Source organism: Adiantum capillus-veneris, chromosome 24, assembly GCF_014529385.1.
Source record: "Adiantum capillus-veneris isolate H3 chromosome 24, ASM1452938v2, whole genome shotgun sequence".
Lineage (NCBI taxonomy): Eukaryota > Viridiplantae > Streptophyta > Polypodiopsida > Polypodiales > Pteridaceae > Adiantum > Adiantum capillus-veneris.
The window spans coordinates 131331098-131475276 of record NC_140954.1 but is presented as its reverse complement, the minus strand read 5'-3'; the positions used below and the strand labels follow the sequence as shown (position 1 = coordinate 131475276).

General features: G+C 43.2%; 2 protein-coding genes and 2 pseudogenes across 2 annotated transcripts; all 4 read left to right on the top strand.

Annotated features, from left to right (window-relative positions):
* Positions 1-16852: 16852 nt before the first annotated feature.
* Positions 16853-17698, top strand: LOC147427150 (uncharacterized; annotated as a pseudogene).
* A 2406-nt stretch (positions 17699-20104) lies between these two features.
* Positions 20105-21289, top strand: LOC147427149 (uncharacterized). The gene has a single exon (XM_086498271.1). It carries the CDS (start codon positions 20105-20107, stop codon positions 21287-21289), a length of 1185 nt encoding a protein of 394 aa, XP_086354397.1.
* A 28663-nt stretch (positions 21290-49952) lies between these two features.
* LOC147427148 (chitinase 2-like) lies at positions 49953-50700 on the top strand (annotated as a pseudogene).
* A 12006-nt stretch (positions 50701-62706) lies between these two features.
* Positions 62707-139523, top strand: LOC147427147 (Exostosin family protein). Its single transcript, XM_086498807.1, has 6 exons — positions 62707-62900; positions 63101-63391; positions 137706-137992; positions 138221-138453; positions 138658-138815; positions 138917-139523. The coding sequence occupies exons 1-6, from the start codon at positions 62748-62750 to the stop codon at positions 139019-139021; spliced, it is 1227 nt and encodes a 408-aa protein (XP_086354933.1). The 5' UTR covers positions 62707-62747; the 3' UTR covers positions 139022-139523.
* The last annotated feature ends 4656 nt before the right edge of the window (positions 139524-144179 follow it).

Here is a 144179-nt window from a genome sequence, read left to right as displayed (position 1 = left end):
CGACGTGACCAATGTCCCAGCAAGCTGTTCACGCGGTAGGTCTCCAGGGCTTTTCCTACGCCTACCTCAAGAGTATGTTCCGACAAAGAAAACATGCTTGGGTACATTACCTTCAGCCAACGAACGCCGCGCTCAAGGGGAGAAGAATGTGGATCTCTGGACAGACGGATGCTTGTACCCAAAGGATCCTTCTCTCAATGTTCATCCGCCTTTTACAAACATTCCATCACTGTTGCAATACGTTGGAAATGGAGAGCAAGGTTTTTTGGGCTACTGCAAGAGACTCAACAAACACGAGATTGCGCGGTCCGAGATCTACTTGCGTCATTGGCAGTTGCTGAATGGAAGTTTCCTCAATCTTCAAGATCAGATGCAAACAGCTACTAGTGCGCTTGAGGAGGCAAAGAGCACCATCACAACCAAGGAAAATGTAATTAAAAAGCTTGAGAATACTCTTTCACACATGAAGAGTACTGCCATGGGAGGTAGGGTGAGGAAACGAGAGTTGTCCGAAATTCAGACTCTTGCACCACGTGGAGGTGCAAGAAAACGAAGGGTGACAGCTATGAGGTAAGATGTTATGTCCCTCATTTTGTTTAAGTCTAATACCGCTCATCATTGTTGTTTTGGGTAATAGGAACTTCGTCCAAGAAACGTGCGGCGGCGAGAATGCGTCAGCTAGGGCTTCTTTACTTCGTTCTTGTTTCAACAAAGAGGACTTTATTGGGATGCTTGATGCTCCAGTGGCAAAACACTTGAAAGACGCAATCACTAAGAGAGTTCTTAGTGATTTTTCTAATATTGTCACTGATCTAGATGTTCAGGATATTTGTGATGCCGTTGGGATTAGTATGAAGGGCTATCAAGCAATACATCAAGTGTTAAAAGATGCATTAAGAAGTCGAGGAGTCACAAAAAACCTATTCTCACTTCCTCACAGAGTGGCGATTGCCAAGAAGGTGTCAAATGAAGATGTTGTTCACCGACTAGGGGACTACTTGTATATTGAAGACACGATGCCTCTTCAGCCGCTCCGTAGCAAATAACAAGGAAGGAAGGGCCGCGGGAAGGGAAGCAGTGTTGTTTCTAACAGTGTGTTGTGGACCGAAGGGTTTGTTTACAACAAATTCAACAATATCTTTGTGCACTTGATACGATTGCAGCAGTCCATGGCTGTTTTCTACAATTTGAGTGATGCAGGTTAGTTTAGGGTTGCCTACATGCTCTATGATGTGTCATAACATGCATTCTGAGGCTTTATATTGTTGGCAGTTCTTGAAGGCAAGCTTGTGTTCGTGTTGAAGTTGGATGAGTGTGTAATTGTTAAAGGGAGAAAGTTGGAGAGAATGAGCATCACACTTATGAATGAAGCCCTAGCTTATTCCAAGAAATCTTGCAGTTCGAGTGAAGCGACAAAGCCCTCTTTCAGTGTGCAATCAGAGAAGGATATATGGTGGCTTGGTGCAATTGAAGTTCCGAAAGAGACACATGAAGTCCTTGCATGGATTTTCAGTAGAATCCCATGGGTCACAGAGGTCATTAAAGCTCAAATAAACGGTGAGAAGCTCATGGTTCCAGGACGTGGGGAGTTTGATGTTGAATGGCATTTAGGTGGTGATCTAAAGACCATAAAGTACATGCTTGGATGCAAACAAGGTGAAAATTCTTTACTTACCTGTCCATTCTGTGTGAAAGGGCACAAGACAAGTCGAGCAATTCAAGTGGAAGGTCAGGACAAAGATAATGATGACCATATAAATAGGGAGTGGCAAACTTCGGTTCTTTCATGTGATATGCTACAGGTGCCCAATAGGGATAGCAAAGATCCTGGGTGGAACCCCATAATTCCCTTCTCCCTCAACAATGTTCACTTTTGTACATTGCATGCATTTATGCAAATATTTGATAGGATCCTAAAGCATCACATTGATTATGCTTTCACAATGAAGCCCCTTCAACGGTCAAAAGACTCCTTGCAGGTGGTGGAGACGCTCCTTAATGAGATTGGATGTCACCGATCAAGGGTGAACATTGTAGCAGAGACTTGTAGGGAGAAGACATATGAGGTGGCACATAAGGTTTCCATGAATGGAGCCAAGGCACATCGATTTTTCAAGAAGATGTCAAAGTCTCCAATGCAGGTATCCAAGGCAAGTGTCGATCTAGCAAGTGAGAAGCGGTGGGAGTTGTGGAAAGATTTGTGTTCATGCACGACGGACAAAGATCCCAATGTGGAGGTTGCTAACCAACGCAAGCTAGTATGGTCATCCTTTCAAAAGGTTGTGCAATTGATGAATCTTTCAAGCACCACCATTGAGCAGCGAGAGGACTTCAAGAAGGTGATTTATGAATTCACAAAGGCCGCTAAGGATGGATGGTCTGAAAGCAAGATTACACACCACATGGTTTGTTTTAACGGACTTAATACATATGCAATGTTTGAAAATGCAACTTTTCTATTGGCTTATCTCCTTTTTGGTTGTTTTAGCACATTCTCTATGCGCATGGTGCATACTTCATGGACCGCTATGGTTCGCTTGATATATGGAGTACACAAGGCATGGAGAAGTCCCACTATCGAGCAAAAGGAGTCTACTCAAGAATACTCGGCATGGTGGTGGTAGTTCACACTCCAACTACCTCCAAGAGATGTTTAACTGGTTTTTTAGGCACACCTTTGGGAGAACTCGCACTGTTGAGAAAGCAAGAGAGTCGATGTTATCAAAGCAGTTACGCAACGCCTCCCGTATTGCAGCATCCGAGAAGTGGAAACGCTCGCGAGCATCCTTGGGCCATGAAGCTTGGCGTGCAACTAAGTATCTAAAAGGCAGCGTTTAGGCGTCGCGTCAACCGTCCACATGATCCAGGTTTAGTTGTTAAATTCAATTGGTTTATTTGAGTTTCACTCAATTGGCCACATAGTGTGAAAGGGCCCAAATCTCAAAAAAACCTATTTAAAGGTTGAAAGCGCTCATTTTGTCATTTTCCCTACTAGGTGCTACCATGACAAGAACAAAACAAATGGCAAGGATTGCATATCCAGCGGGGCCGAATGGCCAACGACTCAAAGGTACAGCAACCAAGCTGGAACTTCACAAGCTCAAGGTGAAGTCCACACAGAAGAAGCTGGAGCTTCAAATCAGCATGGCCAGTCCTCTACAGCAGCAAAAGAGAGATGGAAGCATCGCCTTGTTGTCTATTCATTGGACTCCAACGATTCTGATGGCAACAGGGAGGATGACAGCGACCAAGGCAAAGAAACAAACAGCCAAAAGCAGACGCCAGAAGGCTCCGAAGAGACGCAAACGGATGAAGATGCCCCATGGGTTGGCGTCAAAATACAAACTTATCAGGCTCACATGTCTATTGGGGGTAAGACACTTCCTAAAGGCAGTGGACCTACACCATCACATCTGCTCAATAGTGAAGAGCACGAATCAGATGGAGAGTGGGTGGAATCAGATTATGAGGTGTTGGAAGTGCCTGTGCAGAAAAAAAAAGAGAAAGAGCATTGTCTACAAGAAGAGGAAGCAAGCTGCCCCAACTCGTGCCAAAAATGCACCTCCACGTTGACCTTAGAAGGTACGAAAGCGCAGCCGTGCTTTTGCGGAGATTCGACACTATCAAAAGAGCACCGAGCTCTTGATTCGGAGGGCCCCTTTTGCAAGGCTATGCAGGGAGGTTTTGCAATTGTACAACACTCAGTTTTGGATGGGTGCCGTGGCCATAGAGGCAGTCCAAGAGGCAGCAGAGCAATATCTAACTAGCATATTCGAGGATTCGAACCTATGTGCCATCCATGCAAAGCGTGTAACCATTATGCCCAAGGATATGCAGCTTGCTCGTCGTTTGTGCCATGAGGAGTAGCTTGTAATTAGGCATCAAATCTTTTTGTATTTATGGAACTTCCAAGATTGGGAAGAATTTGAATACAAGCGTCTGTTGATTGTATACCCCACTCTGTGCATTGTATTGGGAAGAATTTGAATATAAGCGTCTTTTATTGTATACCCCATTGCGCATTGTATTGTTTTAATTTTGTACCATGCGATGTAGCACTGGTCCAAGTTTTGTCTACCTTCTATTGTATGTATGTAGCCATTAGCTTGTTATTGTGAAAACTTGCCTACGTTAAGCACTTTGGCTAAGTGGGGCATGCACTTCCTGTTGCATCCATGCTATGTGACTCACTATTGCATGGAAAAAGCATCTACAAAGTGTTGAAAATGGCTTGGAATGTCCCCAAATTGGCTGCCACAATGGCGCACATTTGGGGCTTCCAGAGGCATATGGATGGACACAATGCGCGCCCTTGTGGCAGCCTTTTCTAGTGCATTCCAAACACTTTCCAATGGTTTCCAGGTAATTTTCACAAGAAATAAGTATATTTTGTTTGATTCAATGCTTCAATTAGCATAGATGCTTCTGGCAATCATCCCCCCTTAGTCCATGTAGCATAGAAATTTTGAAGGATGGTTATTGCATCTGTGAAGTCAGTCCTATACTCCAAAATGGGCTAGATATTGCCACATAGTTTTCTCTTGTGTTTTGTTAATACAACTTTAAGTATCTGGGGCAAGATGGGCTTAAGGTTACCTGGGTATGCTTGTCTTTCTGTTTTGCAACTGGCTATTAATGTCTTGTCTTTCTATTTTGCACCTTGGTATGCTCCTAGATGGGTCCAAAATCATCTGCCACAAGGGCGCGCATTTGCTCAGTTCATTTGCTGATGGAAGGCCCCAATGCGCGCCCTTGTGGCAGCCCATTTTAGGGACTTCCAAGCCCTTCAGTAGGCACATCCATAACTTTGGAAGCCTAGATATAACAAAGTATGCATTTTATTACTTTTAATACCTGCCAAACCCTTTAGTAGTCATATCAAAAATTATGGTGCTTCTCATATACGATGGAAGCCCAACATATAAGAAATTCAAAACCTTGCAAGTAAGAGAGTCCTAGACACCAAAAAGTAGTTTCATTAAAGAAATCAATGCTTTACATGATATCCGGCTTTTGCTTTAGGATCTTTCGAATTACAATTTTTTGGCGCTTGGCCTTTTGGGGTGGCTCCCTGTTAAGTAAAGTGGTTGTGATTTCTTGGGTGTCATTAACCCCTACAGCTTGGTTCATGCCGACATGGGCAAAAATGTTGTAGCGACCATTGGGAGAGTAGTCGGCATGGACAAACACCACGACACCAGTCGGAAGTGTGCCGAGGTAGTGAGCAAGTGCCGCTTGAGGTCCGAACGGCGTCCTCCTCCCCCCTGACCGGTGCGCCCAGGCATCAACCTCCAGAACATCCTGCAAAACATAGGTTTTCTGAGATATGGCACAGAATTATGATATAACATTAACAAAATCATTTGTAACAATCAAATGTAAGTGAGCATCTATACCTCTTGTCTACGATCCTCCTCATCGGCATCCAGGTGCAAGTAAAGATCCACACTTGACTTCCCCTTTGGATCAAGAAAAACAGGTGTTGCAGCAGGTGGTGGTGAATCCACTCTTGCGCGTTTAGCCAAACACATGTCTTGCACAGACACCAAATCCTCCTCAGAGACCTTGGCCTACTCGGCTGCTACCACCTCGGCTTGTGCGATTGCCACTGTGTCCGCCAAAGTATTCCCCATGGGCAGTAGGAGATCATCGTCATGGGAGGTGGTGGTATCAACCTCAAACTTGCCATGGGCATCGAGGATGGTGAAACACTCATCCATGCGAAGCTCAAAGGATTTCTCCAGATCGTGCATAAACACAAACTCCTCCCCACCCACCACAATGGAGGAGAAGCGGGTAATCTCTACCTCAGGGATGGCATCCCGAGTGGTGGTTCCTTCTGGCGGTCCCGAGGATGAACCGACAGATGGAGAGGCCTCCAAGAGGCCTTGAATCCCTACAGGGTAGGTCAAGGCAAGCGTCCTCTCCTTTGCGGATGAGTCAATGGCCGCGGGCTTGGGGTCCTTCACATCAGCCAATACCCCGCCGATCTGCAAGTGTGGTAGCACTACATCAGGGCCTGCTAGGCACTCGTGAAGGAGGAAGATCATTATGGCCTGAATCGAAAAAAAAGTGTTTTCGATCCTTCCCTTATGCATTTCTCGCACATCATCATCTTCAAGCCGCACATATTGTCCGACCGGTTGTGCTATGGTGGCAAAGCGTGCAAGCCGCTAATGAAATGGCATGTCCCCTTGGTAGATGTGGTGGAGAAGGCCTCCAGGGACCCATTGCCCTGTCGGTTTGGTAACTCAACAATGAATCTCCCCATGCACGTGGAAATGTATGAAGTAATGTGCTCAATAGATTGAGAGTGGAGGGTCAAGGTGGTTTCCAAATCGGGTTGGGTTGTGAAAAATGCTTGAAGCTCAGGGCGATTTGCATGCCCAACCTCAGTAAGGAATGCATCTAAAGCACTAGTAGCAGCCATGTCTTCTCTTTGCGTGATTGGGTATGCTAGGTATCTCTGCAATGATGGGATGAAAATGGTGAAATGAGGAGGTGGTCCCCCTTATATAGACATATTCCATCTCGAAAAAAATAAAAAATATGCATTTAAAAAATAAATTTACACCACCTTAAAACTCAAGTACAAAATCAAGTACAACACCTTAAAACTTTTCAAAATCTTTAATAAAATATCCAATATATAAACGATTAAAGTTACAAGCCAATTCACTTAGACAAGATGATTTCGTATGTAGCCCAATCTTTGTAAACAAGCATAGTGGCCTCCATCCGCCTTCCAATCTATACAACCAAAAAATGGGCAATCAAAATACAAATACCCACAAAAAATAAGAAAAGGTAGCTAAGCAAGCACAAAGCAGACCTTGCGTTGTTCCAGTTTGAAACTTGCATTGCCGACATCCTCGAATCCCATTATGACAAAGTGTTCCCGAAGATTGGCAAGAGTCCAATGCGGATTCACTACAACCACCTCCACCTCATTATTGGGCATGCGGACATGAATTTCAAAGGATTGAACCTCTTCAGCTGTTAGCTGCAAGGGTATCCATTTGCCACCTTTGTGCATCCACCTCTCGTAGCTAAACCGTGCATACAAGGTGCACCTTGCTTTCAAATACCGAAGGCAAAGCTGTGTGGGGGACAAATTGCACTTATAACGGTCACCATGATGCAAACCATCAACATAGCCCCAAATGACCCCTAGAATGGTGTCCATTGCATCTATGTCAACTTCTTTGCAAACAAACATTGTTGGTGTTTCTACAATCGGCAGAGAGCGGAATGCATGCACAAACAAATGAATGGGACGATGCCAACTGAGACCCACCGATCTGGTTGCCTTACCAAACTTTAGGGACCCTTGGAAATCTTGCAGCACCTTGCGCTTGAAAGAAAGCAAAGCCCAATGGTCTGGAGTTGGCCATTCTGCACTCTGCAATGAGGGTGTCTCCACGGCTTCTAACCTACCATAGTTTTGGCTTGACTTCGGCACCACGTACTTGTGGGAGTACATGAATATTCGCTGCTCGGTAAGTTTTTTCGATGAGACATTAGGAAACATAAGCTCACCAATGTAAGCATGCACAACCATGATGCACTCAAGTTGTTGCTTCTCAACTAAGCTGGATGGAAAAACATCTTTACAAATGCCCTTAGTTAAACATAATGATCGCATAAACGTAAACATGACATATGCATGGGATAGCTAAACCATGAAAACTTACAATGAGGTGCAAACTGAGTTGAAGCTCTCTTGAGGTAGATCTCACATGCACTGTAGACGTGTTGCACAATGGCCACCATTCTGGACTTGGTTTCTTTGAATGCCAATAGCCGGCCCTTCTAATGACGTTCCAATACGCCTCGACACCGTACGCGATGAGGTCCAGCACGTGATGGTTGCATGTAGACCCATGCACCCTTCTTGAATTGGTTCTTATGATTCACATGGACTATAGAAAATGACACATGGACTTTATGAGATTTTCCTCCCAGCAAAAAGTCCATTGGTATGAAGTGGGTTTACAAGTTGAAACGTAAGACAGATGGTGAGATTTATCACTATAAGGCTCGATTTGTTGCAAAAGGTTATGCACAACAGACATGCATAGATTATGAAGAGAACTTTTCTCCCATGTCGTTTGACTACTGTGCATTTTCTAAATGGCAGCTCATTTTGGATGGGATGTACATCAATCAAATATCAGTGTTACTGCTTTCCTGAATGGTGATATATTTGAGGAAGTTTATGTAACGTAGCCTTGTGGATTTGTCATCTAAGGGCAAGAAGATAAAGTTTGTACATGTAAGAAATCTTTGTATGGGTTGAAGCAATCTCCTCGTGCTTGGTATGAGAAAGTTGACACTCATTTGGATAATTTGTTGATCGATGGTCCAAATGAGGAGGCATATATTGTTGAATTAAGGCTGATTTGAATGCTACTTTCAAGATGAAAGATTTGGGATCACTACATCATTACTTGGTCATACATATTAAGCATTGTGATGGTGGTATTGCCTTGTGTGAAACAAGTTACATAGAGACATTGTTGTGTTTGTTGATGTCACTCTTTACCAAACTGCTATTGGATGACTTATTTATGTATGCAATACGAGGCCAAATATTGAGTTTGCAGTCTCATAGTTTAGCAGATTTATGCATAGCCCAAGGTCTAAGCATCGGTAGGCTGTCAAGAAAATGTTTCACTACTTGAGTGGCACTTTGTATCTTGAGTTGTTTTATCCCAAGGGGGGATCATTTTCGCCAAATTTACATGCTTTTTTGAACTCATATTGGACATTCCCGTTAGCAGTTTTGACACAAATTGTACCTTTGCCAAAAATTTCACAAGCTTCATCATCTCCCAAGTATACATACCCAAAATTACCTTTGGTGTAATCTTGGAAATGTTGTTTGTGTGGTGTCGCATGGAATGAAGCCCCGGAACCTATTATCCAGGAATTAGACACATTGTCTAATGAGAGGATTAGAGCATCTTTCTCTACTTTACCTACCACATTAGCCTCCGATGTTGGCTTGTTTTCTTGAGACTCTAACTCCTTCTTCTTCTTGGACCAGCAATCCTTTTTGATGTGGCCCTTCTTGCCGCAGTTCCAACATTCAAGAACTGACTTTGTGTGTGACTTGCTCCGTCTTGAGAGATCATGACCCTTTTGGTTTTTGAACCTCTCCTTAGGCCTTCCTCTTGTTTCCACTGACAGTGCAGCACTTGATGATTCTCTTATGCTTCTCCTTTGTATTTCTTTTCTTAGGAGAATACCCACAACATCATCAAACTTAAGAGTATTTGTGCCAAAAATAGAATTACTTACAGCCATCACAAGGCTATCCCAACTATTCGGTAGAGACGATAGTATAAGGAGAGCTTGCACTTTGTCATTGAAATTTATTTTCATTGATCGAAGTTGCCTTATGTTGGTGTTAAAGTCATTTAGGTGTTCTGCAACTGAACCATTCTCTACCATCTTTAGATTGAACAAGCGCTTCATAACAAATACCTTATTCGATGCCGATGGTTTCTCGTAGAAGTCATCAAGTCCTCCGTGGTCTTCATCTCCAAAACATTGAAGGCCACCGTTGATGCCAAGACTTTAACTGGATTGTTCCTAGTGCCTTTCGGTCAAGGACAATCCTTCATTTTCCATCATTGCGGGCTTCTTTGCAAGATCGCCTAGTGGCAAATAGAGGTCCTTTTGGTAGATATAGTCTTCAATCTACATCTTCCAATGTTGGTAGTTTTTGCCATTGAACTTCTCGATTTTGAGCTTCCCTTCCTCCGCCATTACTCCCACTCAATTCAAGGAATCCTTTCCTTGAGATAATTTAGCTACGAGCAAACCTTGCTCTGATACCAGTTGTTAGGAAATATGACGTAGCTAAGTAGATAATTGAGTAGATTACATGATGGAGAGAGATAATTTTCACACACAAGAGATTATAGAGTAGAGAGAGAGAGAGAGAGAGAGAGTACACACGATATACATGGTTCACCCAATGTAGTCTATGTCCACGGGAAAGCGGCCACTCAATGGCTTTAGTACTTCAAAACAAGAAGTAGGTTACAAAGAAATTATACCCTTTTGGAGCTCCCGCCTTCTTGCTTCACTCTCACCACCTCACACCCACCTTGTTACATCAACTTCACACTATGAAATGTGTGTAGAAATGGCCTCCTTTTATAGGCCAAAAGGGCTGCCCTCTCTCATGAGAGGCAGCCATGTGTAGCCGCCCTTGGGTAGATAAGTCCAAATCGGACCCTCCAATCTACCCATGTGTAGTTGCCCTTAAGAAGACAAGTTCTCCTTTGAAATCGTCCACTGGGCATTGAATTCGGCCACCGGCCACTGGCCGTTGACTTTCGACCACCGGCCACAAGCCATTGACTACCAGCAACTGGCCAACCGATCGATCGATTTTTGACCACTTTTCGATCGTCGTCCGGCCATAATATTTCGGCGAGTGATTTTATTTTCCGGCGAGTTATTATTCTTCACGCACGATGGCTTTTCCTCATAATGGGGGCCTTACAAATGTGCGTTTTTAACACAAAAAAAATTACAAGGGGTAAATCAGGCTCCATACTTAACAGTTAGGGAGCCGAAAAAATACGTAATTTCTTGGTTTTAACATATAAAGTCATTTTATGTTATCAAATTGCACTAGAATAGCCCCAATTCCATGAGAGGACCTTTGAAAGGCCAAAATTATGCTCTTAGTCTCAGCACTTGCTTAAGTATGAAATTATGTTTATAACTTGCAATTAAATTTGAAAGTATTCCTTGAAGGTCATTCCATTGTTTTGAAGCACTAAGTACTAGCACTTGGCTTTTAAAAACATAAAAAATCTCACCTCTACAAAAATATAAGAATTTTATGACTTTTTTGGCAAAACAGCTTGACATTTTATAGAAAATCACAACTTAGAAATTACCACAATTCTCTCCATAGGGCTTGTGATTTGACATGGAGAAAAGTTAATGTTTTTTTTCCCTCATAACCAACCTATGGTAGAAGCAAGGTGTAAAAAACTTCTTTCTAGCTTGGCAAATAAATTGCCAAAACTTTGTAGGAAAACAGGACACTTTAGTGTCTCAAGACACTTTAGTGTCCAATTACAGAACTAGTGTTAAAGCTCTCACCACCTTCAAGTGTTCCATTGTTTTATGCAATGCATGGGCTCTCCTTATGGTTGGTTTTCACAAGCATAATGTTTTGGATTCATTCACAATCGACCCACTATGCAAGAAAAAGTTCTCAAAGACAACCATAAGCTTTTGTGCATCCTCTAGAGTACGTGGTAGAAGCACCACATCATCTACATACAACAAAAGCATGATTACGACATTGGAAATAGTGGCCTCTTCAATGCCTTATTCTTGTATAAAGTCAAGTACCATTTGTTCCAATTAATCAATGCATATACCAAAGAGAGTTGGTGACAATGGATATCCTTGTTTGACTCCAATAGTGCTTGCAAAAGTTTTTGAAACTCCTCTTCTTATGTGCAATTGACTTATCACCTTTTCATAGACTTGAGAAACCACAAGCATAAACCCACTTGGCACTTGGAGTTCTTCCATACTGCTCCATAAATCATTGCATGGAATTATATCAAAGAATTTCTTGAAGTCCACAAAGCAACAATATGTGGAGAGAGAGAGAGAGAGAGAGGAAGGGTGAGAGAAAGATAACAATAGAGAAAGAGAAAGAAAAAAATACCTTTCTTCAGAGATCTTTTATTTTCAACTTGACACAAAAGAAATTGTGAGAATAATCACAATAAGATAATCACCCCCCCCTTATTATATAAGAATTCTTATTATATAAGAATTTTTATAAAGACACCCTTTTTGCTCGCTTCTGTGTTCTAGTTCGTGCTCCCCCCCCCTCCCCGCCCCTTCTCTCTCTCTCTCTCTCTCTCTCTCTCTCTCTCTCTCTCTCTCTCTCTCTCTCCATGCCCTAGCGTAAGTGGGCACTAATCGCCTACTTACCCTAGGGTATGGATGGAGGGGAAGATAAGGATTAGGGCCTTAGAACCCACTTACACTAGGGCGTGGAGGGAGAGGAGGAGAGGGATGGAGAGAAAGGGAGATAGAGTAAAGGAGATAGATAGATTTTACTATCGTTGTTGGGAAACAAGCAAACTGGAACACCTCTATAGCGATGTCACCCAAGAGCATTGAAAGAGCACTAAAATGACACCAAAATCTTTGGGAAATTCCTTTGAAAAACCACTAATCCAACAAAAGTAGTCCCCTTGGGAATTTACTGGTCGTTGCCCACCCAAGAGACTATGTCACATAGGAGCATAACCCTGTCAAAGCACGGATTTATAGCACACGCCGACCAATGCATATGAAGACAAGGGCCTCCTTTTTATAATTAAACATCACAAAACCACAAATTCAACATCAATTCTACAATTCATAGATACATGCCCTCCCAATCTGTTTGTACACAATTTGTCACTAGGATGCCCTAGCCATAACCCTGCAGAGAACTAGTCGTAACCTGAAGAGCGCAACTCCAATTGGGGCACTTTAAAGCTTGAGAGAAAGCTTGAAATATTACTGGCGAGAAAGCTGAAGATGGCCAAAATTTAATCTACACGCCGCTACATGAAAAATTGACGCGAACAGAAGTTGTGCCGACACGACTACACATGGAGTAGGCAAGGCAAGGGCAAAAACTGCAACAAAAACCATCAAGGAGGCATAACGAGCTCAAACCTGTAATTTTTGGAGTTTTTTGATAAACTTTTTTAAGTTTTTACATGAGTTTAGTTATATACATTTCTCCCTTCATAAAACTCACTCACGGGCACTTACAGGAGCCCGATAGTTGTCACTAGACTAGCGACTTGCAATGCATGTACATGTGCTTGCTAAAGCAAGCTTAAAACCCCATAAAAATAAAGCCCACACACCCTTTTGACATCAGGCTTCATGTTCGTATGTACAAATTTACAAAAAATGGGGTGTCACAAAAGCGCGCAACATAGTTTGCCAGTCCCCCAGCCTACTAGAGCATTCATGCTTAGCAGTAGCATAAACATGCTATCCACCTGAATTAAAAGGCCAAAGAACACAAAATACAACTTCAATAGATGATCTTAGCCATTATAAGGCTCTCAATATCAAAGCATGAACCATAGGTCTCATCCACCCTTTTTTCAAGCATAATGTTTTATTCACAAATGCCACATATGGACTCTCATTTATCAACATAGAATGCAAATAGTATGGCAATATCTTCTCTAACATCTCAACAACTTTAGCAAAAACCATCATATCCTCATGAAAATCATTTTCTTTGCCTTCTATAAAGTATCCATGCATTTCAAACATGCCCTTCTTGAAAGGTAAGACATCTTCTACACATGGTATCATTTCCTGGACATAAGGATCAAGCAAGGAAGCATTAGCCATTTCATCATAAGACATGAATATTACATTCTTATGGATTTCCATATCCTCAAATACCTCCATATTCTCCTCCTTGACCAAGGCATGGCTACATATATCATCATAGATGCAAGCATGAGAGTCCTCATGGAAAATCTCCTCATTAACAAGGTCCACAACATGCTCAATGGCATCATCATTTATTGGAAAAGACTCAACAATAGCATGCATTTGAGAGAGCTCTTCATTCACATCATTATATTCCCTATAAGTATCCTCATTGACTTGCAAATCATTCTCAACTACTTCACATAAAGGAGAGGGACACTCAACATCCACTTTAACATCACCCACATGCTCATCTTTCACATTGGATACATCAACAACAGCATCTACAACTTGATTCTTATCATAATCATTCTTTAAAACTTCACTAATTGCATCCTTTTCTTTATCATTAACTTTTACATTGGTAGAAACATCATCTTTCTCATGTGAAACACCATTGAGTGTCATAAAAAACAAGATGGTATGATGGGTACATTCATCTTAGCGTCTTTCTCTTCATTATATGATTTTCGCTCTTTCCCAAGAGAACCATCAGAATACAATATTACATTAGAGGCTTTCTTTGTATCCACATCAATGCATAGAGAAACATTTGGCTTCATATCACCCTGCAGTCCAAGCTCTCTCAATCTTTCTAGCTTCCATTCCTTATGCTTTGCAACCCTTACTGCATCCTCAAATGTAAGTGTCCTTTTAAGCTCAACATTCAACCTCAAACCAGCCCTCAAACTTTGCATAAACATACACTTTTTATGCCTAAGAGGAGGAACATCACTTACCAAGGCAACACAGCATCTCTTCCACAAATCATTAAAATGTTGCACCAAGGCATCTACACATGTAACCTGGCGAGGGATTTGAAACGTGACATTTTCCAAGATTAAATAACTTGTTTGCTTGCTCATCCGAAAAGAAATCATATTTGGTGCAAGCTTGTTCGCATCCTTTCAAGAAGTTCGTTTCTGCGCCTCGTTCTTCCTTTGCTTTTACGAGTGTGCTGCTTGCAGGATGTTTTTTACGCCCTCTTTTCTTTGCTCAACTAGTCAATGCTATGGTTAATTGGATGCTTCCTTTTCTTTTCCTCCTGCAGAGTTGCGTAGGTTCGTTGAGTCTCCTCCATGTCCTGCAGGCAAACGTTCATCGCACCTAGTAGTGTCGAGCTCTGTCGAGTCACCGCCAAATCCAGGCTTCGAGGAAATCGCAGCTGGGAAGAGGTGTAGGCGTGCCTTCCTTCAAGGAAGCCTTGCTAACGATCCCGTTGGCAGTGCAGGTATGGCCAATGTGCACAATCATTCTTTGTGGAACAGTCTCGACGTGTCTACGATGTTCTTCACTACAATGCATTCTTGAGTGTTGAGTTGCGTTAAGATGGTGCTCTGCTTTTTTTTGCAGGCAAAGGATACTCTCTACTAGAGGAGGAGTGCGCACAAGCACCGTCTTCGTCTCAACAACAACTTCCTTGCCCAGCTCACGAATTAGGCAAAGCTGCAGCCTCATTTTCTAAAGTTGGCCAATCTTCAGCTACTCATAATGTCTTGGACGGCGGCAAGCTACTGGACAAAGGGAAAATCTTGTTAGTCAAGGAAACCTTATCGTTATTCATGATTAGCGATATAGATGAGGATAGTAAACCTTTTTCCATAGAAGGAAAAATCTTGAATTGGTATGGCACATACCGTTCCATCTCCCCTGGGCAAAAGAAAAATGCACGTTACTGCAAGTTCAACATCGTCGATGTTGATTGCATTGACACAATCACGGTCGTCGTTGTGGATCCCTTCATTGAGACCTACACCAAGGAGCTCAAGATCGGCTTGTTCGTCATGATTGACTGTCCTCTTGTGAGGGCTAAAAACCATAATGATTGATTGTCCTCTTGTGAGGGCTAAAAACCATAATGATGATGGGTCAGCTTTGTTCTCCTTGCATGTCGATGCGTTGACAACCATTCGACCTTGTGACCCATTCCTTGTTGCTTTAGCTTTCTATCCTGAGACCAAGATAAGCACATTTCTTGCTGACGCTACAATTTTCGAGACTACTAGCCCACGTCCGCCCTTAGCGACACTGGATTTTGTTGTCTTGAAAAGTCATAATTTCCATCAGAGAATTGGCACTACATTTGGGGATTTGGTTGTTGCTGATGGCCCGACCCCAGACGACAAAGCAGTTGTACATATCAAAAGCATTGGCTTCAGCGTTTCTTTCTTTCGATATTGATAAGCCTTTTATCATATGTAGGTCAGCTTTGTCAACTCTCGAAAGCATGACTATGATCGGGTCATGGCCCAGATGGCTAGGGAGGACATTGTTATGTTTGTGGCTAGGAATATTGGCCTCTTTGTTGGCAAGGTGCGCACATTGTCTGTTATGGACGTCACAACTTTGGCCCCCGTGCGAGGATCACGCTTGAAGGAAGAATTGACCACAGCATTTCATAGACAGTGTGAGATTCTCGGCTACAATAGAGAGGTGACTTTGCATGGTTTGCACTCAACCGCATAAAGACATCTTTAGTGGTCTTTACACGTTTGTTTTTTTTGTAGGTTGTGGGGACTTTGTGCTTTGTGAACTTCAGTAGAGCTCTCTTGCATTCCCAGTGCTCAGTTTGTGACTCGTCGAAGGTGAAGAAGGTTGAAGGCCTACTGTGTTGTTCTCTTTGCCATAAAGATCACGTCATCAATATGACTCTCATGCTAGAGGCACATATCCGAAGCAGCATTGACAGACGTGTTGTGGCGGTTCAAGTGTCAGGGTCTATGGTGGATCTTCTTCTGGGCTTGGGAAGGAGCTTCAAGGAGGTGTACATGGAGAGCATATCCAGAGGCGAGGGATATTTTATCGACATCTGTTGTTTCCATAGCTTTTGGCCTTTCACCACGAATAACTATGCTTCCTTACCTAGACCCCTCTACAATCGATGAACTAAATTTTGGCTTGTCCATTGTATATCGCGTTTCATAGGAAAATCGTATCTTGCTTTTGAGCCTTGTTGCCGTGGTGTCTCTCCATAACTCGCTCTCTACTCTTCCTTTCTCTCCATCTTTTCAACCTTCCAAAGCACAGACTCTCTCTCTCTCTCTCTCTCTCTCTCTCTCTCTCTCTCTCTCTCTCTCTCTCTCTCTCTCTCTCTCTCTCTCTCTCTCTCTCTCTAACACACACACACACGAACAAACACACAAGGTGACTTAATATTTACAATCTTTGCGCGTCTTTCCAATGACTCACTTGGCCGAACACGATGTCGATACCGTTTTCGCGGCACAGTTTCCAAACAATTTAGACATCTTCCTCGTGCTACACCATCTCCAAAACTCAACAGGTGCACCGCATGACCTTAGATCAAATTTGCTCAACGACTTGTTTGAGAGCTTCTTGCTTGAAAGACATGTTGTCCCGGGTGCATGCCTCTTCTTCCGTACAGACGGGGCCACTAGCGCAATGACGGTCACAAAATTCTCATCTTTGTATTCAACATGCACCAACTCACTTGCTCTTAGCCTCGACGTGTTAACGGCCTTCGCTCGCTTTGCAACTTGTAGGTTAAAAGTGTATTTGAAAAGAACTGAAAGCGTGAGGACAATCATCTTGGGGATGCCATCGAAACCATTTCTTGCAAAGGGCATTCTGCTCTCCGAAACAAGCAATGGCATCACATACCTTCCCACCTTCACAACGTGCTCAATCCGTGCACGTGTTGGATGGAAAGAAGATGATGTGGCCACTTTGCATAGGCTATGCTTGTTGCATGAGGATTTTCCTGATGTTGAGGTGGTCCGCATATTCCAATCCAAGCACCCACACACGTTGCACACAACCCAGGCCGTGAAATACAAGCTTTCACACCTGAAGAACGAGAAGGGCCTGGTCACTGGTGCTCAGATACGACGCACCCATGCCAGGTTGAGCAAGCCGATTAAGAGATACAACAAAAGCATCAAGGACAAGCCCATTACACCCTGCGAAAAATGTGGACGCTTACTATTCCGCTGCACGCCAGCTAACACGTCAGCTTATGCCTCCAGTTGCGGAATCCACTTCAAGGAAGCGAAGATGCTATGGGGATGTGTACGTCTGTAGCCATTGCAAGAAACACTTGACAAGAGATAGCAATCACTTGTGGAGCTTGCAAGAGACAGGGTTCAATCCAGCGCTTCCCTTTGTGTTAGATCTAAACCCCGTAGAGGCACGCTTGGTCTCCATTCGTATCCCCTTCGCCAAGATACGTGAATAACGTACGAAGGTCAGTATGGGCTTAGAGGTAGCATTGTCAATGTGCTTGCCAACTTGGAGAAGAGCCAGGATGTGTTGCCTTGCTTCATTGAGGATGAGGCTTCTGTCCTTGTGGGAATCAAACGGAAGCTCGAATACGATAGATGTTACCTAAGCGGTATTGTGCGACCCCTGCTCACAATGCGTGCAACCACTACGCTATTGTGCACACCACTCTACACAAGAGAAGGTGTCACCATCAACGACAAGTGGCTTGCACACCTTTCTAGTCTAAGTACGCCTCCTACGAATACCCTTGATGCCAATGCGCATGATGTTGAGCTTGAGGATGAACAAACTGATGTCATGCTTCATGGGGTCACAAGTGCGGCAGAGGTTGCCGATTACAGTGGCAAGATTCTTCATGTTGCACCTTGCGAGGGTAATTCACCGTTCAGCATCTTTACGAACGAGTATTGCGAATAGTTGAGCTTCCCAACTCTTTTCTTCGGGTCCCCTAGAAGATATAGAGAAGCCGCAAGCAAAGATTATCAAACGATTGCAAAGTGGGAGCTCCTAAACGTTGACAGAAGATTCACCCTGGACATCAAAAATTTATTTTTCAAGTCTATCAAAATCATGTCACAACAAGTTGCTTCCTTTGTTTGGGTGCGAATGCGCAAGGGAAAGCTAGCAAGTACAACTCTGACTGCAAGGCAAGTTGTAGAAGACACAAACATATAGAGACTTCTCAACTCAAGGTTAGGCTTCAGAGACTTTGAGGCATTGCGCACATCCCCGGACTACAAGGAAAAGATGAAAAAAAATGTCTTCACAATGATCCGACAACTTGGACCGCCCACATTTTTTGTCACGTTCTCCTCCGCAGAGCGAAGATGGAAAGAGCTTCTTGCTGCACTAGAGAAGTTAGTCCCACTGAGCCAAGAGCCCGAGGAGAGTCTGAGCTCATACCAACGTCGCCTCATTCGTGCCAATCCCATCACAGCTGCTCGTTTCTACATCAACAGGTCCAACGCAATGAAACGGTTGTTGCGGATTGATTCCTCCATATGTGGAAAAATACGAGACTTCTTTTTCATCATGGAGTTCCAAAGTCGCAGTAGCCAACATGATCATGGTTTGTTGTGGCTAGAAAATGCTCCATCACTCACAACGCACTCAGATCAAGATATGTAATGTTTGTAGATACCCACATTAGCACATATGGATCCATCTTGCCCAATGACCTTTCTAAAGCTTACAAGCACAAGCACCATAAGACTTGCCAAAAGAAGGGCAAAAGTTGCCGTTTTGGATTTCCACGTTTCCCCATGCCATTCATAACTATTATTCGGCAAGGAATACTTGAGGCGAACATAGCTAGACAAGGTAAGCTTTACTTGCAACAAGTTGGAAGACAACTCAGCCAAATTGATTTACAAAATGCGCCCACATTTGAAGAATGGCTAGAACAAGTACAACTCTCCATGGAACAATACTTGCTTGCATTGAAAGCAACTATCTCGGGACCCACTATTTTCCTCAAGCGCAAACCAAGCGATATATTCACGAACAACTTCAACAAGTCAATAGCTTCACTTTGGAATGCAAACACAGACATACAATCCGTGCTAAACGCACATGGAGTTGCGAGCTACTGTACCTCATACATGACAAAAATGGACAATACATTAATAGGAGCAATCAAGGCACAGATTGATCACTGTGTCACAAACAATGCAACAACGTTGGAGAGACTACGAAAAGTTGGTAGCACAATCCTTAACACACAGTAGATTAATTCACAACAAGCTGCTTACATATGTCTCTCGCTTCCATTGCATAGCTCCTCTAGAGAATTCATATAAATAAATACTAATCCACATGAAGAGGGTGCTCTCGTTCTCAAAAAAAAGAACACCTTGCAAAAAATGCACCCCGACACGACAGATATCTTCTTTGCCTCCATCATTGACAAATATACCTCCAGACCACACTCGTTCTTTGCCATGTGCTTGGCCCAGTTCGCTTCCACAACCAAAAATCCCTCCAAGCCTGACACGTTGCTGCGAAGGGCACGCATCATACGGTATGTTAAATAAAATAAAGCCAAAGACCCTGACAACCACTACAGAGAACAATGCCTTCTCTTCTTGCCGTGGTCAAGCAATGAGAATGAGCACCTGCTCGAAGGTTCTTCTTGGATCGATGTCTACACTTCGAACATTGAGACAGTGAAAAACAATGAATCACAGTTTGTTGTCGAAATAGCTCCGCTCGGCAGGTTCACAACAGCTGTCACAACCTCACGCAACACGAGAAGTGTAAGCTCCTTGAACGATTCCGACAATGCCAACGTGATGATCAACACCCCATCAAAGCAACCGGCGAAGAAACATTTGCTTTGCATTTTTCCAAACATATTGGCATGACCAATGAGGATTTCCACGCATCAATAAAGAAGCTAAACCCACAACAGCAACTCATCCTCGATGATGTCATGCTCAAAAAACGCATAGCACCGTCAGAAAAGATACATCTCTTCCTCACAGGTGGAGCAGGCACTGGAAAAACATTCACGTTGCTCTTGCTAGTCAAATCCCTCATTCATTTCTACACACATAAGTCAGGCCACAATACTGACTTTCCTAAGGCACTCCTAATGGCATATACAGGCAAGGCAGCATTCAACATTGGTGGCACAACTATACACTCAGCTTTACATTTGCCTTTGATAACTATGACACACACAAGTCTTGGAGCAGAAAAGCTAGATGCATTGTCCTTACTTTATCAAGATTTGGAGCTTGTAGTGTTTGATGAAGTCTCCTTGATAGGATCAAGTGTCTTCTCATTGGCTGACTCATGTCTTCGTGCCATCAAGAGAAAACACGACCAGCGTTTTGGTGGCCTTGATGTCATACTCTGTGGTGACCTCTGCCAAGCTATCCCAGTCAAAGACTCTTGGATATTCACAAGCAAGCAACCTCTTCTAGAGACGGTTGCACCTTCGTACTGGCATGAATTCCCTAAGTGCTACGAACTAACGATGACAATGAGACAAACCGATGGACAGTTTATAGAGGTGCTCAATCGAATGAGAATTGGCTCACACACCAACAACGACCTTGCATACATTAACAACTCCTTCCACAGAGAGTTGCCTGCTAACACAACCATATCACACCTATTCTACTCTACCAAGGCAAAGGATGAACACAATGAAAAGGTCTTCGCACAATTGTCCGGTGATCCACACATATTCAAAGCGATTGACAAGCGTGCCGCTTCTTGCAGCAAAACAATAGCAATTCCATTGGATGCCAGACAAACTGCGGGTCTCCAAGCAACATTGTGTCTGAAGCCAGGCCTAGTGGTCGAGCTATGCGCTGGAAATCTGGACATTCTCGACGGCCTCGTGAACGGTGCAGAAGGCGTCTACAAGCTCTGCACTACATTCTCCGACACGACATGCCTCTGGATTCATTTCACCAACCCTAGCATAGGGCAAAAACAAAGGTATGACCACCGTCATCTTCGCAACCCACTCACAATGCCTGGTTGGACGCCAATTCTTCGCATCACACGCGAATTTCAAATTGGCAAGAACTAATTCAACACCCTCACATGCAAGCAATTCCCAGTTCAGCCTACCGCGGCCCGCACAATTCACCGATCACAAGGACTTACACTCAACACGCTGGCTTTCAACCCCAAAGGAATAGGTCTCACGGCCTCACATACACTGCTCTCACACGAATTCGTGACACTGCAAATCTATATTTGATAGAGAGCTTGCTACCCTGCAACATTCACATCGATGCATCTGTCCTCAAAGAACTCCACAGGTTGAGAACAGAAGCAGCTTATTCCCGACAAAAGCATGATGGCCTCCAACATCCTCTGCCTACAAGAGACTCGACAACATACGACAACCATTCCAGGCTTCCACAGCATATCCTCAACACAACTACACGGCATCTCCATTCTCCATAAAAACAACCTAATACCTACACAAATACGCATCTGCATAAATCAAACGCTTGAAACGATCCATGCACCAACAAGTGCCTGGCGACAGTCATTTCACTCTACAGGGCACCGACATCATCGCTCCCACGGTTCCTGCATAGCATCTCCAATCTTCTTGAGTCAACCCGCACCATGCGACCACTAATCATAATGGGAGATTTCAACATTGACGCACTCCAGGAAACCAGCACATATAGAACCCTTTCCAACCTCATTCTCCAGCACGGTCTCCACCAATTGATACACCATCCAACCACAGTACACAACTCTATGCTAGGCCACATATGGGTTAGCAATGACCTACCACAAACCACATCTGGCACTAAATACAACTATTGGTCCGACCACTCCACTGCATACCTCCTCATTGCCAAAAACTAACCTTCCCTTGCTTTCTGCAGGCCATTGTGAGTTCTCACTTTGTTTTTAGACACATGTAAGATGTGGACCTAGGAGGTCACCTTCTCTCTCTAGCTTTTTGAAAGTGAAGAGATTAAAGAGGTGTGACCACATTATCAAAAGCGTGGGTCACTAAGAGCCAAAATTTGACTTTTTTTCAAAAAAGTTATTTTTACTTCTCTTTGACTTAAACCTCCCCCCCATCATATATACATATCAAAAAATCATTTTTTGACCTTTTTTTAAACCTACAAGCACTAAAAGTCTAATTTTTCAAAAAAATCCCCCCTCCCTCTCCCAAAAAAGAAAAAACCTTTGTTCTCTCTTCCTCCTCTCTCCTTTCTCCATCTCCTCTCCCTCCCTGTCCCTTCTCTCCTCCTCCTCCTCCCCTCTCTCTCCCTCTCCCCCACTGCTCCCTGCTCTCCTCCCATGTTCCTCCCTCTCCCTCCCTGCCCCCTTCTCTCCTCCTCCTCCTCTCTCTCTCCCTCTCCCCCACTGCCCCCTTCTCTCCTCCCATGTTCCTCCCTCTCCCTCCCCCTCTCTCTTTTCATCCTTTGCTTCCTCATGCAACAACTGCCATGGTGCTCACGAACATTACAAATCGTATGCATATATATTTGCTTGTCTGTGGCGTTTTCACCGAAGGCCGCACGTGAGGGTGAGCAGAGGTCATCCCAAGAACGTCGTACCGTCGGTGAGACGGATGTTGATGGTTATTCAATATCTTGGGAGGGGAGAAGTAGGCTTGTTAGGCTATTGCAATTGGTTGTGTATGGATGCAGGTGCTTCTTTGCATTCGTGGATGCACGAATGTCAAGCTCTTCAGCTCAAAATAGTGGCATTATAAGAAAGTATTGCCTCTTCAAAGAGGGAGGTTGAAACTCTTCAACAACAATTATAGGAAAATAATGTGTACATTATGAAGTTTGTCAATACCATCACATATTTGAATAAAACACCCCTTTGTGCAAGGTAACAATATACTTCTTACTTTTGGTTGTGTTCTTTTTATCATAGACTTTGAAGTCTAAGGTGTTGCCTCGTCTTGTTTTGTAGTGCTTAGCACAAAGGTTGCTTTTGTGCACAAATAGTGAACAGTTGCAGGTTAGAGAGGCCAAGTGTCACCACTTTTCCTGTAAAATAGTCTTCTTTGTTACATCTTGCAGGTAGGTGCTTCAAATCCATGCTTATTAGAGGTGGGTAATCTCATCCTAATGTATATTTTAGGATTGTTAATTCCCAGTTGGATAGAAATACTTGCAACTTTGTACAACATATACTTAACAAGTATCTTTATTATACAACTTGCAAATGTTGAATTCATACATGTTTTTGTTATAAGGTGACCTCTTACTATGGTAGTTGAGTGGAGTTGTTGCAAGAATGGCTCAAGGAACTGGCATAAATGAAGCTTTTACCATGGCACACAGCTATCCTTAGTGGCAATGTGGCTCCCACTACACCAAAAATCATTATGCTAACATGGAGAGATCCCTAGTAGGACAATACAACAGCTTTTCATCAGCAGCAACACACCCTTTCCTAACATGAGGGCACTCCTACCAAAGATATTTTTATGTGATAGGTCACCCCATGACCATACCATGTCATGGAATGTATGTAAGAACGATGACCGCACTACTCCTTGGAAGTTGTTCACGAATGTATGTTTATCAAAATTAATGAGAAGAAATTTGGACTTTTTTGTTTGTTCATGTGTAAGAGCACTCTAGGTCTACCATATTTTAGATTGTTTGATAAGTTAAATATTTGTAGTCATTTAAAGTGTAAATTTGTTTTTGTTTGGTAAGATTGTACATGAGAAGACATGATAAAGTACAAGAGATCTTGACGGAATAAACCTCGATTAGATTCCTACCATGCACTTGTGACACCAGGCCTCTCCTTGAACGCTTTGATTTCTATCGCTGTGGGAAGTCCAATGGTGGTCTATTTTTAAATTTTTAGCAATAACTCGTTTTAAAGGAAATTTTGGTTATTTTAAAGTTTGTACATAGTCTAGGAGTTCATTCTGATTGTTTTCCTTCAGTTTCAATTTTTGACCGAGGGCACTCCTTGGAAGCCACTTTTGGAGTTGTTAGGGTGAGATTTTGAGAAAGTTTTGTATGTAGGAAATATAGGCCTTGACGTAATAAACAACATTGGTTCTTTGAGTATTTTCAGATTCCATGGTTTTAATGCTCGTTTGAGCCCGTAGATCAAGAAAAATGTGAGAAATATCTGTTTTACATCATTTTTTCAAAAATTGTCAACTTGTACGTTGATTTTTGGAGAATCCAAGCAAGATATGATTTTTTTGCATCACACGATGGTCAAAGAGCGCGACAACATGAACAAATTTATGTGAGACAAGCCCGGACAAATTTGAAGCCGATTGGAAGCTAGAAGCTCTTGAAAACAACCTAAAAGTTCAACACTCATTAAAAAAAAAAAAAACTTACCACTTGAATCATAGCCATGCATCAAAAATATGCAGGTAGTTGCCATTTTAAGGCCCCAGGGACCCTCAACACGAGGGGCCACAAGGGCGCGCAAAATGGCCATCCAAAAAATTTGGATGGCCATTTTGCGCGCCCTTGTGGCCCCTCGTGTTCATGATCCCTGGGGCCTTAAAATGGCAAGTATATGCTTTTTTTATGCATAGCCATGAGATAGAACTGGACAATTTAATGTGTTCATAGCAAACTCCCCCCCCCTCCCCAATGGCAAATACCTAAACCTTATATCATGCTTATCAACCATTTTTTACTTCCTTGTGTCCATCCCTTGTTCTTGGAAATATCTTGGTCCCTATTTGTCCCTGGATGGCCATGCATCAAAAGTATGCATGTACTTGACATTTTAAGGCCCCAGGGACCCTCGACAAGAGGGGCCACAAGGGTGCAAAAAATGGCCATCCAAACTTGTGGCCCCTCTTGTTGAGGGTCCCTGGGGCCTTAAAATGGCAAGTACCTGCTTATTTTTTATGCATGGCCATGAGATAAAACTGGGTAGTTTAATGTGTTCATAGCAAACTCCCCCCCCCCAATGGAAAATACCTAAACCTTGTATCATGCTTTTTACTTCCTTGTGTCCATCCCCTGTTCTTGGAAAGATCTTGGTCCCTATTTGTCCCCGGATGGCCATTTTGCACGCCCTTGTGGCCCCTCTTGTTGAGGGTCTCTGGGGCTTTAAAATGACAAATAGGGGTTTTGTTTTAATGCATGGCTATGAGATAGAGTTGTAGTGTTTGATGTCCGGAGTATTCACTAAAATTTTCCTATATCATGTGTATTCACCACAATGGATTCAAAGTACCCCTTATAGGCCTTACCTACACATGTTTCTGTAACTTTATAAGAATATAAATTCCCTTCTGTTGAACACATGTGCTATGTTACATATACTTTACTGAACTCCCCAAGTCAAAGGCCTCACAAATTTTGTGCACTAAACATTTAGCAGTAGAAATCAACCAAACAAGGAGCCAATTTTTACTTCCTTGTGTTCACCTCGTGTTAATGTTTTGGTTAAGCCATTTTTTTGGTATTTTGAAACTACATGTGACCCCTACTATTATAGTATCCAACCAAAGGTTTCTTGATTAGCAATTTACATAGACTCGAGTAATACATATCTTCTGTGTTAACAATGCATATATCTATAATTTATGTTTACACTTTCTCTATCCAAATGAGCTACATAGTAAAAATCAAATCCGCAATTTAACAATTAAGTTCACAAGGTGATAGCTATTGGTATCATCTTTAGCAATACCAAAGAAATAGATACCAGTAGCGAATGAATAGGGATATTTAAGAAGATTTGATAGCAAAAACTTGTCAACACTACTCAAAAAGGTAAAAACTCAAAGGCTTTACAATATATGTATGATGAAACACGAATCAATAATAAGTCACCCCTATACATTGACACCTCCATCTCAAGTTGTCATTTTTCTAAGTCAAGCTGGGCATAGGCATAGTATGGAAACAATAACATGTTGGAAAGCAAGAATTTAGCTTTCTCAACTTGTGAAATGTTACTAATGATATATATTCAACATCCTCAAATGAGGACATCTTGACAAAGGTTATGATCCACTTTAATACAAATGACCATTAATGATTAAACTCAAATCAAAATATTGCATGAATTTCTTCATGATGGAATGATTAAGACTTGAGATTTGATACATCTTATAGGCAAATCAAAATAAACATAAAGATCAACAATATTTCTCAAATCTGTATGAAACTCCATTAACCTAAATTAAATACTCTCACTCAATGCCACACCATTTGACAAAAAGACATATTTATATTGCATTTATAGAGAAATCCAGCCTCATAAAAATAATTACAAGCGGAGACAATGTTGTTGCTGTTAGGCTTCTCTTACAAGTATTTGTCTTCCTCATCTAGAGATTCATATGCACTTGAGTATTTGTGTGTCTATGACACTAGGGAAGATAGTAGTACTATATGGATGGCTTTTCTAAGAGCTCCCAGAGAGTACCTATTTCAAGATTCTACAAAATTCCTTATCAAAATCTTCTAACATGGTAGTGGAAGGTTCCTCTCACAGAACAAAAATAGTGTGATTTCCATCTCTGCACATGGTTGCTTGCTCATGTCCTCTCAAAACAAGTTGACTCTGTAAGTAAACAACAAATTGTGTGAACACAAAGTTATAAAGTACAAAATGATATCATTCTAATAATCTAATGACAACTCTACAAAGAGTAAATTATAAGAAAAATCTTTGATGACTCTCGATAGATAACACAACTTACTTCCATTGTGAGACTCGATCACATGCTACACAACTACAAATGGCGTACCAAAGCCATCAACAAAATAGCACCACCCAGCGTTGTGAGGTGTGAAGCCTAAACACTAATTCTCTCCAGCATGATAAACTTAAACATGGAGATGATGTATAGCTCTGAATGTAAGCTACAAGGGTAGTTTTCTCACCATTCTATCTTTATGTTGGAGATGAACCCTGCAATGCCCACGCACTATTCACACCTCCTATTGTTGTGGTATGCAAGTCATGTGAGCTCATACTTTTTCCACCTTCGGGAGTAGAGGTTTCCATGTAGTGTGAGTGAATGAAAGTAGAAGGAGTAAAATCTTGTTTCATGTTGTAATGGAGGTGAGAGAAGGGAAAGGACCTAGCTTGGTGTGAAACTATGTGGTGGGCGAGGGAAAGAGATGGGGGAGAAGCTTGCTTGGTGCTACAATGGAGATGGGAGAAAGCTAGCAGAGAGATAATGTTGGACTATAGGGGGTGCATGTGGTTGTTGCAGCCATGGAGAGCTTGGAATAGGGTTTGTAGAGAGAGAAAATCACTTTTTAGCTATAGAATAGGTTTGAAAATACTTTGGAGGGTGGAAAATGATGTTTTGAAATTTTTTGTAAAATTTTAATATTTTGGAATTTTTTAGTGCACGTTTTTTACTTTTGGAGGTCAAAATACTTTTTTTTAACCATAAAATAGGTTAGGGAACCTTTTAAGGTTAGAAAACTTGAAATTTGATTTTTTTTAAAAAAATTTCAATTTTTGTGGTGTATTTTTAAATCCGGGTCAAAAAGTGGGGGAAAAGAGGTCAAAGTGGTCCCCCCCCCCCCCCCCCCCCCCATCCCTTTCTCCTAGCCACCTCCCTTACCTTCTCACTAGGTAGGAGGTCATTAAGAGGTGTAAGGTTACCTTGTCCCCCTACTTTTTTTGAGGGTATAGAGTGTGTCCACCACCCTCTTTCTATTGGCTGGCCTCTAATTAACCTTAATCCCAAAGGGCCCCTAGAGGATTCATGTTTTTCCTAATGTTATCAAACCAATGATGAAACACGAATCAGTAATAAGTTATTTGTTCACCTATCAATCACTGCTATACAACGACACCTCCATCTCAAGTTGTCCTTTCTCTAAGTCAAGCTTGACATAGGCCTATTATGGAAACAATAACATGTTGGAAAGCAAGAATTTAGCTTTCTCAACTTGTGAAATGTTGCTAATGATATATATTCAACATCCCCAATGAGGACATCTTGACAAAATTTATAGTCCACTTTAATAAGAAGAACCATTAATGATTAAACTCAAATCAAAATATTGCATGAATTTCTTCATGATGGAATGATTAAGACTTGAGATTTGATACATCTTATAGGCAAATCAAAATAAACATAAAGATCAACAATATTTCTCAAATCTGTATGAAACTCCATTAACCTAAATTAAATACTCTCACTCAATGCCACACCATTTGACAAAAAGACATATTTATATTGCATTTATAGAGAAATCCAGCCTCATAAAAATAATTACAAGCGGAGACAATGTTGTTGCCATTAGGCTTCTCTTACAAGTATTTGTCTTCCTCATCTAGAGATTCATATGCACTTGAGTATTTGTGTGTCTATGACACTAGGGAAGATAGTAGTACTATATGGATGGCTTTTCTAAGAGCTCCCAGAGAGTACCTATTTCAAGATTCTACAAAATTCCTTATCAAAATCTTTTAACATGGTAGTGGAAGGTTCCTCTCACAGAACAAAAATAGTGTGATTTCCATCTCTGCACATGGTTGCTTGCTCATGTCCTCTCAAAACAAGTTGACTCTGTAAGTAAACAACAAATTGTGTGAACACAAAGTTATAAAGTACAAAATGATATCATTCTAATAATCTAATGACAACTCTACAAAGAGTAAATTATAAGAAAAATCTTTGATGACTCTCGATAGATAACACAACTTACTTCCATTGTGAGACTCGATCACATGCTACACAACTACAAATGGCGTACCAAAGCCATCAACAAAATAGCACCACCCAGCGTTGTGAGGTGTGAAGCCTAAACACTAATTCTCTCCAGCATGATAAACTTAAACATGGAGATGATGTATAGCTCTGAATGTAAGCTACAAGGGTAGTTTTCTCACCATTCTATCTTTATGTTGGAGATGAACCCTTGCAATGCCCACGCACTATTCACACCTCCTATTGTTGTGGTATGCAAGTCATGTGAGCTCATACTTTTTCCACCTTCGGGAGTAGAGGTTTCCATGTAGTGTGAGTGAATGAAAGTAGAAGGAGTAAAATCTTGTTTCATGTTGTAATGGAGGTGAGAGAAGGGAGAGGACCTAGCTTGGTGTGAAACTATGTGGTGGGCGAGGGAAAGAGATGGGGGAGAAGCTTGCTTGGTGCTACAATGGAGATGGGAGAAAGCTAGCAGAGAGATAATGTTGGACTATAGGGGGTGCATGTGGTTGTTGCAGCCATGGAGAGCTTGGAATAGGGTTTGTAGAGAGAGAAAATCACTTTTTAGCTATAGAATAGGTTTGAAAATACTTTGGAGGGTGGAAAATGATGTTTTGAAATTTTTTGTAAAATTTTAATATTTTGGAATTTTTTAGTGCACGTTTTTTACTTTTGGAGGTCAAAATACTTTTTTTAACCATAAAATAGGTTAGGGAACCTTTTAAGGTTAGAAAACTTGAAAATTGAATTTTTTTGAAATTTTCAATTTTTGTGGTGTATTTTTAAATCCGGGCCAAAAAGTGGGGGAAAAGAGGTCAAAGTGGTCCCCCCCCCCCCCCCCCATCCCTTTCTCCTAGCCACCTCCCTTACCTTCTCACTAGGTAGGAGATCATTAAGAGGTGTAAGGTTACCTTGTCCCCCTACTTTTTTTGAGGGTATAGAGTGTGTCCACCACCCTCTTTCTATTGGCTGGCCTCTAATTAACCTTAATCCCAAAGGGCCCCTAGAGGGTTCATGTTTTTCCTAATGTTATCAAACCAATGATGAAACACGAATCACTAATAAGTTATTTGTTCACCTATCAATCACTACTATACATCGACACCTCCATCTCAAGTTGTCCTTTCTCTAAGTCAAGCTTGACATAGGCCTATTATGGAAACAATAACATGTTGAAAAGCAAGAATTTAGCTTTCTCAACTTGTGAAATGTTGCTAATGATATATATTCAACATCCCCAATGAGGACATCTTGACAAAATTTATGGTCCACTTTAATAAGAATAACCATTAATGATTAAACTGAAATCAAAATATTGCTTTCCAACATCTTCATGGTGAAGTGATTAAGACTTGAGACTTGAAAAAACTTATAGGAAAATCAAAATATCCATAAATGTCAACAATGTTTCTCAAATCTGTATGAAACTCCAATAATCTAAATTAAATACTCTCACTCAATACGACACCATATAACAAAAAACATATTTATATTGCTCCAGAATGAGTATAAATACAAAAGAATTTCTAGAGGAATCCAACCTCATGAAAAATAATTACAAACGGAGACAATGTTGTTGTTGTCAGGCTTCTCTTACAAGTATTTCTCTTCCTCATCTAGAGATTCATATACACTTGAGTATTTGTGTGTCTATGACACTAGGGAAGATAGTAGTACTTTTTGGATGGCTTTTCTAAGAGCTCCTAGAGAGTACCTATTGGTTCAAGAATTCTATACAGATCCTACTATTCTTATCAAAATATTTATACATGGTAGTGAAAGGTTCCTCACACATACCAAAAATAGAGTGATTTCCATCTCTTCACATGGTTGCTTGCTCATGTCCTCTCAAAACAAGTTGACTCTGTAAGTAAACATCAGATTTTGTGAGCACAAAGTTATAAAGTACAAAATGATATCATTATAATAATGTAGTGACAACTATACAAAGAAAAAATTAGAAGGAGAATCTTTGATGACTCTCCATATATACCACAACTTACTTGCATTGTGAGACTCAATCACATGCTACACAACTATAGCTGGCGCACCAAAGACATCAACAAAAAAGCACACCCCAATGTTATGAGGTGTGAAGCCTAAACATTGAAAGTCATGAAGAGGTTAATCCTCTCCAACATGATAAACTTAAAGATGGAGATTATGTTAAGCTCTGACTGTAGGCTACAAGGGTAGTTTTCTTACCATTCTATCTTTATGTTGGAGGTTAACCCTTGCAATGCCCGCACACTATTCACACCTCCTGTTGTTGTGGTATGCAAGTCATGTGAGCTCATAGTTTTTCCACCGTCGGGAGTAGAGGTTTCCATGTAGTGTGAGTGAATGAAAGTAGATTGGGAAGGCCAAGAGGCAGGATGGACATGCGTTATAGGGGGTCCATTTTATTAGCTAGGCAGTCCTATATAGGAAACGATTGGGGGGGGGGGGAAACCACTTTGACCTCTTTTTCCCCAGTTTTTGGCCCGGATTTAAAAATACACTAAAAATTTGAAATTTTCAAAAAAATCAAATTTCAAGTTTTCCCTCCTTAAAAGGTTCCCAAACCTATTTCATGGTCAAAAAAAACATTTTTGACCTCCAACTATTTTTAAAAAAACGTGCACTAAAAATCCAAAAAATTGATTTATATAAAAAAAATCAAAACATTATTTTCCACCCTCCAAAGTCTTTTCAAACCTATTCTATAGCTAAAAAGTGATTTTCTCTCTCTAAAAACCCTTTTCCAAGCTCTCCATTGCTGCAACAACCACATGCATCCCCTATAGTCCAACATTATCTCTCTGCTAGCTTTCTCCCACCTCCATTGTAGCACACCAAGCAAACTCCTCCCCCATCTCTTCCCCTTGCCCACCACATAGTTTCACACCAAGCTAGCTCCTCTCCCTTCTCTCACCTCCATTACAACATGAAACAAGATTCTACAGTTTTGTCCCATAAATCCGCATTTTGACAGCATCATTGTATCGTGGCCTACATGCATTGAACCTCATTTAATGGCCCCAAAACCCACACTTAGCACACATTTCCATCAACGTGATGTCAAAACAAAATTTGGCATAAATCATATGACAATCAAAACTCATAAATGTGTGTATATTCTCATCTTTCATCCCGTGCCCTCAAAGCGGCATGACACTGCATCGCCGTGGGATTGTTTCAAGCTATGTCTAGGGCAAGGAGGTAGATGTAGGTAGACGGGCTCCATCTTGAAACATACACCATATCCACCTCCTATCACAAGTCTCAAAACTATCCCATTTTTTACTCTCTTACTGGACAAATTTCCTCAAAGAGCCCAGCCACTTTGTGAGCAAGGCCATCAAAAATACCCAAGTGCTCTTAAAGCCCTTGACCATACACACAAATGTTGTGCAAAAATATGCTTAAATGCAGCATAAAGACAATAAAAGTTCCTTGACCCTAATCACAAACATTGTGCAATAATACATCATGAAAATATCGGAAACAATTTTCATGAGTTATTGCATGAACATCAACTTGAACAGCATGAACACTACAACCTTATCATGACTACCTTAGTGCCCTCAGACATCTCACTCCTGCCTCCAACTCCCTCAAACACTCCTGGAAACAGTCGCACGTCAGTGTGGGACTATTTCAAGGAGTGCGCAAGGGAGGTGGAGGCAAGAGGACTCTAGCTAAGGTACCCGGTTGGTATGTGATTTTTGGGAACCATCACATTTGGCAGTGGCAAAGAATGACATGTATGACAAAAATTGTAGAGGATGATGCTCCCATCACAAAGTTGACTATTTCAAGGAGTGCTCGATAAAGTTGGAGGTAGGAGGGAGATGTCTTTCAGGAGAGATGACCCACTAGGGAGACAAATTTTTTTCCCAAGATGAAACAGACACTTTTGTCCAAATAACAAATCTCTTTTAGGCTAAACATGCATACATGTATCAAATGGTTATGAACCAAGCATTGGTCTTTATGAAGCCACATTTCTAGATTTGTCTCTAGCGACTTTTCAAAGTGTATGTTGCAAAGCCTACTTGCAGGGCATGCACTCATCCATGGAAACAGTGATGGGTGTCCTAGCTACTAGATTATGAGGAATCAATTAAGGAGTGCATCTTGTAAAAAAACTTGTTGATGCAGCTCAATCAATAGTTCTCAAAATGCAAATAACAAGCTTGGAGATAACTAGAGATACAATAAAGAAAAAGAGTATGCAAAAAACATGGCCAATCTTTATTGACCCAGATAAAACTCTTTTAGAATAGATGTTGCCTTGAACAATTAGAAAAAATAGGTGCATAGAGCCTGGAAAAAAAATGACATGTTTTGGTGTGCTTCTTAGAGAGAAAGTACGTTGGGTAGGTTCATAAACAAGATTTTAGGTTATGTGTGGTGCAAAATGGCATTCCTATACCTTACATTTGGGGAAAAAGAGGAGAAAATTTCTAGTTGTGGGTACAAATCTAGGAGAAATTATGAAAGGATTGATGAGTGTGCCAACGCATGTGTGTGCAATACGGGAAAGGGAATAGGAGAGCATAGACGATGTGTGGGTGGTGCAAGCCTCTCAAGGGAAGCAGTGAGAGTGCTCCTTATTCACATATATGTATAATGAATAAGGGTAAGTGCGGTCAATGGCAGAACGCTCGGCTCCTACTCGGCCGTCGGTAAGTGGGCAAAGGTGTAATGCATTAACTCCAACATACTCCCACTTAAATGTGATGCACCGATGAGTGGGTCCTACTAGCCAAACTATTAGTATGTACAAGAAAATAGGTGAGGGACTCTCTGAGCCTACACCCACTAGCTCATTCACTTGATCTACATGCAATCATATCGGCTCTAGTGATAGGCAAAGGTGTGTATCCATGCTAGAGCTTGCATACAAATCCCGCAAACAACTCCATGTGGACTATGCATCATTCTAGTGTTAGTCATCATATGATTGAAAATGCATTACGATGCAAATGCTTCCAATGTAGCTGCTAGGTCATGCCTTGACACTAGTCGTACATGAGGTGCCCAAACATCAATAAAATCTACGCAAACCTGGTTGTGTTAGCCTCCTTAGCACTATCTACATGCACTGCATTATTAAGAATACTCATCATGCCATTTCCAACAATTGCATGGCTAGGTGAAACTATGCGTCTTGGCATCAACTCATCAGCCTCTAGCATGAGCATATCAAGAACTCCATGTCTATCATCTTTGCTTGTGTCTCTAAGAAGCAGACCCAATCTACCTCTGTCTACATAGGCTTCAATGACACCTGTTGTGTCTCACTAGAGCACTACTACTCTACCTTTGTCCCTATAGAATCTATTGGCATGTCATGCACAGCTAAATGCTCTATCTTGTAAGCATGGTGGAGCTCACTAGTGAAGGAGGGCATCTTGTCTCTCACTCAACGCATGCCAACAACAAAATTGAGACTATGTCGTCTCGTACTTCAGATACATGCATAGCATATACCAAGACACTCTACGATCCCTTGGCAATCACTAGTGATCTACAATGCATCAAACATCTCTTGCACTTGCAATGTCAAATGCTGAACCATCAACCGAATGTACACAACCAATGCTCCCACTAGAGAAAATTTTGAAGCATTCACAAAGTGGTATGATGTGAAAAACTACATCCTCATCTAGAAATCAACGGGGAAAAGTGACACCTCTCAAAGACATGTAAGCAAGAGGAACGCTAAAAAAGAACATGGTATCACCATCACTAGCATATGAAGCCACTACTCTAGCATGTGTCAAAACCTTCTCTACAACGAGTATACATAATTGCCATTTCCTCGTATATCAAAAGAAATGATAGCTCATGTGCCTTGTGTGACCACAATGCCAACAACACAAGTATCATCATGAATGAGACCTCTTTCTCCCACGAGTCATGTGTGTAGACTTTGAAATGTCACATACATCTAGTAGTAGGATGTCAAGAAACCAAAGCTATGGTGAGAAAACCTCGTAGAAATCCGGGAGATTCTCCCTTGAAAGTTGAGAAAAATCCCAAGTAAAATCTCAACCATAAACCATGTTAAAATGACAACCAAGTGGGAGATCAATTGACCACTACACAATCATAACCATGATCAATGAATCAATCCAATGCTTGCATATGCAAAAACTAGCTCTACTCAAACCATGTACACTAATAACATCATCAAACCTCTATTCTAAACTAAGCAAAGCACATAAACAAGCACCAAGTGATAACACCGGCACAAGGAGTAGCAAAGACTCAAGACTGGGATAAATAGCTCTCACTAGAGCATAAAATGCATAATCATATGCATGAATAGTGGGAAGAAATAGTGCTCAAAACACATCCCACAAGAAGACTACGTGCGCGTCTATAGCTTCCCTCACTCCCTTCTTCACCCAACAGAATTCCATTATCAGTAAGCTAGTTCTTCGACAACCGAATTGGGATGTTATTTTTCATGTGCATGTCGATGCTTCAAGACTAGCAATGGGAGCAATACTAGCTCAACCAGAAGGGAGGATTGATTATCCATTGTATTTTGCCAGTCAAAGATTTAGTCAGGCTGAACAAAGTTATACCACTACAGAGAGAGAAGCCTTAGGAATGGTTTTTAGTACTACTAATCTTTGATACTATTTGCTAGGCAAGCTATTTCATCTTTATGTGGATCATCAGACATTATTATTTTTTATTAAGAAAATTATTATTCAAGGAAGACTGATCAGATGGATGATGTTCCTGATGGAGTTTGAATTTTGCATATTTCACAAGCCCGGTAAATCCCATTGTGGTGTTGATTTCCTGTTTAAGAGTATTGATGGCTACTCCGAAGTATCCTTGAGAGATGAGCCAGTTGGCGTAGAGCTATTTTAGGTAACAGCTAAGGAAAACATCCATCTAGATGGTATGATGTATATCAGCTCCTTTCTAAAGGAGGATTCCCAGAAAACTGGACTCAGAATCAGAAGAAGGCTTGATTATGAAGAGTTTGAAGTTCACCATCATAGAAGGGTTGCTCTATAGACTGGTGATTTCACTTCCGATTCTTTTTGTTGTTGAGCTAACTCTTAATTTTGTCGTCTCCTTACGGTATGGCTCAACTTTGGCTTCTCTATAGCCTCTAGTTAAGCGATGTCAATGGGTTGTGGACTACACCACATAACGCTTTGAAGATATTCACCCCATTTATCTACCAACTTCCAATACATGCCCCTATATAATTAAGCCATTCTGCGGTAGATTTCTTTTCATTTATTCTAGCACACACATTTGCTCGATATCGTCGCCTCTTATATCTCTTACTCTTCTTGTCTAATTTTTTATTACGGCCGATCTCTAGTGAAGAGTCACTAGATGAATCGCTACTTGTGTCTTCTGCTCCTTTGGATAGATTGTCATCTAGGGTACCATTGGGCCTTGAATGGTTTGTCCCCACATTTGCACTAAGATTTAACTCAGATTCTTCGTCCTCCAAGTCAATTTTAGTTGATGATTCCGACCCCAAATCGTGTGGGCTATAGTCTTGTGAGACGCTACTGGTTCCAATGCCAGTCAAACCTTCATCTTGTAGGTCATCAAAAGCTATATGCATTGCTTCTAGCATATTTAAGGGTACAAGTGGTGGCATTTCATCCCCCCCGGGTGTTACCCAAGTCGTCCCCCTATTTCCCCAAGTGTCTATGGTTGCTGCAAAGTGGACCCAATTCACATTCTCCGACTCAGTCATCCCATGTAGTAGATCCATATAAGGAGAATCTTTCCCAACATCAAATTCCGCTTTACACGTGTAACAATACTGCAATGGGGTTGAGTGAACTGTGGTGTCAGATCTATGATCAATTATAAACTTGTTTCCTAGAGGATGTGCTCGACCAATTACAAGATCCACTCGAATGACAGAATCTTGGAACTGCAAGTAGACATAGTTTTTAGACCAGTCATGTACCATCTCTTGCTTCCCTCATGAAAGGACGTCCTAAGATCATCTCCGATGCCATAGTGTGTTAGGAAATAAGACGTAGCTAAATAGATAATTGAGTAGATTACTTAATGGAGAGAGACAGATTTATATACACGAGATTATAGAGTAGAGAGAGAGAGAGACAGTACACACTATATACGTGGTTCACCCAATGTGGGCTACGTCCACGGGAAAGCAGCCACTCAATGGCTTTAGTACTTCAAAACAAGAAGTAGTTTACAAAGGGATTATACCCTTAATGGAGCTCCCGCCTTGCTTCACTCTCACCACCTCACACTCACCTTGTTGCATCAACTTCACACTATGAAATGTGTGTAGAAAAGGCCTCCTTTTATAGGCCAAAAGGGCTGCCCTCTCTTATGAGAGATAGCCATGTGTAGCCGCCCTTGTGCGAATAAGTCCAAATCGGACCCTCCAATCCGCCCATGTGTGGCCGCCCTTGAGAAGACAAGTCCGCTTTTGAATTCGGCCACCGGCCATTGACTTCCGACCACCGGCCATCGCCATTGATTACCGGCCACCGGCCAACCGACCAGTTGTTTTCCAACCACTTTCCGGCCGCCGTCCGGCCATGATATTCCGAAAAAAAAGAATATTCCAGCGAAAAAAAAGTCTCGAGGCCTTTAAAGTTGCCCCTGATTCTTGTCCATGAAAATTTTGGTTTCCAGTGAGTGATTTTCCTTCACCCACGATGGCTTCTCCTCATAATGGGGGCCTTACAAATGTGCGCTTTTACCACAGAAAATTACAAGGGTAAATCAGGCTCCATACTTAACAATCTCCCACTTGGAGACTGATCTCCAAACCAAACCTGTGACTGCTTTCCATTCTGGCTTCTTATCCTTGAATGCCGATTGAAGATGAGCAAAAGCTCAACTTCTCCTTGTTGACCACCTTTGTAAGCATGTCTGCAGGATTTTCACTTGTATGCACCTTTCCTAGCTTTAGTTGTCCCTCTTCCAAAAGAGTGCGTATGAAGTGATATCTCACCTCAATGTGCTTTGTCCTTGAATGAAAGGCTGAGTTCTTCGCAAGATGGATAGCGCTTTGGCTATCACTGTACAAGACACAATTGTCTTGTTTGAATCCAAGCTCTTCTAAGAATCTGTGAAGCCACAGAATTTCTTTGCTTGCCTCCGTCATTGCTACATACTCTGCTTCCGTGGTAGAAAGTGAAACCACTTTCTGCAGCTTTGAAGCCCAACTTACTGCTGTGCCTCCAACCGTGAACACATAGCCAGTAGTGCTCCTTCGAGTATCTTTGTCACATGCCATATCTGCATCAGCATACCCTTCTAGAAAAATATCAGTTCCTCCAAAATACAAAGCATTTGTTGTTGTCCCTTTTAGATACCTAAGTATCCACTTCACAGCTTGCCAATGCTCTTTACCTGGGTTGTCCATGAACCTACTCACAACTCCCACTGCATGTGCAATGTCTGGCCTTGTCCAGACCATAGCATACATTAGAGAACCTACCGCTGCAGCATATGGAACTTTAGACATATAGGCTATCTCCTCTTGTGTCTTTGGACACATATCCTTCGTTAGTTTAAAATGACCAGCCAAAGGTGTAGAAACTGGTTTTGCATTTTGCATTGCAAACCTTTCTAGTACCTTCTTGATGTAATCTTCTTGAGATAGCTTTATTGTCTTCTTCGTCCTGTCCCTTGATATTTTCATACCAAGTATCCTCTTTGCAGCACCTAAATCTTTCATTGAAAAAGATTTGGACAGCTCCTCTTTTAGGTCTTTGATGTCCTGCATGCTAGCACTTGCAATCAACATGTCATCAACATACAACATTAGGATGATGAATTTCCCATCTCCCAAATTCTCCGTGTAGACGCAGTGATCCGAGTTGCATCTTGTGAATCCATGATCCAACATCCATCGATCAAACTTCAAGTACCATTGTCTTGATGCTTGCTTTAAACCATACAAGCTCTTCTTTAATCTACAAACCATTTTCTCCTTACCTTTTACTTCATACCCCTTTGGGTTGAAGCATGTAGATTTCCTCCTCTAAGTCACCGTGAGGGAATGCCGTATTTACATCCATTTGCTCGAGATTTAGATCATGAGAAGCCACAAGGCTTAAGACAAGCCTAATTGAGTTCATTTTTACAATAGGAGAAAATATTTCATTGAAGTCAATACCTTTCTTTTGAGAAAAACCTTTTACCACAAGCCTAGACTTGTACCTTTTCTTCCCACCTTCTTCTTCCTTCAGCTTGTACACCCATTTGTTTTGAAGTGCCTGCTTACCTTTAGGCAACTCAACCAACTCCCATGTTTGGTTGCGATGTAGTGAGTCCATCTCCACTTGCATGCTCTTCGTCCATTGTTCTTTGGATTCATGTTGCATAGCTTCTTCGTATGATTCCGGCTCTCCAGAATCTGAGATCAAGAGATGGTTGAAGGAAGGAACAAACCTTTCTGGAGGTCTACTTGCTCTTGTAGATCTTCGGGGAATAGGTTGAGGCTCCTCATTTGGTTGACGTTGTTACACATTGTCACCGTTTGCAGTCCTTGAGTCTTCACCGTCCTCAAGCTCCATGTACTCATCACCTGTTTCTTTTGTTTGTTTTCTTTCCAACTAATCTTTGTACATATTTTGCTCGTTAAAAATTACATCCCTACTCCTTAAGATTTTACCATCTTCAGGATTCCATAGGCGATACCCAAAGTCTCCTTCTCCATAGCCAATGAAGAAACACTTTTTGGACTTTGCATCTAGCTTTGATCTTAGGCTTCTATCTATGTGCATGAAAGCCTCACACCCAAACACTTTGAGAAATGTATAATTCACCGGTTTACCTGTCCATGCCTCTTCTGGAACTCCCCCATCCAATGCCGTTGAGGGTGACCGATTGATTAAGTACACAGACGTACTTACAACTTCCGCCCAAAGCTCAAGCGGTAGGCCTGCATGTAGCCGCATGCTTCGTGCTCGTTCCATGATTGTCCTATTCATCCTTTCCGAAATCCCATTTTGTTGAGGTGTCCTTGGGGTTGTCCTTTGCCTCCGAACTCCATTGCTAGCACAAAAGCTTTCAAAAGCTTGGCTGCAATATTCGTCTCCATTGTCGGATCTGAGGCATTTAACCTTGGTACCTGTTTCATTTTCCACAAAGGCTTTCCACCTTTGAAATATGGAAAATACATCGGATTTATTCTTCATGACATAAACCCATGTTTTTCTACTCGCATCGTCTATGAATGTTACATAGTACAATGAGCCACCAAGTGATGGTGTACTTGCAGGACCCCAAACATCAGAATGAACCAACTCAAGTTTTTTATTTTTTCTTTCATTTCCTGATTTTTGAAATTTTACCCTCTTTTGTTTACCATAAACACAATCTTCACAGAACTCTAAGTCCACTTCTTTCAAACCTGGTAGAAGCTTCTTTGTTTGAAGGATTTGCATTCCTTTGGCACTCATATGCCCAAGTCGGTAGTGCCACACCGCACTGTCAACTTTTGTAGTTGCTGCACAAGCTGAAGGTTGCGTGATAACAGTACACAAGTAAAGTGTACCGACTTTTTCTCCCTTGGCAACCACCAAAGATCCCTTTGAGATCTTCCACCGTTTGTTTCCGAATGCAATGTTGTGACCTTCATCGTCCAATTGTCCTGTAGAGATCAAATTTTTGCGAAGAGAAGGAACATGCCTAACATCTTTAAGCTTCCATTCATTTCCGTTAGCAATTTTGACAGAAACTGTACCTTTGCCGACAATCTCACAAGCTTCATCATCTCCCAAGTATACATACCCAAAATTACCTTTGGTGTAGTCTTGCAAATGTTGCTTGTGTGGTGTCGCATGGAATGAAGCCCCGGAATCTACTATCCAGGAATTAGACACATTTTCTAATGAGAGAATTAGAGCATCTTGCTCTACTTTACCTACCACATTGGCCTCCGATGTTGGCTTGTTGTCTTGAGACTCTGTCTCCTTCTTCTTCTTGGACCAGCAATCCTTCTTGACATGGCCCTTCTTGTCGCAGTTCCAACATTCAAGAACTGACTTTGTGCGTGACTTGCTCCGCCTTGAGCGATCGCGACCCTTTTGGTTTTTGAACCTCTCCTTAGGCCTTCCTCTTGTTTCCACTGATAGTGCAGCACTTGATGATTCTCCTGTGCTTCTCCTTCGCATTTCCTCGCTTAGGAGAACACCCACAACATCATGAAACTTAAGAGTATTTGTGCCAGAGATAGAATTACTTACAGCCATCACAAGGCTGTCCCAACTATCCGGTAGAGATGATAGTATAAGGAGAGCTCGCACTTCATCATCGAAATTGATTTTCACTGATCGAAGTTGACTTATGTTTGTGTTAAATTCATTTAGGTGTTCTGCAACTGAACCATTCTCTGCCATCTTTAGATTGAACAAGCGCTTCATAAGAAATACCTTATTAGATGCCGATGGTTTCTCGTAGAAGTCGTCAAGTGACTTCATCAAGTCCTCCGTGGTCTTCATCTCCGAAACATTGAAGGCCACCGTTGACGCCAAGCTTAACCGGATTGTTCCCAGTGCCTTTCGATCAAGAACAATCCATGCTTCATCTGCCATTGTTGCGGGCTTCTTCGCAAGACCGCCTAGTGGCAAATAGAGGTCCTTCTGGTAGAGATAGTCTTCAATCTGCATCTTCCAATGTTGGTAGTTTTTGCCGTTGAACTTCTCAATCTTGAGCTTCCCTTCCTCCGCCATAACTCCCACTCAATTCAAGGAATCCTTTCCTTGAGATAATTTAGCTACGAGAAAACCTTGCTCTGATACCAGTTGTTAGGAAATAAGACGTAGCTAAATAGATAATTGAGTAGATTACTTAATGGAGAGAGAGAGATTTATATACACGAGATTATAGAGTAGAGAGAGAGAGAGAGAGAGAGAGAGAGTACACACGATATACGTGGTTCACCCAATGTGGGCTACGTCCACGGGAAAGCAGCCACTCAATGGCTTTAGTACTTCAAAACAAGAAGTAGTTTACAAAGGGATTATACCCTTAATGGAGCTCCCGCCTTGCTTCACTCTCACCACCTCACACTCACCTTGTTGCATCAACTTCACACTATGAAATGTGTGTAGAAATGGCCTCCTTTTATAGGCCAAAAGGGTTGCCCTCTCTTATGAGAGACAGCCATGTGTAGCCGCCCTTGTGCGAATAAGTCCAAATCGGACCCTCCAATCCGCCCATGTGTGGCCGCCTTTGAGAAGACAAGTCCGCTTTTGAATTTGGCCACCGGCCATTGACTTCCGACCACCGGCCACCGGCCATTGACTTCCGACCACCGACCATCGGCCATTGACTACCGGCCACTGGCCAACCGACCGGTTGTTTTTCGACCACTTTCCGGCCGCCGTCCGGCCATAATATTCCGGCGAAAAAGAATATTCCGGCGAAAAAAAGTCTCGGGGGCAGAGGCCCCCGAGGCCTTTAAAGTTGCCCCTGATTCTTGTCCGTAAAAATTTTGGTTTCCGGTGAGTGATTTTCCTTCACGCACGATGGCTTCTCCTCATAATGGGGGCCTTACAAATGTGCGCTTTTACCACAGAAAATTACAAGGGTATATCAGGCTCCATTCTTAACACTTTAGATTGAATAAGCGCTTCATAAGAAATACCTTATTGGATGCCGATGGTTTCTCGTAGAAGTCGTCAAGTGACTTCATCAAGTCCTCCGTGGTCTTCATCTCCAAAACATTGAAGGCCACCGTTGACGCCAAGCTTAACCGGATTGTTCCCAGTGCCTTTCGATCAAGGACAATCCATGCTTCATCTACCATTGTTGCGGGCTTCTTCGCAAGACTGCCTAGTGGCAAATAGAGGTCCTTCTGGTAGAGTTAGTCTTCAATCTGCATCTTCCAATGTTGGTAGTTTTTGCCGTTGAACTTCTCAATCTTGAGCTTCCCTTCCTCCGCCATAACTCCCACTCAATTCAAGGAATCCTTTCCTTGAGATAATTTAGCTACGAGAAAACCTTGCTCTGATACCAGTTGTTAGGAAATAAGACGTAGCTAAATAGATAATTGAGTAGATTACTTAATGGAGAGAGAGAGATTTATATACACGAGATTATAGAGTAGAGAGAGAGAGAGAGAGAGAGAGAGTACACACGATATACGTGGTTCACCCAATGTGGGCTACGTCCACGGGAAAGCAGCCACTCAATGGCTTTAGTACTTCAAAACAAGAATTAGTTTACAAAGGGATTATACCCTTAATGGAGCTCCCGCCTTGCTTCACTCTCACCACCTCACACTCACGTTGTTGCATCAACTTCACACTATGAAATGTGTGTAGAAATGGCCTCCTTTTATAGGCCAAAAGGGCTGCCCTCTCTTATGAGAGACAGCCATGTGTAGCCGCCCTTGTGCGAATAAGTCCAAATCGGACCCTCCAATCCGCCCATGTGTGGCCGCCCTTGAGAAGACAAGTCCGCTTTTGAATTCGGCCACCAGCCATTGAATTCGGCCATTGACTACCGGCCAACCGACCGGTTGTTTTTCGACCACTTTCCGGCCGCCGTCCGGCCATAATATTCCGGCAAAAAAATAATATTCCGGCGAAAAAAAAAGTCTCGGGGGCCTCCGCCCCAGAGGCCTTTAAAGTTGCCCCTGATTCTTGTCCGTGAAAATTTTGGTTTCCGGTGAGTGATTTTCCTTCACGCACGATGGCTTCTCCTCATAATGGGGGCCTTACAAATGTGCGCTTTTACCACAGAAAATTACAAGGGTAAATCAGGCTCCATACTTAACATAGTGTGCTTTGAGAAATCCATAACAATGAAGGTAATTCTTATTTTATGTCCAGAGACCTTGATCTTGAGATCTTCTAGCATCCCAATAGGTTTAACAATAGACCCATTGGCCATCTTTACTACTATGATTGTGGTCGCAAGTTGAGGTATTCCCATAGTTTCCCATCAATTTTTAGTCACAATGCTAACCCTAGCGCCACCATCAAGGATTACCTTCACAGCTAATCCCTTGGTAGTGATTGGTATGGTCGCTTTGGATTCATCACCCTCAAAGTATTGTCCCAACTTGTTAACAGGTATTTCTATGACAAGGTTCTCATCTAGGTTGGGTTGTGGATCTAAGTGTTCCTCCTCTATTGGCATCTCCCTAGCTCCATCCATCTGTGCAAATTGTGGTAGCCTAACCTTCAGTTCTCCATTGAGGAAATCTCAAAGAGCTAAGAATAGCTCAGGGTCTCCATATAGTTTGGACATTATGGTGGTTCTAACTTCTGAAGCCATGAAATCCATCAGTTTGGCAATATTTAACGGCATCTTTTGGGCTTCAGTCCCTTGATGTGGGGAAGATGGGATCTCCATTTCTTCGATAGGGTCAGGTAGTCCCTCTCTAAACATTCTTTCCAACAAGAAGTGAGTCCGCCCACTTTCCCATGACTTTAAGTCACTTTCTTCTTGGATGACACTAGGTATGGCTAGAGGTCTAAGGACTTTGTGAGGTTGTTGTTGCGTAGGGAACAATGTGTTTGTAATCTAGATCTGCCTAGATACTGGCTCTAGATCCCTTTGGGTATCTTCTACAAACTCCTTAATTGCTTGACTCGCTCGATCTCCTCTATAGGGTTTGGATAAGTTCATATCTTATTCTTGGATCCTGGCCATTGTGGCTCATGACGATCTTCCTTGCTGGTTTCTTTACTAGTGGTTATTTTGATCTCCATGGTTTCACCTGAATCGGAATCCTCTTTAGCGTCGTTCATATATACGGGGTCGTCACCAGTCCCTACGTTGGTCTTTGAAATGGGGTCTGACTTCGTTGCTTTTTGCGATCTCTTCCTTCGTGTTTTCTCAGATTGGGCAATTGATGGCGTGTCTCTTTCTTCCTGAATATAATTTTGTTTTTGTAGCATCGATCATGTGAGTACGTTTACTGGTACCACAGACATACTTTGTGATGGCTCCTCGATAACCTCAATCAAGTTTAATGGTGTGATCTTTGGCGCATTTGGATTATTCGGACATTGGGCAATCAAATGATCTATGCCACATCGATTACACATGAGTATTGGTATTGTAGACGTGCTCGCCTGATTGGTTTGCATTAGTGTGGTGTTCTTTTGTAGCCCAATAGGACACTCGGCCACACGATGTGGACCTCCACACTCATAGCATTGAAGAGGTTGTCTCTTAGGAGTGTTTTTGATATTTTGGCCTCTTGCAGCAAGAGCAGCTACTTGATAGACATGTTTGACTTGTCCCCAATAGTCCTCCATGTAGTATTGTGGACTTCCTTCAAGCGCATCAATCCCATAGGCAATATTAGGTTTTATATCTTCTCACAGCCTTCCAAACAAGCAATAGATGACTCACAACCCACTTGATTCACAGAAGTGATTCTCGAATGTGGTGGTTGCAGTCCTAGCACTGCAGGTGGTAAGGGTGTTGTTTGAACAAAATTTTGGGCCCTAGGGACCATGTGTTGTGATGTTTGTTGAAGAGGTGGAGCCGGCATCAATGCAGGAACTCGAGGTGTGTGTGTCCATGCTAAGAGTTGGTCTATTGGCCATCGTGTGCCTAAATACTATGCAATCCTTAGCTTGATGACCATACCTCCCACAGGCATTGCAATTCCCATTGAATTTCACTCTAAAAGTAGGGCATTCACTAGTACTATGCAGACCATAGCTTACTAAGCACCATTGTTGCTCCCTTCTTGGATACATATGATTGTTTTGCGGAGCACAATTGTCTATAAGACTCTCTTGAATGGCCTTGGTGAGATATGATAAAGTCATCTCAGATATCTTTGGCTCCTTAGCAATAGGCTTTAGGGTCATTGGCTGATGCCCCGCTGCTTGCGAGCTAATAGATTTAGGCTCAATAGACACTCTTTCTCCTTAAATCATTAAATTATCCTCCAATTGGATCACATTGGTGGTGACTGCTTCCCAAGTGGTGATACCTCTAATGACTAGGCCATTGTAGATACCTCATGTCGTAATCCCTTAATGAATCTATCAAGCAATTGATTATTATTGAAGCGCTCATTTGGATTACAACGAGAATTCAAATGCTTCAAGCGACTAATAAAGTCTCTCACCGACTCTCCTTCCTCTCGTTGGGCTTTCTGGACCTGAGAGGCTACACCCCAAAGCACTCCCTCTCTCCTAAGAGTAGGGTAAATCGTTTTTTCTTCCACTCTTAAGGTTATATAGCAATCCCCAGCTTTCCCACTTAAGGTTAGGCTTAAAGCATTACTCTTATGCAGGTCATTGTGTTCTCCTAGAGAATTGCATATTTGTTCAAACACTTCGATATGCTTTCTCACATCCCAGTCTCCACTAAATTTTTATGTGAGCTTGGCTATGTACTGCCTTACTTCTAGGTTCTCTATCATGCGTGTTACGCATATTCTCAGCAATAGATCAAATGATAGCTTGAGCAAATGTTGCCAAGTCACCTAAGTGAGCAGGCATCGTAGGTGAAGGTGCTCCAGAGACTACATGTGGAGTAGGTATTGGCATTGGCCTTGGTGCATAGGAAGCCCTTGGGTTCCATGTTTGGTACGGTGTTGTGCCATGTGGCGGCCCAAAGTTCATATGTGTGGCCCTAGGCATAGTAGACGTCGGATGTGACATGCTAATGCTAGCTGGTATGGTCCCATGGAAATAAGAGCTTGGGTGTTGTGGTTGTGGAGCATAGGTTGTTGAAGCAATGGGAGGGGTAGGGGTTACATGAGTTCGAGGACCCATAGGTGTATACAATTGGTACACACTTGTAGGTACTATTGCAGGAATTGAGCTACCATGTAGTGGTGATTTACTAACAAATGAGGTCCATGGCGTATTTCTTGGCATGCCCATCATTGGGGTAGGCATGGTAGCCGTGGTAGTGGTACTACCTTGGGTTCCCGTTGAGGTCCTAGAGCCTAAGGTAGAGGAATAATGAGTGCCCGCATAAACGAAGACACTCTCGATATGTTTGTCCTCTAGCATACGACCAGAGCGTAGGTGCATGTGACCTCGACACTCTAGAGGTGTTGGTGAGTGCCCGTGGAGGCCACTCACCTAGTTTTTTAGGTCTTTATAACCCTTTTTTTTGTATTTTTGGTCCCTTTTTTTCGACCGAGCCACAAAATATGGCGTGCGATAGCTCAAAATGAGCGTCTTGGCGAGAGGGATGTGCCGTGCTTTACAGTAGCCGATTCGGTTATGTACAGCCCTTGGAATCCTAAAACTAGTCTTTTCATAGGTGGGGAGAGGACTAGAATTAGTAAGTCCAAAGGGTGAGTGTGAAGGGGATGGTGGAGGACTTGAGGAACTTGTCCCACATGCCCTCATTCCTTCTTGTGGGGGTAGGGTATATTTATAAGAGTGAGTCTAGTATATATCATAAGACTGAGGTTTGGGCCTGGGCTTGGGCTTGGGCTTGGGAAAATGATGCGATCCAAAATTTTCGTAGAACACACTCATGCCTCACGCTTAAATATTTTTGGTTTCTATATATATATATATATATTTTATTTATTTGTTTGTTTATTTATTTTTTATTTTTTTTATTTTAATTTTTAAATTTTTTCGGGTGATCGTTGTGCGCGATTTCATTGGCCTTTTTGGACCACACACCTACTCTCCTAATTAACCTAACCTTATCTCTACAGCTAACTACTCTGCTAACTGCTAACTCACGGTGAAGCTTCCCACTCTGCTAACTGCTTACTCATTCACTACCTGACACACTAACTACTAATTGTGCAGATAAAAAACTGTGTAAAAGCAGACATTGACAAAAAACAAGCTATTCACTAACTATGTAAAGACTGTGTGCAAGCAGACATTGGCAAAAAACAGAGATTATGCAGGATTAAAACTTGCAGAAAATAACTTCTTCTTCTTCCTCTTCCTTCCTAACACAAACACTCACAGAAGAAGCACAGAGTGCCTCTTGAATTAGTGCAGGGCGATTCCCCGGCAACGATGCCAAAAATGTGGCTTTTGCCGCACGTATCGAAGCAAGTGCCTTGACTAACACTGTGTGCGAGCCACAGATGGCTCCAAGCACGCAACTAGCCTAAACTAGTAAGCTCAAAGATGACGATGGTGTATCACTCACCGCTCTACGCTTGCTGTCGTGGAGGATTCCTCGCCACGAAGAAGAAGGAGCTGCCATTGCACTGTGCTCAACCACCTTGCCGCCATCGTGCTGCCGCAATGCTCGATCACACACACTCCCTCTCTCTCTCTCTCACTCGCTCTCTCTCAAGCGCACACACACACACACACACACACTAGTACACAAAGGAGACGGAGAAGGAGATGGAGCAAGAGCACTCTTCTTGCATTGCACAAATGAGAGAGTGAGGTATTTTAGGTTTAGATTGACTTTTATATGGGCTTGCCCGTTCACATTTAGGCGCACACACTTAGCCAATCTTACCCAAACATTATAGGTTCTAGTTTTAGAGTGCGCCTCTCATCGGCGATCACTCTTACCCATTCCTACCTAATGGACAAGCCCGACCAATAACATAATACACTACTAGCGGGTCTGACAAGCCCGACCCATGGCTACATAAAAGGTGGTCGCTTGGTGGTGGTGATCGCTTGGTGGTAACACCTACTCCCATGCTCATACTTTTGCCCATGTTGGGAGCCATCCCCATGGGCATAGGAAGAGGAACTATTGCACTTGCACCCACCACCCCAAGTCTTGAACCAAAACCAATCGATTTTCCTATGCATGTCGTACTCTGCCTGTTGATTTTCCTATGCTTGTTGTACTCTTCCTTTATTCTTTTAGTTTGCAATTGATCAAAATCGATACCTATGTCTAAAGGATTTTTTTTAGCTGCCAAAAAATAAAGGAGAACGTGAGTAACCAAGTTCAAACTAGAAAATTAAACTAGTAAAAGAAGTATCAAGAATCTTATGGCTTGCTATGTTCAAATCAATCAAGCCCTTGCTAAGACTATAAGCCCAAATAGCCGACCTTGTTTCAAACCATTTTTCTTGGTGCAATCTTATGCTCCCTAATTTTCCCTTGCTCGCTATCTCACCAATTGGAAATGGTGGGTTAGAAGAAGATGTATACAAGGATTGGCCTATATAAAAATCCCTTTATAAAGTAGGTTGAGAAGCTGATGATACTTTTAGTGATAAAGCTGGTTGTGACACATAGCTATATAGAGAGCCAGCAGTGTTGAAGCCATCAAGCCCCAAAATGTCATCTCCACCACTCGCAACTTGATTTGCTGAAGGCGAACATTGTGTTAATGTATCAACGATGGCACTATCCACGATCGTCGGGACACCTCCTTCGAGTCAATGCCTAGGGTTGTGTAGCTGGGTGGTGGCTTGATGGCCACCTTAACATTTGTTGAACTTGTAGAACCTGAAGCTTCTCCTTTGAGTAAAGAACTTCTCGTTTCTGGGGGGAGGGGGGTTTATATAATGTATACAATGTTTGGAGACATGACATTCGAAGAAATAGTGTCTCCAGAAATATCACTTTGTATCTTCACATAAACTTGAAGCAACACATTTACAACTCCATTTGAATTGAAAAGTTCATCTAGTTGTGGAGTTGAAGGACTTGTACCTAGCATTGGTAGAAGAAACCTAGCACATTTCCTTAACTTGAGTTGCCACATGCTAGCAAGATGCAAGCATAGGTGATTGCATTTGGAGAGACTCCCTCGCTTATCATCCACTCAAAAAAGCCCAGAGCTTCTTGGCCTCATCCCTTTAGGGCATATCCCCCAATCAGTCCATTCCAAGAGATGAAGTTCCAGATAAGAAGATCTTGAAGCACTTATTGTGCTTTCTAAAGTTCACTACACTTAATATATATTGTCAATCAAGGCATTGCCAAAATTTATGGGTAGATTAATTCACATGGCGATCACTATTGTATGTGTCTATTTGACCGATGTGGCTGGTAGGTAATGCTTGTTACGCACTGCACTAGCTTCCGTCCAAGACCACTCCATCCACTCTTGGATCTCAAAAGTTTGGAAGTAGCTTAGCACAGAGCTCTCTCTCTCTCTCTCTCTCTCTCTCTCTCTCTCTCTCTCTCTCTCTCTCTCCGTACAGCCAGTTAGACGATGACACTATTTGTGGGTGGTTGGATGGTTTGCAGTGGCTTGTAGCAAGCTGGGTTCTATCATTGTCAGGCGCGATTGTAGAGAATGAAGCATGTGAGGAGGCTCATATTCTGCAGGCATATCATTGTGTAATCTGTGGGGTACCAAATGTGTTGGTGTAATCCGTGAACGTGAATTTATGTGACATATTGTTTGTATCTAAGTGCAAGAGGCGGGTGGATGGCGAGAAGGGTGCTAGCAACGTTGGCTGTAGAGCCAGCGCCAGCGTCAGCAAGCGGGGGGACGTCGGTGCAGCCAGTACGGCGACGGCGGTGCAGCTCTATTAGATGTCCCCATCGCTCCCTCCACCTGCTCTGCCTTCAACTTCTTCTTGATTTTGGCGTTTTCCACCGACAGTAGCACCATTGACGGCCTCTTTGAGGCCACTTGGCAGCCCCGCCTGTCTGCGTCCACCATTTCCACCATCAAAGCCGCCCACCCCTCCATCAACTTCTCTAGCAGCATCAGCTTCCAGCCCAAGTCCCTCAATACCTGGATCAAAATTTTCGTCTCCTCTCTCTCGCTCATCATCTCCGCCTACCACATTGACGCCCTCGACATCCACTACGAGAGCTTCGGTAATAGCTCCCCTCAGGACTTTGCCACTTGCATCGGTGAGCTCATCACCCACCTCAAGCACAAAGGTCTAATTAGAGTGGCCACCATCGCCTCTTATCTGGGTATCAATGCTCTTCATCATTGTCAATGAGATGGTGAGATGGCGAGCTGGTTAATCTCCATGTGTAAGAATTTATCCATAAAGCTATTTTTTAAAATAAAAAAAGGGGGTGCAAAGCTCGCCCATCATCCGCGCACGCGCAGATGATGGGTGAGCTTTGCACCCCCTTTTTTGTTAAAAATATTTTTATGGATAGCTTCATACACATGGCTATCACTACGAGGACGATGGGTGAGCTTTACACTCTAGTGCCAACATGGGAAGGTGCTTCTCCCTTGCCATGAAACATGGCCGGACAAGCGCCGCATACCATGGGGCAAGAGACACATGTAGGCATCACACATATGGCCACCTAATTGATGAACGAGAATGACGAAGAGAACTCGTAGAGAAAGAAATTTGAATAAAAGGGAGGTGCCAGAGCCTTCCCATCATCCGTGCGATGATGGGGTGGCTTCAGCTCCCACCTTTTTCTTTTGTTTAGCATGTTTTGAATGCATTGACGATGTCCTGCAAAGTTTGAAACTTGAAAAACATGGTCGGACAAGGACCGAATACGATGGGGCGAGAGCCACGCATAGGCATCACAAATATGGCCACTTAATTGATGCACAAGAATGACTCGTGGGGGAAAAATTCTAGAAAACAAGATGAGGGGCTCGAGCCCTCCCATCGTCAAGGTAAAGGAGTTGCTATATTGTCACTAGCACAAGACGGCACACTGTAGAGATTGAGAAACAAGAGGGTGATCGAGCCAATGCAATGTGAATGCCCATGTATCATGTCATATGAAGTTGCAGCTGCTTTGGGGTCCTCTTCATCCTTTTGGCTGTTGTGTATGGTATAAGTATTGTATGGATGGTATTTACTTTGCAGGTGAAGAGCGAGGTTGTACAAGTGCGGATTGGGTTGATGACGATAGTGCTTTTAGGTGGTCGGGTATAAGGAGCTATTGGATATCAAGGAGGTCTCTCTCTCTCTCTCTCTCTCTCTCTCTCTCTCTCTCTCTCTCTCTCTCTCTCTCACACACACACACACACACACACACACACACATGCTTCAAGTAGTATAGCTTGTGCTTCAAGTAGTCGGGCATTTGTGCGTGCATCCATTTGGTGGAGAAATGATGCTCCACACTCTCCACGTAAAACGCGATATAGAGCATGTTAATTACCGTTTCTTTGATCTCGACTGGTTTTTCTTTTCATTTCTTCATGAGGTGGTGACAAAATGCGTGAAAGTAGACGTTGTGCATGGTAGTAGTCACATTCCTACCATTCTCATCTACCCAAATCTTGCTCGTGGGAGGGTCTATGGTGTAAGGGAGGTCCACCCGCATGCCCTAGAGATATTGAGGGGTCACAACGAGAGTCTTGGCAAGGGTGAAGGTATATGGTGTAAGGGAGGTCCTCTTGTGTGCCCTCACGGGATAGGGGTCACAATGAGAGTCTCTACAAGGGCGAGTCCAAGAGTGGCAAGCGGTGTAAGTGAAGGTGTATCCTATGGCGTGAAGGTAGGAGTGGCTAACTATTGGGCAAAAGCTAGAGTAGATGTCGATTGTGTAAGAGGTGTGGGAGCGCCGAATGGGGGACACGAATGGAAGCTTAACAATTGTGAAGCGGTGTGGAAGCATCATGGGTGCCACCACCACCACATATGCCTTCTCTACCCACTAGAGTGTCAGGCCAACGATGTCTCATATGAGTGCCTAGTAGAGATAAATGACTTAGAGCATTGTGATCACTCTGAAGATGTAGAGTGTGAAGGCGATAGTTTGTGTGAAGTGCCAACACTACGCTTATAAGTTGAAGTTGATAGTTAGTGTAAAGTGCCAGGACCATGTCAGGGTGTTGGAGATTGTACCCATGATGGGCCAAATCCTTGAAGTGGGGTAGAGTGAATGTCCTCATGCCATTTACTCTGTGTGGATGATAGAGATGCTAAAAGATCTTCCATACCCCCCTGACCATAAGCCATCGTGTGAATGTGAGTGAATAGTGAAGAATGTGAAAAAAAAGAAATAAAAATAAAGTGCAAGAATGACACAAGACCTACGTAATAAACATGTATAAAACTCTAAAAAACTAACACATTTTTGAATTGCATCAACATTTTCAAGTTATTATTGAAACAAAAAGTTGAAGTTAAACTTGAACGTAAATATGTTTAGGTAGTTAGTGTTTCAAATACAATGTATCTGCACTTTAAATAGACTCTCTCTCATCTTGGTACAACTTAGCAAATCCCTATATCTATGAAGAGCTCTCCCCTTAAAGACACATCCTCTAGCTTGTTCACTGCTATCAACTTGAACTTAACTTAAACTAAACATGTCTGGTTAGTTAGTGTTTCAAAATACATGTATTTACACTTTAAGCATCCTCTTTCTCATCTTGGCACTACTCATCATAAATCCCTATATCTATGACGAGCTCTCCCCTTAAAGATACATTCTCTACCTCGCTCATTGTTATCTCTGCATTCTCTAGGTTGTTCACTACTTTCTCTGTATTTTTCCCTTTGTTTTGTTCATCATTTTTGTCTATGTTTTCCTCTACTTTCTCTAGAGCATTTTCTTATGGGTTTTCCTTTTTTTTTTTTGCTACAATTTCTAGTGCTGGGAGATTTTAGCCCTTGTAGACTTGTGCACTTTGCAGAGCTACTTCAATGGTATGCCACTAACTTCATTGTGAAGTCTACTAAAAGAGAGGAACCATGCCATATGAGAAATTGATGCATCAAGAGGCTACAAAAAATACAACCTACTTGTTCGCAATGCTCGAGGAGTACGAATGTGTCTCAAAAATTAATCCATCTTTTCTCACATTTGTTGATGCATTGTATGTACTTGAGATTAAGAAGAAGCTTTTGTTTGTATTTGCACTAGCTAGACTTGGTCTTGTAGTCAAATTTGTGGATGAAAGATGTACACTACATGATCTCAGTTTTGATGATAATATTGTTGCATCTGGCATTTTATGGCGTGGGTTGTATAAGCTCACTTTATATGACAAGTGTGGGCAGAATTTTTCAAATGCAGTTGTGGATTCTAAGGCTAGTTCAGATGGAAAACTTTGGAATGTACATTTTGGGCATTTGAATTTTACCAGTTTGCTGCGTTTGCAAAAATTTGATATGGTTGCGTCTTTGCCGACTCTTGAAGCACCTATCAAACATGTTTGTGAAGGTTGTATTTTGGGTAAGATGCAGCACTTAAAGTTTCCAAAGGATGGTTCAATTAGGGCCACATGCAGGTTGCAGCTTGTGCATAGTGATGTTTGTGGGCCCATGCAAACTCATTCCTTGGGCAATTACCTTTACTTTGTGACTTTTATTGATGATTACTCCAGGCATGCATGAGTATATCCTCTTAAAGCAAAGTCCGAAGTATTTATGTGGTTCAAACAATTTCTGGCTATGTCTAAAAATGTATTATGGGCACCCTCCATTCCGATTGAGGAGGGGATTATATGTCTCATGAGTTTAATGCCTTTTGGCTAGTCTTGGGATAAAACACAAATGTAAAGTGCCTTATACACCTCAAAAAAATTGTGTGGATGAGAGGAGAAATAGGTTACTTACAAAAATGGCACAATGTATGGCTAAGAGTCGAGTTTTACCGCATTTGTTTTGGCTTGAGGCCATCATGTGTGCCACTTATGTACTAAACAGGTTTCCTACAAAAGCTTTTCATCCTATGACTCCATATGAAGCATGGCATGATAGAAAGCCTTCTATTGAGCACATGCGTGTTTTTGGTTGTTTGACATATGCTTTGGTGCCATAAACACAACGCAGTAAATTGGATGATAGGGCTGACAAATGTATTTTTGTTGGTTATAGTGCTGAAAGCAAAGGTTACAGATTGTATCATCCGCAAACAAAGCATGTCTTGGTCTCACAAGATGTTGTGTTTGTGAAAGATTTTGTTCAGCCCTTGCTGTCATGTACTATGGACAGTAATGTAAGCTCATAAGACATTATGACACTTTCTTGCCTCTTTTTAGTGGTGGAAGTTCAAATGTAAATTCCAATGAGGAGGGTTTCTGAAAATGTTACAGATCAGCTTATTACTGATGTAGATGTACATGATGTACTTAATGAGGAAAGGGTTGAGAATGAGCAGGCTAGAGGTATGCCTAAATGGTTGGTGCATACTTTGCGTGACAGTAAATTGGATGCACCTTTGTCTAGTCATACTCGTTCAGATTCTTACCATGCATCTTATGCATCAGATTGTTATGCTTTGGCTGTGTCTAGCTTACATGATGTTGAGGAACCTCTATCTTCTGATGAAGCAAAAAATTCAAAAATTGGATGGCTGCCATGCAATCTATATATGATGCACTTCTAGAAAATGACACATTGACTTTATATGATTTGCCTTCTGGCAAAAAGGCCATTGGTACAAAGTGGGTTTACAAGTTGAAACACAAGCTGGAATGTAACATTTAATGGTCTAAATAGCTTGTAAATAGCGGAAAATAACTTAACATAGTGAGCATTTCATTAAGAGCAAGTTCCTAATGAGCATAGAAGAGTGCTTGGTTGGAGATAGCAACATTAGCATAACACCTAATTAGTTTGGCATAACAATACTTGAAAGAGGGAGAGAAATAGAACAAATGACAACTATTGAGGACTAGATTTACATGGACCGGTCCCCCCTCCATTAAGCATTTGTATTATAGCTTCTCCCATTAAGATAGACTTTGTACAATACAATACTTTGTGTTCCTTGGTAAAAAATCGTTGGTGCAATAAAGATGGAAGCTTCATGCACCAAACTTACACGTGATAACACATAACATCAATTCCCTTGCGGTCTCAGACCCAAGACCTCACACACCTTCGGAGATGGTGAGAGCTAGCAAGGTATGAGACTAGACGTAGAGGAAGAAGAAGTATTCTTACGAGAAAGAAGTATTTCTCCTCACATAATCACTCATAATAGCTTAGCATAGTTTAGTAATTAGCATGGTAGAGGAGATGAGCATGCATTGGAGCTTGTCTCTTGGTTGGATTTGCATCACAAGCCAAGAGTTTGTTGGTGTAGGCCTCCCTTCTCACAAGCTTGGAGTAGATAAAGAGCTTTCCATTTAAGCTTGAGAAGGAGATAGACTTTCTTTACTTCACACATGAGCTTGTGTGAGTGTGTGTGGAATAATGCCTTCATAAATCAGCCCCCTCTCTCATCTTGGTCGACCCCTATTAAAAAGCCTGGCCAATAGCATTTGAGCAAGAGCTTTACTCTTGTTGACTTCCTATTGGCCCTTGAAAAGCCTGGCCAATAGCATTTGAGCAAGAGCTTTACTCTTGTTGGCTTCCTATTGGCCCGTGAATATTTTAGCCAATAGCCTTTGAGAGGCCCAGTCAAAAGCCTTGTGACAAGTGTGCACCCTTTTCCCCTTTTTGTAAATGCTCAAATAATAAATTTAATTATCTGAATTCCTATTGGACCTTTTAGTCTTCTGGCCAATAGCAATTAAGCAAATTTAGGAGCTGCTTAATTCTCATTGGACCTTTTGACTGACCAATAGTCTTTTAGCGAGACTATTTCTTATTGGTTATTTTTTTAAGCATTTCTAAAATAAGAAATTTAGTTTACACTAGCTGAGCCCTCATTGATCCACTTCTATGTCCATCCAATAGGATTTCAAGCTAGAATTGGGGGTTTTCCTGCATGCCTGACATGTTTCCTATTTGCTTTGTGGAAAGTGTAGAGTGTGTGTGTATGATTCCCAGTCTGTCCTCTTCCCAACTCGCCCTCTCCTTTGTCTTCTTGCTGATTGTCTTTTGTTGACTTCTAGTGTTAGCACTTTTAGTCACTAAGCCAAGTTCCCATGGCCTATAACCTTCAGAGTTAAAAAGTTGGAACTTTACCCTATGGAAGTCTTAATGGAGTTAAACCTAGAGGTCTTTTAAACTCCATCAATGTACTTTGCTCTTTAGCAGACCATCCCCATTTGGATCCCCAATTCCCCTCTTTTGGATCCCCTATATGAGACCGATCTGGTAGCCTTTCCAATATCCAGCCTTTGCTCCCCTTGGTCTTTTCCTTATATTAAATGATCAGTTTCATATGAGAAAATCATTTGGGAAAGTAGATATTAGGTTTTTATGACAGGATGGTGAGATTGATGGCTATAAGGCTTGACTTGTTGCAAAAGGTTATGCACAGCAGAAAGGCATAGATTATGAAGAGATTTTTGCTCCCACTTGTCATATGACTACAATGTGTTTTCTGTGTGCATTGGAGCAGCTCATTTTGGTTAGGATGTACATTAGTCAGACATTGTACTGCTTTCTTGAATGGTGACATATTTGAGGAAGTTTATGTAACGCGGCCTCACGGTTTTGTCAAGAAAAGACAAGAGGATAAAGTGTGCAAATGTAAGAAAGCTTTATATGGGTTGAAGCAATCACCTCGTGCTTGGTATGAGAAGGTTGACACTCATTTGGTCAAACGAGGCTTTCATAACAGTCCAACAGAAAGCACATTGTACATAAAGCGTGAGGGTTATGTACTTCTCATTGTGGTTCTCTATGTAGATGATTTGTTGATCACTAGACCAAACGAGAGACATATTGCTGAATGTAAGGCTAATTTGAATGCTACTTTCAAGATGAAAGATTCGGGGATGTTGCATCATTACTTGGGTATAGAGTTTTAGCGTGATGGTGGTATTGCCTTGTGTCAGAAAAGTTACATAGAGACATTGCTATGTAAGTTTGGACTTGAGGATTGCAAACCTATTGCCACTCCCATAGAAACAGGTTTGAAATTGAGCCTTCATGATGCCGGTGATCCTGTCGATGTCACTCTTTACCAAACTACTGTTGACTGCCTCATTTATGTATGCAACACGAGACCCGATATTCAGTTTGCAGTCTCACAGGTCAACAAATTCATGCATAGCCAAGGGTCTAAGCATTGGCAGGATGTCAAGAGAATTTTTTGCTACTTGAGTGGCACTTTACATCTTGGCTTGTTTTATCCCAAGGGGGGATCATTGCCGCCAGATTTACATGCTTTTTCGGACTCAAATTGGGCAGGTTTTTTTGACACATGAGTGTCCACAAGTGGTTTTTGTTTCATGCTTGGCAGCTCATTCATATCATGGTTGAGCAAGAAGAAACCTACAGTGGCCACTTTTAGATGTGAGGCTGAGTACAAGGAAGTCTTCACAGCTACGGTTGAGTGTGCATGGCTCAGATGCCTTAAAGCTGATTTGGGTGTTGGACAAGACATTGTCAACACTATCTACACTGACAGTCAGAGCGCATTGGCAATTGCAAGGAACCCAATTTTTCATGCTTGCAAAAGCACATTGAGGTGCATTACCACTATGTCAGGGAGAGTCTCTCAGTGAAAAGATCAGTTTGGCTTATGTGCCAACACATGACAACCTTGCATATCTTTTTACAAAGGCATTGTCTCATGAGAAGTTTGAAGCTTTCCACAAGCTTTGTGGACTAATCATGTCCTCAGGGCATGGCACTTCCCTATACTCTATGTGCCAGCTCTCCTTCACCGCATCACTCCCAGGGGGGATTTGTTACCATATACATGTGTATTGATGTGTGTGAACACACTTAAGACTGCCGTGGCATTTTTTCCCTCACTAGGAGGTTTTTTCCCCGTGCATTATATATACACCCATCACTCTAGGGCTAACTAATCTTTCCATTGCACACTAAGTAATACACTCTTTGTTGTGTGCCTTGAGCTTCCTTTGTCTTCTCCAAGTTGTGCGTGTTTTCTTGCAACCCTAATTCCAACAATTCTCACCTTGTTGTGTGGCCCTTCCCATGGCATTGTGCAACCATCTTAGACTCATGAATGTTGGAAAGAACTCAAAGGAGGTGGTTTCTTTCCCAATCTAAAGGCATATCATGCCGCAAGTCGCTCTTGTTTTGCATCATCATAAGGGGCAAGTCACTTTTGCATTGCTAGATTCTGAAGCACTTTGATGAACATATCCCTTAAGAGTTTTCTTGAAGGGTTCTAGGAAGAACATCCATATCAAATGTACGGTGCCTGCTATCTCCACCTCATCAACTATGTGCATCAACAAACACACTCTTCACCATTTTGCTTTGCAGAAGGTATGGAGGCAATGCCATTTTGGGAAATCCAATGAACCAATGTAGTATGTTTGTAAATTGTTGCATGGATGGTTACAAACAAAGAACCTTCAATAGCCATGGACAATATAAATTTCAAAACAAGTTACAAGCCTTACATAGGTGAAGTATGCACTTTACTTTTGTTCAGGGTCATCAAATTGAAGCATACTTGACACGTTTTATGCCAATCATGTGACTTTAGGCCAATGAGCTTTCCTTCCTTTGTGAACGCCATCTTGAGTGAATGCATGGTTTGTATGATCTCTTTCACCGTCCATCCTTGGTTTGCTATCAAAATCCAAGGTACTTTTGGCAACTTTATTGACCCGTCATGCACTATTTGTGGCAACAAGTACTACTCCATACGGCAAATATCTCTTAGGTCAATTCCTATAGCAAGCATATCTTTCTTTTAAATGAGATGGTCACACAATAAATACCCCGCCCTTGTGCCCACTTGGCTTCCCATTCCCACCCATTGTAAGTTATATTTTGCCATTTTGAGTTTCGTAAATTATTGTAAGATCTTAGGAAAATTTTCCATGCGCTTATAAAGTGTCATTCATCTTTTAGCATTTCTTAAGCCATGAGTTCACTTCCTTGCACTCCTCATTTTCCTTCATGTAATTTCTTGTGCTTTCTCTCTCTAATAATATAGTTTATGTTGAAGGAAGCACACAAATTTCTTATTGCACCTTTGCATTTGTCTCACACACACACACACACACTCATCGTCCATTACACATTCATAGGAAAGTATACATCATGTTAATGAAGGTGAAGAGTCTTCTCCTTCATCAACCTCTACATCACATCACTCGTATTGGTCAGATTGTTTTGCTACAGATTACCCTCCACATCGACCTCCTTTCTAGATCCATGGATCATAGGATTGATCTTATGTTTGATAGTCACTCCTCATAAGAAACCTTATAAACAAAATCCCGTTCAAACAAAAAGAGATTCAGAGACAAGTCATCGAACTATGTGGCAAAGACTTGATACAGCCTTCTATCGTCTCTTGTGTGGAGCCCTTGTCTTGTTAGTTGAAAAGTATCACCATGTATGGGTCACATAGGTATTTCAAACAAACTTTTTGTTTGTAAAGAACAATTTTATTGGCGTGGCATGAAATATGATGTGTATCACTTTGTGTCTATTTGCATTGGATGTCACAATGTAAAACGTACACATGGTAAGCTCAAATGATTTCTCATGCTATTGACTATTCCTTATGGGCCTTGGAAAAAGTTACCCATTGATTTTAGTTTGGTTTTTTTCTCACTTTGTCACAACTAGACATGATACGGACAAAGCTATTCATCATGGTTTTACTAAAGTAATCATAGGATTGTGTTTTTGTGATCACTTTTGGATAGTTAGGTTTTCTAACTTAGGATATAAAATGGGTTTTACTTATACTTTCCAGCCTGAGAGTAATGGTCAAATAGAGGCAATTAGCATCACAATTTTAGACCTCTTGAGCTGTTATATGATTGGTCACCAATAAAATTGGATGAGCACTTACCTTTTTTGCAATTTCCGTTATAACAATTGTGTGCACTCCACCACAAGAAAAACAACTTTTGAAAATATCTATGGTCAAAAGTTGCCCATACATATTAGTCATCTTGATTGTAAACTTTCAAAAGATGATAGAATAACTTATGACCATATGAAAAGCCTTTATGAAGCTACTTGATCGATTCAAAGCCATCAAAAACCATACACCAAAGGGATCAATAAGAAGTGTAGACCAATGACCAATGGCAAAAACCAATATGTATGGCTCATGATTGAGAAAAGATGACTCAAGAACATAGAGAAATATCCCAAGATCAAGCTTGATTTTAGATTTATGGCCACTTTAGAATCATTCAAAGAATCAAGGATAATGCTTATAGGCTAGAATTACTATTGGCGTATGCATGATTCTTTTCACATCAGTCTGCTTGCCCATTTAAAAGCAATCTTCCTATTCAACCTGGGACCGACAATTCTCCTCACCTATCTCTAAAAGAATTTTGGCCTTGAGGAATTCAAACATCATTTCTTGCTCCTCAATATCTACCGCTCATATGTGCCTATAAGAATGCGTGCAAAATTGCACGTAAAAGATAGAGAAGGCATGTACATACTATTGATTGAGGCAATACAATGGAGGACATTTGGTTTTAAACTTGAGTGTGTTGGCAGATGAATAGATGTGGGTTATAAGGACTAATTCACTTCGTGGTGGGCTCTCTACTTCTACAATAAAGAGGAAAATTCTCTTTAGTTCTTATTTAGCCCTCTTACACCATGCAAACTCTAGTGCTTTACTTTTTACTTGAAGTGGAATGTACCTTTCTATTTTACTTGAAGTGGAATGTACCTTTCTATTTTAACTAATAAAAGTAACCACATGCATAAGGGAGGAGCTCACTCATGCATGGGGGCACAAATAAGCAAGTAAGCTCACAGTACTAGGTTGTGTGTTGGAACCACACCCCAACACTACAATTTCTCTTGGAGTCTGAGCATTGAGGAGACTCTCGGCTCTATTGATGAACTCGTTGCAAAAACTCTAGTAATGAAAAAAGTGATGGATGAAATAATTAGGCAACTGGTCAAAGGGAGATCTTCAAATGAGTAGTTGAGCACTACAAAAAGGGAATGTTGGAACTTGGGAAAGGGGGGAGTTATCCCTCACAATTTGAGGAGTAAGGTGACAACTGTAGCAATAGGGGGGAGGCCACGCCAAGGAGGATGGGGGTCTTAATTGAAGAGACAACCCCTCCCATGATGGGATGGCAACAACTATGTTTAGACTGCCATGAAAATTAGGGTTTTCCTCTCTAACTTGCAAGATTCCTTCATTGCGTGAACATAATTTGGCTATGTTGTTGGTCCCAAGTCTTTGTTGTTGCAGTGGGGTTTATTCTTGCCATAATTGTACACATTCTCCTTAAATTAAAGTTAGAAAGCACTATCAACATAAAGGGGATTGATAGAAGGAGCCTTTTGCACCGGGAAGCATGAGCCAACTATATCGAATTTACAAAAACTTTTGTCCAAAAGAGTCATTGGACTAGAGGGAACACTAGGATTGAGGTTTACTCATCATTGGGGGGGGGGGGGGGGGGCAGAGGGTCTGTGCCTATTGCCATCCTTTTCGAAACTCCACCTCACACTATAGACTGATGACAAAGTTCTCCACTTGAGTAGCCAATGCTTCCCATGGACCCAATCATGTAAGTGGGCCATAGTACCATCATGGCCTCTAGGTGCCTTCAAGTCTTCTTCCAAGAAGGCAAGCTTTCCAAATGTGGACAAAAATCCTCATTCACATGCTTGAGCACTCTAGCAATATTGGCCCCCCCCCCCCCAAACCACCACCACCCCCAACCCTTAAAAAAAAAAGGGAAAATCCCCAAAATACCCCTCTAGTTTGTGGAAATTCCCAAAATACCCTTGTATCTATTTTAGTTGGATTGTTCAAGATTTCCTAACCTTTATGCTTTTTTGACAATGGAAATCCGTTGTTTAGTGGTTAGCATGTAATTTGTCACAAATTACCTCCCGAAAAAAGACAATTATGTCTAAAAATAATGAAGCAATTCATCTCCAAAGCCTACATAACCAGCTCATATTCTAGTTTTAGTATCTTGTATCGATAGACAATCAGTCTTCTTATGAACAACTACAATTTTTTTAATCTTTGGATAAATTTACTCTCACAACCAGGGGTACTTTGGGAATTTTGGAAAATTTAAAGGGTATTGTGGGAATTTATGACAGAATATGAGGGGTACATTGGGAATTTTTGAAATTTGAAGGGTATTTCGGGAGTTTCCACAAATTAGAGGGGTATTTTGGTAATTTTCCCAAAAAAAAAAGGAAAATTAAGAATCATCACGTTAGTGAAGTGACCCAGTGAAGCTCAGTTCAGTTCTCGGCATCCCACCATGGCGCTCTTCGCCAAGAGCTCTTTCTTACAGAGCAGGTGCTTTCTCTCCGCCATTGCCTTCCTGCTGCTGCTCTTCCTCTTTTATTCGAACTTTCCCAGTCTTCACATGCGATCCTTACAGGAACTCGACCGTCTATCTCCTACTTTCCAGGTGCTTGGCCTAGTCCTTTGTGTCAGGCGACCTCTTAACCTTGCTTGAAATTTTGGTGTCGATCTAGCTCTCTTTCCGGTGTGTGTGTGTGTGTGTGTGTGTGAGAGAGAGAGAGAGAGAGAGAGAGAGAGAGAGAGAGAGAGAGAGAGAGAGAGAGAGAGAGAGCGCTAATTATCTTCACCTTGTTTTAATTTAAACAGTCTGCTGCAAAGAGCCTTTCAAGTAACCACCAGCAGATTCTTACATCTGTTTTGCACTCTCCTGATGTTTTTGAACTCAACTACAAAGAAATGGAGAAGAACTTCAAAGTATACATTTATCCAGATGGAGATCCAAACACCTTTTACCAGACTCCTCGAAAATTGACAGGGAAATATGCCAGTGAAGGTTATTTCTTTCAAAACATCAGGGAAAGTGTCTTCCGTACTCATGATCCGGAGGAGGCAGATATGTTCTTCATTCCAATATCTTGCCACAAAATGAGAGGCAAGGTTAGTTTAACCTAGTTAGCATTTTGATACTTGTAGCATGTTTCATACCAATCAGGCATCATCCACTTCTTTTTTATGTAATCTAGTGCTTCTAAGTTTATCATACACTCCTACAGATAGGAAGAGATGTTTGTGCCTATGTGTGCTATAGCTGTATTGTAGCTTGCTTCAACTCTTATGGCTTCTCCTTCCTTCTTTTTACACATTTTGGACTGGATGGATTGTGATTCCTTTGTAATTTATTCTACAGTCACAATTTCGGTTTGAAGTTTCGTGATACTCAGTACTCTTGCCCCTTGCCGCATGAAAGTTCATAGAGATCGCAATAGTAGAGGAGACAAAGAAAACGGTAGAGAGAGAGTGCTCCCAAAACACTGGCAATTTGCTTATGACAACATGAGAAAATGCAAGGGGGTTGGGGGTCCCTTTATGGGGACCTCCCACAAATGCCCTACCTCCAGCCCAGAAACCCCACAACCCATTATTATGGGGGCATCCTATAATAATGCCACTTCATTACATAAACTGATAATAAGCTGACAAGGGGACGCTTCTCGTCAGACATAAAGGGAAAATTGTAGATAAAGGGAGACTTTGGCCTTGGGAAATCCTAGGAATAGGGGTCTTGCCTCATGCCAGCCTACTAGGTGGACACAACACAAGGATCATATTGTCAAGAAGGTGCGCTTTTGTGTCCGGCCACAAAACAGTCCACACTCATGCCAACTGGTTGTATATTTCAGTTTGTCCATCAGATTGTGAATGAAATGCAGACAAAAAATTCAACTTAGTGAATTTTGAAACAAAGCATGCCAAAAATGAGATGTGAACTTTATATCACGATCTGACACAAATGATTTGGGTAGACCACACAATGAATACCAATGCTTTATGAACAATTGTGCAACATCTTGTTCAGTAACCTTGGCCTTGCAAGGGATTAAAATGCAAAATTTGCTAAATCTATTTGTCACAAACCAGTGACGTGGCAGCCCGCATACACACACACCCCCTCCCCTTGGTATGGACAGCTCCCCGATTTCCCGCAGAAATGGTTGACGTGGCACTACCGTACGGACCCCTGCAATTTGCGGCGCAAAAAAGCGTAGACAGGCTGTATGGAAATCCTACGCAAAAAGCTGAAAGAAAAAAACCTACGCAATTTTTTTGGGGCAGCTTTGCTTTAATTTTGAGAAGCTCTTGATAAGAAGCTTTATTTTAAAAAGATGGCAGCTTTTAGGGCTCTGCTTTTGGCATCCCTTGTAAACTTATAAATAAGTGGGCAGGGTTCCCACTGTGCAGAGCATCTAAACGCAGAGTCTGAGAGTGAGAACCCTCCCACTCCCTTGTACTTTGAGCACAGATTAATACAAAAAGAAACACCGGAAGGGACGCGAGTCTTTGGGGCCAATATCTCTAGGCACGGAACTCCGCCAGGCCGTGTTGAATCAATTGTGAACTGTGAACTGTTTTGAAGTGAATCCCTGTTGTGTCGCGGTAGAATCTTGACTTGGAGTGTCCAAGTTTGTTACAGTGGTATTAAAGCGCGGCCGTTTTCTCTTCTACCGGGAAATCCAAACCTTTTTGTCGCGACACTTATGGATTCAAACAGAGATCAATTGACTTCCTCTGCATCTGGGAATGCGGGAAGAGACCACAAAGAAGATTCTTATGAGGAGTATGGCACGCCTCGGCCTACTCAGGCGGAGATTGAAGAGATGAAGCGTCGACAATTGGTTGATGATGCGACCAAGATGATGACCAATATTGCGAAGGATTCAAATTTGCAAAATTTTTGACGCAGACATCCTTCGACGAAGTGCACTGTCAATGGTGGAAAGCCACAGAACCACCCCTCAAACTGGCGCTCAAGAAACCTCCTACTTCGAGGATGTTTATAGAGCAAGAATTAGAAGAGGTGGTTGATACACGGATTACCTAGCTTTTTGACGCAACCAACAAAGCCAAAAAGCACGACAAAAAGCAAAAGAAAGGAATTGACTTCCCGGGTTATTTGGGTCGTCGCTTTGCTTTTGCCTCAGCAAGAAAGCAGAAAAAGCGTGTCCAATTTGAAGGAGTATCCAATTCTTCTACTTCTTCTTCTTCTTCTTCTTTTGACAGTTCTTCTAGCTCTTCTGACTCGAGCAAAGAAGACAGAAAAGGGAAAAAGCGAAGCAAAAAGCAAAGCTTCAGAAAGGCAAGAAAAAGGCAAAGAAGCCTAAGTTTTGCCTAGTTTCTGACAGTTTTTCAGAGGACTCGTCTTCAGACAGTTTGGACTTCGATGATCACAGATTTTCTGCAAAGAAGAAGAAGAATTTCTATAAAGCCAACCAGTATGACTTTCTGGAGGATAAAAGCAAGAAAGTTCGAGAATTTAAAGAAGGTGGATAGTCAATTAAATTTGACACTTTTTCTAGATTCCAAGACGCTTTGAGGGCTTTGGCCTTCATACAACAGTTTGATATAGCTTTCTCTGGAGGGCATTACTCTGAGCACTCCAAGATTCGGAGGGCTACCTCTTACTTCAAGGGAAATGCTTGAACATGGTGGTATCGGGTGAGATAGCTACTTTGACTACAGAAAAGGCCCAGCCATGGTACTTGATGTAAAACTCAAGGACGAGTCTGTCCCTATTGTATCGGTTTCGGCTGTTTCGAAATTAATGAAATCCAGTCTGTTTGTTTACTCGATCTTTTTGAAATAGTGAATGATGATCATAGGGCAAATATGTCTGGTCTCGAAAAAGAACGCCAAGATTTTCTCCACACTCATGCCGATTGCTTTTCTGAGGGCCTGCCAGGCGAGTTGCCACCAGCTCGTCCTGAGGATCATACCATTGATTTGATACCTGGAAGCACACCACCGAACCGACCACCTTACCGTGTGAGTGGAGCTCAGAATGAAGAGATTACGAACCAAGTGAAAGACCTCTTGGAAATGGGTCTTATCCAGCTGAGTACTTCACCTTATTGCTCCCTGGTGTTGTTGGTTTTGAAGAAAGACGGATCTTGGAGAATGTGCATTGACTATAGAGCTCTCAACAAAATCACCATCAAGAACAGATTTCTGATTTCTAGGATCGATGATATTCTAGACCGACTACAGGGATCCTCTTGTTTCAATAGGATCGATTTAAAGAGCGGATATCATCAGATCCGAATCGCGCTGGGAGATGTCTACAAGATAGCTTTTCGGACTACCTCGGTTTATTCGAGTTTTTGGTGATGCCTTTTGGGTTTACCAATGCTCAAGTGACCTTTAACCGAATGATGGACATGATTTTCAGAGAGTACAGATCTTTTGTGGGCACTTTCTTTGATGACATTATTGTCTTCTCCAAGGATGAGGCAGAACATAGAGAACATGTGCTACAGATCTTTCAAGCATTACGAGATCACAAGTTGGTGATTAATGCAAAGAAAAGTGAATTTTTTCTACCCGAGATACACTTTTTGGGACACATCGTCTCAGCAGCAGCAGGAGTGCAGATGGACCCGGCCAAGATAGAGACTTTCGGCGATTTGCCCGATTTGAAGAATGTCCATGAAGTTAGAAGCTTCTTGGGTTTATGTTCTTACTACCGGCGGTTCATTAGAAAGTTTGCAGAGGTTGCTTCCCCTTTGCATATCTTGACACAGAATGGAGTCCCTTTCTTGTGGGGACCCACAGAGGTGACTGCCCTTTGCATATCTTGACACAGAATGGAGTCCCTCTGTGGGGACCCACAGAGGTGACTGCCTTTTAGACATTGTAAGAGAAATTGACTACAGGACCAGTTTTGACATTGCCGGATTTGCAGAAGTTATTCGAAGTATATTGTGATGCTTGTGGTCGTAGTCTAGGTGCGGTCTTAATGCAAGAAGGCCATGTCATTACCTATGATAGCCGATTGTTCTCAAGGCCGGAATTGACAGCACATATATATGAGAAAGAGCTTTTGGCGATTATTAATGCTCTTACTCGGTGGCGACATTACCTACTCGGAGCCGATTTTACGGTCTTCACAAATCACAAGAGTTTACGCTACTTCTTGTCATAGAAGTAGCTATCGGAAAAGCAGATGCGGTGGGCGAACATCTTGTCATAGTTTCACTTCCAGATTGTCTATGTTTAGGGACAAAAGAACTTGGTGGCAGATGCTTTGTCTCGGAAGTCGTTGGTTCTGGCTATTTCCGCGATACGTCATAGGAGCTTTGAAGATATGGTCGATCAATATGCCACATATACAGATTTTGCAGATATTTTCACTCGAATACAGAATGGGGAGGTAGTAGCGGGATATTCCATTGTGGATGGCTACTTGATGAAGAAAACCATGTTGTGCATTACACAGCCGTTAAGGGAAAAGGTTCTAATAGAATGCCACTGTCCACCTTTTACGGGTCACCGTGGCATTGCTACCACCTTGAAAGGTGTGGAGAGATACTTCTTGTCACGTGACACATCCAACCTTATGTGTTCGTGGACAAGCTACAGCATGATCAGGGTTCAGTTCAGTCAAGTCAGTCTAGAATAGGAAGTAATCTGGTACTTTTGTGAGTCTATTCGCAGACCGTGCATGTCCAGACACTTAGATTAGATGCATATCCTCTGGTTGCACACAACATGACCATCAGATTCCAGTCAGATCCCATCATTAGCATTTTTACAGTGCATAGACCTATTTTCCCTATTTTTGACAATTTTCACTTATTATTTTAAGTGACTTTTGTTGGAGAGTAGGTAGGGCAATTTTGCTAAGTTTGTATAAATAAAAACCTAGCGCTAGCACTTTCTGGCAGAAGAGGCAGCAAGAGCACCTTGCTCAACAGGCAACTTCTCAGCAGGACACCCCGAGATGGTCTAGCGTTTTGTATCCCCAGTAACAACCTAGCGTTTTGGACAAGATCAGCCTAGCGTTTTGCTTCTGCATCGGCTTGGCGACAAGACTATAGCAGGACAGCCTAGCGTTTTGCATTGCAAGGCCACCGGCAACAGCAGAGGACCTTTTTCAGCCCTAGCGTTTTGGTTTGCAGAACAACCCTAGCGTTTTTGCAAATTATCGCGACAAAATCAGCCTAGGACCAGCGTTTTCAGTTTTCAGCCTTTAGCACTCGCAGAAGAACCCCCGAACCTCGTAGATCTCACCTTCCTGCGGCAAATCCTCGCCGCATGGTCAGATTTCGCAAGGTTTACAGATTCAGCCCAGAAAACTAGATTTCAGCATCTGCGTTTTAGCGCGTTGTCGTTGCATCGTCGCCATCGCCATCGTCATCGACATAGAGTCAGAATTCAGCAGATACAAGATTGGCAGATTTCAGCCCTTAGCGTTTTCAGATTTCAGCCCGTCTCGTCGTCGTCCTCATCGTCGGCGAGATCGTCGGCAAGTCCAAGCATTGTAGAGATTTGTGCAGTCATAAGTAAACCACTCTCGCCATGGAGAGTGGGGCCTTCGGAGGAGGGTTTTACGTCTCTAGTGTTGAATTTTCTTCTCTATCTCTCAGTCTCATGCACTTCCATTCACTGTGTCCATTCACTTTGTTTGTGTCCATTGCACTCTCTCACTAAAGGAATAGAAGGCTCTCCCTTCCGTAAGTAAAAGGAACCCTTGAGCACAGTTCGGAGCACTCATCTTGAGAAAAGTTCAACATTCATTACGTTGCACCTTACATTGGTATCAGAGCTTTGGCAGTGTTTTGTATCACTCAAGGAAAGAACTACAAGAATCACAAGAATTTTTTTGCTTGTTGCGGTTGCATGAACCCAAGTTCACTTGGGCGTGTCGCTTCCTAATCGTGTTTTTGAAGAGTGACAGGAATCCCAGGTAAGAAGGGCTTGTCCAACCTCCCCTTGTGCCTCTTTTCATTCATTGAGGGCGGACCGTGCACTTAGCGGCCGGCCAATCGACATGAGGTGGGAAAAAGCAACCTTGGTGTGAGCGCAAGGCCGCCAAGGGGTGCGCCCGCGGAAAAGGGCAGAACTCGGGTGAAGAGAAGATCCTTCTCAAACACAGATTGCAAGCGAAAGAAGAACCTCAAGAACCTCAAGAACTCATGTCACGTGGCACATTCCAACCCTACGTGTCCGTGGACAAGCTACACCACAGCAGGGTTCAATCAGTCCGATCAAGTCTAGATTAGCAGTGATCTGGCACTTTTGTGAGTCTATTCGTAGACCGTGCATGCCCAGTCACTTAGCATAGATGCATATCCTCCGGTTGCACACAACATGATCATTGGAATTCCCATCAAAATCCATTAGCATCAGTTAGGGGAATTTTCGAGTGCATTTAGCCTATTTTCCTATTTATTGGTATTTTCACTTATTGTTTTTAAGTGACTTTCCAACAAAAGTAGGTAGGGCAATTTTGCTAAGTTAATATATAAGCAAACCCAAGTTAGCACTTTTTGGCAGAAGAGGCAGTAGGAGCACCTTGCTCACAGGCAACTTCTCAACAAGACCAACTCCCGCGACTACTCTGGCGTTTTCTCCACAGAAGACCTAGCGTTTTTGCATCAGATCAGCCTTGGCGATTTGTGCACAGTAGATTAGCCCCGGCGTCATCACGACACAACAGATCAGCCTAGCGTTTTTGCATTTGCAGAACCCCGGCGACAGAAGGACCAATTTCAGCCCCTGGCGTTTTTGGATTTCAGCAGCAAATTAAGACCGGCAATATTTTCCTAAAGTGTAGCAGATTCAGCCCGTAAAGACCATCAGTTTTCAGCCCTAAGAAACCTCATTTTTCAGCCAAGAAAACGCAGCCAAAACAGTCATTTTCAGCCATCGAAACAGTCCCGAAATTCAGCGATTAGAAGATCTCAGATTTCAGCCACCGTCGTCGTCGTCGTCGTCGTCGTCGTCATTGGCATAGACCAAGTTGCATAGTTTATTGCATACGCATTGTACACCTTTGTGCAATCAAAGTAGACCACTCTCGCCGACGAGAGTGGGGCCTTTGGAGGAGGGTTTTACAACCTCTCGGGTGTCGTATCTCCTTCTCTCAGTCTCATTCACTTGCATGCACAATCCACTCACTTTGTTCGTGACCACAACACTCTACAAGACGGAAAGCTCTCTCGTTCCCTAAGAACTAAAAGAAACCTTGAGCAATAAAGTTCACTAATCTTGAGAAAATACAACATTCATTCCGCTGCACCTAACATTGGTATCAGAGCTTTGGAAGTGTTCTGCATTACTCAAGGGAAGAACCACAAAAACGACAAGATTTTTTTTTTTGCTTCTTGTGATCGCACGAACCCAAGTTTACTTGGGCGTGGCGATTCCTAATCGTGTTTTGTTGAAGAGTGACAGGAATCCCAAGAAAGAAGATCTTGTCCTGCCTCCCCTTGTGTCTCTTTTCATTCATTGAGAGCGGACCGTGCACTTAGCGGCCGGCGAATTGACGTGAGGTGGGAAAAAGCAACCTTGGTGTGAGCGCAAGGCCGCCAAGGGGTGCGCCCGCAGAAAGGAGTAGAACTTGGGTGAAGAGAAGATCCTTCTCCAACGCGATTTGCAAGCGAAAGAACACCTCAAGAACCTCAAGAACCCAAGATTCTCACGAATCAAGAACCTCAAGAACCCAAGATTCTCACGAATCAAGGACCTCAAGAACCCTAGATTCTCACGAATCAAGGACCTCAAGAACCAAGACCCTCAAGAACCCAAGTTCCTCGTGAACTTAAGAACCCAAGACCCAAAGAACCCACAAGAACCGACGACTTCAGAATGATCATCACTCCAAGCGGAATGGATACTTCGCTTGGAGGTGATGAGCATGAGAGAGGCGAAGAAGAATTTTCCCCACCAGGAGGTTTTTCCGACCCTCCCCCTTTCCCATCTACGACAAAGATTGCACTAACTCCTATGGAGGCTTTGTAGCAATTTTTTCTGAAACAGAAGTTAGAACGAGAAGCAAGAAATGCAGAAAGAAAAGCCTACGAAGAAGATATGGCAGCCATCGAGCGTAAGTACCAAGAAAGAAGGGCAGCTATAGAAGCAGAATTTTATCGCGAGAACAAAGCACAAATGCAAGAGTTATTGCGACTCTTTTCTCAAGCTCAGGCACAGATGCAACAGAATCGGAAAAAGGAGACTCTCTCAGTCTCTTCTTCTCCAAAGCATGACACATAGGATCTGCATGATTGTGTGAAGCATGATGATGATTTGATTGACAATGACTTGCATATGAGAAGCATGATGAATTGAATGATAATGATTTGTATGATGATTTGAAGGACAATGATAAGCATGATGATTTGGATGCCAATGATTTGCATAATGATTTGGATGACAATGACAAGCATGATGATTTGCATGATCAAGATGTGATTTCTCACAAGCATGATGAGTTGCATGAAAAGGATGTGATTGTTCACAAGAAGGATGATGTGTTAGTTGATGCTTTTTTTAGCGAAGCTAACCTCGTTGTAGATTCGATCAATCATCAAGAATCGATCTTGGCTTTCGAGTCGAGGTCCACAGATCCCCCACAAGAAGATTCGATAGATCCCGAAGAAGCGATCTTGGCTCTCGAGCCTTGGTCCAAAGAACCATCACAGGAAGTATTATGTGTTCGCATGATTGATATGCACGCATTGTTCGAGTGTTTCATTCGTGACGGTTTCCTGTATTTTAGTCAGCATCGTTATGTGAATCCCTTTTTCTAGGCATGACATATTGTATGTTGAGCACGTTTCTATCATGGATGCGCACGAATGTATGCGGATTGTGCATGAAAACTTGAAAAGTTTGTATGTCAGGAAGTCACATTCCATGTCTCTTCCTTGGCATGACACAGTTTCCGAAAGAGCACATGATTAGTATGAGCACCAAGCATGGGCATTTCCATTGTGATTTGCCACAGTTGATTGATTTTGATCAAACAGAAAAGATTCGATCTCATTGTTTGCATGTGTTTGATGACCGGGTTGTCACTCCGTCTCTATGTTCATCTACATTGCATACACAGTCTTTGAGGAAGACAAGATTTTTTTCCTTCACTTTACATGGAATAGGTATGTTCATGGTTTTGTGTTGGAGATGGTTTCAGGAATTTTCAGCCATGGAGATTCTTGAAGACGAAAGAAGCAGGACTCTAGACGAAGTTGAAGCAAGGAAGGAGATTCAGAAGACTTTGTGTCGCTTTCGGCGCGGCCCAAAGAAGCAAGCGTTGCAGACCTTTATGAAGTTCAAGTACCGCTCGACCCACACAGCAGAGTGGGTCCGATCAAGTCTAGATTAGCAGTGATCTGGCACTTTTGTGAGTCTATTCGTAGACCGTGCATGCCCAGTCACTTAGCATAGATGCATATCCTCCGGTTGCACACAACGTGATCATTGGAATTCCCATCAGAATTCCTTAGCATCAGTTAGGGGAATTTTCGAGTGCATTTAGCCTATTTTCCTATTTATTGGTATTTTCACTTGTTATTTTTAAGTGACTTTCCAACAAAAGTAGGTAGGGCAATTTTGCTAAGTTTGTATATAAGCAAACCCAAGTTAGCACTCAATGGCAGAAGAGGCAGCAGGAGCACCTTGCTCAACAGGCAACTTCTCAGCAAGACCAACTCCCGTGACTACTCTGGCGTTTTCTCCACAGAAGACCTAGCGTTTTTGCATCATATCAGCCTTGGCGATTTGTGCACAGCAGATTAGCCCCGGCGTCATCACGACGCAGCAGATCAGCCTAGCGTTTTTGCATTTGCAGAACCCCGGCGACAGAAGGACCAATTTCAGCCCCTGGCGTTTTTGGATTTCAGCAGCAAATTAAGATCGGCAATAATTTCCTAAAGTGTAGCAGATTCAGCCCGTAAAGACCATCAGTTTTCAGCCCTAAGAAACCTCATTTTTCAGCCAAGAAAATGCAGCCAAAACAGTCATTTTCAGCCACCGAAACAGTCCCGAAATTCAGCGATTAGAAGATCTCAGATTTCAGCCACCGTCGTCGTCATCGTCATCGTCGTCGTCATCGGCATAGACCAAGTTGCATAGTTTATTGCATACGCATTGTACACCTTTGTGCAATCAAAGTAGACCACTCTCGCCGACGAGAGTGGGGCCTTCGGAGGAGGGTTTTACAACCTCTCGGGTGTCGTATCTCTTCTCTCTCCTTCTCTCAGTCTCATTCACTTGCACGCACAATCCACTCACTTTGTTCGTGACCACAGCACTCTACAAGACGGAAAGCTCTCTCTTTCCCTAAGAACTAAAAGGAACCTTGAGCAATAAAGATCACTAATCTTGAGAAATACAACATTCATTCCGCTGCACCTAACAACTCAAGACCCTCAAGAACCCAAGAACCCAAGACCCACAAGAACCCAAGTTCCTCGTGAACTTAAGAACCCAAGATCACAGTGTATGGTCATCACTCGAAGCGGAATGAATACTTCGCTTGGAGGTGATGAGCATGAGAGAGGCGACGAAGAATTTTCCCAAGCAGGAGGTTTTTCCGACCCTCCCCCCTCCCCATCTGCGCCACGAGTTGTACCAAGTCCTATGGAGGTTGTCAAGTCGATGTTGGAGATGATGGCACAACAACAAGAAACGAATCTCGTTGCGATGGCACAACTAGAAAGAAAATCAGAACAATAAGAAGCGACTCGCATTGCTTTGGAACGCGAGCGCGATGCACGAAAGGAAAGAAAAGCACAAAGAAAGGAGGAAGCCGAAACAAGACGAGCGGCCTTGGAGGCCGATCATGAGGTTCAAAGAGACCTATGCACTCAAGAATTGGTTCTACAGGTTCTTGCCTCGAAGTCCGAACCAACCAAAGAGGTTGGTAGTTCCTTAATTGGCGCAAGCCGTGATTCAGACTCCAACAACCCAGTCACAGAGAAGATCCAGTTCAGTAAGTATGATGGTAAGATGGATGCTACGGTTATTCATTCTTGGTTGCATCAATTTAATGCTTATTTTGCGACAACTAAGAAGACAGGAAATATCAAGGTTTTGACGGCAGTTACGCTGGTGATGCCATCAATTGGTACCACGCATGGCAAGAGGCACAATTAGCCGCGCACCTAGAGGAAGCTGACGAATTCACGCCCCTTTTCTTCAATTGGACTAATTTCCAAGACAAGCTCAAGGCGCGGTTTATGCCACCTTAGTACTTCGCACGATTGAAGGACGATTGGTGCGCTCTCCTCTCTCAGGATGTGATATGATTTTGGGCATTCAATGGTTTCGTGAGCATAACCCTCTCATTGATTGGGCGGAAAATACGTTCACTTTTCAATGCCAAAAGTGACTCTCCCATTGTCATTCGTGGAGAGCAAGTTGTTCATTCTCCATCTCTCATTTCTAATGTGCAGGCGAAGATTGAACGGATTCAGGAGAAGGAGACTCTCTCCGTCTCATCTTCTCCAAAGCATGATACACAGGATTTGCATGATGATAAGCATGATGATTTGAATGATAATGATGCGCATGATGAATTGGATGACAATGACAAGCATGATGATTTGCATGAGATGTGATTTCTCACAAGCATGATGATTTGTATGAAGATGACGTGATTGTTCACAAGGTTGATGGTTTAGTTGATACTTTCTCTAGTGAAGCTAACCTCATTGCAGATTCGGTCAATCACGAAGAATCGATCTTGGCTCTCGAGTCGAGGTCCAAAGAACGCCCACAGAAAGATTTGATCAAACACGACGAACCGATCTTGGGTCTCGAGCCTAGGTCCAAAGAACCCTTACAGGAAGTACTATGTGTTCGAATGATTCGTCAGCACGCATTGTTCGAGTGTTTCATTCGTGATTGTTTCCTGTATTTTAGTCAGCGTTTATATGTGATCCCTTTTCCTAGGCATGACATACTGTACGTTGAGCACGTTTCACTCATGAATGAGCACAAATGTATGCTGATTTTTCATGAAAAGCTGAAAAGTATGTATTCAAGGAAGTCACGTTTCATGTCTCTTCCTTGGCACGCCACAATTGTAGAAAGAGCACATGAAAGTATGAGCACCAAGCGTGGGCATTTCCATTGTGTTTTGCCACAGTTGATTGATTTAGATCAGCACGACAAGATTCGATCTCATTGTTTGTGTGTGTGTGGTGAACGGGTTAGCACTCCGTCTCTTTGTTCATCTACATTGCATGCACAGTCTTTGAGGAAGACAATTTTTTCCACTCACTTTACATAGAATGGGTATGTTCATGTTTTTGTATTGGAAGTGGTTTCAGGAATTTTCAGCTGTGGAGATTCTTGAAGACGGAAGAAGCATGACTCTAGACGAAGTTGAAGCATCGAAGGAGCCACAGGAGACTTTGTGTCGCTTTCGGCGCGGCCCAAAGAATCAAGCGTTGCAGACCTTTATGAAGTTCAAGTATCGCACGACCGACACATCAGAGTGGGCCGGCGAAGAGTCCCTTCCAGGATTCCAGATGCTATTGACGATCTCCCTCAACGCCATACAGTTCGGTACCAGTACCTCACTTTGAAAAGGAGGGGATGTCACGTGACACATCCAACCCTATGTGTCTGTGGACAAGCTACAGCATGATCAGGGTTCAATTCAGTCAAGTCAGTCTAGAATAGAAAGTGATTTGGCACTTTTGTGAGTCTGTTCGCAGACCGTGCATGTCCAGACACTTAGATTTGATGCATATCCTCTAGTTGCACACAACATGACCATCAGATTCTAGTCAGATCGCATCACTAGCATTTTTACAGTGCATAGACCTATTTTTCCTATTTTTGACATTTTTCACTTATTATTTTAAGTGACTTTTGTTGGAAAGTAGGTAGGGAAATTTTGCTAAGTTTGTATAAATAAAAACCTAGCGCTAGCACTTTCTGGTAGAAGAGGCAGCAGGAGCACCTTGCTCAACAGGCAACTTCTCAGCAGGACACCCCCAGATGGTCTAGTGTTTTGCATCCCTAGCAACAACCTAGCGTTTTGGACAAGATCAGCCTAGCGTTTTGCTTCTGCATCGGCTTGGCGACAAGACTACAGTAGGACAGCCTAGCGTTTTGCATTGCAAGGCCACCGGTAGCAGCAGAGGGCCTTTTTCAGCCCTAGTGTTTTTGGTTTGCAGAACAACCCTAGCGTTTTTGCAAATCATCGCGATAAAATCAGCCATAGGACCAGCGTTTTCAGTTTTCAGCCTTTAGCACTCGCAGAAGAACCCCCGAACCTCGCAGATTTCACCTTCCCGCAGCAGATCCTCGCCGCATGGTCAGATTCCGCAAGGTTTACAGATTCAGCTCGGAAAACGCAGATTTCATCATCCGCATTTCAGCGCGTCGTCGTTGCATCGTCGTCATCGCCGTCGTCATCGACATAGAGTCAGAATTCGGTAGATACAAGACTTGCAGATTTCAGCCCCTTAGCGTTTTCAGATTTCAGCCGGTCTCGTCGTCGTCCTCATCGTTGTCGACATCGACGGCAAGTCCCAGCATTGTAGAGATTTGTGCAGTCATAAGTAGACCACTCTCGCCATAGAGAGTGGGGTCTTCGGAGAAGGGTTTTACAACGTCTCTGGTGTCGTATTCTCTTCTCTATCTCTCAGTCTCATGCACTTCCATTCACTGTGTCATTCACTTTGTTTGTGTCCATTGCACTCTCACACTAAGGGAACGGAAGGCTCTCCCTTCTGTAAGTAAAAGGAACCCTTGAGCATAGTTCGAAGCACTCATCTTGAGCAAAGTTCAACATTCACTTCCGTTGCACCTTATACTTCTTTTGGCCGAGACTCAAGAAGGACGTGGACGATTTTGTATGCAGTTGCTTTGTATGCCAGAAGGCCAAGTTTGACAAGCATAAAGCACAGGGATTGTTACAGCCTTTACCCATATCCACTCGTCCTTGGGAAAGTATTGCAATGGATTTCATTTTTGATCTCCCGAGAACACAGAGTGGGCACGATGGTATCTGGACTGTTATTGACAGATTTAGCAAACAAGGTCATTTCATTCTAGTGAAGAAAACTGTCAAGCCGGATCACTTGGCGAGACTGTTTGTGGCCCAGATCTTGAGATTACATGGCATGTCTTAGAGAATTGTCACAGAGACCCCAGATTCACAAGTTTGTTTTGGAAAGCTATTTGGGAGAACATTGGCACGCGGTTGCAGTTCTCGTCATCCTTCCATCCGCAAACAGATGGGCAATCAGAAATTGCAAATTCAGTCGTACTTGATTTAGATTTATTGAAGTCTTACATCTCGGATCTGAAGACTCAATGGGAAAAGTATTCGCCCTTGGTGGAATTTGCCTACAATAACACGATTCACTCTTCGACGGGGAAGGCGCCATTTGAGATTTTTGAAGGTGCTGCGAAGGTTCAACCCTTCCTAAGCACGAATGTAAGGTGCAGCGGAATGAATGTTTGCGCTTTGCTCAAGATGAGTGCTCCGAACTATGCTCAAGGTTCCTTTTGTTCTTATGGAAGGTACAGCCTTCCGTTCTTAATGAGAGAAATGCTATGATCACAAACAAAGTGAATGGACACTGTGCGTGCAAGTGTATGAGACTGAGAGATAGAGAGAGAAGAGAGATACAACATCAGAGACGTTGTAAAACCCTCCTCCGAAGGCCCCACTCTCGTCGGCGAGAGTGGTCTACTTATGATTGCACAAACTGGTACAAACTGAATGCATGGGACTGATGCAAGTCTAGGCTATGTCGACGATGACGAGACCGACCTAAGGGCTGAAATCTGCAATCTTTTATCTGCTGTCCAAAAACGCTATGGGCTGAAATCTGCTACAATCCAAAAACGCTGATTTGGGAGGCTGTTTCTGTGGGTCTTGTCGCTGAAAATCTGCAGGTTTAGGGCTGAAAACTGAGGTTCTTAAGGGCTGAATACTATTGGTCTTTCCGGGCTGAATGTGCTACTCTTTAGGGCTGAATGTGCAGGCTCTCCATGGCTGAAAAACGCTGCTCATACTTGCTGAAAACGCTAGGCCAAAACTGATATCGATGATGGCTTTTACTAATGCTAGGGCTGAGTTATTCCGGCGGTGAAGATCTGACGTAAAAATGTGAGGATGGGACTTGCTTGGCGATGGTTGCTGATGCAAACGCTAGGGCAAGGGTCTGATGAAGAAAATGCTAGCATGGGGGGAATCTCTGCTTGGAGGGAAAGTCCACCAAGGGGTCTTGCTGAGAAGTTGCCTGGTGAGCTTGGCTCCTGTTGCCTCTTCTGCCATTTAGTGCTAGTCTAGGTTTGCTTATATACAAACTTAGCAAAATTGCCCTACCTACTTTCCAACAAAAGTCACTTAAAAATAATAAGTGAAAAATAGGTAAAATAGGTAAAATAGGCTAAATGCACTGGAAAATTCCCCTGAAGGATTCTGATGGGAATGCTTATGATCATGCTGTGTGCAACCAGAGGATATGCATCTAATCTAAGTGTCTGGACATGTACGGTCTGCGAACAGACTCACAAAAGTGCCAGATCACTTCCTATTCTAGACTGACTTGGCTGAACTGAACCCTTGTTGTGCTGTAGCTTGTCCGCGGACACATAGGGTTGGACGTGTCACGTGACATCCCCTCCTTTTCAAAGTGAGGTACTGGTACCAAACTGTATGGCGTCGAGGGAGATCGCCAATAACATCTGGAATCCTGGAAGGGACTCTTCATCGGCCCACTCTGATGTGTGGGTCGTGCGGTACTTGAACTTCATAAAGGTCTGCAATGCTTGATTCTTTGGGCCGCGCCGAAAGCGACACAAAGTCTTCTGTGGCTCCTTCGATGCTTCAACTTTGTCGAGTGTCATGCTTCTTTCATCTTCAAGAATTTCCATGGCTGAAAATTTCTGAAACCATTTCCAACACAAAACCATGAACATACCTATTCCATGTAAAGAATGGAAAAAATCTTGTCTTCTCTGAAGACTGTGTATGCAATGTAGATGAACATAGAGACGGAGTGACACACCGTTCATCAAACACATGTAAACAATGAGATCGAATCTTTCTCTTTTGATCTAGAGCAATCAACTGTGGCAATTCACAACGGAAATGCGCATGCTTAGTGCTCATTGTTTCTTGTGCTCTTTCTACATGAAATGTGACTTCCTTGATTGTGTCGTGCCAAGGAAGAGACATGAAATGTGACTTCCTTGATTGTGTCGTGCCAAGGAAGAGACATGAATTGTGACTTTCTTGAATGCATACTTTTCAGCTTTTCATGAAAAATCCGCATACATTCGTGCTCATCCATGAGTGAAACGTGCTCAACATACAATATGTCATGCCTAGGAAAAGGATCACATAAAGACGCTGACGAAAATACAAGAAACGATCATGAATGAAACACTCGAACAATGCGTGCCTATCAATCATGCGAACACATAATACTTCCTGTGAGGATTCTTTGGACCTAGGCTCGAGAGCCAAGATCGGTTCTTCGGGATCTATCGAATCTTCTGTGGGGGATCTGTGGACCTTGACTCGAAAGCCAAGATCGATTCTTCGTGATTGATCGAACCTGTAACGATGTTAGCTTCGCTAGCAAAAACATCAACTAACACATCTTTCTTGTGAACAATCACATCATCTTCATGCAACTCATCATGCTTGTGAGAAATCACATCTTGATCATGCAAATCATCTTGCTTGTCAATAACATCCAAATCATCATGCAAATTATTGGCATGCAAATCATTATGCTCATCATTATCATCCAAATCATTATGCAAATCATTATCATTCAAATCATCATGCTTCTCATAATCATGCAAATCCTGTGTGTCATGCTTGGGAAAAGAAGAGACTGAGAGAGTCTCCTTTTCTTGATTCTGTTGCATCTGTGTCTGCATCTTAGAAAAGAGTCGCAACATCTCTTGCATTCTTGCTTTGTTCTCGTGATCAAATTTGGCTTGACTTTCTTTTTCTTCCAAGTCGTACTGACGCTCTATGGCTGCCATTTCTTTCTTCGTAGTCACGATCTATGGCTGCCATTTCTTCTTCGTAGGCCTTTCTTTCTGCTTCTCTTTCTTCTCGTTCTAACTTTCTTTCCAGAAACTTCTGGTCTAAAGCCTCCATAGGAGTCAGTGCAATCCTTGGTGTAGATGGGGAAGGGGGAGGGTCGGAAAAACCTCCTGGTGGGGAAAATTCTTCTTCGCCTCTCTCATGCTCATCACCTCCAAGCGAAGTATCCATTCCGCTTCGAGTGATGACCATCCACTGAAGTTGTGGGTTCTTGTGGTCTTTGGTTCTTAAGCTCACGAGGAACTTGGGTTCTTGGGGGTCTTGGTTCTTGCGGGTCTTGAGGTTCTTGAGGTTCTTCTTTCGCTTGCAATCTGTGTTAGAGAAGGATCTTCTCCACCCGAGTTCTGCTCTTTTCCGCGGGCGCACCCCTTGGCGGCCTTGCACTCACACCAAGGTTGCTTTTTCCCACCTCACGTCGATTGGCCGGCTGCTAAGTGCACGGTCCGCTCTCAATGAGTGAAAATAGGCACAAGGTGAGGCTGGACAAGCCCTTCTTTCCTGGGATTCCTGTCACTCTTCGACACGCCCAAGCGAACTTGGGTTCGTGTGACCGCAACAAGCAAAAACATTCTTGTGATTCTTGTGGTTCTTTCCTTGAGTGATACAGAACACTGCCAAAGCTCTGATACCAATGTAAGGTGCAGCGGAATGAATGTTTGCGCTTTGCTCAAGATGAGTGCTCCGAACTGTGCTCAAGGTTCCTTTTGTTCTTATGGAAGGTACAGCCTTCTGTTCTTAATGAGAGAAATGCTATGATCACAAACAAAGTGAATGGACCCTGTGCGTGCAAGTGTATGAGACTGAGAGATAGAGAGAGAAGAGAGATACGACACCAGAGACGTAAAACCCTCCTCCGAAGGCCCCACTCTCATCGGCAAGAGTGGTCTACTTATGATTGCACAAACTGGTACAAACTGAATGCATGGGACTGATGCAAGTCTAAGCTATGTCGACGATGACGAGACCGACCTAAGGGCTTAAATCTGCAATCTTTTATCTGCTGTCCAAAAACGCTATGGGCTGAAATCTGCTACAATCCAAAAACGCTGATTTGGGAGGCTGTTTCTGTGGGTCTTGTCGCTGAAAATCTGCAGGTTTAGGGCTGAAAATTGAGGTTCTTAAGGGCTGAATACTACTGGTCTTTCCGGGCTGAATCTGCTACTCTTTAGGGCTGAATGGCAGGCTCTCCATGGCTGAAAAACGCTGCTCATACTTGCTGAAAACGCTAGGCCAAAACTGATATCGATGATGGCTTTTACTAACGCTAGGGCTGAGTTATTCCGGCGGTGAAGATCTGACGTAAAAACGCAAGGATGGGACTTGCTTGGCGATGGTTGCTGATGCAAACGCTAGGGCAAGGGTCTGATGAAGAAAACGCTAGCATGGGGGGAATCTCTGCTTGGAGAGAAGTCCACCAAGGGGTCTTGCTGAGAAGTTGCCTGCTAAGCTTGGCTCGTGTTGCCTCTTCTGCCATTTAGTGCTAGTCTAGGTTTGCTTATATACCAACTTAGCAAAATTGCCCTACCTACTTTCCAACAAAAGTCACTTAAAAATAATAAGTGAAAAATGTCAAAAATAGGCTAAATGCACTGAAAAATGTCAAAAATAGGCTAAATGCACTGAAAAATTCCCCTGAAGGATTCTGATGCGAATGCTTATGATCATGTTGTGTGCAACCAGAGGATATGCATCTAATCTAAGTGTTTGGACATGCACGGTCTGCGAACAGACTCACAAAAGTGCCAGATCACTTCCTATTCTAGACTGACTTGACTGAACTGAACCCTTGTCGTGCTTTAGCTTGTCCACGGATACATAGAGTTGGATGTGTCACGTGATAACGAAAGATAAGAATTTTGAAGCCGACGAGTACACACGGGACTTAGACACGGCTTTTGCCAAGGTTCGGGAGGTTTTGCAAAATTTTTAAGAAAGACACACACAAAAGGTAGCAGATCGTCATCGTCGCGATTTGAAATTAAAGGAGATCGATTGGGTGCTCTTACGTTTTGAGAAGGCACGCCTGAGAAAGAAAAAGGGAAAGGAGCGGCTTTTTCCAAATCTTAGCATGAGATACTATGGACCCTTCCAGATTTCCGAAAAGATAAATGACGTCTCCTTTAGACTGAAGCTACTCGATACTTGGAGGATTCACAATGCTTTTCATGTGAGTCTTCTGAAGCCTTTTAAAGGCGATGTGCCCGATGATGGGGAGCCTGATGAGCATCCCGAAGTGGAGGAAAACGAGGAGATACTCGTTTCAGGACAGATTTTGGCACATAAAGATAGAAAGGTAAAAGGTAAAATGATAAGGCGGTCCTTGGTTAAATTCAAGAACTATCACGCATTGGATGCGAAGTAGATGGAGCAGGAGGACCTTGTGGATACTCCTTAGATTGTGAACCTTTATCTTGAAGCTTTTGGTTTAGCATAGTCTATTCCAAATTGTACTCGATCTCAGCTGGGCGGAATTTGGTGCAGCGGGTATGCACAAGAGGGGAGTCGCTCCACTCCTTTGTCAACAGATTGCCCCGATTTTTGATACTAAAGTCAGTGATGTCTCTTTTGAGTTTTAGGGATACTGTGAGCAGACAATATTCTGCTGTATGACTTTATGAACTGGAATTCTCGATAATATGATACTGATTTGTTTTTGACTTGTCTAAGTGCATGAATTGATAGACGAAATGACTGCAGCATTTCGGTCCGAAAGATCTCGACAGACGTGATTGCAATAAGGATTAGTTAATCGGGCATCTATGAGGTCCCGAGTGGATCTAGATGCGATTGCTAAATACGTTGCCGATTAATCATGGTCTAAGATCCGAATGAACTTTTGAATGTGATTATGTCAAGTGATGTCCTGTGATGTGACTATCGATTGGTATATGTGCTAGATGTGTGTTCCTAGTGCGTCGGTACTAACAGTCAGTGTCTGCTAAGACAGTTTATGGCCTCTGTCTGTTTTGCAGGCGTAATCGAAGGCGATTACAATGCTTTCAAGAGGGGGGTATGTAAGGTGCAGCGGAATGAATGTTTTGATGAGCGCGCGGCGGTGTGTGCAAGTGAAAGAGCACGCGAGGAAGTGCAGCGTGTGCAGAGAGGGGAGGCGAAGAGCAGCAGGAGAGGAAGCGCTAGCAGAAGAAGAGGGAGAGAGAGAGCTCACATTTTTGGGGAAAACTCAATAAGTGAGTTTTGGGTTTTTTCACTTTTATTATAAGTGACCTTTAAAAAATGGAACCTGGACAAAGTATAAAAATGTACAAAAAGGGGTTATTTAGGCCTTTAACCCAACAACCTCCCACTTAAAGGCATAAATGGCACCTTTAAGCTACGTGACTCCCACCATCTCTATGCATAGATGATGTTGTGCTTTGGGTAAGCACTTAGTGAGAGCATCGGCTGGATTTTGTGATGTATGGACCTTAGCCAATGTAATAAGGCCATCCTCAAGCACTTCTCGTATGAAGTGATACCGCACATCAATATGCTTTGTGCGTGCATGAAACATGGCGTTCTTTGCCAGACATATGGCACTCTGGCTATCACAACCAAGCATAGGTGCCTTGGTAGGCAAACCAAACTCATTGCATAGGCGTGCTAACCAAATAGCTTCTTTGGAAGCCTCAGTGGCTGAAATATATTCAGCCTCTGTCGTAGACAATGCAACAATCTTTTGCAATCTAGAACACCATGAAACAACACCTCCCGCAAGAGTAAATACATAGCCACTTGTAGATTTCCGTGTATCCACATCACCAGCCATGTCAGAGTCACAAAATCCCTTCAACTCCATTGGTCCTTTACCATAGCAGAGGCATTTGTTTTTAGTCCCTTTCAAGTACCTCATAATGGACTTCACTGCATCCCAATGCAACCTGCCTGGATTAGCCATAAACCGGCTCACAACTCCCACTGCATGGGCTATGTCAGGCCTAGTAGCAACCATAGCATACATAAGTGAACCACAAGCTGAAGCATAAGGCACACTTTGCATGTCATTGGCTTCTTCCTTTGACTTGGGACAATCATCCTTGGAAATTTTAACATATGGTTGTAATGGCACACCAAGAGGCTTTGCTTCAGCCATGTTAAATCTGTCCAGCACCTTTTCAATGTACTTTTCTTGCGACAAATACAATAGGCGCTTGTCTCTTTGCTGTGTAACACGCACTCCAAGTATATGTTCAGCTGCCCCAAGGTCTTTCATTGAAAACGCAGATTTCAGCTGCCCTTTAAGAGCATCAACAATGCTTCTTTTCTTTGCAGCTATCAACATATCGTCTACATAGAGCACAAGAATAATAGGGCTGCCATCCTTATCACGTTTGGTATACAAACAATGGTCTGCATGGCTTCTTTTGTAACCATGCTTAAGCATGAAGCGATCAAACTTCTTATACCACTGTCTACATGATTGTTTCAGCCCATACAAGCTTCTATTGAGCATACATACCAAATGTTCCTTGCCAGGGATGACAAAACCCTCGGGTTGCTTCATGTAAAGCTCTTCTTCCACATCACCATGCAAGAAAGCGGTATGTACATCCATTTGGTCCATTTCCAAATCAAGAGGAGCCACTATGGCAAACAGTACACGCAAAGTGGTCATCTTCACAACAGGAGAGAACACCTCGTGAAAGTCTATGCCCTTGGTTTGAACATATCCCTTTGCCACAAGCCTTGCCTTATACTTGGGTTTTGCATCAACAGTCTTGATTTTATACACCCATTTGTTAGGAATAGCCTTCCTTCCTTTGGGCAATTCAACCAAATCCCAAGTATGATTAGCATGCAAAGCTTTAATCTCTTCCTGCATAGCAAGCTCCCACTTGTCGCTGTGCTCACATGTCTTCGCCTCTTTATACGTAAGAGGCTCTCCCTCATCTGTCAACATAATGTAATGCAAAGAGGGGTCATATCGACTCACAGGCCGTCTTTGACGAGTAGACCGCCTCACCCAATGATCCACATTATCCGGCAATGGGTTTACATCAGGTGGTACTACAAAATCATCAACAATGGGCTGCTGTACATCATTTTCAGCACCATTTTCAGCATTGTTTCTTGGCTGCAAATGCCCTTCAGGAGCCTCAATTTGCTGTCCAACATCATCTGGCTCAAACACCACTGGATCATCTACATTTTCAGCCATTTGTGGTGCATCCTGAGGGTCAAAAATAGGCCTAACAGGTGGCTGGTTATGCTGAAGTTTCACCCTTTTATGGTCATGCTTTGAGGCACAATTGTTTTGAAGCAACCTTGCCTCATTAAAAACAACATTCCGACTGCGTACAACCCTTTTGAGCTGAGGTAACCAAATCTTGTAACCCATTTCGCCTTCTTCACCATATCCCATGAAGAGACCTTTAATGGACTTTGCATCTAGTTTACTCCTCAACTCAGGTGCACAAAAGCTTCGCAACCAAAAATGCGTAAGTGATCATATGAAGCAGGCTTGCCAGACCAAACCTCTTCAGGGATGTCACCTTTCAAAGACATGTGAGGGGATCGATTGCATATATGCACTGCAGTTTTCAAAGCTTCTCCCCAAAATCCATGAGAGAGTTTAACTGTGGACAGCATGCATCTCACCCTCTCACAAAGTGTCCTATTGAATCTTTCAGCCACACCATTAGAAGAGGGGCTGTATGGCACAGTAAGCTTCCTCTTAATGCCCAAATTTTCACAAAACTTGTTAAATTCAGCACTTTGTGTACTCCCCCCCATTGTCTGTACGCAAGCATTTTAGCTTTCTACCAATTTGGGTGGTCACAAATGCATGAAATCTCTTAAACGCAGCAAAGGCTTCATCCTTAGACTTAAGCAAATAAACCCAAATTTTCCTAGAATGATCATTAACAAAGGAGACAAAATAATATGCACCACCCATAGACTTAGTAGGCATGCTACATACATCGGAATGTACAAGATCAAGCACACAAGATTTACGAGAGACACCAGAGTAATAAGAACGCTTCACTTGCTTGCCATATTGACATTCATTACAAAAGTCAAGCTTTGTGCCTTTAGCATCAAGCTTGTTCAAAGTACAAAGCTTAGAAAGGCCCTTTTGGCTCATATGGCCAAGCCTCTTGTGCCACAACTCCATGTGAGAGTTAATTTCAGCCAATGCAATAAACTTGCCCAACACGGCCTTTCCATGCATGCAGTAAAGTGTCCCTTTCTTTGTGCCCTTTACAATTAGCCTTGAGCCTTTAGTCATTTTCCATGACCCTCTCTCAGACAAGATGCTGTAACCATGCATATCCATCTGACCAACAAAAAGCAGACTCTTCTTGATTCCCGGCACATATCGAACATCATGCAAGACAAGCTCATTTGTGCCATCTATGGAGAGATGCACAGTGCCAATACCCTCAATGGAACATGCATGATTGTTTCCAAGGTATACATGGCCACGCTTGCCCGCATCAAAAGTAGAGAAACACTCCTTGATAGGAGTCACATGAAATGAAGCACCGGAATCAACAATCCAAGTCTGGGACAATGCATCATTCACAGTTAACAAAGCATCAATAAGATCACTCTTAGTGATCTGCATGTCTTGTGTATGAACATAGAGAGAGGCATCAAACTCATGAGCATCATCAACTGACAAAGTAGCACATAGGATGTCCTCTACATCTGACAACTCCTCAATAACAACACTAGAGGCCACATTGGCCTTCTCCTTGTCCTTAGAGCTGTCCTGTGCATCTGTCTTGATTTCTTTCTTCTCTTTCTTTTTGTCTCCGCCATTCTTCTTTCTTTCTAACTCTGTCTTATAATACCTGCAATCGGGCTTCTTGTGACCTTTCCTACCACATTGATAGCATGTCACATCACCCTTGCCTTTGCTGGCATTTCCCCTTTCCTTGCTCTTACTCTTACTCCTCTGTGCATAGTTATTCTTCTTCTCTGTCCTGCCTCTAACGATGTTGGCTGAGCTGCCTCCCTCTCCACCTGCTTTTCTCCTGATTTCCTCATTGAGAATAGAACCCCTAACACCATCAAAGGTCAGATTGGGGTTATTAGACAGTGAAACCACCAATGTCTCCCAAGAATCAGGTAGGGTCATAAGCAAGAAGATAGCTTTCAGCTTATCATCAAAGGGAGGCATGCTTGAATCCTGCAACTGTGACAAAGTACTTGTAAACGACCACAAGTGCTCTGCAACGCTCTTTCACTCATCCAATTGCATGCCAACAAGTTTTCGCATCAAATGCACTTGATTGACCGGCGTTGTATTTTCATACGTTGCCTTCAACTTTGCCCACAAACTAAAAGCAGTCATAAGACCTTTGAGATCTACCAAGATCTCGTCAGAAACGGCCATCTTTATGTAAGTAATGGCCCATGCATCATCAGACATGTCCTCTGGCTTGTGTTCCTCTAATGCCTTGTCACAGTCTTTAAGGAAGAGAATTCCTTGAATTCTGTCCTTCCATAGGTCAAAACCTGTACCTTCGAAGCGCCGGATCTCAAAGAGATTCTTCACGTCCGAGGAGGATGACGCCATAGTTGCACAAAAGGAGAGCTAACTTGCTGAAATTTTGGGCAAAACGCACCAAAAACGAAGTACAGCCTCACAGGAGTGTGTACAACAACTCCAAATAGTCATAGGAGCAATTCGAGGCAAAACGGATCAGTTTAGGCACAAAAATCGAGTTCTGAATTTTCTGCGCAGAAAATTTCAGCGAGCTAATTTGTGCCCAAAAACAACAATTTTGGTTGTTTTTACCCTCACAGGACATACATAAGGCTAAAACACAGCCTTTAGAAGCATGTAAGCACAAAAGCCCCAATTTGTAGCATCAAAATTGCATGAAATTGAGCCACAAATGGTCATACATAGACAAAATTTGTCAAACGTGCGTAGATTGCATCAATTTGCACTTTCCCCAATGTAATCGCACGATAAAAACACTTGCAAAAACCTCCGTAAATCTGAAATTTGCTTAAAACACCTGTTTTAGGGCTTGTTTTTCGGCAATTTCAGGGTTTCCGGGTAGCGGGGACATAGCAAAAGTATTCCCCCACCTTAATACATCATTTGCAAAACCTGTATTTTCGCTGTCATAACCTGTAATTTCTTGTTTTTGACCTAATTTCAGCCTGTTTTAGGTCAATTTGGGTTGCCGGGAGCTCTCTAGTGTCTGGGGACGAGTCCTTGGGCGACGAAATTGCAAAATCTCGCAATAAAGTTGATCCTCTTGGCTGAAAATCAGTATTTGCAGGTTTTGGGCCAAACCCTAAATGGGCTCTGATACCAGCTGATGAGTGCGCGGCAGTGTGTGCAAGTGAAAGAGCACACGAGGAAGTGCAGTGTGTGTGCAGAGAGGGGAGGCGAAGAGCAGCAGGAGAGGAAGCGCTAGCAGAAGAAGAGGGAGAGAGAGAGCTCACGTTTTTGGGGAAAACTCAATAAGTGAGTTTTGGGTTTTTTCACTTTTATTATAAGTGACCTTTAAAAAATGTGTCGAGGTTCAATATGAACCTGGACAAAGTATAAAAATGTACAAAAAGGGGTTATTTAGGCCTTTAACCCAACATGTTTGCGCTTTGCTCAAGATGAGTGCTCCGAACTGTGCTCAAGGTTCCTTTTGTTCTTATGGAAGGGAGAGCCTTTTGTTCTTAATGAGAGAATGCTATGATCACAAACAAAGTGAATGGACATTGTGCGTGCAAGTGTATGAGACTGAGAGATAGAGAGAGAAGAGACTCGACACCAGAGACGTTGTAAAACCCTCCTCCGAAGGCCCCACTCTCGTCGGCGAGAGTGGTCTACTTATGATTGCACAAAGTGGTACAATGACGATGCATATAATTGATGCAACTTGGGACTATGTCGGTGACGACGACGGGGACCTAAGGGCTGAAATCTGCTGTCTTCTATCTGCTGTCCAAAATCTCTATGGGTTGAAATCTGCTAATCTTCTGTCTGTTGTTTTCGGGCTGAAAAACTGAAAATGCTGATATTCCTTGCTGTTCCGTCGCAGTAAAGTTGCAAAACGCCGAGGCTGATCTGCAACGAAAAACGCTAGGTGATGGCTTTGCTCCAAAAACGCTAGGTCTCCTGGGGGGGTTGTGCTGAAAAGGTGCTTGTTGAGCGGGGAGCTCCTGCTGCCTCTTCTGCCATTGAGTGCTAACTTGGGTTTGCTTATATACAAACTTAGCAAAATTGCCCTACCTACTTTTGTTGGAAAGTCACTTAAAAATAATAAGTGAAAAATGTCAAAAATAGGGAAAATAGGCTAAATGCACTAGAAAAATCCCCTAACTGATTCTAATGGGATTACTAATGATCATGTTGTGTGCAACTAGAGGATATGCATCTATGCTAAGTGACCGGGCATGCACGGTCTACGGTCTACGAATAGACTCACAAAAAGTGCCAGATCACTTCTAATCTAGACTGACTGGACTGACTAAACATGCTCAATATACAATATGTCATGCCTAGGAAAAGGATCACATAAACACGCTAACTAAAATACAGGAAACGATCACGAATGAAACACTCGTACAATGCGTGCGTATCAATCATGCGAACACATAATACTTCCTGTGAGGGTTCTGTGGACCTAGGCTCGAGAGCCAAGATCGGTTCTTCCTGAAGGGGTTCTTTGGACCTAGGCTCGAGAGCCAAGATCGGTTCTTCATGACTGATCAAATCTGCAACGAGGTTAGCTTCTCTAGAAAAAGCATCAACTATAACACATCATCCTTGTAAACAATCACATCATCTTCATGCATCTCATGAGAAATCACATCATGATCATGCAATTCATCATGCTTGTCTTTATCATCCAAATCATCATGCTTATCATTGTCAATCAGAGCATCATGCTGCTCACAATCATTCAAATCCTGTGTGTCATGCTTTGGAGAAAAAGAGACTGAGAGAATCTCCTTCTCCTGAATCCTTTCAATCTTGTCCTGCATATTAGCAATGAGAGATGGAGAATGAACAATGCCTCTCCATGAATTGACAATGGGAGAATCACTTTTGGCATTGAGAGTGAAAGTGTTAGCCTCCCAATCAATGAGAGGGTTAGTATCACGAAACCATCGAATGCCCAAAATCATATCACATCCTGAGAGAGAAGAAAAAACAAATCTTCTAGTGAAGGCAGCTTGTTGAATTGCAAACAACACATCAAGGCACTCCTCCGTGATGAGAGAGTCCATACCGGGAAGAAAGCCAGAGACCTCGATAGGAGATCTCTGACTAACTTCGAGGCGGGCTCTCTCAACAAGAGAGGGACTGATCACATCATGCATACTACCTGGGTCAAACAATATGACAAAACGCTGTCCCGACGCACGACCATAACATTTAATGAGAGAATCATCAATGGAAGGGTCATGACAAACTTGGGGTACACTCGTGCTATCATTAACTGCATTGACAGAGGAAGTGGGTTCTGTGGATTCTTTAGATTCATTCGATTCAAGCTTAGGACATGTCCTTTTTATGTGACCCTTAATGTGACAATGAAAACAACGACCTTCCTTAGAATAAGTGCTTTGCTCTTCCAACGTGATGTATCCTCCTACAATTCCTTGTGCTACCTTTTCATCTGGAGTAAGTTTAGGTTTAGCAATTGTGTTAGCCTTACCCTTAGATTCATTGCAAGAATTCTTTTCTGAGAGGTTGTTGGAAGATTGGAGCAACGGAATGAATGTTGTATTTTCTCAAGATTAGTGATCCATATTTTGCTCAAGGTTCCTTTTAGTTCTTATGGAAGGGAGAGCCTTCCGTTGTTTATAGAGAGTGCTATGATCACGAATAAAGTGAGTGGATATTGTGCGTGCAAGTGTATGAGACTGAGAGAAAGAGAGAAGAGAGATACGACTAGAGACGTTGTAAAACCCTTCTCCGAAGGCCCCACTCTCGTCGGCGAGAGTGGTCTACGTATTGATTGCACAAGGTGGTACAATGAAGATGCATGGAACCGATGCAACTTGGGACTATGTCGATGACGACGATGGTGACGACTTTGACGACTTAAGGGTTGAAATCTGCCAAAACTTTGGGGCTGTTTTGTGCGGCTCAAAACGCAGGTTTGGCTGCGTTTTTAGAGCTGAAAAACGTTGCTGTTTTGCTGTTGAAAAACGCTGATGGTGCTGCTGTGGTTCAAGGCTGAAAACGCGTGATTATCTGCAGGTTTATGGCTGCGTTTTGTTATGCTGAAAACGTTGGCTAAAATGCTGAAATCTGCAGTTCCTTTTGGCTGAAAACGATGGCTTACTGCAGCCCTTTGATGGCGATCCAAAATGCTAGGACTTGCGGGTTGAGGGCGATAGCAAAAACGCTAGGGTTGGAGACTGCTGGCGATGGGTTGCTTGTGGAAACGCCAAGCTGCAAGAGAGGATGGCGCCAACCAAAAACGCTGGCTGAATGGGGAGGGGCTCGCCAAGGAATGCTTGGAGAGGGTCTTGCTGAGAGAGGGGGAGAACCTACTGCCTGGGGGCCTGTTGTGCTCCTTGCTCATCTTTTGCTAGACATCTGCTATCCTTTCCTCTCTGCGGTATACAAATTTCTAAAAAGCTTGCAATCTGTTCCATGTACTTCAAAGGGAATGATCTAAAAGAACGTGTCTATACTATGGGTAAGCCGACTTTCATTCCCAGACAAAAACCTTAGAGCGGTAGCAGCAACCAATCGCATCACTTGCGGTGCAGACATATCGATTACTGGTGTGCAGACAATATGTATTCCTCGTTCGTGCTTATGATACTCCTGCTTTCATAAGCAGACAATAGGTATTCCTCGTTCCTGCTTATGATACTCTTGCTTATGTTAGGTGCAACGGAATGAATGTTTGCGCTTTGCTCAAGATGAATGCTCCGAACTGTGCTCAAGGTTCCTTTTCGTTCTTATGGAAGGGAGAGCCTTCCGTTCTTAATGAGAGAGTGCTATGATCACAAACAAAGTGAATGGACACTGTGCGTGCAAGTGTATGAGACTGAGAGAAAGAGAGAAGAGAGATACGACACCAGAGACGTTGTAAAACCCTCCTCCGAAGGCCACACTCTCGTCGGCGAGAGTGGTCTATTATTGATTGCACAAAGTGGTACAATGATGATGCATGGAAACTAATGCGCTTCGGGACTATGTTGGTGACGACGACGGGGATGGCGACGACGACTTAAGGGCTGAAATCTGCGGTCTTCTATCTGCTGTCCATAAAAACGCTATGGCTGAAAATCTGGGGGCTGATTCGGGGCTGTTGAAAACACTGTTTTGGCTGCGTTTTTGAGGGCTGAAAATGACGATCTCTTGCATGCATCTAGGGCTGAATCTGCTGGTCTCCTAATGGCTGAAAACGCTGGTCCATCTGCTGCCAATGAGGCTGAAAATGAAAAACGCTGATGTTCCTTGTAGCGCTAGTGAAAACGCTGGTACCTGGGAGATCTTTGCGATGGTAGCAAGGCTGAAAAACGCCAGGCTAGGAGACTGTGAGGCAGGCTTGCGGTGGCAATCTGCTGGAAACAGAAAACGCTAGGGCTAGGGAAAACGCCAAGGCAAGGGAGAGGGAAATCGCCAAGGGCTTGAAGGTCTTGATGGTTCTTGCTGAGAAGATGCCTGTTGATTGGGGAGCTCCTGCTGCCTCTTCTGCCATTGAGTGCTAACTTGGGTTTGCTTATATATTTTCTTAGCAAAATTGCCCTACCTACTTTTGTTGGAAAGTCACTTAAAAATAATAAGTGAAAAATGTCAAAAATAGGGAAAATAGGCTAAATGCACTGGAAAAATCCCCTAACTGATTCTAATGGATTCTGATGGGAATACTGATGATCATGCTATGTGCAACCAGAGGATATGCATCTACACTCAGTGACTGGGCATGCACGGTCTACGAATAGACTCACAAAAAGTTCCAGATCACTTGTAAGCTAGACTGACTGGACTGACTGAACCCTGTTATGCTGTAGCTTGTCCACGGATACATAGGGTTGGATGTGTCACGTGACATCCCCTCCTTTTCAAAGTGAGGTACTGGTACCGAACTGTATGGCGTCGAGGGAGATCGCCAATAGCATCCGGAATCCTGGAAGGGACTCTTCGCTGGCCCACTTTGATGTGTGGGTCGTGGGGTACTTGAACTTCATAAAGGTCTGCAATGCTTGTTTCTTTGGGCTGCGCCGAAAGCGACACAAAGTCTTCTGTGGCTCCTTCGATGCTTCAACTTTGTCTAGAGTCATGCTTCTTCCATCTTCAAGAATCTCCATGGCTGAAAATTCCTGAAACCATTTCCAACACAAAACCATGAACATACCCATTCCATGTAAAGTGAGTGGAAAAATTCTTGTCTTCGCTAAAGATTGTGTATGCAATGTAGATGAACATAGATATGGAGTGACAACCCGTTCATCAAACACATGCAAACAATGAGATCGAATCTTTCTCTTAAGATCTAGAATAATCAACTGTGGCAAAACACAATGGAAATGCCCATGCTTGGTGCTCATACTTTCATGTGCTCGTTCGGAAACTGTGTCATGCCAAGGAAGAGACATGGAATGTGACTTCCTGACATACATACTTTTTAGCTTTTCATGAACAATCCGCATATATTCGTGCTCATCCATTAGTGAAATGTGCTCAACGTACAATATGTCATGCCTAGGAAAAGGGATCACATAAAGATGCTGACTAAAATACAGGAAACGATCACGAATGAAACATTCGAACAATGCGTGCGTATGAATCATGCGAACACATAATACTTCCTGTGAGGGTTCTTGAGACCTATGCTCGAGAGCCAAGTTCGATTCTTCCTGAATGATTGAATCGTCCTGTGGGGGTTCTTTGGACCTCGACTCGAAAGCCAAGATCGGTTCTTCGTGATTGATCGAATCTTCAAGGGTAGCTTCGCTAGAAAAAGCATTCACCAACACATCATCCTTGTGAACAATCACATCCTTTTCATGCAACTAGTTCATCATGCTCGTGAGAAATCACATCTTGATCATGCAAATCATCATGCTTGTCATTGTCATTCAAATCATCATGCTTATCATCATGCAAATCCTGTGTCATGCTTTGGAGAAGAAGAGACTGAGAGAGACTCCTTTTCCCGAATCTCTTGCATCTGTGCCTGCACTTGAGAAAAGAGTCGCAACATCTCTTGCATTCTTGCTTTGTTCTCGCGATCAAATTCTGCTTGTCTTGCTTTGTTCTCACGATCAAATTTGGCTTGACTTTCTTTTTCTTCCAAGTCGTACTGACGCTCTATGGCTGCCATTCCTTCTTCGTATTCACGATCTATGGCTGCCCTTCGTTCTGCTTTGCTTTCTTCGCGTTCTAATTGTCTTTTCTTAAACAACTGCTTCAACTCCTCTATAGGAGTTAGTGCAATCCTTGATGTAGATGGAAAAGGGGGAGGGTTGGAAAAACCTCCTGGTGGGGAAAATTCTTCTTCACCTCTCTCATGCTCATCACCTCCAAGCGAAGTATCCATTCCGCTTCGAGTGATGACCATTTTGAAGTCGTGGGTTCTTGTGGGTTCTTGGGGTATGGGGTTCTTAAGTTCATGACGAACTTTGGTTCTTGCGGGTCTTGAGTTCTTAAGTTCACGAGGAACTTGGGTTCTTGGGGGTCTTGAGGTTCTTGAGGGTTTTCTTTCGCTTGCAAACTGCGTTTGAGAAGGATCTTCTCTTCACCTGAGTTCTACTCTTTTCCGTGGGCACACCCCTTGGCGGCCTTGCGCTCACACCAAGGTTGCTTTTTCCCACCTCACGTCGATTGGCCGGCTGCTAAGTGCACGATTTGCTCTCAATGAGTGAAAAGAGACACAAGGGGAGGCTGGACAAGCCCTTCTTTCTTGGGATTCTTGTCACTCTTTAAAAACACGATTAGGAATCGACACGCCCAAGCGAACTTGGGTTCGTGCGACCGCAAGAAGTAAAAAAAATTCTTGTGATTCTTGTGGTTCTTTCCTTGAGTGATACAGAACACTACCAAAGCTCTGATACCAATGTAAGGTGCAGCGGAATGAATGTTTGCGTTTTGCTCAAGATGAGTGCTCCGAACTGTGCTCAAGGTTCCTTTTGTTCTTATGGAAGGTAGAGCCTTCCGTTCTTAATGAGAGAATGCTATGATCACAAACAAAGTGAATGGACATTGTGCGTGCAAGTGTATGAGATTGAGAGATAGAGAGAGAAGAGATACGACACTAGAGACGCCTTCCGTTCTTAATGAGAGAATGCTCTGATCACAAACAATGTGAATGGACACCGTGCGTGCAAGTGTATGAGACTGAGAGATAGAGACAGAAGAGAGATACGACACCAGAGACGTAAAACCCTGCTCCGAAGGCCCCACTCTCGTCGGCGAGAGTGGTCTACTTATGATTGCACAATCTGGTACAAATGGTATGCATGGGACTGATGCAAGTCTAGGCTATGTCGGCGACGACGACGATGACTTAAGGGCTGAAATCTGTGATCTTCTTTCTGCTGTAAATCTGCTGAACTTGGGGCTGTTTTGGGCGGCTGAAAATGCAGGTTTGGCTGTGTTTTTAGGGCTGAAAAATTGCTGTTGTATATGCTGCCAAAAACACTGATCTACCTGCTGCAAAACGCTGGGATCTGCTGCTGTAAATAAGGGTTGAAATCGCCAAGATGCTGTGGCTGAAAATCTGCAGAATGCTACCAAAAACGCTAGGTCATGAGGATCATTTGCTGGCGATAATTCCAATACTGGAAAATGCTAGGCACAACTATTGTCGGCGATGGGAATCTGATGCAGAAAACGCCATGCTGGGGATGCATTTGCAAAAATGCTAGGTGAGGGAAGGGGGCAACTTGGCGATGGTTCTTGCTTGGGGGGTTCTTGCTGAGAGAGAGGGAGTACCTGCTGCTTGGGGCCCGTTGTGCTCCTTGCTCATCTGCCAAAGAGTGCTAGCTTTGGTTTGCTTATATATTTTCTTACCCAATTTGCCCTACCTACTTTTGTTGGGAAGTCACTTAAATTAATAAGTGAAAAATGTCAAAAATAGGAAAAATAGGCTAAAATCACTTGAAAAATCCCGTAATTGATTCTAATGGATTTTGATGGGAATACTAATGATCATGCTGTGTGCAGCCAAAGGATATGCATCTATACTAAGTGACTGGGCATGCACGGTCTACGAATAGACTCACAAAAGTGCCAGATCACTGCTAAATCTAGACTGACTGGACTGACTGAACCCTGATCATGCTGTAGCTTGTCCACGGACACATAGGGTTGGGATGTGTCACGTGACATCCCCTCCTTTTGAAAGTGAGGTATTGGTACCGAATTGTATGGCGTCGAGGGAGATCGCCGATAGCATCCTGAATCCTCGAAGGGACTCTTCGCCGGCCCACTCTGATGTGTGGGTCGTGTGGTACTTGAACTTCATAAAGGTTTGCAACGCTCGCTTCTTTGGGCCGCGCCGAAAGCGACATAGTCTTTTGTGGCTCCTTCAATGCTTCAACTTCGTCTAGAGTCATGCTTCTTTCTTCTTCAAGAATCTCCATGGCTGAAAATCCTGAAACCATTTCCAACACAAAAACATGAACATACCCATTCCATGTAAAGTGAGTGGAAAAAATCTTGTCTTCGCTAAAGACTGTGTATGCAATGTAGATGAACATAGAGACGGAGTGACAACCTGTTCATCAAACACATGCAAACCATGAGATCGAATCTTTCTCTTTTAATCTAACTCACTCAACTGTGGCAATTCTGTTAGGTGCAGTGGAATGAATGTTGTATTTTCTCAAGATTAGTGATCTTTATTGCTCAAGGTTCCTTTTAGTTCTTTAGGGAAAGAGAGAGCTTTCCGTCTTATGGAGAGTGCTATGATCACGAACAAAGTGAGTGGATATTGTGCGTGCAAGTGAATGAGACTGAGAGAAGGAGAGAGAAGAGATACGACACCCGAGAGGTTGTAAAACCCTCCTCCGAATGCCCCACTCTCGTTGGCGAGAGTGATCTACTCTTGATTGCACAAAGGTGTACAATGCGTATGCAATGGACTATGCAACTTGGTCTATGCCGACGACGACGACGGTGACGATGACGACGACGACGACGACGATGACGACGATGGTTGAAATCTGAGATCTTCTAATCGCTGAATTTTGGGACTGTTTCGGTGGCTGAAAATGACTGTTTTGGCTGCGTTTTTATGGCTGAAAATGGGGGATCATCTGCAACCAACTTGGGGGCTGATTTGCTACTGTGTATCTGCTGAAAACGCTGTGGTTTTGATGCGGCAAGGGCTGTAAATCAGAAACGCTGGCTGAATTTGGCTTTCACCAAAAACGCTAGGCTGATTGTATCTGCAAACACAAAACGCTGATGGATGTGGTGCATGCGAGGCTGATCCGACTCTGCAAAGCAAAAACGTTGGAAATCTGCAATGTGGGCTGGCCTTTTTGTGAAGAAAACGCTGGCTGAATCTGTAGCGTTTTTGCAAGCAAAAACGCTAGATCTTGGGCTGATCTGCCGGGGGATTATCGCCAGAAGGGGGAAGCTTCAAGCGATGGCTGATCTGTGAAAACGCCAAGGTAGTGGGAGGTATGGTGATGGTTCTGCTGGGAATCCCTGCGAAGGAGGAGGTCCAAAAACGCTGGGGGTTCTGGGGGGTACTGCTGAAAAGTTGCCTGTTGAGCGGGAAGCTCCTGCTGCCTCTTCTGCCAGAAAGTGCTAACTTGGGTTTGCTTAATATTAACTTAGCAAAATTGCCCTACCTACTTTTGTTGGAAAGTCACTTAAAAATAATAAGTGAAAATCCCAATAAATAGGAAAATAGGCTAAATGCACTAGAAAATTCCCCTAACTGATGCTAATGGATTCTGATGGGAATTCCGATGATCATGCTGTGTGCAACCGGAGGATATGCATCTATGCTAAGTGACTGGGCATGCACGGTCTACGAATAGACTCACAAAAGTGCCAGATCATTGCTAATCTAGACTTGACTGAACTGACTGAACCCTGCTGTGGTGTAGCTTGTCCACGGACACATAGGGTTGGGATGTGTCACGTGACAAATTCACACTGGAAATGCCCACGCTTGGTGCTTTTACTTTCATGTGCTCGTTCGGAAACTGTGTCATACCAAGGAAGAGACATGGAATGTAACTTCCTTACATACTTTTCAGCTTTCCATAAAAAAACCGCATACATTCGTGCTCATCCATGAGAGAAACGTGCTCAACATACAATATGTCATGCCTAGGAAAAGGGATCACATAAAGACGCTGACTAAAATACAGGAAACGATCACGATTGAAACACTCGAACAATGCGTGCGTATGAATCATGCGAACACATAATACTTCCTGTGAGGGTTCTTTGGACCTAGGCTCGAGAGCCAAGATCGATCCTTTGTGATTGATCGAATCTGCAACGAGGTTAGCTTCGCTAGAAAAAGAATCAACCAACACATCGTCCTTGTGAACAATCACATCTTCTTCATGCAACTCATCATGCTTGTGAGAAATCACATCTTGATCATGCAAATGATCATGCTCGTCTTTGTCATCCAAATCATCATGCTTATCATTGTCAATCAAATCATCATGCTGCTCACAATCATGCAAATCCTGTGTGTCATGCTTTGTAGAAAAAGAGACTGAGAGAGTCTCCTTCTCATGAATACGTTCAATCTTGTCCTGCATATTAGCAATGAGAGATGGAGAATGAACAATGTCCTCTCCATGAATGACAATGGGAGAATCACTTTTGGCATTGAGAGTGAAAGTATTAGCCTCCCAATCAATGAGAGGGTTAACATCACGAAACCATCGAATGCCTAAAATCATATCACATCCTCAGAGAGGAGAGACAACAAATCTTCTAGTGAAGGCAGCTTTTTGAATTGCAAACAACACATCAAGGCACTCCTCCGTGATGAGAGCGTCCATACCGGGAAGAAAGCCAGAGACCTCGATAGGAGATCTCTGGCTAACTTCGAGGTAGGCTCTCTCAACAAGAGAGGGACTGATCACATCTTGCATACTACCTGGGTCAAACAATATGACAAAACGTTGCCCCGACATACGACCATAACATTTAATGAGAGAATCATCAATGGGAGGGTCATGAGTAACTTGGGGCACACTCGTGTTATCATTAATTGCATTGACAGAGGAAGTGGATTCTGTGGATTCTTTAGATTGATTCGATTCAAGCTTAGGACATGTTCTTTTTAGTGACTCTTAATGTGACAATGAAAACAACAACCTTCCTTAGAATAAGTGCTTTGCTCTTCCGATGTGATGTATCCTCCTACATTTCCTTGTGCTACCTTTTCATCTGGAGTAAGCTTAGGTTTAGCAATTGTGTTAGCCTTACCCTTAGATTCAATGGAAGAATTTTTTTTTGAGAGACTGTTGGAAGATTGGTTAGAAGAGTTACCATTCTTACCATTCTTACCGTTCTGAGGGTTCTGAGAAGTCTGCGAGGTAGTTGTGGAAGTCTTGTTCTCCTTAGGCTTTCCCTTGTTGTGCTTCATTTCTTGTGCGAGAGCAATCGCTACCGCCTTGTTGAGATCGATTGGATCGAAGACTTCTACATCAAACTTGATATAGTTGTCTAACCCAAAAAGGAATGCCTCTTTGCATTCATCATCCGACTTGCGTAGTTGGGTACCTAGCTACAAAACACAATTAGAAAAAGACATAACCGGCATACCATTTTGCTTGAGAGCGTGCCAATCATCCTTCAATCGTGCGAGGTACTGAGGTGGCATAAACCACGCCTTGAGCTTGTCTTGGAAATCAGTCCAATTGAAGGAAAGGGGCGTGAATTCGTCGGCTTCCTCTAGGTGCGCGGCTAGTTGTGCCTCTTGCCATGTGTGGTACCAATTTATAGCATCACCGGCAAGGTACATAGCTGCCGTTAAAACTTTGCTATTTCCTGTCTTCTTAGTTGTCGCAAAATAAGCATTAAATTGATGCAACCAAGAATGAATAACCGTAGCATCCATCTTACCATCATACTTACTGAAAGTCAACTTCTCTGTGATCGGGTTGTTGGAATCGGTATCGTGGCTTGCGCCACTTGATGAACTCCCTCGATCCTTGGGTGGTTCGGATTTCGAGGCAAGTACCTGTCGAACCAATTCTTGAGTTCGTAGTTCTCTTTGAGCCTCTCGCTTGATCTGCAAGGCCGCGCTTCGTGCTGCCGCTTCCTCCTTTCTTACTTCTTTTCTTTCTTTCCGTGTGTTGCGTTCGCGTTCTAAAGCAATGCGATTTTCTTCTTGTTGTGCGGCAAGTCTTGCGTTTCTTTCGTCGCGCTCACGGTCCTTAGCTGCTTGTTCTGCGGCAATTCTTGCGTTTCTTTCGTCGCGCTTGCGGTCCTTATTTCTTGTTGTGCAGAAATTCTTGTGTTTCTTTTGTCGCGCTCGCGGTCCTTAGCTTCTTGTTGTTCTGCTTTGCTTGCGAGTTGTGCCAACGCAACTCGATTCGTTTCTTGTTGTTGTGCCATCATCTCCAACATCGACTTGACCATCTTCTCCATAGACGTGAGTCTAACTCGTGGCGTAGATGACGAAGGAGGAGGGTTGGAAAAATCTTCTGGTGGGGAGAATCCTTCGTCGCCTCTCTCATGCTCATCACCTGTATGCGAAGTATCCATTCCGCTTCTTTGTGATCATAGCATTCTCTCATTAAGAACGGAAGGCTCTACCTTCCATAAGAACAAAAGGAACCTTGAGCACAGTTCGGAGCACTCATCTTGAGCAAAGCGCAAACATTCATTCCGTTGCACCTGACATTGGTATCAGAGCTTTGGTAGTGTTCTGTATCACTCAAGGAAAGAACCACAAGAATCACAAGTTTTTTTTGCTTGGTGCGGTCGCACGAACCCAAGTTCGCTTGGGCGTGTCGATTCCTTATCGTGTTTTTGAAGAGTGACAAGAATCCCAAGAAAGAAGGGCGTGTCCAGCCTCCCCTTGTGCCTCTTTTCACTCATTGAGAGCGGACCGTGCACTTAGCGGCTGGCCAATCGATGTGAGGTGGGAAAAAGCAACCTTGGTGTGAGCGCAAGGCCGCTAAGGGGTGCGCCCACGGAAAGGAGTAGAACTCGGTGAAGAGAAGATGCTTCTCAAACGCGGTTTGCAAGCGAAAGAAAACCTCAAGAACCTCAAGACCTCAAGACTCTCAAGAACCCAAGAACCCAAGTTCCTCGTGAACTTAAGAACCCAAGACCACAAGAACCCACAAGAACCCACGACTTCAGAATGGTCATCACGCGAAGCGGAATGGATACTTCGCTTAGAGGTGATGAGCATGAGAGAGGCGAAGAAGAATTTTCCTCACCAGGAGGTTTTTCCGACCCTCCCCTTTCCCATCTACATCAAGGATAGCACTAACTCCTATGGAGGCTTTGGAGCTGATGTTTATGGAAAGGAACTTAGAACGCGAAGCAAGAAATGCAGAAAGAATAGCAGAAATGAATCGCAGACATGCAGAAATAAAAGCAGAAATGGATCGCAGGTATGCAGAAGACAAAGCAGAAAGAGAAGCAGAAAGAAAGGCAAGACAAGAACAACGTGCTCGACACATGCAAGAGTTCTTGCGACTCTTTTCTCAAGTGCCGGCACAGATGCAAGAGATTCAGGAGACGGAGACTCTCTTTCTCTTCTTCTCCCAAGCATGACACTCAAGATTTGCATGATTATGAGAAACATGATGATTTGAATGACAATGATCAGCATGATGATTTGGATGATAATGATGAGCATGATGATTTGCATGATCAAGATGTGATTTCTCACAAGCATGATGAGTTGCATGAAGAAGATGTGATTGTTCACAAGAAGGATGATGTGTTAGTTGATACTTTCTCTAGTGAAGCTAACCTCATTGCAGAGATGATCAATCACGAAGACCCGATCTTGGCTCTCAAGCCTAGGTCCAAAGCACCCTCACAGGACGATTCGATCATTCAGGAAGAACCGATCTTGGCTCTCTAGCCTAGGTCTAAGGAACCCTCACACGAAGTATTATGTGTTCGCATGATTGATACACACGCATTGTTCGAATGTTTCATTCGTGATCGTTTTTTGTATTTTAGTCAGCATCTTTATGTGATCCCTTTTCCTAGGCATGACATATTGTATGTTGAGCACGTTTCACTCATGAATGAGCACGAATGTATGCGGATTTTTCATGAGAAGCTGAAAAGTATGCATTCAAGGAAGTCACATTCCTTGTCTCTTCCTTGGCATGACACATTCGTAGAACTAGCACATGATAGCATGAGCACCAAGCATGGGCATTTACGTTGTGAATTGCCACAGTTGATTCCTTCAGATCAGAAGAGAAAGATTCTATCTCATTGTTTGCGTGTGTTTGATGAACGGATTGTCACTCCGTTTCTTGTTCATCTACACTGCATGCACATTCTTTTAGGAAGACGAGATTTTTTCCACTCACTTTACATGGAATAGGTACGTTCATGTTTTTGTGTTGGAAGTGGTTTCAGGAATTTTCAGCCATGGAGATTCTTGAAGAAGAAAGAAGCATGACTCTCGACGAAGTTGAAGCATTGAAGGAGACTCAGAAGACTTTGTGTCGCTTTCGACGCGGCCCAAAGAAGCAAGCGTTGCAGACCTTTATGAAGTTCAAGTACCGCACGACCCACGCATCAGAGTGGGCCGGCGAAGAGTCCCTTCCAGGATTCCGGAGGTTGTTGGCGATCTCCCTCGACGCCATACAGTTCAGTACCAATATCTCACTTTGAAAAGGAGGGGATGTCACGTGACACATCCAACCCTAGGTGTCCGTGGACAAGCTACAACATGATCAGGGTTCAGTCAGTCCTATCAGTCTAGATTTAGCAGTGATCTGGCACTTTTGTGAGTCTATTCGTAGACCGTGCATGCCCTGTCGCTTGGTATAGATGCATATCCTCTGGTTGCACACAGCATGATCATAAGCATTCCCATCAGGATCCATTAGAATCAGTTAGGGGAATTTTCCAGTGCATTTAGCTTATTTTACCTATTTTTGGCATTTTTCACTTATTATTTTTAAGTGACTTTGTTGGAAAGTAGGTAGGGCAAATTGAGTAAGTTTGTATATAAGCAAACTAGAGCTAGCACTATTTGGCAGAAGAGGCAAGAGGAGCCAAGCTCAACAGGCAACTTCTCAGCAAGACCAAGCCTTGGTGGATTCCCCTAAACAGCAGATCCCCCCCATCCTAGCGTTTCTTCATCAGCATTGCATGGCGTTTTTGCACCAGCATATCATCGCTATACCTCCCACGGCATAGCGTTCGTCATCAACATCATCGCCAGCAAACCCAAGCAGCTAGCGTTTTTGATAAACCCCAGCCTAGCATTTTTGAGAACATCAGCCCTAGCGTTTTGAATGACCTAGCGCTTGCAGATCCTAGCCTTTGCAGATCCCAGCCTTGGCGATTCCAAGCAAAGAAAGACCAGCAGATCCAGCCGTAAAGAAGTAGCAGATTCAGCCGGTAAAGACCTCAGTTTTTAGCCTTAAGCAACCTCAGTTTTCAGCCCTAAACCTGCAGATTTTCAACGACAAAGACCCACAGAAACAGCCCCCCAAATTAGCGTTTTTGGCTCAGTCGCAGATTTCAGCCCATAGCGTTTTTGGACAGCAGTAGAAAGATTGTAGATTTCAGCCCTTAGGTCGACTTCGTCATCACCATCGTCATCGTCGACATAGCCTAGACTTGCATCAGTCTCATGCATACCATTTGTACCAGATTGTGCAATCATAAGTAGACCACTCTCGCCGACGAGAGTGGGGCCTTCGGAGGAGGGTTTTACAACAGTCTTTGGTGTCGTATCTCTCTTCTCTCTCTATCTCTCAGTCTCATACACTTGCACGCACAGTGTCCATTCAGTTCCAGTGTAAGGTGCAGCGGAATGAATGTTTGCGCTTTGCTCAAGATGAGTGCTCTGAACTGTGCTCTAAGGTTCCTCTTGTTCTTATGGAAGGTAGAGCCTTCCGTTCTTACCGTTCTGAGGGTTCTGAAAAGTCTGCGAGGTACTTGTGGAAGCTTTGTTCTCCTTAGGCTTTCTCTTGTTGTGCTTCATCTCCTGTGCGAGAGCAATCGCTACCGCCTTGTTGAGATCGATTGGATCGAGCATCTCAACATCGTACTTGATATACTCGTCCAATCCATAAAGGAATGCCTCTTTGCGTTCATCATCCGATTTGCGTAATTGGATACCTAGCTGCAAAACACGCTTAGAAAAAGACATAACCGGCATACCATTTTGCTTGAGAGCGCGCCAATCGTCCTTCAATTGTGCAAGGTACTGAGGTGGCATAAACCGCGCCTTGAGCTTGTCTTGGAAATCAGTCCAATTGAAGGAAAGGGGCGTGAATTCGTTGGCTTCCTCAGGTGCGCGGCTAATTGTGCCTCTTGCCATGCGTGGTACCCATTAATGGCATCACCGGCAAGGTACATAGCTGCGGTCAAAACTTTGCTATTTCTTGTCTTCTTAGTTGTCGCAAAATAAGCATTAAATTGATGCAACCAAGAATGAATAACCGTAGCATCCATCTTACCATCATACTTATTGAAAGTCAACTTCTTTGTGACTGGGTTGTTGGAATCCGCATCGTGGCTTGCATCACTTGAGGAACTCCCACGATCTTTGGCTGGTTCGGTCTTCGAGGCTAGCACTTGTCAAAGCAATTCTTGAGTGCGTAGCTCTCTTTGCGCTTCACGCTCGGCCTCCCTTTCTGCTTTTCTTTCATTTTGTTCATCGCGCTCGTGTTCGAAAGCAAGGCGATTTGTTTCTTGTTGTGCCAACGCAACTCGATTCGCTTCTTGTTGTTGTATTGCATTTCTTTCAATGCGTTCCAAAGTAATGCGAGTTGCTTCTTGTTGTTGTATTGCATTTCTTTCATTACGTTCCAGAGTAATGCGAGTCGCTTCTTGTTGTGCCAGCATCATGTCCATCATTGACTTGACCATCATCTCCATAGGAGTTAGTACAACTCGTCGCGTAGATGGCGAAGGGGGAAGGTCGAAAAAATCTCCTGGTGGGGAAAATTCTTCGTCGCCTCTCATGCTCATCACCTGTATGCGAAGTATCCATTCCGCTTCGGGTGACGACCATGCACTATGATCTTTGGTTCTCAAGTTCACGAGGAACTTGGGTTCTTGAGGGTCTTGGGTTCTTGGGTTCTTGAGGATCTTGAGGTTCTTGAGGTTTTCTTTCGCTTGCAAATTGCATTTGAGAAGGATCTTCTCTTCACCCGAGTTCTATTCTTTTCCGCGGGCGCACCCCTTGGCGGCCTTGCGCTCACACCAAGGTTGCTTTTTCCCACCTCACGTCGATTGGCCGGCCGCTAAGTGCATGGTCCGCTCTCAATGAGTGAAAAGAGACACAAGGGGAGGCTGGACAAGCCTTTCTTTCTTGGGATTCCTGTCACTCTTCAAAAAACACGATTAGGAATCGACACGCCCAAGTGAACTTGGGTTCGTGCGACCGCAACAATGAAAAAAAAATTCTTGTGGTTCTTTCCTTGAGTGATACAGAACACTGCCAAAGCTCTGATACCAATGTAAGGTGCAACGGAATGAATGTTTGCGCTTTGCTCAAGATGAGTGCTCCGAACTGTGCTCAAGGTTCCTTTTGTTCTTATGGAAGGGAGAGCCTTCCGTTCTTAATGAGAGAATGCTATGATCACAAACAAAGTGAATGGACACTGTGTGTGCAAGTGTATGAGACTGAGAGATAGAGAGAGAAGAGATACGACACTAGAGATGTTGTAAAACCCTCCTCCAAAGGCCCCACTCTTGTCGGCGAGAGTGGTCTACTTATGATTGCACAAAGTGGTACAATGACGATGCATGGAACTGATGCAACTTGGGACTATGTCAGTGACGACGACGGGGACCTAAGGGCTGAAATCTGTTGTCTTCTATCTGCTGTCCAAAATCGCTATGGGCTGAAATCTGCTAATCTTCTATCTGCTGTTTTCGGGCTGAAAAACTGAAAATGCTGATGTTCCTTGCTGTTCCGTCGCGGTAAAGCTGCAAAAGGCCGGGGCTGATCTGCTACCAAAAACGCTAGGTGATGGCTCTGCTCCAAAAACGCTAGGTCTCCTGGGGGGGGGTTCTGCTGAGAAGGTGCTTGTTGAGCGGGGAGCTCCTGCTGCCTCTTCTGCCATTGAGTGCTAACTTGGGTTTGCTTATATACAAACTTAGCAAAATTGCCCTACCTACTTTTGTTGGAAAGTCACTTAAAAATAATAAGTGAAAAATGTCAAAAATAGGGAAAATAGGCTAAATGCACTGGAAAAATCCCCTAACTGATTCTAATGGATTGTGATGGGATTACTGATGATCATGCTGTGTGCAACCAGAGGATATGCATCTATGCTAAGTGACTGGGCATGCACGGTCTACGAATAGACTCACAAAAAGTGCCAGATCACTTCTAATCTAGACTGACTGGACTGACTGAACCCTGATCATACTGTAGCTTGTCCACGGACACATAGGGTTGGATGTGTCATGTGATAGGGTATGTCACAAACTAGTGACATGGTAGCTCGTATACACACACACACACCCTCCCCTTGGTATGGATAGCTCTCGGATTTCCTGTAAGGTGCAGCGGAATGAATATTTGCGCTTTGCTTAAGATGAGTGCTCCAAACTGTGCTCAAGGTTCCTTTTGTTCTTATGGAAGGTAGAGCCTTCCGTTCTTAGTGAGAGAATGCTATGATCACAACAAAGTGAATGGACACTGTGCGTGCAAGTGTATTAGATTGAGACATAGAGAGAGAAGACAATACGGTACTAGAGACGACGTAAAACCCTCCTTCGAAGGGCCCACTCTCGTCGGCGAGAGTGGTCTACTTATGATTGCACAATCTGGTACAAATGGAATGCATGAGACTGATGCAAGTCTAGGCTATGTCGGCGATGACGACAGTGATGACGAAGTCGACCTACTGCTGTCCAAAAACGCTATGGACTGAAATCTGCGACTAGTCCAAAAACGCTGATTTTGGGGGCTGTTTCTGTAGGTCTTTGTCGCTGAAAATCTACAGGTTTAGGGCTGAAAACTGAGGTTTCTTGGGGCTGAAAACTGATGGTCTTGCCGGGCTGAATCTGCTACTCTTTAATTGGCAGAAGAGGGAGCAAGAGCACCTTTCTCAACACGCAACTTCTCAGCAAGACCAACCCCCGCGACTACTCTGGCGTTTTCTCTCCACAGAAGACCTAGCGTTTTTGCATTAGATCAGCCTTGGCGATTTGTGCACAGCAGATCAGCCTAGCGTTTTGCATTTGCAGAACACCGGCGACGGCAAAAGACAATTTCAGTCCTAGCGTTTTTGGTTTCCATCACAACCTCAGCGTTTTTGCAGGTCATCGCGACGGAACATCAAGAACCCCAGCGTTTTCAGTTTTCAGCCCTTGGACATCGCAGATCAAGTCCCGAACCTCGCAGTTCTCACCTTCCCGCAGCAGTTCCTTGCCGCACGGTCAGATTCCGCGAGGTTTACAATTTCAGCCCGGAAAATGCAGATTTCAGCATCTGTGTTTTCAGCGCGTCGTCGTTGCATCGTCGTTATTGACATCGTCACCGACATAGAGTGAGAATTCAGCAGATAAAGCTTTGCAGATTTCAGCCATTAGCATTTTCAGATTTCAGCCCGTCTCGTCGTGGTCCTCATTGTTGTGGACATCGTCGGCAAGTCCAAGCATTGTAGAGATTTGTGCAATCATAAGTAGACCGCTCTTGCCATAGAGAGTGGGGCCTTCGGAGGAGGGTTTTACGTCTCTGGTGTCGTATTCTTTTCTCTATCTCTTAGTCTCATGCACTTCCATTCACAGTGTCCATTCACTTTGTTTGTGTCCATTGCACTCTCTCACTAAAGGAACAGAAGGCTCTCCCTTCCATAAGTAAAAGGAACCCTTGGGCACAGTTCGGAGCACTCATCGTGAGCAAAGTTCAAACATTCATTCCGCTGCACCTTTGAGGGGCTGAATAGGCAGATGCTTCATCGCTGAAAATGCTGCCTAAATCTGTCAAAGGCTGGGATCTGCAAACGCTAGGAATGTCCATAACGCTAGGGCTGCAGACTGCTGAAAACGCTAGGATCTGGGCTTCTTCAAAACGCTAGGGGATGGAGTCCGTGGCGATGGTGTCTTGATGCAAAAACGCCAGGCTGATGCAAGGATGGCGAAGGTGCTTGATGAAGAAAACGCTAGTGATGGGTCTTGCTTGGAGGGAAAGTCCACCAAGTTCTTGTTGAGAAGTTGCCTGCTGAGCTTGGCTCCTGTTGCCTCTTCTGCCATTTAGTGCTAGTTTAGGTTTGCTTATATACAAACTTACTCAATTTGCCCTACCTACTCTCCAACAAAAGTCACTTAAAAATAATAAGTGAAAAATGTCAAAAATAGGTAAAATAGGCTAAATGCACTGGAAAATTCCCCCGAAGGATTCTGATGAATTCTGATCGAATTCTTATGATCATGCTGTATGCAACCAAAGGATATGCATCTACAGTAAGTGATTGGGCATGCACGGTCTACGAATAGACTCACAAAAGTGCCAGATCACTTCTAAATCTAGACTGACTGGACTGAGTGAACCCTGATCATGCTGTAGCTTGTCCACGGACACATAGGGTTGGATGTGTCACGTGACATCCCCTCCTTTTCAAACTGAGGTACTGGTACCGAACTGTATGGCGTCGAGGGAGATCGCCAATAACATCCGGAATCTTGGAAAGGACTCTTCGCCGGCCCACTTTGATGTGTGGGTCGTGCGATACTTGAACTTCATAAAGGTCTGCAACGCTTGCTTCTGTGGGCCGCGCCGAAAGCGACACAAGTCTTCTGAGTTTCCTTCCTTACTTCAACTTCGTCTAGAGTCATGCTTCTTTCTTCTTCAAGAATCTTGATGGCTGAAAATTCCTGAAACCATTTCCAACACAAAACCATGAACATATCTATTCCATGTAAAGCGAGTGGAAAAAATCCTGTCATCCTAATAGACTGTGCATGCAATGTAGATGAACAAAGAGATGGAGTGCCAAACCGTTCACCACACACACGCAGACAATGAGATCGAATCTTTCTCTTAGGATCTAGAGCAATCAACTATGGCAATTCACAACGGAAATGCCCATGCTTGGTGCTCATACTTTCATGTGCTCTTTCTACAAATGTGTCATGCCAAGGAAGAGACATGGAATGTGACTTCTTTGAATGCATACTTTTCAGCTTTTCATGAATAACCCGCATACATCCGTGCTCATTCATGAGTGAAATGTGCTCAACGTACAATATGTTATGCCTAGAAAAAGGGATCACATAAAGACGCCGACGAAAATACAAGAAACGATCACGAATGAAACACTCGAACGATGCGTACGTACTAATCATGCGAACACATAATACTTCCTGTGAGGGTTCCTTGGACCGAGGCTCGAGAGCCAATATCGGTTGTTCTTGAAGGGGTTCTTCGGACCTAGGTTCCAGAGCCAAGATCGATCCTTCGTGATTGACCTCGTTAGCTTCGCTAGAAAAAGCATCAAGTAACTCATCATCCTTGTGAACAATCATGTCATCTTCCTGCAATTCATCATGCTTGTGAGAAATCACATCTTGATCATGCAAATCATCACGCTTGTCATTGTCATCCAGATTATCATGCACATCATTATCATTCAAGTCATCATGCTTATCATCATGCAAATCTTGTGTGTCATGCTTGGGAGAAGAAGAGATTGAGAGTCTCCTTTTCTTGAATCTATGCAAAGTTCGCCTGCGCTCGAGAAAAAAGTTGCCACAACTCTTTCATATGTTGATCGCTCTTCTCTTGTCTTGCTTTGTTCTCGCGGTCATATTTTGCTTGTTTTTCGTTGTTCTCGCGATCAAATTTGGCTCGTCTTTCTTTGGCTTCCAAGCGTGCTTGTTCGCTCTCACGCGATATGGCTGCCATTCTTTCTTGGTATTTGCACTCTATGTCTGCTATTCTTTCTTCGCTTTCTAACTTTCTATCCATCATCCTCTTGTCGAAAGCCTCCATAGGAGTGAGTGCAATCCTTGGCGTAGATGGGGAAGGGTTGGAAAAACCTCCTGGTAGGGAAAATTCTTCTTCGCCTCTCTCATGCTCATCACCTCCAAGCGAAGTATCCATTCCGCTTTGAGTGATGACCATTCTGAAGTCGTGGGTTCTTGTGGTCTTGGGTTCTTAAGTTCACGAGGAACTGGGTTCTTGGGGTTCTTGAGGTTCTTCTTTCGCTTGCAATCTGTGTTAGAGAAGGATCTTCTCTTCACTCGAGTTCTGCTCTTTTCGGCGGGTGCACCCCTTGGCGGCCTTGGCTCACACCAAGGTTGCTTTTTCCCACCTCACGTCGATTGGCCGGCCGCTAAGTGCACGGTCCGCTCTCAATGAGTGAAAAGAGGTACAAGGGGAGGCTGGACAAGCCCTTCTTTCCTGGGATTCCTGTCACTCTTCAAAACACGATTAGGAATCGACACGCCCAAGTGAACTTGGGTTCGTGCGACCGCAACATGTAAAAAAAATTTCTGTGGTTCTTGTGGTTCTTTACTTAAGTGATACAGAACACTGCCAAAGCTCTGATACCAATGTTAGGTGCAGCGGAATGAATGTTTGCGCTTTGCTCAAGATGAGTGCTTCGAACTGTGCTCAAGGTTCCTTTTGTTCTTATGGAAGGTAGAGCCTTCTGTTCTTAGTGAGAGAATGCTATGATCACAACAAAGTGAATGGACCCTGTGCGTGCAAGTGTATGAGACTGAGAGATAGAGAGAGAAGAGAATACGGCACCAGAGACGTAAAACCCTCCTCCGAAGGCCCCACTCTTGTCGGCGAGAGTGGTCTACTTATGATTGCACAATCTGGTACAAATGGAATGCATGAGACTGATGCAAGTCTAGGCTATGTCGACGATGACGACGAAGTCGACCTAAGGGCTGAAATCTGCAATCTTTCTATTGCTGTCCAAAAACGCTATGGGCTGAAATCTGCGACTAGTCCAAAAACGCTGATTTTGGGGGCTGTTTCTATAGGTCTTTGTCGCTGAAAATCTGCAGGTTTAGGGCTGAAAACTGAGGTTTCTTGGGGCTGAAAATTGATGGTCTTGCCGGGCTGAATCTGCTACTCTTTGAGGGGCTGAATAGACAGATGCTTCATTGCTGAAAATGCTGCCTAAATCTGTCAAAGGCTGGGATCTGCAAACGCTAGGAATGTCCAAAACGCTAGGGCTGCAGATTGCTGAAAACGCTAGGATCTGGGCTTCTTCAAAACGCAGGGAGATGGAGTCCGTGGCGATGGTGTCCTGATGCAAAAACGCCAGGCTGATGCAAGGATGGCGAAGGTGCTTGATGAAGAAAACGCTAGTGATGGGTCTTGCTTGGAGGGAAAGTCCACCAAGATCTTGTTGAGAAGTTGCCTGCTGAGCTTGGCTCCTGTTGCCTCTTCTGCCATTTAGTGCTAGTTTAGGTTTGCTTATATACAAACTTACTCAATTTGCCCTACCTACTCTCCAACAAAAGTCACTTAAAAATAATAAGTGAAAAATGTCAAAAATAGGTAAAATAGGCTAAATGCACTGGAAAATTCCTCCGAAGGATTCTGATGGGAATTCTTATGATCATACTGTGTGCAACCAGAGGATATGCATGTACACTAAGTGACTGGGCATGCACGGTCTACGAATAGACTCACAAAAGTGCCAGTTCACTTCTAAATCTAGACTGATTTTACTGACTAAACCCTGATCATGCTGTAGCTTGTCCACGGACACATAGGGTTGGATGTGTCACGTGACATTTCTCGCAGAAATGGCTGACGTGGCACTGCCGTACGGACTCCTGCAATTTGCGGTGCAAAAAAAGCGCTCGCAGGCTGTACGGAAATCCTACGCAAAAAGCTGAAAGAAAAAAACCTACGCAATTTATTTGGGGCAGCTTTTGGGCTTTGCTTTAATTTTGAGAAGCTCTTGATAAGAAGCTTTATTTTAGGTTTTGCTTTATTTAAAAAAGATGGCAGCTTTTGGGGCTCTGCTTTTGGCATCCCTTGTAAACTTATAAATAAGTGGGCAGGGCTCCCACTCTGCAGAGCATATGGATGCAGAGTCTGAGAGTGAGAACCCTCTTACTTGCTTGTACTTTGAGCACAGATTAATACAAAAAGAAAATACCGAAAGGGGCGCCAGTCTTTGGGGCCAATATCTCTAGGCACGGAACTCTGCCGGGCCATGTCGAATGAATTGTGGATTGTTTTCAAGTGAATCTGTGCTGTGTTGCGGTAGAATCTTGACTTGGAGTGTCCAAGCTTGTTACACTATCAACGATTGTTAGACATTGCGTGTTCCGTGCAAATGAGAAAGGAGGTAAATTAGTTACAAAATCCATACGCACATCCTCAAACGGTACGTCAGGGATAGGCAATGACACAGTAGCCCTTATTGCTTACAATGAGAGACTTTAATGTTTTGACGTATAGGACACTTAGTAACATAGTTGTACACATCCTTACGCATCTTTGGTCAATAGAAATATCGTTCAACTTTTTGTAATTTACCATAAATACCTTTGTGACCACCCGTTAATACATCATGTGCGTCATGCAAAATTGGTGCTCTGTGAGAAGTCACCACACACAAACGGTTTCTAAAGAAAAGCCAATTTCACAAATGACATAATTGCACAAATCTTGTGTATTAAGTGCCTTTCAAATTCAGAACCCAAGTAATTATCTTTTAGATCATCAAAATCAACACCTTGAATAGAGAGAAAAGAACGAGTATCTAACGAGAGAAATTGTTCTTTCTTGCTCAATGTATCAACAAGAGGGTTAGCTTTGTGTCAGGTGTAGCAGAATTGAAAAGGCGAAGATCTAGATTTTACACTTCCACAAATCTTTTACTTCTTTCCTTGCGTTAGTGATTGAGCAAGCATGTGGTTGTTGGATCTAGAGGGGGAGCTATTCATTTTCAGCTGCTTCTTCGTAGAGAAGTGTTTGGACAATAATAGGATCTTTTTCAACACTTGTGGAGCAGGTTTCTATGGCTGTGTTTCCTTCAGGAGATGGATTGGTAGATTTGATGTGCCTTTTGCAAATGCAGTGCCATAATTACCTAGAACGGGATCGGGAACGGTGACGGGCCTCTCTGCGGAACGGGGGAACGGGGTGGAACGGGAGGCTTAAAAAACACTCAAATAATGCAATTTTTAGCGTTGCGACCTTTCTTGCGGGTACATGCGATGATAAAAGCGTGCTAACAACACAAGATTCTAAATGGCATGTATATATGGCATGCAATCAAGGACATTTGGGATTTCAAGAGGGGGGTATGTCACGAGGACGTGGCAACTGCTAACCTTAGTTGTTGGTTTCTTTCGCTCAATTTTTGTTTAATTTTTGGGACCCTCTTTCTGAAGTTGCAAATGGCTAGACATTGTATGGCCAGTGTGAAACGACAGATGGCTGAGAGTTTCGCTCGTAGACGGGAAGGCCTTGTCGCCACGAGTTGGTCTGGCCCACCGGCATTGGAATCCGAGCAGTAAAAGTATGTCTAGGCTCTACTCAAAGTTTGAAGAGAAGATCCCCCGATAACTGGGCTATATTGCATTATTGGATAATGTCCCAGTAGTGATAGATGGTCAGATGACCAGTGGAAGTGCCATGGAAGCAACTCCTAAAATTTGGGGAACTGCTATTTTGGGCCATGAAATTTGTTCGCGTCATTAGCTCCGGAATGACAAGAGGAACATTTTATTACTCTGCCGCTAAGTCAACTTAGCAATTGGTTGAGATATTTTTAGACCGAAAGGTACAAAACGGGAAAACCATGCATGAGTGCCATTTGGCACATTTTTGGGCACTTTCTAGCTTGAGAGAGAGAGAGAGAGGCGTTGAAATTAAACGTGGGCTGCATTCTCAGCCGTATGGTGGATTGTTGCAGGTACCAAAGCTACTGTGTGCTTGCCTATCCTCTATGTACATTGAAGTGCAAGAACTGAAGCCTTGCACAACATTCACTGCTCTCTCTTCCCCCTCCTTGCATTTATGTGATGCCCCACAAGAGGGCTTTTCATTTTACCTATGTACAATTGTGTGGTCATATGCTTTTGTGTCGAGGCAACAGCCTCTTTCTGTAGGAACAGGAGTAGCTAACTACTCCTCAAAAGGAGGCACCGGTGAGGGTCATAACCTCTCCGTATAGGTGCATTTCTAACACTGGTTATGTGCCGTACAGTTAGAGGACAGTAATGGGGGTGTTTAGGGCTGAAAACAGGTGAAAAACCAGTAATTACAGAGAGTTGTGATTACTGTTTTTGAGTTGAAAAGAGAGGGTTTATGCCATTGGAAGCGAGTCCCGTCATGGGGGTTTGTTCAAAGCAATTTTTGGAGTCGTTATGTTGTCGAAATTTTGCTAGAACAGGTGTCATCTAGCTGGATACAGGTGAAAATCCCCAAGACTCAGCCTTGTAACTTTTTATTCTCTTAAACAATAAAGAAATACCAAAAAGGGCGCCAGTCTTTGGGGGCAACAGGTGGCGGCATCTGCCTGGTAGCGCTCTAGCTTCCAAGCCGTGTGTGTTTGAAGTGTCAATTCCCGTTACAAGCTTTAGTTGCAAAGTTTCTTTGTGTCTTGATGCGTGTTTTTTATGACTCCTCTTAAAACCGCAATTTTGGCATTGCTAGCAACCTAAAGACCAAGAAGGCTCTAGTGCATGTATAACAATGTTGGGTGTTGCCACAAAGTCATCTTGGTAATGATCATAATTAGCAAGGTGAAAGTGTTTCCCAGATACGACCACCTAAGCTTGCACCGCTAAGGATTACAACAGCGAGTAGAATGATCACAACAAGAAGTGTGAAGCAATGGAGCAACAAGAGTGAACTTTGCTCACTAGAAGGGTTTTTTGGCACTTAAGGTTTGGCTAAACCTTGTACAAACTCAAGAAATAAAAATAAAATAAGTTTTGGTAATGGATCTATTACTAGGAAAATGTCCATTTTTGGCAATGGATTTCGGCATGGTTTTGGCACACGGATGAGCTTCATATGGGAAGGAGCCCTAAACAAAGTTGAAACCCATGGAAAACGGGAATTTGGAGTTGGTTTCACCTATGGTATAAGTGAAACTTGAAGGGCCAAGTGGTGGGATCCACTACCTAGGTGTTTCCTATTATGTAATTGCCATGTGAACATAATATCTACTAGTTTTACAAATAAGATGCCTTAGTGACATCATGGGCCCATGAGGCCTCTTGAGGTGTCATTATGCATGTTATGCATAATGAAGAAGTCCAAAAGGAGCATCATGCATGGTGGGTCACCTCACTTTTGGCTCATAAGGAACTCTTGTGGGAAATGATTCCCCCACCTCCCAAAGGTCACCCTAGACCCCCCTCCACGTCCTCCCCTTGTCCTCTATCAACAAAATTCGGGCAAAGCAAGTGGGGCCTCATATTGGAGCCACATGTGGTGGAAAAAGTCTTTTTTTTTGGTCATATTCATCACCTAGTCATTCCGCCTTTCACCTTAGTGACCTTCTTGCTCACACACACACTTAACATTATACAAAATTCTATCATTTTCCACTCCTAATCAGCCCTCTCAAGCTTCCATGGCTGCACTTCACCTTCCTCCTCTTACTAGTGTGTATATGCACTAGTTAATTACACACACTATCACTAAAATCCTATACATATTGAGGATCCATAATGGACTTCTATTCTCTATTATAACCTTTGCCTAATTCCATCAAAATTAGCCACAAAAAACCTTAAAACAACTCTATAGCTTCATCCCTTTCCACCTAATTCTCATTCATCCTCACACACATGTATCTATCCCTCTAAGTACATGTATTTTTCCCTCTAAGTATTGCCCATTCCTCTCTCTTTTTCACCACAATTTGTGAGATAAGTGCTAGTCATTCCACAACCTCCAAGGAAAAAGCAATGCAAATAATGACCAAGAATCAACTTCTCAAGTGGCAAGGTGAAGTTTCAAGGTGAAGGCATCAAGAAGGTCAAGGTGGCGGCTCCCAGGGCATCCTAATTTATCCTTCAATTCAAGCCCTTAATTGTAATTGTCACTAATTGTAATGGGGTGAGAGAGGCTATATAAAGAGCCTCCCATCTCAGCCCAAACGGACTTGAGTCCCTCTCCATTGTAGCATGTCCTAATTAGGCTCTTTGTGCACCTATGGGCTACCATCGTTTTCGCAGGGTAATAGTGTTTACATTCCCATGATTGTAGTTAGCATGCTTGATTTGTGTGGATGCTTTGTGTGTGTAATCACTCCCTTGGTGGAGGTGTGAAGGTTTTTCATTTGATTTCCCCTTAATGAATGATTAATGCTCAAGTTTTTATTTTGTTGTGATGAATGCATTTACATGGGCGTGGGTGCGTGTAGCAAGTTTTGTTAAGGCTTGATCAAGCCAATCCTAGTTATACGTATTTCATCTTTCTCTCACATCCATTCAAGTACATTTATTCCCCACTTTCTCTTCTCTTTCCTTTCTCCCTTCTCCTTCCTCTCTCCGTCACCCTCATACGTATATTTGCTCTGCATGCATAATTGCAACCATTCGTACGGTTAGCCAAAAGAGGTTTTGGAAATATGCACCCCTTTAAACCTCACTCCGATAATTCATTCCTTGGATCCTTGTTGGTGGCTCTCTTCCTCTGTCTCTCTCTCTCTCTCTCTCTCTCTCTCTCTCCATTAAGGTTGGTTGAAGGTGTGTGTGAGCACAACTCCTTCCATATGATCAAGGTGTTTCTCTCCCATAAAGATGTCATTCTCAACAATAGAGTGTCAACTCTACTAGCTCTTGGTCGCGTCCTAGCCGCATAAAACGCTAGGTGGTGCCCCTTAAATACCCCCTCACCGTGAGGCATCCAAGTAGTACCTTGGTGTAGAGGCTACCAGGTGCCCTTTATGTGCTTCATTTTGGTGCCCCCACTGAGGAGGGCTAAATAGACCTTCAGTTCACAAATAATGAAGGTGTGCAATTTTGAACATGGACGAGTGGCGTGAGGAATTTGCAAATTGAAGGACAGAGGAGGAGGAGGCTCTAGAGGCCCTGAAAGCTTTCATCGAGATCTTGTTGCCTGACCGTAGTGTCAACGAAATTCAAGAAGTAAGTCCCTCTCCTTGCCTTGTTCGTGATCTTCGCCAACGAAGAAGAATGAGGAGAAGAGCTTGATTTACCTCTCCTCTTAACCTATGAATGCTCCAATAACCCCCGATGTACACACAATTGAAATTCTCTACATCAATACACACGAAAGTACCGTAACGTACATTAAAGGAAGAGAGAGCACTACTAGACCTCTCTTTCCTAAAAAGGTAATTAAGAAAGGGAAGATCACATCCACACCTGCAGCACGTGCTCAAGCGTGAAGGTGACATTTGGTCCCATCTCATTTAGTGGGGGTTACATGACCACTTTTGGCAAGAAAAAGGCGAGTGAGTAACCAACTTCAACATCAAATCTACAATCACAAATTTCACCCCTAAACCCTCATGAAGCAAAGAGGCAGAGGCTTGCCTATAAGATTTCCCCTCTTATGCGTCTGCTCCCAGTGCACTTTGTGAATCTAGACGCCACCAGTCCTAAGCCAACCTCCTGTCCGCGCGAAGATTTCTTTGGATATTGTCCAAAGTGCTTTGGTGATCGGGTGAAGAGCCTTCCCGCTTTACCTTTATTGCTAATTTCCAAGAAGTCATCTCAATCTAAAGAGACTGTCCTTGTTGATGATGTTTTGCACATCAATGGTGTAACTTTTGTTCGTCATGCTGATTATGGCAATAGCATCCAACTACTACTTGCAAAAAGGCTCGGCATAGTAAAAGTGTTGCCATCACTCCCTATATCTTCACAGACGTGTCAGGAAGAGTAGAAGTGATCCGAGGTGCCGACCTTCTGTGGCTGATCAGGCTCATTGGTCCAAAGATGGTGCAACTAAGCTAGTCTATTTGTGTGGGTAGGTATGGATACCAATAATGACAATAATGATCCACGGATGTTTCCTTTTTATTTTGTGCGTCATATGCATGTTAATCTATGTATTGATAGGAAATTATTCTATAAGCAAAGAATAGATCTGTTGTTTGGAGCTGAAAGACTTGGGGAAATCTTGCGCTCTCCTCACCCTGTCATTCTACCCTTAGTAGATTATTACCACTCCTTTGATGTGTCAATATTCATCCTACTTTGAGCTAGCTATACTTAAGCTCCAAATTGTACGTATCATACTCTACTTTCAATAAATTGGAGTTGTTTGTGTAATTGTGTACTCTCTCAGCTACATTATGGCCTTCCCTAATTTTTATGGTAAGCCTGGGGAGGTTGCTTCAGATTTTTTGGCTAATTTGGACATGGCATTTTTAGTGTCAGGAAGGGATGATGAGGGCACAAAGATAATGGCCTTTCCATTAGTCTTAAGAGAAGGTGCTAAAGTATGGTATCAAACTTTGGCACCGGAAGAAAGAAGATTGGGAAGCCTTAAAAACGGCCTTTATCAAAGAATTTCGCCATCATGAGCCTCCAGAGGAGATATGGAGATAACTCTTAGAGCTACGCCAAACATCACACAATGACTAGAAGCTATGAAGGGAAGTTTTCCAACCTGTGGGAGAAGTAGTGTGCATCACTAGGCGAAGGGGAAAGGCACCAGAGTGCCTAAAGGACTGTTTCCTAGCAGTGCTTTACCCCATCCTTCGAGAAAAGGTATAAGGTAAATTCCCAGACACCTTTGAATTATGCAAGGGAGAAGGATAGGAAATTAAAGTTTCAAGCTCAGCTACAAGGAGGAATGGAGCCTCCACCGCTAGCTCAATCTACGGTAAGGGTAGTAGCAAGGACAGGAGCAGTAGACCAAGAGTCCTCTCAACAAGAGCTGCTTCAACAAATCACCAATCAGCTAGAGAGCCTGTCTATCAATTTGGTTCAAGGTGTAAGGGCTCCCCAGCCAGGAAATGAACGAAATAGACAAGAAGGACAAAGGCAAACCCGTGAGTACGTTTGCTACAATTGTGGAGGGGTAGGTCATGGCATGTATTATTGTCCTCACCCACGATGCTATCAAGGAAATGGTAATCAAAGACGACCTCCCTGGCAACAAGTCACCCCTTCTCGAGCAAGGCCCCCAAATGGACAAAATGCACATGTGGCTCCACCAATTCAAATATTGAGACCCCCTCCTCCACCACCACAAGCACCATCAACGATCCCTCCACTACCATCAGGTGGGGAGGATAGGGCTGTCTTTGTCATAAGTCTTGACAATGGTAAGGATAAAGGTAAAGCAAAAATGGAGAAAGCTGTTGCCATGCCAATAAAGACAGTTAGAAGACAAAGAATTGATGAAATGGAAGCTTCATAGCTGGATAAAGGGAATGAGGGTTCCTCCCAAGTGATAGGAGACAAGAAAAGGAAGAGTAGGTCAAGGAGGCACATAGGAGTAGAAGACTTTCCACTTGAGGTGGGATCCATACCCTATGACCTCATAGCAGATGTGAGTAAGCAAGGACGAAAGATCTCATGGCAGCAACTCCTCCACCTTTCCCCAAAGATGCGTAGAACTTGGTCTAAGATGGTTAGCACTAGGAGGGCTAAGGCAAAGTCAGTTGGGTCCATTAGTGCAAGAGGCATGAAGGATAATGTGCCAGTCATTGATGCAGAGATTAAGAGTCAGCGAGTCTCCAATGTGCATGTGGATGGTGGAGCCGAGATTGTGTTATGACAGAGAAATTGATGCACAAGTTGGGTTTGGAAGTAAACGAGCAGACTTCCTTACAAGCTAAGATGGCAAATAATGTAAGGGTGGCTTGTGTGGGAAAAGGTTAATGGAGTGAAGGTTTCAACTTTTGGTGTGGCAATCTCAATTGATGCTTATGTGATCCCACCTAAGGGGGAGGGCTACTTATTAATTCTTGGAAGACCTTGGCTTATGGCTATGAAGGCCAGGCAGGATTGGGAGACAGGTTCCCTTGAGTTGCGTCCAAGTCATAAGGCCGGTGGCAAGCAACAAAAAATTGTGTATGACATGAAGCAGGGTAGACAACAAGACTTGGATATGGAGACTTCGGTGGACGAATGGAGCACAAGCAACTACTCTTCGTTTGAGGGTGAGTCATCTGAGGAGGATGCTAGTTCTTTGGAGGATGCTAGTTCTTTGGAGGTAACGGGTATAGTACTACGAGACCCGAAGGAGAGGGTAGTCAAGACTCTCTAAACAAGGAGGAAGTCACAGGCCTAGAAGAGATGTTAGCTAAAGACCTACCAGAAGAAGAAAAAGGATCCTATTTGCAGGTACTAAAGAAGCATGCTAGTCTCTTCATAACTGATTATAAACACATTAAGGGAGTAATAGTGACTCAACACCATATCCAATTGAAAGAAGGTGCCAAGCCAGTGGTGCAAAGACTTAGGAGATTAGGGCTAGTGCAACAAGATGCGCTCTTAAAGGAAGTGAAAAGATTACTCAATGTAGGATTTATCTACCTAGTGGAAGATTCCGAGTGGGTGTCCCCGGTTGTGGTAATACCAAAGAAAAATGGGAGGTGGAGGGTGTGTGTTGATTACAAGCCTCTAAATGCAGTCACAAAAAGGGACCATTTTCCTTTGCCTTTCCAAGATGAGATATTAAATGAAGTGGCTGGTCATGAAAGGTACACAGTGTGTGACGGGTACTCAGGCTACTTCCATATCAGAATTGCAGATGAAGATCAAAGGAAGACTACTTTCATAACGCCCTGGGGGTGTTTTGCTTACAGAGTTATGCCTTTTGGCTTAACTAATGCCCCAGCTACTTTCCAAAGGTTTATGAACTTGGTGTTTCAACCCTACTTTGGTAAATCCATACGAGTCTTCATTGATGATTTTTGCATTTACAGCTCTAGGGAAGTGCATCTTTCCAAGGTTGATGAAGGCTTCACCCGTCTGGCCCAATTGGGTGGGGAGTTAAATAAAGAGAAGTGTCATATAGGTGAGAGTAAGGTCACTCTACTAGGCCATGTTGTGTCTCAAGATGGTATTGAGGCTGACCCTGAAAAGGTAAAGACATTGTTAGCCTTACCTACTCCTTCAAACGTGAAGCAGCTAGTCTCCTTCATTCAAAAGATTCGCTACATGGGACGATTTATACATCTCCTTTCTCAGGTAATCTATCCTTTGTAGCAGCTCACTAAACACACTACATTGGCATGGAGTGAGGAGGGTGAAAGGTGCTTTCAAGAAGTTAAAACCATTTTGAGCTCATTGCCTGTCGTGCTGCAGCCCACATGGGGTGAATTATTCTATGTGAATCCTAGTGTAGGCCCAGAAGCTCTAGGAGTTGTCTTGATGCAAAAAGACCCAAAGTAGAGTGATGACAGCTACTGAAAAGGGTTTCAGCGCAACTGAGCAATTGGTGCTAGTTCTTAAGTTTGCAGTGGAAAAGTTTGGGGCTTACTTGCTTCCGAGACAATTTGTGGTGATCACAATTGATGAAGTCTTTCCATATGCCCTACAACACATGGAACTGTCTCAAAGAATAGCAAAGTGGGTGGTGCAGCTTCAAGAGTTTGACTACACACTACAGGTAGAGGATTCCACCCGTGCTTGTTTGGCAGACGTCCTCACACAAAGGTGTTATGAGAAGATCAAGAAAGAGGCACCTAGTAAGGTACCACCTATCCCGGAGCCTGAAATTCTATTAGAGGCACACAGTCTATATTTTGATGGAGCTTACAAGAGAACAAAAGACAAGGCATGAGCAGGTATAGTGATACTAGGTCCAGAAAAGGAGAGGATTTTTGTAGAAGGGTTTCACCTAGAATAGGTTCATTCTAACAATGAGGCAGAGTACCATGTCCTTGTTTTAGGGTTACAATGTTGTCTTTCTCAAGGCATCACAAAGCTAAAAGTTTTTGGTGACTCCATGTTGATTGTTAAGCAAATGGTTGGCGTATGGGCCTGTAAAAATGACAAATTGTCTATTAAGATGAGGAAAGCAAAGACCTTGTTGAAGGGTTTTAAAGAAGTTCGAGTTTACTTTGTACCTCGAGATCAAAATCGAGAAGCAGATGCCTTAGCAGTTGAAGAACTACAAACTCTCATTGTAGGAGCTGCATGATTTACTTTACTTTCTTGAGCATTGTGAAGCGTCCTCTGGTATGAGTAAAAGTGAACGCAGGTGGTTGACAAAAAAGGCTACCGGATATAGTTTGGTAAGTGAGGACTTGTATTGTAAGGGGAAAGATGTTGTCATGAGGAGAGTTCCCTCATCCCAAGAGATCAAGGATATTTTGTTTAGTTGTCATGAAAGTGTGTGTGGTGGCCACTTTGCACAAGAGATCACTAGCAGGAAGATCTTACAAGCAGGGTTTATATGGCCTAGCCTCCATCGAGATGTACAACGCTGGTGCCGCATATGCGAGGTTTGCCAAAAAGCCGGACCAAGGTGTCTTGCTCATGAAAATCAACACCAAATTAAAACCTACGAGTCTTTTGAAAAATGGGGAATAGATGCAATAGGGCCACTCTCTTCTTTCTTCGGGTGCCAAAGTTTGATACCATACTTTAGCACCTTCTCTTAAGACTAGTGGAAAGGCCCTTAGCTTTGTGGCCTCATCATCCCTTCCTGACACTAAAAATGCCATTTCCCAATTATCCAAAAAGTTTGAAGCAACCTCCCCAAGCTTACCATAAAAATTAGGGAAGGCCATAATGTAACTTAGAGAGTACACAACTACACAAACAACTCCAATTTATTGAAAGTAGAGTATGATAAGTACAATTTGTAGCTTAAGCATAGCTAGCTCAAAATAGGATGAATATTGACACATCAAAGGAGTGGTAATAATCTACTAAGGGTAGAATGACAGGGTGAGGAGCGCACAAGATTTCCCCAAGTCTGTCAGCTCCAAACAACAAGGCTATTCTTTGCTGATAGAATAATTTCCTATCAAAACATATATTAACACGCATATGGCGCACAAAATGAAAAGGAAACATCTGTGGATCATTATTGTCACTATTGGCATCCATATCTACCCACACAAATAGACTAGCTTAGTTGCATCATCTTTAGACCAATGAGCCTGATCAGCCACAGAAGGTCGGCACCTCGGATCACTTCTACTCTTCTTGACGTGTCTGTGAAGATGTAGGAGGTGATGGCAACACTTATTACTATGCCGAGCCTTTTTGCAAGTAGTAGTTGGATGCTATTGCCATAGTCAGCATGACGAACAAAAGTTACACCATTAATGTGCAAAACATCATCAACAAGGACAGTCTCGTTAGATTGAGATAACTTCTTGAAAATTAGCAATAAAGGTAAAGCGAAAAGGCTCTTCACTCGATCACCAAAGAACTTTGGACAATATCCAAAGAAATCTTCGCGCGGACAAGAGGTTAGCTTAGGACTGGTGGTGTTTGGATTCACAAAGTGCATTGGGAGCACACGCATACGAGCTGCAATCTTATAGGCAAGCCTCCGCCTCTTTGCTTCATGAGGGTTTAGGGGTGAAATTCGTGGTGGTAGGTTCATGTTGAAGCTAGTTTCTCACTGGCCTTTTTCTTACCAAAAGTGGTCATGTAACCCCCACTAAATGAGATGAGACCAAATGTCACCTTCACGCTTGAGTACGTGGTGCAGCTTTACGCCACTTAGGTGTGGATGTGATCTTCCTTTTCTTAATTATCTTTTTAGGAAAGAGAGGTCTAGTAGTACTCTCTCTTCCTTTATTGTGCGTTACGGTACTTTCGTGTATATTGATGTAGAAAATTTCAACTGTCTGTGCATCGGGGGTTATTGGAGTATTTCATAGGTTAAGAGGAGAGGTAAATCAAGCTCTTCTCTTCATTCTTCTTCGTTGCCGACGATCACGAATAAGGCAAGGAGAGGGACTTACTTCTTGAATGTCGATGATGCTACAGCCAGGCAACAAGATCTCGATGAAAGCTTTCAAGGCCTCTAGAGCCTCCTCCTCCTCTGTCTTCTAATTTGCAAACTCCTCACGCCACTCGTCCATGTTGAAAATTGCACACCTTCATTGTTTGTGAACTGAAGGTCTATGTACCCCTCCTCAGTGGGGGCACCAAAATGAAGCACACAAAGCGCACCCGGTAGCCTCTACACCAAGGTACTACTTGGATGCCTTACGGTGAGGGGGTATTTAAGGGGCACCACCTAGAGTTTTATGCGGCTAGGACGTGACCAAGAGCTAGTAGAGTTGACGCTCTATTGTTGAGAATGACATCTTTATGGGAGAGAATCACCTTGAGCATATGGAAGGAGTTGTGCTTACACACAGCTTCAACCAACCGTAATGGAGAGAGAGAGAGAGAGAGAGAGAGAGAGAGAGAGAGAGAGAGCCACCAACAAGGATCCAAGGAATGAATTATCGGAGTGAGAGATTTGAAGGGGTGCCTATTTCCAAAACCTCTCTTGGCTAACCGTACAAATGGTTGCAATTATGCATGCGGAGCAAATATACGTATGAGGGTGACAGAGAGAGGAAGGAGAAGAGAGAAAGAAAAGAGAAGAGAAAGTGGGGAATAAATGTGCTTGATAATGGATGTGGGAGAAGGATGAAACACGTATAATTAGGGTTTCCTTGATCAAGCCTTAACAAAACTTGCTATACGCACCCACGCAAATGTAAATACATTTATCACAACAAAAAAACTTGAGCATTAATCATTCATTAAGGGGAAATCAAATGAAAAACTTTTACACCTCCACCAAGGGAGTGATTACACACACAAAGCATCCACACAAATCAAGCATGCTAGCTACAATCATGGGAATGTAAACACTATCACCCTGCCAAAACGACGGTAGCTTATAGGTGCACAAAGAGCCTAATTAGGGCATGGTACAATGGAGAGGGGCTCAAGTCCGTTTGGGTTGAGTGGGGGGCTCTTTATATAGCCTCTCCCACCCCATTAGAATTAGTGACAATTACAATTAAGGGCTTGGGGACAAATTGGGATGTCCTGGGAGCCTTTACCTTGACCTTCTTCATGCGTTCACCTTGAAGCTTCACCTTGCCACTTGAGAGGTGATTCGTGGTCATTATTTGTAGCAATTCACCTTCTTCTTTGGAGGTTGTGGAATGACTAACACCTATCTCACAAATTGTGGTGAAAAGGAGAGAGGAATGGACCATACTTAGAGGGATAGATACATGTGTGTGAGGATGAATGAGAAGTGGGTGGAGAGGGGTGAAGCTATGGAGTTGTTTTAAGGTTTTTGGTGACTGATTTTGATGGAATTAGGTAGAGGTTATAATAGAGAATAGAAATTCATTATGGATTCTCAATATATGTAGGATTTTAGTGATAGTGTGTGTAATTAACTAGTGCATATACACACTAGTAAGAGGAGGAAGATGAAGTGCAGCCATGGAAGCTTGAGAGGGCTGATTAAGAGTGGAAAATGATAGAATTTTGAATAATGTTAAGTGTGTGTGTGAGCAAGAAGGTGGCTAGGGTGAAAGGGGGAAAGAGTAGGTGATGAATATGACAAAAAAAAGACTTTTTCGACCACAAATGGCTCAAATATGGGGCCCCACTTACTTTGCCCGACTTTTGTTGATAGAGAACAAGGGGAGGGCGTGGAGGGGGGTTTAAGGTGACCTTTGGGGGGTGGGGGAATCATTTCCCTTAAAAAAATGGAGAAAAATGGCTTGGCATTGCCCTCTTTTCCTTATGAGGCAAAAGTGAGGTGACCCACCATGCATGATGCTCCTTTTGGACTTCTTCATTATGCATCACATGTGTGATGACACCTCAAGAGGCCCCATGGGCCCATGATGTCACTAAGGCATCTTATTTGTAAGACTAGTAGATATTATGTACATATGGCAATTACATAATAGGAAATGCCTAGGTAGTGGATCCCACCACTTGGCCCTTCAAGTTTCACTTATACCATAGGTAAAATCAACTCCAAGTTTCCTTTTTCCATGGGTTTCAACTTTGTTTAGGGCTCCTTCTCATATGAAGCTCATCCGTGTGCCAAAACCATGCCGAAATCCCTTGCAAAAAATGGACATTTTCCTAGTAATAGATCCACTGTCAAAACTTATTTTATTTTTATTTCTTGAGTTTGTACAAGGTTTAGCCAAACCTTAAGTGCCAAAAAACTCTTAATAGTGAGCAAAGCTTACTCTTATTGCTCCATTGCTTCACACTTCTTACTGTGATCACTCTACTCGCTGTTGTAATCCGTAGCGGTGCAAGCTTAGGTAGTCGTATCTGGGAAACACTTTTACCTTGCTAATTATGATCATTACCAAGATGACTTTGTGGCAACACCCAATATTGTTATACATGCACTAGAGCCTCTTGGTCTTTAGGTTGCTGGCAATGCAAAAATTGTAGTTTTAAGAGGGGTCATAAAAAACACGCATCATATAGCCCTCCCCCCAAAGCTAGAGGTATTTTATGTCTCTCATTACCATCTTGAGACACAACATGGCCTAGTGGAGTGACCTTACTCTCACCTATATGGCACTTCTCTTTATTTAACTGCCCACCCAATTGGGCCAGACGGGTGAAGCCTTCATCGACGTTGGAAAGATGCACTTCCCTAGAGCTGTAAATGCAAAAATCATCAATGAAGACTCGTATGGATTTTCCCTAAAGATGCGTAGAACGTGGTCTAAGATGGTTAGCACTAGGAGGGCTAAGGAAAAGTCAGTTGGGTCCATTAGTGCAAGAGGCATGAAGGATATTGTGCGAGTCATTGATGCAAAGATTAAGAGTCAGCGAGTCTCTAATGTGTATGTGGATGGTGGAGCCGAGATTGTGTTATGACAGAGAAATTAATGCACAGGTTGGGTTTGGAAGTAAACGAGGAGACTTCCTTACAAGCTAAGATGGCAAATAATGTAAGGGTGGCTTGCGTGGGAAAGGTTAATGGAGTGAAGGTTTCAGCTTTTGGTGTGGCAGTTTCAATTGATGCTTATGTGATCCCACCTAAATGGGAGGGCTACCCATTAATTCTTGGAAGACCTTGGCTTATGGCTATGACGGCCGAATTTTCATTCATCCTCACATACATGTATCTATCCCTCTAAGTATGGCCCATTCCTCTCTCCTTTTCACTACAATTTCTGAGATAGGTGCTAGTTATTCCACAACCTTCAAAGAAGAAGGTGAATTGCTGCAAATAATGACCAAGAATCAACCTCTCAAGTGGCAAGGTGAAGGCATCAAGAAGGTCAAGGTGGCTGCTCTTAGGGCATCCCAATTTGTCTCCCAATTCAAGCCGTTAATTGTAATTGTCACTAATTGTAATGGGGTGGGAGAGGCTATATAAAGAGCCCCCCATCTCAGCCCAAACGGACTTGAGCCCCTCTCCATTGTACCATGCCCTAATTAGGCTCTTTGTGCACCTCTAGGCTACCATCATTTTGGCAGGGTGATAGTGTTTACATTCCCATGATTGTAACTAGCATGCTTGATTTGTGTGGATGCTTTGTGTGTGTAATCACTCCCTTGGTGGAGGTGTGAAGGTTTTCCATTTGATTTCCCCTTAATGAATGATTAATGCTCAAGTTTTTATGTTGTTGTGATGAATGCATTTACATTGGTGTGGGTGCGTGTAGCAAATTTTGTTAAGGCTTGATCAAGGCAATCCTAGTTATACGTGTTTCATCCTTCTCCCACATCCATTATCAAGCACATTTATTCTCCACTTTCTCTTCTGTTTCCTTTTTCCCTTCTCCCTTCTCTCTTCATCACTCTCATACGTATATTTGCTCCGCATGCATAATTGCAACCATTCGTACGGTTAGTCAAGAGAGGTTTTGGAAATAGGCACCTCTTCAAATCTCTCACTCCGATAATTGATTCCTTGGATCCTTGTTGGTGGCTCTCTCTCTCTCTCTCTCTCTCTCTCTCTCTCTCTCTCTCTCTCCATTAAGGTTGGTTGAAGGTGTGTGTGAGCACAACTCCTTCCATATGCTCAAGGTGATTCTCTCCCATAAAGATATCATTCTCAACAATAGAGCGTCAACTCTACTAGCTCTTGGTCGCGTCCTAGCCGCATAAAACGCTAGGTGTGCCCCTTAGATACCCCCTCACCGTGAGGCATCCAAGTAGTATCTTGGTGTAGAGGCGACCGGGTGCGCTTTGTGTGCTTCATGTCCTAAAGTCTAAAGTAAAGTTTCGGATGAAAGCCTACGTCTACTGCTCTACGGCCAGTTTTATAAGCTCCCAAGCTGCTAACTCAGCCTCGTGTACAGTAGAATGACTATCGCCAATCTTGTCTGAGGGGTCCTCCAACATGTTGAAGTCTCCCCCAACACACACTGCTTTGCATGAGGCAAAGACTCTACAATATGTGACCAAAACTTAGCTCGTGCATTTGCCACATTGGGCGCATAGATGTTTAGGAAGCCCATGAGGCAAGCATGAACCTGCATAGTAATCGACTGGGCCCTACCTGGTACAATAATACCTCTCCCCACAATGGCCTGCTGCCATGAGTCCGCAATAGTCATACATACCCCTCCTTGAATGCCTCCTCGCCCAAAAGCAGCTGACCAAAAAGTCTCATAGCAGCCATGCAGAACTTGTGACCACATCGCCGAATGCGGCTCTCACAAAGATGATGCTCTTGGAGCATAAGATTATCAATCATACCACCCACAAGGTATCTTTGAAGCTCTTGGTGTAAGCGGCCCCTCTTGCGCTGAAACTGGGGCCCACTTAAACCCTGTACATTCCATGAGACAATCCTCATGGGATCTGTGAGAGAAGGCGGATGCTGCAACAACGGCCAATCTCGCTATCTTCGAGGCTGGTTTGGATGGGGAGTAATCTACATCTGAGCGACCTCTAGACAAACTCATCTGAGGTGACTTGTCACGTGCACATCTAACCCTATGTGCATGTGGACAAGCGACTTCATGACAAGGGTTCAATTAGCTTAGGAAGTGTTCTGGCACCTTTGTGAGTCTGTTCGTAGACCGTGCATGTCCATACACTTACAGTAGTTGCATTTCTTAGTTGCACACAGCATGATCATCAGATTACAGTCAGTACCCATCAGGAGCATTTTACAGTGCATAGAATCCATTTTTCCTATTTTAGCGATTTTTCACTTATTATTATTAAGTGACTTCGTTGGGAAACTGGGTAGGGCAATTTGGCTAAGGAAATATATAAGAAAGCTAGCGCTAGCACTTTCTGGCAGAAGAGGCAAGCAGGAGTCCAACCACTCATAGTGCACCTTCTCAGCAAGACCAGCGTTTTGGCTCAAGACCAGCCTAGCATTTTTCATCAGATCAGCCCTGGCGTTTTGCAGACAGTAGATCAGCCGTGGTGTTTTTGCTGACCACAGATCAGCCTAGCGTTTTTGCAATTGCAGATCTACATCAGCGTTTTGCAAATTCCCGACGACAGAACCGTCCCCAGCAGTAGCGTTTTCAGTTTTCAGCAGTCAGACTCCGCACCGCAGCCCCCAAACCTCGTAGATCTCACATTCCCGTAGTAGATCCTCGCTGCACGGTTAGATCAGCCAGAGTTTGCAGATTCAGCCCGCTATTCGCAGATTACAGCATCTGCATTTTCAGCGCATTGTCGTCCGTCGTCATCATTACCGTCATCACCGACACAGAGTCAGAATTCAGCAGATAGAAGATTTGCAGATTTCAGCCCTTAGTGTTTTCAATTTTCAGCCCGTCTTGTCATCGTCATCATCGTCGTCGACATCGTCAGCAAGACTGCTTTTCAGGCCAAGGGCCTTTAATCTCTGGCATGCTTCCTGGAGAAGGTGCAGAGTATGGAGTACCGGCTTGTACTGTGTTGATGTAATATAAAGAAATACCGAAAGGGGCGCCAAGGTTTGGGGCCAATACTCTCTGGGGTGGAATTCCGCCACTTCGTGTCGCATGTCGTCTCTCTCTCTCTCTCTCTCTCTCTCTCTCTCTCTTAGTTCAATTGTTATTGAAGTGCTAAAAGTCTGTTCAATCTGTTCTTTTCTATTGGCACGTGGTGCTCGTCTTGTGACAGTGGTATCAGAGCATCAGGCGTGTGCTTTTCTGAAAGCATACTGGTCCTACCAAGGAGCAGACAGAGCAAGATTGCACTTTCAGAAGTTCATTGGAAATTTTAGTTTCGTGCTCCGACCCCGGACTTATTAGTCACTCCCACCCTTACTTCATCGCGCATCGGGCGCGCTACCGTCTTCATCGCTGTGTCTTACAGGGCATAAGCCATAAAGAACCCAAGACTTGGAATTCATGGAATTCATGGATTCAACAGAATGCTATGCAATGGTGGACTTCAATCGCGATACAACCGCATGCTCCAAGGACTTGGCAAGCTTTCAAGATAGTTTTGCATGTAGTTACATGACTTCGATGTTTGAAGTCCGGATTTCGGCAGTGGGGCAACTTGAAAATGCTTGCCATCGAAACCATGGACGACATTCTTTCGCGGCATCCTCAGTAGAATCTTTCGATGCTGCAAAGTTTTCAACAATTTTTGAGCTACATGTTACCCCCTCTAATGCCCCAGGTGGTACCTCCTCCTCTGGCACAAGAAAGTACGAGAGCTTCCAACCGGCAACCTTCTTAGCAATCTGTTCCGATCAGGGGAGTCTTCAGGAATATGGTGTAGCCATCTGACCTTAGCCAGTGCAACCGCCTTTGCCACCGCCATTGCCTCCATCACCACCGCCACCAAGCTACAATGGTTGGAGCCCATATGGATACCCTTATTATCCATACCTGAGATATGTGCCTAACCAACCCAAAAATTTCAAAGATGGTGGCACGACAGTCAAATTTTTCACTTTTTCCGAGGTAAAAGATCGCAAGAAAGTATTGCAGTTCCTACAGCAATTCGACAACATCTATGCTTTGGGGAACTATACATAAGAATCCAAGATTTCTCGAGCAGCGGGATTTCTTAAAGATAATGCTATGCAATGGTGGAGTTCAATCGCGACACAACCGCATGCTCCAAGGACTTGGCAAGCTTTCAAGACAGTTTTTGCACATAGTTACATGACTTCGATGTTTGAAGTCCGGATTTCGGCAGTGGGGCAACTTGAAAATGCTTGCCACCAAAACCATGGACGACTATAACCAAAGGTTTCTCGACGTGTACCTTCCGGTGTCCTTTAAGTTCATTCCCTTGGAGGACCAGTGCGAGCACTACACCACTGGACTACCATCACCATTGTACGAATATTGTCTCTCCAAAGCAAGTCTCTACCATGCAAGAGCTTATGGACCATGCCGCGGTCGGCTACAAGCTCATGAAAGGAAAGTTGGACTTTACCACAGAAGAACCTCCGGCCACTAACCAGAACTCCCGGCAACAACGAACAAATTCTCGGGAATCCCGTGAAAACTAACCTCAATTGCCTTGTGTGACACAACGTCAACGAGACGCCTTGTTACAAGAAGGCGGATGCTTCGAATGTTTCCAAACAGGGCATACATTCAATACATGTCGTGAGCGAGCCTCGACGTCCTCAGTGCAACCTTCTGCTCCCCCAGCTCCCACATCAGACAGATCCCAGGTGCCACCTCCGGCCAAGAAGTCTAGACCTGCTATTGGACTAGTACCCGATATTTATGGTATACACCTCGAGAGTTTCAATAAATTATGCAGAGCTTATGGAAAAGTCAACGGCTGGAAAACCCTTATTTTCTTTGACCCCGGAGCTATGGAGAACTTTATCCATCCAGAATTCTTGAAGCAGATGCACTTTGATTATGATGCAGAGGGTGGAGAAATTGAAGCTGAGCTAGCCACATGGCAAACTCAGAAAGTGGTACCGCTCATTGGTGCACTTCCAGTGACTATACAAGATTATCATGGAAAAGCCGATTTCCACATTATGAAGTTGGTCAATTGCGACGTTCTCTTGGGCATGCCTTGGCACGACAAGAATGATGCAACTCTTCAGGTCCAGAACCGAACCATCACCGTGATACAGAAGGGCAAGCCCATTGTCCTCAAAGTTCGGTTGTCCAAACAAAACCCTGAATGACCTCTCTAGTTGTTGAACATTGTTTGAGAAAGTATTGTTTGAAATTTGTTTGAAATGGATGCTATCTGTTTTAAACCTGTCTTGGTGCCGATTTGAATTGTTTAAGTCTGGATTTAAATACTGCTTTCATTGATTGGTGATTTTACTCCCGGGTGGAGAAGTGAGAAATATTGTTTTGGTATTGTTTGAACCTCGGAACGACGCAGGCCGATGCCTAGGGAGCGTTTCGTTGTATGTTTAAAAACCTCGAAACGACGTAAGCCGATGCCTGGGGAGCGTTTTGTTGTATGCTTGAACCTCCAAATGATGCAGACTTCGGTCTGGGGAGCGTTTGGTTGTACAGTCCTTTGAGCTCATGGGCCGGACCTTTTTAGGTTATTTGTGGGGGGAGTGACGAGGTAGTCGTTGAGTAGCTTCATACCGCAGACCGTTTGTCTCACGGGAGTGCTTAGCGGTGTTGTTTGTTGTGTCTTGTAACATGTATATGTAAGCATTTGTGTTGCATTGTGATGTGCCAATTACTGAATATTCCTAATTGTATGAGATTGCCTGGGTATGTAATTTTAGTGCATCAAGACACCCGTGGAAAATCAGTACGGTCTAGGTGTGATGGCTAATTTTACTATGCTAGAATATCAGGAGTTCCGATCTAGACGAAAGGAGAAGCTAACTCCTTGATCAAAAGAGCCGAAAGGAGAAGCTAACTCCTTAACAAAAAGAGCAAACTAAATGTCCCTCGGAATGACCCTCAGATTTTTTTTTTTTGAGCTAACTTGAATTGTTTTGCAGATATGCTGTAATCGCGGACGATTACTCTCTTTCAAGAAGGGGAGATCTAACAAACTATTGACGTGTCAACCTACTGAAGAACGGAGCTACCGGCCGAGAGGCCTAAACCCTAGAAGAAGCAGAAGCAACAAAAGAAGCAGCAACAAATTTTCGAAAACTCCGCTGGCTGCTGACGTGGCAGGACTGTACGGCTTTCCATGATTTACACTGACAGCTTTTTGGCATTGCTTTTGGATCAGAAGCTTTTGAGTTTTGAAGGCTTTTCACTGTAACTGCTTTTCAAGCCAAGGGCCTTTAAATATGAGGTTAGGGCTCATTCTCTGGCATGCTTCTTGGAAGTGCAGAGTCTGGAGTACTGGCTTGTACTGTGTTGATGCAATATAAAGACATACCGAAAGATTGCCAAGGTTTGGGGCCAACACTCTCTGGGGTGGAATTCTGCCACTCCGTGTCGCGTGTCGTCTCTATCTCTCTTAGTTCAATTGTTATTGAAGTGCTAAAAGTCTGTTCAGTCTGTTCTTTTCTATTAGCACGTGGTGCCCGTCTTGTGACAACTAATGACATATGGTGGTTGACCGTTGATGTAGTTCTTTGGTTCTTTGCTCTTGGACATTCGATTTTCAAGACTCGCGAGTCTCAGTTGTCCGCATTCTTTGGACTTCCCATAGCAACTTGTTGATTCTGACATGTGGTATGTGATCGGAGAGGTAAATTGTCACGAGGACGTGGCAACTGTTAACTATGTCACGAGGACGTGGCAATTGCTAACCTTAGTTGTTGGTTTTATTCCAATGATTTTTGTTTTATTTTTGAGACCCTCTTTTTGAAGTTGCAAATGGTCGAACATTGTATGGCCAATGTGAACGGTAGTTTCACACGCAGACGGGAAGTGGGTCGGCACTGGAATTCGTATAGTAAGAGGATGTCTAGGCTCAGTTCAAGATCATGCAGGAAGTGAACTTAATAAAGGCATAAAGCCAAGGTGGGGTCACCAAAAGAAAGTATCCGACAGTTGGGCCACATTGCATTTTTGGATGCGGTCCCAATGGGGATAGATGGTCAGAAGACCAGTGGGAGCCGAATGGAAGCATCTCCTAAAAATTAGGGAACTGCTGTTTTGAACTTGAAAATTTGTTCGCGTCATTAGCTCTGGAATGACAAGGGGAACATTTTATCGCTCTGCTGCCAAGTCAATTGACGCGTCGGTTGAGATATTTTTAGTGGGGAAGCCCAAACTCGGAAAGTGGGTGAGGTGTCACTTTGTGAACGAATCTGCCACTTCTGGAGGTTGGGACGAGCTGTTTTCAGCAAGAGGAGGCGCCATTTTCAGCTTTGGTCACAGGTTAAGAGCTATGGAGTGCATGCTTTCCACTCTATGTCAGCTTTGGTCACAGGTTAAGAGCTATGGAGTGCATGCTTTCCACTCTATGTACAGTGTGGTGCTAGGAGTAATGGACTGCACACTACACACTGCTCTCGCTCTCTCTCTCTCTCTCTCTCTCTCTCTCTCTCTCTCTCTACACCCTACGTGTAGTTATGTGATTCCCCACAAGAGGGCTCTTCGTTTGACTGATGTACAGCTGTGTGGTTTCATGCTTTTGTGCCGAGGCAAGAGCCTCTTTGAGCAGGAACAGGAGTAGCTAATTGCTACTCCAAAGCAGGCACCGGTGAGGGTCATAACCTCACCAAGTAGGTGCATTTTCAGCGCTGTGTACGCGCTGTTTTTGGACTGTTTTGCAGCCGCAATGATGCCAGAATCATTGGAACTGTGCCCCACTGTTAGATGACAGCTCGGGGGCTGTTTAGGGCTGAAAACAGATGAAAAACCAGTAATTACAGCACGCTGTAATAACTGTTTTTGCGCAGGAAACAGGGGGTTTATGCTATTGGAAACGAGTCGAAGCTTGGGAAATTGTCCAGGGCAAGTTTTGGGGCCGTTATGTTGCCAAAATTTTGCTTGCACAGGTGTCATCTAGCTGGATGCATGTGTAGGTCTCAAGGACTCTGGTTTTGTAGCTTATTCCTCGTTCCTGAAAAGTAATAAAGAAATACCGAAAGGGGCCGCCAACCTTTGGGGCCTACAGGCGTCGCTGTCTGCTTGGGAGTGCTCTAGCTGCCAAGCCGTGCTATGTCTTGCAGTGTAATTCCCAGTTACGGGTTCCCTTTTAAGTCTTTGCTTTGTGTCGTTGAAGTTCAAAATGTTAAAGATCGGGTGAAAGCCAAAGCCTACCGCCCGACGGGCCGGTTCATAGATTTCTGACTCTTTCCTCAAGGGTGGAGCCTTTGTGAGTTGGGAAATGATTTGGAAAGGGCTCCTGAGGTTGGGAGTTTTCCCCAGCCTTGTCGGTATTTTCCCGAGAGCCCTATAAGGCTTCTAGCCTTCTGGTGCTCCTTACCTATTTTCCCCCATTTATGAGTTGTGAGGGCGGCCTCAGATCTGGCTGACCAGCACCCTCAGGGGTATTTGGGAGTGGGCAGGGATACCATGGGAGAGTAGTGTGTGCCCAGGCGTAGGGTTGCAGGACGCCTCTAGTGGGCAGAGAAGGGCAATAGCTTGTGTTTTCTTGAGCAGCCTTCTTTTTGGCCAGCCCATTAATGTTCGGTCACGGAGAACGGAGCAGCACCACCGTTCAATGATGGGCAGCAGGGAAGTATTCCTTGCGTTTTTCTTCACAGGGCAGATATGTAACGGCGATTGTGATCATCCTAATGCAGAGCACCACACTCTTGGTGCAGGTAGAGTGCAGGAGATCATGGTGCAGGAGATCCATGATCTCCAAGGGGCAGCTACACCATGTGCAGCCTTGATCCAGTTTCTTCTCCCTCTAGATCAGGTCTCTTGCCAGGAGAAGTTCCACTGTAGCCTCGCTTTTAGAGCAGGTTAGGGTTGTAGCCCATGTTGATGCTAGTGGTCTCGTGTGTAGGAGCAGATGGCAGTAGGAGTAGCAGTTGTGGTGTGTACCTTGGGTCTATCCTTCCAGGCATGCTTGTTGAATGTTCTATGCCGGACCACCCAGAGTCACTCGTATGAGTAGTTTGCTATCAGCATGGAGAGCCTTTCCCAGATCTCTCTCTCTCTCTCTCTCTCTCTCTCTCTCTCTCTCTCTCTCTCGCGCGCGCGCATGTCTATCTTGTCTCTTCCTACCTCAGTGATCTCTCTTCTCCCCAGTTGCCTTCTATATGTATGTTGTGGCAGTGCAGGTGTGCTCTAGTGCTAGAGGATCGTATTACTGGATTGGAGGCTAGTTCATGTCTTCACTGCATCTTCTGCTGCCTATTCTGACTGTTACCACCAATGAGGGCCCCACTCATAAGTTGCCTATGTAGTAACTTGTGCCACCTTAGTAAGTGATGCTACTTGGCATGTAGGGCTAAAAATGAGAGAATATAAGGCTTTGACCTCTAAACACCTAGGACAAGAGGCCTCATGAGTCACCTCAAGCCAACCTAGCGGGTGGGGCGACATTGCGCCTCTACTGACGGGGATTGCTTCGCATATGGCCAGGCACAGCCACAAAACAGCCCTTACTTACAAACAAATTTGGCAAAAATTGAAAAAATTGAAGTAAATGTTTGGGCTTCTTTTTGAAGTGTGCAAGGCCTCAAGGACTCATAAAATGCACCCCCCTCCCCCTTTCTCTCCACAAGCTAATCCTCAAGGCTCAAGCTCTCTCCCTCTCACACTCTCAAGATCTCTCCCTCTCAAGACTCACTCTCTCAAGGCTCAAGGCTTCAAGCCTTCAAGCTCTCTTCCTCTCCCTCCCACTCTCTCAAATCTCTCCCTCTCCCTCTCACTCTCTCGAGTCTCTCCCTCTCTCTCTCTCTCTCTCTCTCTCTCTCTCTCTCATCATCTAGTCATAGCAAGGTTGAATGGTCTTCAAAACGAGTTTTTTGTGAGTATTAGAGTCAAAGCACTCTCTAATACTCCTTGTATTTAAACACAAGGAGCTAAAAAATGCACTATTTGGGTGTTTTTTATACCTCCCGTTCCACGCCGTTCCCGTTCTGGACCCCTAGCCGTTCCCCCGTTCCGCAGGGATCCTGTCGACGTTCCCGTTCCGCGTTCCGGGTAACTATGACCGCTGAATGGTGAAACTCTTAACAGAATCCCGGATGTGTCATTAGAGGAGTGACATAATATGATAGGCCGAATATACCTAGAGTCATTCTACAGGAATGATCAGAGCAATGTAATAGGGAATATCTGCTAGGGCACATGGAACGGTAATTCGCATAAGTATGTTTTTTGCACTTTGTAAATATAGCACGAGTACCTGAAAAGCTCTATCCGGTCTTATGTTTTTGTACTTGTAAAGATAGCAGAGTAACTGAAAAGCTCTATTATAGGTTTGCCCCTCTGGTCGGTAGGATAAAAACCCCTTTTGCATGTATGCAGGGTATGAGTGAAAATGTTCATTATCTCGTCCGAGCCTACCCAGTACAGAAAGTATTGTCCTGAAAAATTCCACCTGTTTCTTTTCTTCTCGTTGTAGGATTTGCAGGAAGACGTGGTGTCAGCACCATGTTTACTGTATTGCCTGTGCATTGACTTTGCTGAACCTATGTTTTCTGACCCGCGGATTTTTTTCTCCAGGCAACGAGTTATGAAAAAATGCAGCTTATTGTTCATGATTATGTCAACATGCTGATACAGAAGTATCCATATTGGAATAGAACTCTTGGGGCTGATCATTTTTTTGTTACCTGTCATGATGTTGGTGTACGAGCAACAGAGAATGTGACATTGCTGGTTAAGAATTCTATTCGGGTTGTTTGCTCTCCTAGTTACAATGTTGGTTTCATTCCGCACAAGGATGTGGCCTTGCCACAGATCCTACAGCCATTCGCTTTGCCGCAGGGAGGTGATGACATCCAGAACAGGTAAAACCCTTTGTCCTCATGGTAGGCTTTAGCGAAAAGAGTTCATTTAAGTTCTTGACTACCTTTCAAACACTGTCCAACTTTTTTGGGTACGAATTTTGAACAGTAATATATATGATTGCTTGTGCAAGTGTAAGAGGGTGCAAAAATGCAATCTTGTTTTCCTCTTTAGCACTGCAAGCTACTAACTGGTTGCAAGCTGTGTAAGTATGCCATAAAATGATGCAGAACTATCTTGGGATTCTGGGCTGGACACCGCAATTCACGTATAAGGGTGATACTCGCTAAGATTTGGGAGAATGATACAGTGCTCTCCATAAGGAGCAACCGAATTAGCAGGGCCACTGGTGAATTGGTCTATCAAAAACAGTTTTATAGAAGCAAATTCTGCATTTGTCCAGGGGGCTCACAGGTTAATAGTGCACGTATTGCAGATTCCATACATTATGCATGCGTTCCTGGTAAGATTCTTAGACATCGTGCATGTCATCTAGCTCAGACATTTGATAGATGTGAAAAGTTGAACATTTTTAAAACACATTACATACCTGCGCACATAAATTCATGAGCTTGCACCAACTCTTTCAGCACGTTTTTATGTATTGATGATGCCAGTGGCTGTATGTATTAATCAGCGTTTTTTTTTTTTTGGGTGGTCTCTGCAGTGATTATTTCAGACTATTATGACCTACCCTTTAATGATGTTTTGAACTGGCTCAAATTTTCTATCATACTCAAGGAGCAAGATGTATTCAATCTAAAGACCGTTCTCCAAGCAGTCACAGATCAGCAATACACAGCTTTGCACCACAACCTCCGTCGAGTAAGTTGTCAGCAAATGTGTACGGGGATGAGTGAGTGTTAGCTGTGCTTGTGGGCTGCTTTGAAAAGGTCTTATATTTATGTTTTGCTGCTTCCCTCTAGGTGCAACAGCATTTTGAATGGCATACACCTCCTGTAAGATATGATGCTTTTCACATGGTCATGTATGAGTTGTGGCTAAGGCACCACACAATAAAATACAGATGAAAAACCTTGCATTGAGGTACAAGTCGCGAAGGTATTGCAACTGTGATTCAAGTTACGCCCACTGTTGTTGCTGGTGCTGGGGCTTTCTTCAAGACTCATGTGCAAGTGCGAAGTGTTGGCTTACCTACTGAGGCTCTGCAGCTGAATGTTTGCGAAGTCTGATGTGGCTTCAGCTTCTTTACCTTGAACTTAAAAGACTGAAGCAGAATGGGAATCTCTTATCCTGCATAGAGAAATACATTCTTTTGTCCTCCTGTCCTCGCTGAAGCACGTTAGTTGTCACCTCAGGATGAGTTTTTCTCAATGTAACCAAAGGCTCAAGCTTCTATATATGGGTCCTTTGTGGGGCTTCATTGCTGTTAGAGCCTGATATATGCAAGCCTCTGTATATGGAGTCCATTGTAGGGTTTCATTGGACTGAGGGCCTGATATATGCAAGCCCTCTTCTGTATTTCCTCTTAAGTGAAGCCCATGGGGGGAAGCTAGAATCAGTGTTCATGTCTATGATGATGTTTTTGTGTTTCTTTTCATTCTTCTAATCAAAGATTTTTTTTGAAAATTTAATATGCCATGATTGTGTCCGAAACAACCCAAGATACTCCAGGGCATTTCAGAAAACATGAGATTTTCATCCTGTTAGCATATAGATCATCATGCAAGGCATGGGCAGCTCCATTGGTGAGACCCATTCCTGCACAAATTTTGTGGCCTTAATATTTCCTGGCATGTCATGCTGGCAAAAGCTTCAAATTTTACTGTTGCAACTAAGTAGCATAATGTCCTATGCAGGCAGAGCTAAATGAGTTTCTCCTCCATAGGAACAGTTGTTGCTTCTTCTGAATTACCTGTTTGTGGCATCTGCCCTTTTCCACCTCCAGTATATGTTATAAGGCACGCAAAAACAAACAAATAGAAAAGCACTCTATACCTTAAAACGCAATAATTTGAGCTGTTGACAGTGTTGATGGTGTCTGCCGGTGCTTAAATCCCAACAAGAAGGTTGAGAAGTTCCGATACCAAGCGACGAGAATTCCATGCCCCAGTGCCAGTAACTCTTCTTGTAGGTGAATTTGAAAAGCTCATTGCATGCAGAGGAGCAATGCTTTCTCTCTCGGAGATCTTGTTTTGTGGGATGCTATCATTTCCAGGATCCATGTCGGTAGTCTAGAGTGGCATTGCGTGCCGTCCTCTTCGGTCACCATTCACTCCTCTTATGATCCGGCCTGGAGGAGAGTATCCCTTGCACACATCTTGATTTTTACTGTCCCATGGTGACATGTCTTTATGAGTATGCGACGCTTTAGTCCATAAAAGTATAGAGGTCTATTTTGCCATTAAAATAGACTTGGTGGTTTGAAGGCAGAGCGTCGAACTTATCGCTCACAAGCATAGTTTAACACCCTCACAAAGTGGCTTTCTCAATATCCACTAATGGAGTCAATCGGTTCATCAAGAAATTATTATCAGCACAATCAAACAGTCACGGTGCAAATATTATCTTGAGTAGATTGTCAAGGTAGGAGCTTCCCCATGGTCATTTGTTATTATTAGGTCTCTGCTTCTCTCTTGCTGCTCCAAAACCTTATTTGGAGGAGTTTCTCATGAGATAACAAAGGAGCTAGTTCATGAGATAATGGAGGAGTTAGCTCATGGTTGAACTTTTTTGCATTGTAAAAGGGGTGGGGTTCTCCCCTTGATTGCATTCTTGTCATCCATTATCGACAATGGTCAATATTAGTATTCCAATGCCTGGTTCTGCTTGCCCACGAGTTTCGCTTGATAGAAGAGGCCATATGTTTGCTTTGGCAGATGTGCTCCCACCACTTGTAAAATGCATGCGCTAGTTCTTCATGTATGTAGTCTTCTAGATGTGCCAACATTCCTTGTCCATCTGTCAACATGCTGTAGCCATGGCACAACAATCTCTGCAGGATTAGGGAATGTCTTGTATAGCGTTAAAATTTTACACGAAACATAGACAACAAACAAAAATAGTTGAGTGGTTTAATCCCAGCTTGGGCTTTTAGTGTTCAAAGAGAGAAACTTTGAGAGAGTATAAAAGAACTCTTTGAAGTAAGTGAAATAAGTTACGTCTAGTGGTAAAATATATTCTTTTGTTAGACTACGGAAAGCAGCTCTTTACTCTGCAAATTAACTCCAAGGACAATTCAAGACAAGATAGAAGAGACTATCAAATTTTTTTTGAGTAACTTTCAGGCAAAAACGAAAGAAAAATCATTAAAGAGGGTTTTATCAAACCATGAATAAGATTCTCTTTAGTACCTTTTTGTATATAGCAAAATGCAAAAGTTTCAATGGCCTTATTAGACATATCCTCTAATGAGAAAAATCCAAGATAAACAAGATGTGTGTCAACCACATTTTGTGCCTTCGGTACTACGTAAAACTTGGCATACATTTCAACCAAATTACTGCCAAGTATGGTATCTTTTTTCATTGGTTCTAACTAGCAATGTCATTGTGAGCTTTTGTTTTGGGATAAGCCCAACTTATGAAAGGCTTCCATAAATAAGCTAGATCAAAGGTCCCTAGGGCCTTAAGATTTTGGGGTCTAAATGGTTGGACTAGTTTCCAAAAATCTTGTAGTTAAGCGCACTTGTGCAATGATAGTATTGGGACGGGTGATCTCTTGAGAAGAAGTGTGATATGAGAGCCATGGTTGGGTGACTTCATGGGGAGTTGTGTGGTATCAAAACCATGGTTAAGAGAATTAGAATCGTGTGTGGCATATAGAGCCTACGTGGCATAGATTTTGTGGCATTAAGCTATGTGGAAAACATGAGTGAACAAATAAATTAATGAGGGTCCCAAGTTTGGCTCAAGGAGGCATTTATTGGGGTAAGCCCAACTTGTGAGAAAGCTTGCATAAAATGGTAAGATTGGAGGGCCCTAACAACTTAAGGGTTTGGGGTGAAGATGGATAGATTAGTTTATGAAAATATTGTAGTTCAGCGTGCTTGTGTGATGGCAATAGTGGGATAGTTCACCTCCCAGAAAATGTTCCCCCGAACCATACCAGTTTGCCCAAGTCAATTCGAGCCATAAGCACCATTGAGAAATAAATTCCAAATAGTCACCACAATTGATATATAGATCAAATCTACATAGCTCAATTCATCAGCGATAGCTCATAGCTAGTATATAGCTCACAACTACAAAGCTGCATTGTGTTAAATAACATATAAATCTCCAAGCTAAAAGTACTCTAATGTTATATATCTTCTCATCATTATAGCTCATAGAAGATGTTTTCCTTGATGAAGTTATTTTTCTTCTTTCTATAGAAAGAATCAGGATGAAGACATGAAGGTTTATCGGCACTTCTCTCGAGCCCGGGGAGAATGCATCTTTGGGTTTTTATTAAGAACATTATCATGAAAACCCTCAATAATACATTCTTCTAGATGACTTGCCTACCTCACAATACTCTCACCTTATGCATGCAATCAAGTTTGATACGCCCGTGGTAAATCTAGCTTAAAAGATACATGACATATCTTTTACACTCCATGAAACCGTTGTTAAAAAGAAGTGTAGAAGACGGTTTGATGCAATTGTGTCCCAATTTATTTGGGATAAGTGTTGAAAAGGAAGCATCCTTGCATGACGTGGAGATCAAGAAAGAGAAAGAGATTCCATTAGGCATTCAAAAAGAATCGATGGAACAAGAGAGAAAATAGTATGAAGTTGCGTTTGCAGAATTTCCAAAACTATTTGCCACTAAATATGCAGAGCTGAAAGGAGCAAAAGGGGTCAAGGATAGAATCAACCTGAAAGAAGGTGCAAAGCCAAAGGTTCAAAATCTTGGGAGATTGGGGGTCATTCATAAGAAGGCACTTTGTGAAGAGGCGACGAAGCTTTTAGCAACAAATTTTATCTTCCATGTTGAGCATGAATGGGTTTCTGTAGTAGTTAATGTGCCCAAGAAAATACGTACTATAAGAGACTGGGGACTACACATGCAACTCTCTACCCAACCAGTTAATTGAAAGCATCCAAGAGGCTCAACAAACTTACAATGTGTGCACCAATTGCGGAGGAAACATTTGTGTGTGTGGAAAGTATGGGTGCTAAGGATGAGAATTCCATTGGTAGCAATGGCCCTGCTCTTGAGGAAATTGTTTATGCAAGCCATGTTGCTTGCAAAAGCTCTTCTTCTTCTTCAATCAAGTCATTTGCAATGTAGGCAGGTCTAGGCTCTTCTCTTGGTTCGGCCAGATCTATTTTATTTGCATTTTCAGGTCCTTCATATGATTCACCCTGTTTTCTTAATTCCCTTATTGGTTGTTCGACTATGATCTTTCGGTCTTGGAGAGTATATTTCTTGTAATGGGAGGGAACAGTCATTACATCTTGACTCTCTTCCCTCGGTTGTTTCCATTTCAGTGGTATACATCTCCTTTAGAGTTTTTTTCGACTCTTGATATTTTTTCTTTCGTTCAACCCGTGTCATGGATGATTCATCATCCTGGTGTTTAGGTTTTGGTTGAGTTTTCTTTCTTGTTTTTCTTGATGTTTTTGATGTCCTTGCTTGTTGTCTGAAGGATATCTATCCGTGATTTTTTCTTTGACACAATCATGTGCATCTATTTGCATCAAAAACTGTGTTCTGCTAGAAACTGATGGCATAAGTCTAGATTTCAATTTTTTTGTGTCTCTTTTTCTTCTATACCATTTCTGTCTTCTTGTTTTTTGGTTTAGAAAATTAAAAAACTTTTCCTCTCCTCCTTTTAGGAGTAGTTGGACTCTAACATGTTCTTTTTTTGACCCAGAATCATGAGATGTAGCTGAATGTTCTTTAAACTCATCAATAGCATCATAATAGAGGTCTGAAAAGACTTGTTGAGCTTTCAATAAGTCCTTGGGTTCCTGAACTTCATCTTCAATATAAAGGGTTGAGATCATTTGTATGGGAACTATGTCATAACCATTCTCATTGAAAAATTGAGTAGGCATAGATGTATTCACACATACAATCCCTTTCTAAGATACATTTTTCTCATTTTAAACTCCCGGTTTTTGAGGCTCCACACACCCAAGTAGGTGTGTCTTTGTTTAACCACGATGGAAGTTGAATTAGTTGAAGAGACTGAGGCAAATTCTTGAATGGGTGTTTTCATGACATCTCTATAACTGA

What these genes read in the sequence shown, in the direction of transcription:
- LOC147427149 (XM_086498271.1), top strand. Translation starts at nt 20,105, where the DNA reads ATGACCAATGAGGATTTCCACGCATCAATAAAGAAGCTAAACCCACAA.
- LOC147427147 (XM_086498807.1), top strand. Translation starts at nt 62,748, where the DNA reads ATGGCGCTCTTCGCCAAGAGCTCTTTCTTACAGAGCAGGTGCTTTCTC. An exon ending in GCCACAAAATGAGAGGCAAG is followed by an intron (nt 63,392 to 137,705) that starts GTTAGTTTAACC and finishes TTTTTTCTCCAG; the next exon opens with GCAACGAGTTATGAAAAAAT. An exon ending in TGCACCACAACCTCCGTCGA is followed by an intron (nt 138,816 to 138,916) that starts GTAAGTTGTCAG and finishes GCTTCCCTCTAG; the next exon opens with GTGCAACAGCATTTTGAATG.